This window comes from Drosophila persimilis, unplaced genomic scaffold, assembly GCF_003286085.1.
Source record: "Drosophila persimilis strain 14011-0111.01,24,50 unplaced genomic scaffold, DperRS2 tig00000002-arrow-pilon, whole genome shotgun sequence".
Classification (NCBI taxonomy): Eukaryota; Metazoa; Arthropoda; class Insecta; order Diptera; family Drosophilidae; genus Drosophila; species Drosophila persimilis.
The window spans coordinates 7,292,005-7,422,267 of NW_020825289.1; the positions used below are offsets into that span (position 1 = coordinate 7,292,005).

A 130,263-nucleotide genomic window follows, 5' to 3' on the forward strand; every position below is an offset into this window, starting at 1 on the left:
TTGGCTTTACTTTCCAGGGTATTCCCAGTTTTTCTTTAGGCAGCATCGTAAAAGCCGCCAGAAACCACTGATATAAACCGGATACCGCTACAGAAACAGGGACTGGGACAATGAGTTCCAATATAAACTTTTCCAACGCGTCAGTCGTAAACTTTAAGTTATTTATTTGGATCTTTTAAAGCTCACAATTTGCATTCCATTCCGGCAGAAAGGAGAGCCGTCCCAAAGGCGGCACAACGGGCAAAAGGAAGAAGCTAAGGCAGACAAAAGAGACATTGTTTTTGCCAAGGAATCAATTACATCCACAGTTCGCCCAAGGGAGAGCTCCATGCCAGAGCAGGCTCCCTCTATCATCTGGCTGCAAGCGATTTTTGATTAACTTCCGCCCACGAAGGACACTGGGAGTAGGCAGGACAGCGGAGAGGGAAGTACTACTCGCATAATGCATGGGGGAGCAGGTAAAATAATAAAATTACGTTCTGATTTCAGTCCCCTCCAGCCCCAGCCTTCCAGGCCGAATATCGTGACATACACGTGCCCAAAAATAGCAACAGCTTGTTGGAAGAATCCCAAAAAGCCCCTATCCCTCCCCTGTTGCTCGATTGTTACAACAGTTGCAAAATATATATGTATATATTAAAGGAACAATGAAACATCATGCTTTTCCAACAAGAACGAAATACATCGGAGATAAACAGTTGGATTAGTTCTTGGCCTCGGCAAATCCAATCCGATGATTGCCCATATCAAACTCTGTGTAGTATTTGCCCAGAAAGACGTCCCCGAGTATCCACAGGGGACCACTGGGCGAGGGCAAGTCCACGCCGATGATGGCCGAGAAGCAGATCTCGCGATCCTGGTAGACGTCGCGGAAGATGTAGTTGCTGCCGTCCAGGAAGAACTGTTGACTCCCGAGCTGAAAGGTCAGTCGTGGCAGCTGCGGAACCTGGTCGCAGGGAACAGAGTACTGGCCATACTCGGAGGGTGTCCCGCCTATCGACTCGTTGATGAGAATCGCCTGGTCGTAGGGCAGGGCCAAGAAGGAGGTCCCCGTGTCGATGATGACCTCGCAGCCATGCTGGCAGAGTCGCAGGTCGTTGATGGTAGCCGCCTCCATCCTCACCTGCCAGTAGGCGCGACGGCTCACCGGAACGTAGGTGAAGTTGCCTCGGTAGTACCTCGGATTGGATCCCCCGAAGAACAGTGCTCCCCCCTCTGGGTGCTCCTGCTCCCTGTTGAGGTACACACTAAACACGGGGTTGCTGAGGAGCTTCTGCTCCATTATCGCGTAGAATGGAGGCTTAACACCCTGCATGGAGATGCTTTGATAGGCCAGCCCGAAGATCCCATCAAATTTTGCTGCCAGGAAGATGGGGCCCGGCATCGTGGTGACCTCTGCGAATGTCTGATTCTGGATCTCCAGGCCAGCCACCCGCACCGTGTCGCTGGAGAGGTAACCGGCCAGACTCCCGCTGCCGTAGTGAATGGCGAAGCGGACCCCGTTCCGGCGATGGCTGCTCGACTGCCGCGCATTGTAGCGACTGTGCACCATGCAGGCCACCATCGTGGGGGCGCAGCTGGTGGAGGGTACCCACAGGTTCGAGGATCCCGTGTCGAAGATCACCTTGAAGGTCTGCGGCGGGCTGCCGATGGTGATCGGCCCAAAGTACTGAGCGTCTAGGTAGTTGCTCAGTGGCTCGCTTCTCACCTCCCAGCCGCCTCTCGGCCGACTGCGCCCATCCACTCTGCTGTACTTCAGTCGGAATCGATCCATCCGTATGCCAAACTGCACGAAGCGATTCCGGGCCGAGGGAAACCGACGCAGCGGCACGCGGTACAGCTCCGTGAGGGGGCTGGGTGCCACAAGGGGCGGCAGTATGAGGGACAGAAATAACAGCCACATACTGGAATCAATATCCTTTGGAATCCAATGTCTATCGAATATGATTGTTGATGTGAAAGTCAGAGGCAAAGTCAAATCGATTCAAGTCAATTCTGTAAGCCCTGTGCATATGCCAAGATTCCAATTACACCGAAGGAATACCCTACAAGACGGCCCACTTCAAGGGGAGTGCGCCTTAACGCCGGGTCAAGGAAAATGCCAGACTACCGCGCCAACCCATAGGGCATTAAACAGCACGAAAATTTCCATGACATTGTAATTGGAAATGTGAAACATTTCTGAAAAGGGATTTTTCAATTGAACTCCCTTTGAATCGGGTCAGAGCGGGGTGGCAGGGAGTGCGGGAAAATGCTTTTTATTGCAATACGAAAACTGTCAAGGTATCGGATTTCCAGTGAATGAATGTGTGAATACTCGTTCTCATAATTGCAGTTGCTGCTTTTGCTGCTCCACTCGATTGCACATAGGTTCCAGATCCGCACAGACAGGTATTCAATTTGAATGTGTATCCCTTTGCTGGTTGAGTGTTGTAAGTGTTTTCACCCGTAACATTCTTCTGTCAAGGGCAGACAGACCGCAAATCCATAGAAGCCGCAATTTGTATACGCCCCGTTGTCTGGCCGAAATGTCCTACAATTAAAACGTCGACATTCTGGCTAATGCGACAATAACAGTTCTGACAGTTAAGGCCCGACATAAAAGTGGCGAAGCGAAACGAAAGAACGAAACGGATTCGCAGATCCCAAAACCATTTCAGTGAGTCCTTTTCTGTCACCTTCAGGCTCCTGTCCTGTCTGTCAGTGACAGGCCACACCTGCGCTAATGGCCGCCCTGTTGGGGGGCTACAACAATGATATCGGTGCTCCTTGGCATTATTCTTATCGCCGATCAACACTGAAGCCAGGCAGGAGGGAAGGCAGGTCAACTCAATTAATTACTGCCGTGTGCTGTGCTATGCTGTGCTGTGTTTCAGGCCCAAAAAGGATTGTCCCAGCAGCTTTGATGTTGGACACGTTAATTGAAAGCGAAACTTGTGCAAATAACATTATCGGAAAAATTCAAATTGCATTAGTTGGCAGGGGAGCGAGCCTGAAGTGGCATTCAGTTAAGCAGGAGGCTCTCATTGAATTAGGCAAACACAATTAGGGAAGAAGGAAAACTTTTGGATTTCGGTGCGATGCTTGTCCTGCCACGCAGAAGATGTGCCAGGGTCAAAAGTCATGTCACCAAAGGAATTCAGTAGGGTGGTAAACTTCTTTGGCAACACTTGTTGATATTTCTGGCAAAGAAAAAGTTTTGTGTCCACCACAAGGTGTGGCCAAAAAAGGCAAAAGGTAAGCGGAAATTGCCCACAGAAGCAGCAGTCAACACATTTTGTATTCCTTGATGCTTATAAATTGGGTTTTCGGTCTCCCCAAAAAAGGAGATGGAGTTCCTTTTCGCTCGACTGCTGCTAATACGAAAGAGATGGACTGACAAGTAATGAAGGAGAGGGAGAGTGGAAAGACCGCAGCAGCTGGCCAAAAGTTGTTGCCAAGAAGTGCAGGTCCCTTTCCCACAAAAACCAATTATACCATCCAACTCTCGTTCAGCATTTCATATATTGGTCCGAAAAATATATGTGCATGTATTCTCCCCACAAAAACAGCAAAAGGGAAAAGGTTGCGGCTTGCTCTTTAAATGGATTCCATTCAAGTATGTTTAGACACACTCTATGCTCGTATAAGTACTATCTGTACCCAAGACTGACTTGTTGCCTTGCTGTATTATTTATGAGCCAATTAGAGATCCCGAAACAACACAGAACCAACTTTCTGCAGGGAGTTTTGTGTGCTGTTCATTGATTTCTTTACACAAATTTGCCGCACAAAACCGCCAGAGAAACTTTCGCTCCGAACCCCAGCACCGAACCTTAAAAGTAAGCCACAGAATCTTTAACCCAGAAACAGCGAGTTATGTATGTATTCTGTGGTATGCACTATTGCCGCTACTGTGCTGCAAATGTCAATGCTGCATCTTGAAATATGTAAATAAATTGCCAATGCCACAAGACCCACAGGATAGAGAGAAAATGGAAAAGTTTCTTCTGACGAAGGTGTTAAATTTCAGAGGATTGAATGATTATGCGATGAATAAAGTTTGAAACTAATCAATAACCATGCAGCATATTCCAGGCAGAAGTTTTTTGCCATCGGGAAAGCAGCGGAGGTCGCTCTCCTCACAGAACGAGCACACGATGCGGTCAACCTATTCGTCGACAGCCAAGCGGCGATAAGATCCATGCAGTCGTCCGTGGTCAGTTCCAGAAGTGTCTTGGCGAGCAGGGAGGCATTAGACATCCTAAGCACGACAAAGACAGTGCGGATCTATTGGGTTCCCAGCCACCAGGGCATCGAAGGAAACGAAGCGGCGGACGTACTAGCTGAGGAGGGCGTCGGGCTGGAGAATAGGAGAACCGAGAACGTGCCTGTCTCCCTCAGAACGCTGCAAGGCGATCTAGAGAAGCAGGCTAGAGCACAGACTGATAGCAGGTGGAGGAGTACCACCACCTGCAGAACCTCGAAGATAATGTGCAAGGAGCGCAACGAGAAACTTAGCCACTACCTACTGCACCTACCACGAAAGGACTGCAGACTGATGGTGGGAATACTAACAGGTCACTGTCTGGCTGCTGCACATGCAGCAAAGCTAGGCATCACCAACAGAGACAGTTGCAGGAAATGTGAGGAACCTGGGGCTATCGAAACCCTGGAACATCTCATCTGCAACTGTCCGGCTCTCTCAAGGGCAAGGAGGAGATACCTGGGCGCCCCAGTGTTGGCATCACTGGAAGATGCCTCCAAAAGGACGCCTCAGGAACTGCTGGCCTATGCTAAAAACACCTCGATTCTCGGGGACTTTTTAAAACCACATTAACACTCCCGCGATGGTTCATACACCCCCCCATCCGGATAACTAAGGGCCATATTGGCCTATGCGCGGCCCCGCTGAGGGCCGTCCGGGTTAACCTAACCTAACCTAACCTAATCAATAACCAGCAACTTTTCACAGTCACAGTCACGGCAAAGTCACATGTGAGAGGAGGGTGTAACAACAGTTTTCGACTTTTAATGGGCATAATTTGATTAACTTATGACCCGATTAACATATCAAACTCTGTTCTGCGTATACTTCTCCTCAATTAAACAGTTAAGAAGCGTTTAATGTGATTTTCACTCTGGCATTGATGGATATCCAGAGTTGTGACGTTTCTGCTGCTGATGGGGCAATCAATTAAGCGAACGCGGATGTCAAACACTTTGCCACTCAAAATTTGATTGATTTTCTCTAGTAAAAGCAGGAACCTCTCCTATTTGAGAGCCCCAGATATCTCCGTAACTAGGCCACGGAAGAAAGCGAAATACACCACTTCAGACGAATACGTATACGTGATTCTGCAATGGTGGCCCCAACAAGAAGAAGGAACAGTTTCAACTGCCAGCCATTGCTTTGCTTGAATTCGATTAACATAGAGAACATTGAAATTGAAATGTACCAGTGGCAGTGCCAGTGCCAGTGCCGGTGCCAGTTTCACAGCCATTGCCAGTGGAACCGCTGCTTTCTCTGACAGCTTTAAGTTCCATTTCCCCCTCAAGAGCATGTCCAAAGTTTCCTTCAACAATTACAGCGTTGTCAGAGCCTGGCACAACAAATATTTAATTAGTCCTCGCCCCCAAAGCAGAGATGAGACTGGGGCTCAGCTAAGCGGATCGGGTGGCAGGGGGCAGGGGGCAGGGGGCAGGGGGCAGCACCCACAGCACACATCCTGCGGGCAAATTCTGTTTGCCACTTGCAGCCAGTCGAGCGTGAGGCAACACGTCAGATGGAATCCATTCTGTGGCCGAAGATTAAAGCGGAATTCCAGCCGCCAACTAGGCGAAAGCTTTCCCACTATTCATAATATGCGAGAATTTACACATAATTAAAGGAGATTCGGTGAAAGGCGGGGCCATAAATCACAGTCGGGGCTCCAGTGAACTGCAGCCACAAACCCCATATAGGCACAGAATCGGACATACTCGTATCTAGGTGGCATTCATTCACTTATGCATATTCCATGGGTCTCGTCTGACCTTTGGGCTGTTAATTAATCTGCTTCCAGGCGTTAATTAAATCAGTCAGGAAAAACCTTTGCTCAAGATTCCCGTACAAAGGCCTAAGAGAGGTTTAATTGAGTTCCGTTTGGGCAGTTGCCAGTTGCTGAAGTTGCCATTTTACATTTTACGCGCACAATTTGGTTAATTAAAATGCTACAATTGGGTTGGCATTTTTGTGGCGCCTCGTTTGACGTTCTACCAGCCACTCCTTCACGTTCTCCCTCTGCCTCTTATCTACTTCAGGCAGGTGGCAAGTGTCCTTGTCCTTGTCGCTGTCGCCCTGTCGCCCTGTCGCCCTGTCGCCTTCGTGGAGTTGAGAGGCACTTCAAGGCGGCAACTGCACACATCGCATATGCTGATGAAAGCGAGAAAAGTGCTCAACAATCAAAGGAATGGAAAGGGTGGCATGGCGACATGGCTGGAGTGAGACCTGCCTGCCATACACTGTTGTGATTATACCACATTAGTGCCTTTGCCGTCTCGTACCACTCTTTGTTCAACTGGGTTTCATTTTTCAGGGAAACACAATTAAGCAAAGTTCCCACTTCCGCTCACATTTCACGTCCAAAAGCCGCACAGAAGAAATGTTTAAGAGTAAGAAAGAAATCCCTGCATATCAAACGAACACGAGAACCCCAACATGCTCCGCATTCTTCGTGCACATTAAGTATTTATTTATATTTTATTTTTATTTCGTTTTTTTCCTCTTTTTCCTTTTGGCATGCAGCTCGACAAAGAGGAGCAGTATCCTTATTTGGGGTGGAACGAGTACTCTTATTTGTGTTAGTTTCTCCATTCGCTTTCATGGTTGGTCCTTCACGCTCTGTAGTTGCCCTTATGGCTTTCGTACCGCGTAGTCCCGAGTAGCCAGGGTGTACTTGTATTGCAACCATAAAAGAATTGTCTACTGCTATCATCTTATTTTCATAGAAATCAGGTAATCTTTCAAAAAGCTTACACTACGTTTTACCTCTTGTCCATAAAGTCATTAAGAGGTATCAAAATGTCGAGCCTGGATGCAAAGAGCAAAGCTTTTTCAGTTCATTTTATCATCACTTGCCCGGGGCCCAGCTCATGCAACATTCATAAGCATTCTGGGAGCTCTTCGGCCCCCTCTTCTCCTGCAATTTGACAACGTCCAACTTATTATATGCAGCAAGATATTTGGCTAAATATTATCGGGGGAATACCTCAGATTGTGCAAAAGTTTCTTGAAGAGAGTTTGACCTTTTTCATAGCGAAGAAATGGGCGAAGAAATGGGCTACTCGCTCTTCACCGCCCCCACATCCAGCCCAAAGGTTGGGTCTAATTAGCGAACAATTAGCCGAATCCATGGGCAGTTTTCTAATTACGAGCCCCAAATTTATATTAATTATGGATATAATTGGTTCGAATATTTGGCTGCTGGTTGCGTGGGCAGTGATTGGATAAGTGACAGAAAATTGTATATATTTTAAAGAGTAGCTTACTCGAAATTCTGGAGGTTCCGACATCCATCAGAACTCAATTGAGACTTGTTGGTTGCCTGTAAATTTAGTTGTTGAAAAACTTTTCATTCTTGGTTCCGCCAGTTCGTTTGTGCTTAGAACTTGGAAACTCTATATAAACTTAAACATTTGTGTGCGTTCCATAAACTTGCTCAACTTCCTTGCCACAACAGATGCTCCAACGCGCAACATGCTAAGTTTTAGCTCATCTTTGAAGCTGAATAAAAAATGGGATGTTACAAATTGTTGAATACATATTGTGTGACAGTAGACACACATCAAACGACTCAAAAACATTCAATAGCTCAGCTCTAATCCCCTTGAAGATATAAAAAGAAATCCATTGTGAAGTACACTCAAGTAAATAGACCATTTATTCAGATGCTGGGGGATGTATCCTCCGTACAGAAAATTGTTCCATCAACAGCTACAGTTTGAATATATTGTACACACAAAATAGTATTGGCTAAACGAGTACTATGTATGTACCTCATGTATTGTTTGTATATGTTCAGGTGTAGGTTTAGGTGTAGGTTTAGGTGTAGGTTTAGGTGTAGGTTTAGGTGTAGGTTTAGGTGTAGGTTTAGGTGTAGGTGGGGGGGTTTGGTTGGTAAGTGGTTCACCTAGACGACATTTAACTTGGTTTTGCTGCTCTGCTGTGGCTTGGGGGCTGTGGCTGTGGCTGGGCCTGGTACCTGGTCTCCTTCCTTCCATCATCGCCATTCACGCTAATATCTAGTACTACCTCATCGCACTCGCAGATCTCCGTTCGGAAATGGAATTCAATGAAAGTTCAGTCTCTTAAGATGCACTTGCCTTGCTAAAATCTTCTCTGGGGAGTTGTCTCTAAACGGAGTTCTCCTCGAGCCCTTGCTGCAACTGGAAAATGATTAGCAATAGAACGGGGAGCACGGTTTGTCCTATTTACTACCTTCATCAGAGGACTGATTGCACGGGGCATAACACTGAGTGTACTGCCTGAGCATGTGGTATTGCCGCCTCCGGTGTGCAGGGCGTTGTTGGAGCCCCGGTGCAGGGCGAGGCAGGGGGGATGCTGCCCCACCAGTGTCGTGGTGGTGGCCGAGCTTACACAGGACTCCCGCTTGCCGCGTCCGTAGTAGCTGGTCAGAGGCCTGCAATGGATATCAGATGACACGCAGATTTAATCCCACTCTCCCGCACATCCAATTATCATCTTCCCCGTCCACTTACCGCATACTCTCAGCCCGCGGCGAGCTGCCTCCCTTGGAGAAACTTTTCGTGGTGTACCTGTCGAGGGGTGCAGAATAGTAAAGACCAGGGATGAGTGTGGTCAAGCTCCAGCTTTGTTGGACTCTATATCCCTATACCCACCGTCGGTTCTGGCTCTGCTGGATGTCACGCGTGTCCCGCCACGTGGATATGTGGTGTCGCAGGGCATTGCGCACCTCCGAGTTGAGGAAACAGTAGAACAGCGATACGGAGAAGCCCTGCCAGGTGCGAGGCGATGGTTTCACACAATCAGGGAGAGAACGATAGTGGAAAGCAGGAGAGAACCCACCTGTGTACTCAGCAGAACAGCACGTAGAACGGCGAACATGTGACCCATGAGGCCGACCTCCGACGGCCCGGCCAGCACCACCAGGTAGGTGATACCAAAGAGGGGTATGAGCACCAGCAGCGCCTTGGCCGCCTTCCTATACTGGCGCGTCTCCACGGTATTGGCCGAGCGCAGCTTGGTGATGAGCACCTGGAAGATACGATTAGTGCCGGCTGCTCTGCGCTTGCTGCTTTCGGATGCACTCACCCACATGATGCGCAGCAGGAAGGTTAAATTGATGAGCAGCACTGCACAGACGGGTCCCTGGAATATCCAATCCACATTCGTCTCCTCCATCCACGGGCAATTGATGTCATACTTTCGGGAACACAGGGAGGCAGAAAATATTCAAAGGAGAACGTATGGAAGGAACGCCCGGAGAGACTTACCTTCTCGGAGCTGTTGTAGCTGACAGTCAGGCTCTTGGCCACCAGCCAGGTAATGACAAACAGGGCCGGACCACCTGGCCAGCAGCGGAGGAGGAGAAGTCAGGAGAAGTTTAATTGGCTGTTTGCAGGGGGTGTCCGCCTACTTACCCCATCCGATGGAGGCGTAGATGTTGAAGCGTATGTTGTCGCCGGAGAAGGTGTTTACCACCAGCATGTACAGATAGAGGCCCTCCACCAGCATCCAGAAGAAGTTCGTCAGCGTGAAGAAGTGGAAGAGCGTGACCAGGGCAATGCAGCTTGCCTGTCCGCTTCGAATGGAGATCTAACAAGGGCCAAGTTATCAAAGGAAGGACACCAGGTAACTCAACTCCTCAACCCACCTGCACCGATAGCAACAGTATCCAGAACAAAGCCGACATGATGTACGTGAAGAACAAATTGGCGTGAATGGTGTTGCGCAGGCAACGCAGCTCCCTGGGGGGAGGGGGGTGGTAAGGAAATTTGAGAAGGAGCAGTTGCGGGCAACTCAGAATACTGGAACATATTCTAGGGCTCTCCACTTACTTGAAGTAGGCAAAGACAATCAGGGCGAGGCTGAGCGAGACCAGGCTGAGGGCGTAACCGATGTAGTAAATGATGGTTGGCAGCTCCACAATGACCTCGAACTCCGTCACCGAGTGGGAGGCTGGTAGATGGGCACAGGCATCGTAGTTGGTGTACTTCTCCCACGTTCCATTCGCATGGCAGAAGCGGGTGGCGTTCTCTGAGGGTTCAAAGGTTAATAGAGGGGCAACCCTTTTCAACCCTATTCAATCTATAACCACTCACTGCTGCTGTCGTAGTGTATCCCCTGCAGCTCGTCCATGCACTGGAGCACGGCCAGAGTGCCGCGCGCCGTTCGGGGCCAGCACAGGATCGAGTCGAACTGGGTGAGGCAGTGGTCGCTGGCATTGCCGTAGGTCGTTGAATCCATGTGCTCCTGCACCAGGCACTGCAGCTCCACGCTCGCCCCGATTCCGTCCAAATTGGACAGCATTAACAGCGGATCGATTCCGCTGCTGCCATTGGCGGCGACTGCCGCCTCCATGTAATTGTGGTCACTCATTGTGTTCCAGGGTTCCAGCACTCACAATCACACTCACTGCACCACCATTCTGTGGCTGCCCTGAAACCACCTGGGGGGCGAGTCGAGATGTGTATCAGAATAACATTGTCCGGGGACAATGTTCCCTGAATCGTTCAGGAAGTTGAATTGTTGCAATTGTTGAGGGACTGCCCGGACCCCTTTTGACCAGAGCTTGCGGCCTTTTGCCACAGTGTACGTTAATTGCATTGATACTGCCACACCCCCACTCTGTGCTGTGGCCCCAGGGCAATTGGTTTCCACTTAAAGGGGCAAGAAATCAGTTCGGGAGCGAACTTAAAGGTGTCCGATTCGCCATATTCATGGCGAACAGGAATGGTCAGGCCGAGTGCCATAAAAATTCATTAGTTTCGCCATCAAAAGGCAGACAGAAGCGTCAGCAGATTGAAGGGGGAAAAGAAAAGGCTCTCTGGTGGGTGCTGCCACAGCAGAGCAGACATGTGGCCATAAAAAGACCACCCACAAGTCAAAGGGCTCACCAGTCAGGGCACATGGTTTTACTTAGAAATTAGAAACGCTAACTTCCTGCCAGCGCCTGCCAGCGGGTGTGGCCTGGTTGTGTGGCTTTGGGTGGTTCTGGGTGGTTCTGGGTGGGCCAGGGCGGTGCCTTCAAGTCAGCATCAGCAAGCGGAAATCTCACATTTTAGCTCTGATAATAAATGGCATAAATGATGCATCGTTACATTAATGTATGGCATAAAACAGGGCGGCAGTAGGAACACACCCAACCCATGAGTGGAAAACCTTCCAAATAATCTGATGCTGTACAGTGAGTGACGAAACCAAGCAGAAGGCCCTAAGCAACCAGGCAAGTTTAGTCCGAAAAGTTTTCCCACAGCGTTTAACCAAATTCCCCGGAAATGAAAAGTTTTCCGAGTGGCCAACAGGACGTATGGATATTTGAGACACAATTGAATGGGTTTCCAGAGAACAACAAATTGTTCTCCGTAAATTTAATTTCTTTTGAAAATCAATACCTAACCAATTTTTTAATTGAAACGACACCGATTCCTGGTCACAGAGCTCCACGCAATCCATGAAATATGAAGTCCGCAGGCGAACTCCACACCCCTGTGGGGGCTCTACTTCTGGTTCCCACAGTGGCTGGTGGTACTTTGCCTTTCTTTTGCCGGTTCATTGCCTAATGTTGTTCCTTTCTTGTTGTTTAGGGGACATGCTCGTAAATTAGAGCAATGCATGCACATAAAACAAAAGAAAAGTTGATTATTACGACCCAACACTCCGCACGGACCCTGGCACAAAGTCTGCTCCGAAGTTCTCTCGAGCACAACGCATTCATTAGCTTCTCGCTAAATTATAACACATACGCCGCGTTGCCTTTTAAGACACCCTCGCGCCAAGGACCGCCACCGACCAGCAGCAGACATGAGAAATGAGTTAGGGCCACAATACATAAAACACAAAGTAAAACTCAATTTTAAGTTGAAAATTTTGTAAATTCGCTGGAGAGAAGAAACGGAAGAGAGAAAAGGGAATCGCCCGCCTCTAATTACCTCATAAATAAAGCCTCAGCAGAATTGCCAAGTCAGTGGAGGACTAAATTATGGCCAGAACTGCTAATTGCATATTTGATTTCAATTAAATCCGACAAACAGTACAAAAAAACAGCGGCCAAAAGAACACATAAGGCAGAAGGATATTTTTTATTTGCGTTTAAATGCAAATGCATTCTGACAGCACGAATGGAGGCAAATCTCATTTATGGGCAGTCAACTTGATGAATGTCCACCCCATCGGCCAGAAACTGGAAGAGCACATTCAGCAGGGCTCCCCCCAAAAAAAAAAGGACATTACCAGAAATAAACACAAGCAAACGAAATGGGACTCGACCGACATATGATGTAGATGAAGATGGACAAATCAAATGCGCAGCCCCAGAGATCACAGGGGAATGGAAGTGCCTCCCACAATCCCTCCTCCTGCTGTTCGTGCTATTATAGAAGATTGTATCTAATCTCGTACGATTGCACACAATGGATTTGCCAAAGGCGACACAAAATGCGAAAAGGAGAAAGGACCGAGATTCCTTGTGGGTTGGTTCTTGGGCCATGTGAGAATTTCTGCAATTTCCGGCTGCTGCTTTAAGGCTTATAAATGTTTGCCGTTGAGGGGGATTTCTTTAGAGAATTGAAAATATAATAGAAATCCGAGTACGAGTGCGAGTGCGTGTGTGGTCCCCATTTAGCATTCCCCGACATTCTCCCACTCTTTACATATACAACATTAAATCGAGTTTGCGGGTTTTCGGTCCATTGAAGGATCTTTGGGGCTCGTTTTTGTAATTGGCCAACATGTTTCATTCTCGCCCAGGACAACGCCAGGAAGTGCTACTTTCTGGGCTCATTAATGTAGCTCATTAAATTTTATATGCATAAACAGAATCCAGACAGCAGAAGGCAGCAAACAGCAACAATGAACATATTAAATTCATAAGCTTTGTCGTGCGAGGCAGCACAGAGAAATAACGTATACGCAGCATGGCCAAGAGGAAGAAAGGAAGAACAGACTGCCCCCAACGATATGGGGTATAGAGAAAGTTTTTAATGAAATTGCTCATTTAAGCGAGAAAACATTGTTTCGGATCGGAAAGTTATCGCACACTTTGATGTCGGTAAATTCGGGCTTCCCCCCAGAAGGAGAAAATTTTTGCATTTCCCACACTTTTATTTAGCCTTCGGGGGCAATCAAATTTGATGGTCGATGGTCCACCACATGCCCCAAAGGTAGTAAGAGACGGTCTAGACAATCGAGTATCATAATTTGCAGGCACGCAAGTCCTTTTCGATTTCCGTTTCCGCTCGGACCTTCATTCTCTGCTTAAGTCAGCACAAGCTCGTATCGCATCTGGAAGGAGCAGCGGAAGGGGCGGCACTCAAACGATTGCCAACAAGTGTGGCATTTTATTGTCTGGCCTTTAACGGCTTTCCGCTCATTGTGTGGCACGTGCAGGTCGCACTGCAACAGCAACAGTAGGAGCAGTTACGTGAGGGATTTTAGCTTCTCGAGTTAAATCCATAAATATCTGCCACAAAAGGCAAACAAGCCAGAAACAGTGGCAGGAGATCCTGTGGGCCAAATCTGATATTTATTGGCTCAATAAAAATTCGGTTTAATGCATTACAAGTGTGTCGAAATATGTGAGAGATTTTCACAAGATTTACGGCGGAAGTCCATAAAGCAAAGGGGCAACAAGTCCCGAAGCCCTGCCTGGTTATCAGAGATGGATTGGGGTGTTTCGTGTTCCACCACCTGGAGTGGATTTGCCCAATCGATTCCGCAAACACGCCATACAATGGCCCTATTGGAATTTGTGGATTTTCCCTTGAAACCGCTGCATTCTGCACATTCTGTAGCCCATTGTTCCCCATGCGCCTGGGTGTGGGTGTGTATCTGTGTGTATGCGTTGGCATTTTAATTAACCGCAAATTGTTTGCCATTCTTTCTGCACACCCATCAGTAGCCAGCCTCCATACACATCCAGGGATACAGAGGGATATCTCTTACATTGTTTGGACCCAAATCCTCCTTCTTCTCCGAACGAGCGTTGGGTTCTCTCGTATCCTTTGGGATTTCCTTTTTCTTATATTTTACACTTGCAGATTGCCGAGTTTAACGGGGATTTTTCCACTGACCACAGAGTGAGAGCGACAGTCCTTTGTCCCTTGGGCCAGGACAGCCACTTACTTGACCCGGCTTAAATGTGTTTAACGCCTTCTGAGCTGCCAAATGATGATGTTTGAGCTGTTTTCGTACGAGTATCTGTGCGAGGGGAACGCGCGGGTGTGTGGGTCTCCGCTTACACCAGTCTGTGCCTGTGTCTGTGTGTTTGTTTGTCTAGTTGCCTTGGTTATGGATGGACAGACACACACCCCACACACACAGAGCAGAGAACTTTATGGTTTTGGCATTTACACTCGCATTTTTATCCAGGATTATTTGTTATAGTCACACTCGCACTTGCACAATAACTATAAGCCCTTTATGCGGCCATTGACTTTATGACATTTTTCTTTGGCAAATTCTTTCTTTATAAAGCCTTTAAAGTCTTTAAAAGATTCGTTTTGTCCCGAGTATTTTTCAAACAATATGATTTTGAAAATATTTTTTGCTATCCTTTTTCAACTTTGGAATTTCCCAGAAGAACCGCACTCGCTCACATCCCGTTGATAACTGAAGCCGATGGCCGCAGGAACCATCTTAACAAGCCGCAACATTTTGACGTTCTTACCAAAAGGCGCGAAACGCCTTTGCGACCCACAATGGGGAAAGCTTTCCAAAGCTGCGTTCCACAAGAGCTTTTGACGCCAGGCAACAGGTGGGACCCATTTGTTTTTTTGAAGGGACATGATGGGGGATGCCCCGTGTTCTCTGGTCAATGCAGTTCTACAATAATGCCTGAAAATCTGGATATTTGATTTACGCAAATATTTGCTGGGCCCGATATTTGCTGAGCATTTCGCTGGCTGGGGCTTAAGTCTGTTTACTTAGGTCCCGTGGACCGAGTAGAAGGGATGTGGGTATTGGAATTGGTTTCAGGGATCCATCCCTTTGAAGTCCCACGTTGATTTAATTGCCACAGCTTCGATGGCACCCCAGGTGTGGAGGAGGATGTGGATGTGGGCTAGGCTAATCAAATTAAACTCGAGTGGAGTGGAGCTCTGGCCTGACAGTTATTGAAATATCAATATGGGGACGCGTGGGGATGCTTCAGGCAAATGGTTCCGGGAAATTTGCTGAAATTAAATTGTAGGGAAAACAACAGACAGAATTTTTTTTGTTATATTTACGGAAGCTTTTTCCTCCACTCTTAAGTTTGATATTACAATGATAAACATTTAGACGGCGGCTGCGGGCTCTGGTATGTGTATGACACGCAGGGCACACACACTCGTAGCATGGGGATGGGGGGCGGTGGAGAGTAGGGAGTCGCATGTGGGTGTGGTATGCGCGATGGCAACATCCTTATCCCAACTGTTTGATTTTCAAACAAATGCTAATGTCAACTGCCACTCAAAGGCATTTAAATTCCAATTTAAAAATGCTTTCTCTCTCTACGTATAGTATCTCTGTCTCTGTGGGTCTTTCCCATTTTGTGTGTCCCTGTGTCTCTGTATCCCTGTTCGCATTAAAGCGTTTATTCTGTCGCATGCAAATTTAATATCACACGCACTTGGAGTGGTTTTTTATTCCATTTAAATGTTCGGCAAACCTTTTTTTCATCGATGAGTGCCAGTTTTCCTCGATTTCCGTTCCCCTTGATTTTACCGAGAACGTTTTCCATTCAATGATTATTCCCAGAAGAGAAAAAGCGTCAAAGTTTTTCCATTTACTACACCAAGAAACTTCCACACAGAGTAGAACGCGCTTTTGCTGCAGCTAATACCGAGATCTTTCAATTAAAGCCAGTTGGGAAATGGAAAAACTAGTATGAATCAAAGTGCTCCTCTGCGATAAGTCAGTCTTAAGAACTTGAGAAGTGTCTTACTTCCAATCGAAGAAGCGTGCAAGGAAACATTGAGGCAATCGCTTCGTGCCTCCCAAAGCCATCAGCTTAGTGGTTAAGAGCATACGGAGGAAATCAGTGAGCAGAAGACACAATAAGCAGGCGACAGACGAAAAATGGAAAAGCTCCTTCCACACGAGGGTGGGCTTGAGCTTGAGCACTCAACAATTACTTAGCAGCCATTCACCACCTCCGTTTCACGAGGGGCTCGTGTTTCAACAAGCTCATTAATTGCACGCCGCACTAATGAGAACAGCTAAAGGATTTATTCTCTCTCACCGGGATATCTGTTTGGATACTGGCTGACTCATCCCCTTCCTATACTCTATTCGAGATTGTTCTTCTGGTATTTCCCCAATTGAAGTCACGCACGAGCTGATGCACTCGCAATCAACCGGAATCGGGGTTCCGTTCATCAGTCAGTCAACCTCTTTTTTTGTTCCGGTGCCGATGCCGGGGGCTGATGTTTGCTTACAGCCTTCAACAGACGCATTGAACCAACAAACAAAAAACAAATCCCAAACGACCCGATTTTATTACGGACTCATTAACAACCGGGCAGACTATTTGCCTATATAAGCGGACGTCGGAGGGTAACCGAATTTCATACATTTTCTGCCGCCCAAGTGGAGTTTAATCGTTAATCTGTAAATATGCCCGAGTTGGTGATTTATTTCTGGACTTTGATCTTTGTGCTGTGCCAAGCCCACGCACAGACCGCCTTCAATTGCACAGCACCGCCGAATTTCCAGAATTTTGTGAGTAGAACACACTCCACAAGAAGTCACGAGGTAAATTATTGGGGAGAACCTTTGCAGGACATCAATACTTGCTGTCGCACTCCGGAATTGGACATGGGAGATGTGCCTCAAAAGTGTCACAAGTACGTTAATCAACTGAAGTCCGCCAACTCGAAATATCCCAGCTATACCCATTTGGTAAGTCTGCATCTAAGAGAATATATGTATATGAACCTCTGCTCATCTTTGCTCCTTTTCAAAGTGCTATCCCGATTGCATTTACCGCGAGACGGGAGCCCTTGTCAATGGTAAACTCAGAGTGGACAGAGTGAAGCAGTACCTGGAGCAGCATGTCCATCAACGAGATCAGGATATGGTGGCCTACATCATGCGCTCCTTTGACTCTTGCCTGGGCAACAGTGCGTATGAGTATTGTCCTCTTTATAGAAACGCTTCATCCCATACTCTTTCTCTTAGTTAAAAGCCACATGAAGGCAGCCAACATAGAGGCTTACAAGGTGCTGCCGCACGGCTGCTCGCCCTTTGCCGGAATGGTCTACAGCTGCGTCAATGCCGAGACCTTCCTCAACTGCCCCCCCAGAATGTGGAAGAACGAGCGACCGTGCAACCAGGCCAAAGAGTTTGCAGCACAGTGCAATCCACTGCCGCATGTTCCGCTGCCCAGCAGCTAGAATACTTCGCATTCAACAACTGTCCACAAATATTTATAGTAAAAGATTCCATTTAGGTTTAATCTTTGATCTTTTTCGGGGGTCGAATAAATGTACGTTTCATAATTATCCATTGATCATTGCCCAGCAAATTGACCATGCAAAATGGGGCTCTTTTGTGCTGCTCCCATTATGACTCGCGATCAGTCAAAGTTTGATGTGCTGCAGAGCAACACCCGCCACTTGATAGTAGCCATGAATCAGCTAACACTCGTGTTTTGCCTGCTGCTTTGGTCTGAAGTAGATGGAGCCTTCAGGGACTTTGTGGTGGAACCAGAGGTGACTAACCCCAAGCTTACTCTAGCCAGTCATCCACTAATTCTTCCCTTAGATCGATTCAGAAGATAGCGAACTGGAAAATAATTTCCAGGACCGAGAGGGCGCTCTTGATGAGAATCTGCTCGTCTCGTTTCAGAGCGTAGAGCGTGATGGCATTGTCGATACTCAACTGCTGTTGAAGGCTCTCATGCAGCACGCCCAACGCCTGGGCCTGAGCTTGGATGAATTGGGTGAGAGCATTAACCACGATCAAATATCATTCCTGAACTCAAACGAACCTCAATTTTGGCAGCAAGCATGAGTTATGGGGAGGAGGAAGACGAGGAAGCTGCCAACCAGCTGGAGTCTATGTCCAGAAATCAGGATATGATGGGTTGTAATTCCAGGGATCAGGAAATGTTTGAATATGCCGATAGGCCCACATGGCGAGATGTTATCTTCAACTGATCCAAGAATAAATCATAGTGAATCATGATAAAAGCAGCTGGAAATGTTTATTTATTCGAGGATGTAGCGCACCTATTCACAGTGAATGCTGTATTCCCTAGCCTCGATGCACATGGTGCTCTTGCTGGACGCACTCTCCGGACAGTTCCTGTACACATACCGATGGGCGCAGAGGCCGTACATGACCGACATGGAGGAGCACTTACCGGTGATGGGCATGCGGCGACGCTTCAGGCTCTTGATCATGGCCTGCTCCTCTCCGGAACAGTGGTGAAAGCCCTCCGTATAGATATCCACAAACTCCTGATGGCTCTCCAACAGGGTTTCCATCATTTTACGGATATTTTCCATAACCAGACTGGTTCCGTTCAGGGCTTTCGCCGCTTCAAAAAGGCATTCAAAGCTGCACTGTAATTGCAGAGGGGATCATTAGGATCATTAAGGGATCCCCAAGATCCATAAAAATACTTACGGGTGTAATGTGCGCCCCATTGACCAGGTACTGGCCGCATTGCGAGGTGTATTTGGAAAGCTCCAGCAATGGCATTTTGCAACAGTTTTTCAATGCCTATTTCGAGGTAATATTGAATCTCCAGGATAATCTGTTGGCGGCTGACAATACTCACATTCAAGTCGGGACGTTGAGAGCAGTCCGGCTCGCCGGCTCCTGGACTGACCAGGAACGAGATCAGTATCAAAGCAAGCTGGTGTGGCATTTCAGGCACCTTCTGGTAACCGGACAGCACCAGATATCCCATATATACAATCCCAGCCGGATGCCCGAATGGCATTCGACTTGGTCCATTTACTGTTCATCCATCAAGAGAATGGGGTGCTCATTTACGATTATTATTCTTTTATTCAAATGGGTCTGGGACCACCACCACGTGATGCACGCATGGTTGGGCAGTGGAGGTTCTGGAGACGAGCCGTCTCGCACAGCTCCGTGTCGGACCAGCTGGACGAGGGACAATAGTTGAACATGTGTTTCGTAGTACAGATCCCATAGTAGAGGGGCACTGGGGAGCACTGCTCCACACCGGGCATCGGACGGGGTCTTTTGGACCTCAGCATTGCATCCACAGCCCCGGGACACTGCAACATTCCGTCCAAGTAGACGTCCACGAAGTCCTGATTGTTGCCCAGCAATCGCTGCAGCATGCTGCGGGCATTTTCCGCATCCACCTCCGATCCAGTTAGGACTCCAGTCGCATTGAAGATGCAGTCATAGAGGCACTGGCGCAAGATCAGAGAGGATTAGCAGAGGGGCTTGGCTTTGGGGAACCTTCAACTTCAACTTACGGGTGACACCCGGGGTCCACTCTCGGGCATGTACCTGCCGCACTGCTTCCGAAAGGCCTCAAAGTGGAAGGTGGGAATGGTGCAGCAGCCTCTGACGGCCTGGGGATTAAGAAATCCAACATATCACAGCTTTTCCCCATCGTATCCTAAATTGGAAACACTCACATTGAAATCCTGCCGCCTACTGCAGTCTACATCCGCTGGGGCAGGTGCGGACCCCACAATTGTGGAGTACAGTATAGCGCTCAGCGAGCAGATGATCAGAGCTCTGTCCTTATCCATTATTTCTGTCAGTCTGAGCTGCGCCTAAACATAACCGCTTAATTTATAATCCCACTACCGCAACTTCTCTGTCGTCTAATTAATGGAGCAAATCGCGTCATTTATGGCTTGTGAAAGCCGTTTAATTGAAGGTCTCGTGCCCCCAACGGGCACAGCACGTGCCCCACCTTTAAATTGGCTTCTATCATCAGTCATCATGATGAGCATTCGGTTCAAAGTTCTGCTGGGCAAAGTCTACCGGCCTGACCAGAGCCAGACACAGGCAATTACAGTGTCTGACCCAAACCGATTCCCTTTAAAGACATTTCATTTTCATGGATCGCAATCACACAAACGATTCGGAACATATATGTAGCTGGAAATAAGTACAGGTGACACTAGCTAGAAAAGCAAGCAGGCCAACCGTGTATAGTCGACTGCCCGAACTCTTCGGCTCCGGGTCGCTCTTCGGTAGAGTACCCTCTTCGAAAAGGCGGACGCAGGATCGGACTGTCTCCTTTAGGATATTGCACTCCGGGGCATCCGGCTGCCAGTATCTTCGAGGACATTCGAGCATCAGATATATCGCCGCGCACTGAGCGTGGTACATGGAAAAGGGCGAGCAGTCTTTGAAGGGGGCGTTGGATGTAAAGTTGTCCTGACCCAATGTATCCTGGATATGAGCGGAATAGAGCATAATGAAGTCTGCGTACTTGGTGCCCAGTCGGTCACAGGTTTCGTAGGCCATCTTCAGGGCCACGCCATAGCTGTGGTATCCGTTGAGGGGACTGTACAGCTTGGTAATCATCATGAACAGCTCTGGCATTTTGAGTTGGAACTTCGTCTCATCGCGTATCCCCCAGTGATTGAAGATGCAATCATAACGGCACTGAAAAGGCATCATCCTTTATTATTATTAGCCTAAATGCTTCGGTTATGGCATAACAAAATACTACTTACTGGTCCATAGTCGTTCAAGTAGGTAGTGCAGTTGGTGCCCACAAAGGCGAACATGCTCAAAATGTTCTTACCGCAGCACCAGTCCAGAGTCTTCGTGTTAAACAGCCTCGAGCAGTTTCCCATATCCAAGATCTCACCGCGTGCCACAGAAACCAACAGCATTCCCATGCAGCACAAGAGCCACAGAACAGACATTTTTTTAATTGCGGATCCTATAACGAATTTTGAAAGCGTCGAAAATATTTTCTATTACTTCGAAATGAAACTATAATCCCAGATATCTGGTTCCGGGGTTTCATTGGGTTAAAGTCTCCCGCAAAGCTAGTACCATCGCCATCTCCATGTAATCTCTCTGCCTGCCACACGCAACCTTACATTGACTGATCATCCCCTGGAATTAGAACATTCGGTAATCGAAGCTGTAGCCATGTGGAGTGTTTGGGTTACCATTTTACTATCAATGCTCTCCTGGACACTTCCTCCCCTCAAGGCAGCCAAATGCAAGGCAGCGCCCAAGTCTGTTCAGGTAAGTATTTGGGGGAAAGCCCCAGAAGCCAATAACTACATGAGTGCAAACCCTACAGAACGTACAGATCTGTTGTCCCGCTCCCATGCCCAAATGGGGCGTCTACAACAGTGAGTGCCGCGACTCCGGACAGCAGCCAAGCGTGAGTATCCGATAGACATCGCATCGCACTAGACTCATACTCATCCGCCCTTCTGCCATCCCCCAGTGCCGCCTGGCCTGCATATTCAATGCCAGCGCGGCCTTGCAAGGCTTCCGACTGAGGCTCCCCCGAGTGCGACCCATGCTGGAGCGAGCCTTCAGCCACCACCCCACCATCGATGCCTACGCCGCGAACTTTGGCAACTGCTCCTCGTTGGTGTACAGCAAGTACCAGGAGCTGACCGGAGTGAGTCGCCAGAGCGATGCCTGCGACAGACACGCCCTCTTCTACAGTCTGTGCGCCTACTTCCGGCTGATGCAACACTGTCCCCCAGGGCTGTGGCAGCGCAACAATAAGATGTGCCAGGAGGCACGCTCTTACACGAGGAACTGCTTCTGGCCGGCGTTCAAAAGATTCATGAACAACACCTGAATAAAGTCGCGGACAGTGAACTTAGTGGATAGTGCTTTTATTTCCCATCGAGCGGAGTATGGGTTGCGTGATCAGGTCGAGAATACTCTGCTTGCACTCCCTCCTGTAGCTCTCGCAGCTGCCCCTCTGTCCATCCAGCTCGGCGATATAGTAGCGCTTCGGCAGCGACTCGTAGCGAGAGCTGGTGGGACTGAACATGACGTGGACCAAGCTGCCCAGCACTCCGTTATGGTTTCCCAGTTGGTAGCTGTTCGCCTCGCAGATCAGCCGCAGAAGGCACTGATCGCCGGAACCGAATCCGTGCCTGGAATCACTTTGGATCAGTCTCGGATCTCGTTTTGAGTTTCTCTGGCAGATTACTTACTGCTCGAAGCGGTGGCTGAGTATCTCGTAGAACTTTGAGCGCGAGAGGAGAGATCTTTCGTGGCGATGTCTGGGCACTGGATCGCCATCACCGTCCAGCGGAAATCCCTCAAAGAAGTCCTTGTAGTCGCCATCATCTTCGTCCTTTGGTGGCGGGGGTTTCGGCTTGTGTTTGTGCTTACGCTTGTGCTTATGCTTTGGTGGCTTCAGGACAGCTCCTCCTCCGCCACTAGCAGGCTGGTGTAGAGGCTTCTTCTTCTTTTTCTTGTGATGCGAAGGCTTGTGCTTGTGTCCGGAATGAGAGTTATCGTGGTAGTCCTCATAGTAATCACCAAAGTCTCCTCCGGGCCCGTGGTGTCCATAGAGACCATCGTAGTCACTCAAAGAATAATTACCATTTGTCCCATTGCCATGTCTCTAAGGGGGAAACAAAATTGGAATGAAACCGCCATGTGAATCTTATGTAATCTTACCAGAACGGGCGGCTTGTCTGTCCAAGTTTTTGGCAGGTGATAGCTAACCTCAAAGTTGTACGACAGAAAGACCTTGTTGTGCAACTCCAGGGGAATAGCAATGGCCACAAAGAGCTGCCAAATCGGATAATGAGAAACGGGGAAGCTTCGAACCGGATTTACAGGCATAACTCACCGAAGACCCACCCCCAGTATTCCAAACGAAATGAGACTGAATCTCATGGAGTGAGCACAAAATCAAAAGGACTGCCCAGTCCATCGTTACCTCTACGACGCTCTGGACAGCAACAGGTGTCTCATCGAACTGAGCCGCAATACCACAACGACTGAGGAATAAACCTTTCTTCTTTCTTCACTTTAAAAGTGATAATCCAATTATGAGCTGGTAAAGAACCTTTGGCTTTTTGTTTCTGGCAGCGAAAGTTGCTAATTGAAAAGCGAGAAATACGAATCAGGTCAAACGGTTTGGATCTGCTTGTATATTTTTTTGTTCTACATGTGATGGCCATCAATGCGTTTCAGAATCTCTTCAAAGGGCTCCGATATCAGTTCCAGAACACTCTCCCCGCAGTCCAGATGGTAGTAGTGGCAGTTCTCATGCCAGCCATCGTGCTCCGCCTGGTAGTAGCGCAGTGGCAGCTGCTCTGACTCTGAAGTGCTGGGACTGCAATGTTAACAGATTCAACTAGATATCTTCACAAGTGACCTTCATCTTACCTAAATAGAACATGTAGTAGGCTGCCCAAAACGCCATTGAGTTCGTTCAGCTCCGCAGCACTCGTCTCACAGATCAAGCGTAGCAGACAGGCTTCGCCTTGAAAGCCGCTTCTAAAAGTGGATCTTGGCTCAAGCTGAAATAAATCTTCTGAAATCTTAACTTACCTTTGGAGTTTATCTATAAATATGCGATAGATGTTGGAACGTGTAATCAGAGCACGACTTTTACGCTGATTGATGGGAGCCTCAGTGGGATCGTCCTCCACTTCCTCCTGATCCTCCTCATTGGTGCAGTTCTGGCAGTCACTTTTTATTTTACGAGAAGACTCCACCTCCACTTCTTCCTCTCCTTCCACCTCTGGCTCCAGCTCTTCTGACTCAATGGGACCGTTTTGCTACAATAGAACCAAGTTCCATTATCATTCTGTTTGTCTGTTTGCCCTAAAGCCAAGAGCTGTTAATTGGGGCACAAAAAGTGTGCTAATGTGTCAGCAAATGCGGCATTTTATAGTCTCAAACAAACGCATAATGCACTCACAAATATCGTAAATTTCCCCCAGTTAGCGGGTAAATTGTAGTTGGCCTCAAAGTTGTAGGACACAAAAACGTTGCGATGAGGCAGCTCCAGGGGTACAGCCAGCGCCGCAAAGATCTAAGGGTGAAGAACATCCATTTGAGACCATTAATACCACCTATTCATGGATGTACTCACGCCATGGGTACTGGCCGTTGTGAAGGCCACATGCGTGTCGACTAAATCCAAGACAGTCACAAACAGGGTAACCATCCCCAGAAGAGCCCGGGCTCGCATTGAAAGCATTTTCATTAACGGGAAACGCACGATAGACCTCCACGGTGTTCAGTCAGCAACTGAACCGACAATTGGCGCTGCTGGGTACTGGGTACCCAGCACAGCAATTGCTTTGCACCGCGGAGAGAGTGTCCGCTAATTGGATAAGTAAGCCCCCCACCCAGAGAGAGAGAGAGAGAGACTATTCAGATGGAAGTCAAGTTTATTTTCTTCTACGCCCACTTACAATGTCGCTCAGCGTCTGCTCCACGGGCACGGAGATCAGGTCCAAGATGTTCGCCTCACAATTGGAGGTGTAGCTGGAGCATTCCTGATGATGTCGACCATCCCACTCGGCCTGGTAAAACTCATCGGGAAGATGCTCATCCTTAGAACTGCTTGGACTGCAACACGACAAGGGATAATTGAGTATGGTTTTAAGATTCATTGGGCTTTCAGCCTTACGTGAATATGATGTGGATTAGGCTGCCCAAGAAGCCGTTGACTTCGCCCAACTGCGAGGCATTCGTCTCGCATATCATACGCAGCAGACAGGCCTGGGCAGGGTAACCCGATCTGGGGAGGGATAGCGATAGCGATCACGATTAGCATTAGAAATATCACAAGATGCTACTGTTCGCACCTTTTCAGCTTGTCCCTTATCATTGAGTAGAATATGGAGCGACTCATCAACGACAAGGAACGTTTTTCACGTGACGTTGATGTTGATTCCGATTCCGTTGTTGAGTTGCTGCTGGTGTTGCTTTTGGTTTCCCCATCCTGATCCCTCCGCTCAGTGCAGTTCTGGCAATGCCTGCCGTTGTCCCCACGCCCCGAGGTGGGATATGTCAGATAGGAGTCCTGATAGTCGCCCATCTAGTAATAGAGTTGGTACATTTTAAACAAAAGACTCACGACACGAACCAGCACTGCCAATACTCACCAGAATAGGCGGATACTTGTAGACATGCTCTGGCTGGTAGTAATTGAACTCGTAATTGTACGACAAGAACACATTCCGATGCGGCAAGCCTATGGGCAGCGATATAGCCATAAATATCTGCGAAACGGTAACCGATTTATTAACACAAAAAAAAAACACATGAATTGAGGCTAAATTACCCCATACTCAGAGTTTGTGGTGAATAATAGAGCAGAGCTCACTAATTTCCAGTGCATTATGGACCACACCAGACACTGCCATTGCGGAAAGTTCAAAGATCTTGTCATAGCATCCGACATCCAATGGCATCTCATGTTCGATGCTCGACTCTTCAACTTCTAAATTCGACTGGCAGGCCGCGGTGGCCAGAAGCAGCCAAGAAAGGTGCGTGGCCAAGAAGCTGTTAATTAAAATCCAGATAGGGAATTTGGGTCACCCCGAATTGGTTTAATTCAGTTCAAACTGTAACCGAACAATCGGACATCCAGTTTACAATCTTTAATTTCTTATGATTACAATATTCAATTAGTATATCCCAACTCCCTTCGGATTATGTCTAAGTCAGGATCATCCGACGTAGGCGAGCACATACTTTTGGGTCTGCCAACGGGAAACCCTCTCGGAGCGTGATTCTAAAAATATCTTTCGCTTTAATTGGTTAGCATTCAGATGTTTTATCTGCTAATAACTGCTGGCTTGCTCACGTGTATACGATATACACTCCGCTGCCCAAAATTCCATTGAATCGGCGAAGCAGTTGGGCATTTATCTTGCACATGTTTGGGGAAACCTGCCAGAAATTAAAGCTATACCAGATAACTCTTTATAGACTGCAGAAATATTTCAATTTTTGCCCAAAATAAAGAAAAGTGCCAATGAATTTGAATTCGTACATTAAAACGTCTAGTTCAATGTCCCTGCAGAGATTGCGGTGCGTAGGGATAGAAATCGAACAAAATACAAATTTGTATGGGGTAATAGCGTTCCCAATTGAGCAGAGCCAGCAACCAAGCTAAATTCTCCAAAATATGGTGGAGAAACGGGGAGCAGACACAACACATAACTCCTGTATAGTTGCAAATAATTATTTATTCCAATGCGTTCCGCTCACATATGACTATACTCCTATTCTATAATAATTGTTTGTGAGGTGAGTGGCAGAATCTCGAGTTCACCCACGGCGGGTTCCTGCTATCTGTTGTTTCGGAGCTTGCGCTCCTTCCACGTGACGAACTTGGAGTTGGCAGTGCGCAACAGCTGGTTCATGTGCTGAGTGAGTGAGGAACGCAGCGGCGAGAGCTCATGCATAGCACGATTCTGTGGAAAAGGCAAGGGAGCACGTCACAGATGGTTCGATTGACCCTGAGCAATGAAAAGCCTACCTCAAACGGAACCAGTTTGGCCATTTTGAAACGTTGTAGGGTGTCATGCATGCGCTGGAGCTTCGCCTCCAGCTCTTCGGTGGTGGGTGGAAAACAGTTCCAGAAATGTTTCAACAGCTCCGACAGTGAAAGATACAAGTGGCGCAATTCGCGCTGAAAGTCACTAGGAACCAGCTCTGTGCAAAAGATACAATCAATAATTACATGAACCCAAAATCATATCAATCGAAAATTCACTGGAACTTACGTCCTGCCGACTGCTCTTGAAAGCCGCGCATTAAGGTACCGCCTGGACTTAGCTCTCCGAGAGCATTTACGGCGGCCTTGGGGCAGATGACACCGCGCTGCACACTGCGATTCAGCCAGGACTCCGAATTGCGCACTAGTTTGTACTGCACATCCTCCAGGCTAAACTTTTCGCTATGGTTTTCATACATGCCATGCTGAACGGGTCCGTTGAGGTAGCGCTCCACCTTGGAGAGCTCAAACTGCTTAGGCTGGCCCCCGTCTCCATTGGATGAGTCCTCGTTGACTTCCGTTAGAGGATCGCCCAGGTCTTCGTAGTGAATCTTTTCAATCAATCGCTGTTTCTTCGTATTTGGCTCATCGGGTTCCACTGTATCGGTGGGTTGTGACTTTGTGGCTGTGGCTGTCGCTGTGGCCTTTCCATTGAGGCCGTTCGTGTAGGCAGATTGCGATACTGGTCCGGTGGCATTGTTGGTGCCGTTGGTCATGGAAGAGGGTCCTGAATTTACATTGGCACAAGTCTTGAGTACCATGATGGAATGCTGGTTGAACCTTTTGATCATGTTCTGGTGAACAATGTTGCCGCTATTGACGACATTGCGATCGCCGGGCACGCTGCCAAAGCCCTCCTCCAGGGGAACATCTTCAAATTTCTTCAGATCCAGAAAGGGATCCCCAGCTCCCTTCTGCACCGCCGCCTTGAGAGCCTGATCATCGATCTTGCCGCATTCGGTGAATATGTCTTTTGTGCCAGCTGTAAGGCGATCGCGATGAAAGTAATGAGATTGGAAGAACTTAGTCCAGAACTCCGACTCGGGCAGCTTGTTGGGCACGTTCTCCGTGTGCTTGCGCTTGACGGCGGGATATGTCTTAAAAATGCAGTGTATAACATCGGCAGTAAGGTTGTACTTCAGGCCGTTGCATCCATCCGTTTGTGGCTTGATGTCAGCCAGAAAAGCGCCAGAAACACCTACAGGAGGAACCCAACAATCGTGAGGAATGACAATATTTAAGAATAAGGGCGTGCCTGGTCACTCACCGATTTCCTGAGATTTGCCCATCTTTTTGAGTGCATGGTCTTTGGCATGCGTGGACCAAAACTCATCGCTGGTAAGGACTTTTGTAATGACCAAATCTTTGTATAGCTGAAGCAAATTGGGATTCTCCATGAGGACGCGGTTCTTGTCCTCTAGATCTTTGTCTACCTTGCGCTTGAAGTTGGGCAACAGTTGCTGGAGCAGCTCCTTGACCTTATCGCGATCGGCCAACATTGCCGGCATGCCCTGGCGATTGACAAAATGAAAAGTCGATGTGTTGCCATCGTGGAGCACCACCTGTAGCTGCACCTTGGGCTTGCCTTCGGGCGAAATTTTCTGTGCTGCACGGGTGAGAGGGAGAACGGCAGAGTTTAGTTTCTCTGGCATCAAACGCGATCTGGTCGAGCATACTTTTAATATCAGCATAGCGGTGGGACACGGTCACCGTGTCTCGGTGCTCGGCCATCCACGCCAGACGTTCGTTCATCACGTACAGGGTCCCATCACCCTTCTTATACCGCACCTCGCCCATCTGCAGCAACACATCCTCGCTGCTCGTTGTCATTATGTCTGCTCAGTGCGCAGCGATTTCACATAAGAAAACACTTAAGCCGACGACAAGACAAGACCGCAACCTGAAATTGCAGGAACGCGTATTTTATCATCACTGAATGTGTTAAAAAGCATTTTCACAGGTGCCTCAGCCTGGGAGCTGCTCCCAGCGGCAATTTCGCCGTCTAATCAGCCGCAAAAACAAAAATAATTGCAAAGTTCCAATGGAAAATTGCGTTTTAAATACTTGACTTTTCCTGCTACGGCGATTTCTTTGATTGTTTTTGCCTCAACTTTGGTTATGATGAAAAAACGGACTTAGCCCACTTAAGCCCCCCACATTTAAACAGCTCAGAGACTTGAGGTAAATGGCGGAAAATATTAACGATTGTAATATCTTCTTGTAGATTCAAGCCATCTTTCCTCTGAACTTTCTCTGAATTTAAAAATTATTCAACCTTAATTTTTTTCGATGGAAAATTAAAAAACACCTTGGTTCACAATGGGTTAATCGTTCATGATTATAAAATAAAGTTCAAACAAGAAATGTAAAAGCAAAAAACGTAATTTATGTCAAATGAAACGTAAGTGTGTTTGCAACGTTACGTCATTATTGCTGGCCAAACGGTATCTCCTGTATGGGCATTGGTATACCCTATTATTATACCCGATACTCAAAATGTGTGTAACGTCCAGAAGGAAGCGTTTCCGACCACATAAAGTATATATATTCTTGATCAGCATCGATAGCCGAGTCGATTGAGCCATGTCTGTATGTCCGTCCGTCTGTCCGTCGGTCTTTCCCTATCAGAGCTAGAGCACCGACATTTTATAAACGGACTTCTGTGATATGTCACTGTTACAAGTGTATTTCAAAACTTCGCCCCGCCCACTTCCGCCCCCACAAAGGACGAAAATCTGTGGCATACACAATTTTAAAGATACGAGAAAGATACGCAGAATCGTATAAAATGACCATATCATTTCTAACTCTCTAACACACGTATCATAACCGGCTTTGCTTAGCGCAAAACATTAGCGCCTTGATTTTCAAACCTATAAGAGCTAGAGCAACCAAATTTATCCACTTTCCTATGATATCGAACCTGCACAAGTTGGCATCCACAAATCTAAAAGACTGACTGTAAAGCTCTCACTGATACAAAACTATTTGTAATTTTTCACTGCAGAACTATTTATGTTTTCTCACTGTAGAGAGCTCACTGCTACAAGTGTGTTTCAAAATTTCGCCCCACCCCCTTCCACACACACAAAAGACGAAAATCTGTGGCAACCACAATTTTGAAGATAAGAGAAATATAAAAACGCACAATCATAGAGAATGGCCATATCTACCAGATTGCCGAATCTTGCCGAATCCGTATTAGATCGGATTATTATTATATCCAAAAATAACAGATCAGTGCGTTATGGAATACAGGAAAATTGACGAAAGAGAATTGATGGAATGCTTTCATTGGTTTATTATGTTCAATAATTTCTTCATAGATTTGGTAGTTCTTCCTGAGACTATATTTAGCATCGTTAATTAGGCCCGAGTGGTCCGCGAACATCACATATCTTATCTCCAAACTATTATTTTAAAGGAAATTTGTACCTTTTTATCATCAAAACGCAATCGAAAAATCCTATTTTAACGGCTTTAAGCGAAGAGAAATAAAGCATTTCTGTAGTACTTTTCGTATGAATTTGATTGTAAGTGGACAAATTTGAAACTGGTAAACAGTTCGTTGTAACAAATTCTATATAATTATAGAACTTATAGTATATTTCATCTGTAAAAGTTACGTAGTACATCCGAGACGAACTGTTGTCCAATCTCTGCCGCTTTATCCATAGGCAATGCTGCAAATAAAACACTGAAAGAGCGCCGTACCCCGTTCATCCAATCCCATTGAATAAATACACAATTTTATCATATGTGGTTTTGTAGTTTTGAGTTTAGTGTTTTCTGGTTTCAGTCTTGTGTTTTACAATTTATATTTTCTTGCTTTCGAATCAGACACTTGTGGTCGTCAACAGGCCCCCAGCTTTTGTTAAAAGTTTAATGCTATTGAAATTAACCCGTCCCTTGAGGAATGCGAGCTAGTCTCGTGGAGCGCTCAAGGCAATGCCCCAATAATTGGCGTGCCCACAAGTTTGGCCACCATATTGTCACTTCGCGCCTGTGGATTCTGCACAAGTGTCTGGTTTTCAAGGATTGTGGAACTGGGAGAGTCGGTGCCGGCCGGAGATACGCGGTAACGACGAGACCCAGTTCGCGTGTGTGTGTGAATGGGAATGACGTGCCTAAATGCTTGCCGCGGGATCACAGGGGTTAGAGCCCAGAACCCGTAATCCCGAATTTGGCAATTTGGCGTGCCAACCGCACGAATGGCGAATCGGGAGCCATCGTAGTGCGATGTACAAAGTTGATCATATTCTGACAATGTCAAAAAATTGATTTGGTTTCAAATTTCCGGAGAAATTTGTGGTTTTGCCCAGATCGTGCCCGCTGTAAGCTCCTGTCGCACCAGAAGCATCGCCTTTGGCAACAACCACATACCAGACGCAGCCGAGGCCACGTTCAGCACGGAGTTGCTGCCCTGGGCTAGCGACAGCCACGTGCAAAAGGATCTAAGCGAGCATTCACAGGGCGGGGGGTTTTTTGCCACCTTCACCAAGGACCAAGCACAGACCCAAAGCAACGCAAACAACGGCTAAAACGGTGACCACTGCAGTGTGGTGAATACATTGGTCACCATTTGCGCCACGTATACGTTACATCTTCGCTGACAGGCACAAGGTCAAGGCGGCGGTTGTTGAGCTCTACCAGAGGGGGACAAGATCGGATCGCGCAACATCTATTCGGGGCTTCGGTCGCGTTGCAATTGCAGAGCTAAAGCCAGGTGTAGATGCTCAGGGCTTTCGCCTTGGACATCCAACTAGCGTTTGGCCATGAATTACATCTGCGATTCAAAGCTTCCAAACTCCAGACGAAATGTGGGATCCTCTCCCATCCTTCCCTGGCAGTGCTCGATAGTTCTTCTAGTTTGTGGTTTAAAAAACGAGTGTTCGAAATAAATTTCGAGAGTTCAAGAGTTGGCGTTCGGCGCCAAAATAGCCGCAGGGCAGCGTGAAAGTGAAAGTTCTAGGTCAGCGCCATCCATGATTGGGAAAAGCCCTAGAAGGAATTGCAGTGGCCACCAGTTGTCGGCCGCAATCGCTAAAAGAGCCAACCCCTCACAAAAATAGCGGAATGGTTTAGAGAGAGGGAGAGAAGCTTTCCTCTGCTTACCGGCACGCCGTTTGATTGAGAGTGTGTGTGTGTGCTTTAGTATGTGTGATAGTTAAAGAGTTGAATTGGTAAAGAGCTTTCTCTACTTTTGAAACTTCTTCTTTTCCTTCGCTATCACTGATGTTGGGCCATGATGGCACTCTCAGAGCGCAGGGCGGCCAGCGAGGCGGTGAAAAGTTCTCTGGTGTGCGGGGGTGGGGGCGGAATGCTGCTGCCGGTGATGATGTTCATGCCGTCGTCGCCCCCACAAAAATGCATGTGTTGCTTGGCTTATTCCTCGTCGTGTTCCTCTTCGCGAGTCTTCTTGCGCTTGCGACAAGCCTCGAACGTGTGTCCCCTGAAGTTGCAGTAGGTGCAGCGGGTGGTGCGGCGGGAGCCGCGTGTGTTCTTGGTCGCCGCCAGATCTTCGTCCTCCTGGGTGTTGTGTTCGATGATGCGGCCCTGCTCCAGCAGTTCCTTGAACGTCTTCACGCTCTGGCGGGTGATGTGTTTGCGGTACTTGATGTTCAGCAGGCCATATAGGAAGTCTATCTCGGTCTCCTCGTCGTGGCGATCGGCTGGCAGCTGGGCAAGCAGGGCGCGCTTGTGGACCAGGAAGGAATCGATGGGATCAAAATCCGCCTGCTTCAGCTGGAAGATGTCCATGTACACCTGGTAGGCGGGCTTGGTGGGCGAGAAGTGCTCGCGGATCAGCCCGATGACGTCGTTCCAGGTGACAACCTCCTTTCGCACGCCCTGCCACCAGGTGGACGCCATTCCGTAGAACAACAGGGACACCCCCTTCACAGCGTTCTCGTCGCTGATGCACTCCAGCTCTTTGTAGGTGACAATGTTGGAAATGAACATCTCGACCTCATCGTAATCGCGTGTTCCGCCAAAGCGATGGTTGCAGGCAGCGAAGCTGCCGTTGGCCTTGGGTACAGCTCCCTCCGCTCCGGCGGCAACGCCACCCACGCTGGAAGCGCGCACGGCTGCGATGAGCTCTTGTAGCTGTTCCTGGGTCATCTGTATAGTTTGCGCCATTTCGATCTGTGTGTTCTATTGCTTGTTACTTTGGTGAGGAATTAGGCCAAAACACGTTGGTTATTAATTTATTTTGTTGTTGAGTTGCGAGGAACGGCGCACAAAGCCAGTGGGGCTGAAGCGAATGTTGCCGTGATGACTAAATTTGTCGGTTTCTTTGGGATCCATTTTATAGCGGACTGTTGTGAAATAGAAGTTCGAAAAGCTCAGCCGGCAGAGAGAGCATGCCAAAGAGAGCACGTCCATTGTTGTTGCATTGTGACCGATGATATGAGTCATATATTGAATTATAATAGAGGTTTATTTTTAAAGCCGGTTGCCTAGTTTAAAACAAAACCGATAAAATAGTAATCATTAAATACACATGTATGCAGGCATATACAATATTTATTGCATGTACATACATATGTGTATTACATTTGTACAGCTTGAAGTGCAATTGCACGTATATGTGAAATTCAACCCATGTATAATATATTTTCTTGGGCAGCATATAAACATGTACTAAAGAAAAACAAAACATACCAATATGTATGGCAACAAATTTAAACAGGGCCGGGCCCTACCAGTGAGTCAGAAGAGTTAATATTGAAAAGTTTAGTGAGTTCATGTATGATACAAATGTAAACTTTTATCAGTTAATTTCCTTTGTTGATAATTATGCTAGCAGACTTTTCAATTAGTTAGAGTAGTATTAACAACACCTGTCGCTATGTATTCCATATAGTATATCCTGATAAAAGGTGTGATAGGAGAAGTGATGGGGGTTAACGTAGAAAATACAAACAACCTGCATGTGGAGCAAACAAGAGGGGGAGAGGAACATCAAGAAAGCTCGCTCGAAAAAACGTCAAAACTATTGAAGGTATGGAAAAAGCAATAAAATAAACTCAGGCTGGCATCAACTTAGGCCACCAAAGAGTGAGATAGAATTGCAGCACCCTATACATAGCAATACCATGCTATGTTTGAATTTCGAAAAAGCTCCCCCATGAGAGCCAATATAATTTCACAAGAGAAAAGACTAAGTTGGCAAAAACAAAACCACAGCCAGTCGCTCCACCGTCAATTCTCGACGGATTTTATTCGCTCCCATTTCCGCCGTCTGTTTATTTATTGTTAGTTTTCTGTCGAATCGGGGCGGAAAATATTAAATTTGGGGACAAAATGACGCAGATGTCGGATGAACAATTCCGCATACTCATCGAAACAATACGCTCCCTGGCGACCATCAAAGAAGATGAGCCGCAATCGAAGGGAAGCTTCAGCAACTGCCCCGTCCGCTTCAGTGGGCAGCGTGATCACGATGCCGTGGATGAGTTTATAACGGCGGTGGAGACGTACAAGGAGGTGGAGGGTATTAGCGATCGGGACGCCCTGAAGGGGCTGCCGTTGCTCTTCAACAACATCGCCGTTGTCTGGTGGAAGGGGGTGCGTCGAGATGCGAAAACCTGGCAGGATGCCATGCAGCTTCTGCGAGACCACTTTTCGCCCACCAAGCCCTCCTATCAAATCTACATGGAGATCTTTGAGACGAAGCAAGGGGGAGGTGAAGCCATCGATTCGTTTATTTGCAAGCAACGCGCGCTTTTGGCCAAGTTACCCGACGGCCGGCACGACGAGGAAACAGAGCTGGACTTCATCTATGGCTTAATGCAGCCCAAGTACAAGGATAGTATTCCCAGGCATGAAATTAAGACTTTTCGGGATTTGTTGGACCGGGGACGCACTGTGGAGCGCACTAGACACTAAAGAATCTTGTAGATAGTTGTAAATAGTAAAACTAAAGTAAGACAAAAAATTAAAGTGCTAAATGTTTGGTTATTCGACTTCTTTTTTAAATTTTGATTCAGGAGAAACCCTTTCGCCATCCAAAGCTTCTCCAATTAAATCCTCAGCCCGAGGATCAGCCCGATTAAGCGTAAGCAAACCAGTTGGTAATCGCCATGAGGAAAGGGTAGAAATTCTTTAAATTGATGATTGATCAATTTGATCGAAACCTTATCTACGACAAGATCGTTCCTGCAAAAGAAGGAACAAAAGTGGGCATCCTCAAGTCTGACATCGCTTGAACAGGTCAATGTTGAACTTAAATGATAGAATTTTTTATATGCTTATATTCTTTATATACACTGTTGCTGTTGCTCCAGTTTAGAAATGATCTGAATATCTAATTTTTTTTAATTTTTAACGTATTTTCGGTATATTTCTGAGGGTCCGAGCTAAATAGTCCCGCGATTACACTGATTTTGGACACCTTGTCTAGCTTAAAAATAGTATTTTCTAGTATTTTCCAACATTTCTTAAAACACGTTTTGGGCTTCACCATCGCTTAAACCATATTTAACAAACAATTCAATAAAGATGAGAGCTTCAAGTTGACCAGTCTTGTAGGAAATTGAATTAGCAATCGGATAAATTTATTAGTTCAGAGCTGAAGGTCCTAACTATCAAGTAATATTAAACCGAATATTAAAAACGGAGAATATGATAGGACTTGAATACAAATAATTAGTAAGTATATTTACCGTATATTTTGAAATTTGCTACGTATATCTTAGTATATTTCTGAGGGTAGACCGTAAATATCGACAAATCTGCGGCCACACTGCAATCATAATAATAATTTCATATATCAATACCTGAATTTGATAAACAACTAACTGAATGCACAAAACACACCGTCTGACGGAGAGCCAGTACATGGAGGTTGAGGGCTTGCTGCAGGTAAATAGTTTTTACCACTTGCAACCGCTATAGCGGCTACGTTTTCTGTGTGTTATGGTTGCTACAACGCCCTTACTTTTTCCCCGTCGCCGTCGTCTCCACCCACTCGCAAAAACACACACATACAAACACAAATTTCTGCCTGCCCACGGAAAGCAGGCTATGGACATGCCCAGTAGTCGGGAGCACGACCAGGAAATCGGAGAAATCGAGCCGGAGCCATCATGCCGACTGAGCCGGTATAATGTAACGAACCTGTACGATGGGCCCGTTTCGGGACCGGGACCTGGGTTTGGACTAGCAGCGGGACCGGGACGTCAGCGTTGCTACACAATGCCCCACGTTCCCCCGCCTGCGCCGCCCTCCACACCTACGCTGCTGACAAGCGCCAACAGCAACAATAGCAATAGCAATGGAAATTGCAGCTCCAGCTCGCCCACCTGCTCGGCCGGTCTCACGGCCGACAATCAACTCAATCATTTTATCTATGTAAAAAATGGTAAGAACCTGCGTCGAGAGTCGCGCTGCGTCGACTCTGAACTGTCCAAGCTCTTCAACGTTGTGTCCATTACGAATCGCCTCACGGCCATCAAGAATCGTTCAAAGCAACTGCAGCTGGCGGATCGCGGCATCATTAATGCATCGCGAACCATATCTAAGCTGCATGGAGCGACGGCGACAGCGACGAAAATCTTCAAGATTCACCGCGATCCCAAGGATTTCCTGCGCGAAACGGACGAGGATTCAGTGTCGGCGCCGGAGTACGATGAGGAGGAGGAGGACACGCGGTTCCGTTTCTTCAGACGAACACGGCACTCCCGCCGACACTCGTACACCCGCATGGAGCGCAAATTCGCCAGGTTCGAGCATCACGAGCGCATGGAGACCATTGTCGACAGCTTTGACGCGGCCATGAGCTTCAACGATGCTGACACCTGAGAGGCAACGAAAGCATCAGCGGCGAGCTCCATCAGAGGCACGCGCTTGGCAGAGATGGTTGGCCAACCAATGTGATGAATGTGAATTTCAACTAAATTATTTTTATTACTACATACTACTATTATTACGATTATTATTACCGAACTGTTCTCTCCATACACTTAGTTCCCTTCTACGCCGATTGCCGTCGCGTCCTTGCGGCTCTGAGTCCCATTCCGACTCAGACGGAGGACGCGGCGCAGGGCAGAGCATTTAGTTTAGTTTAGTTTTTACGCCTCTGGGGCGGAGCAGGAGTAGCCGGACGGCTGCACTCGTATTGTGCTTCAAAAACAAAAACAGAACGATTCCAATAAAAGCACAAAATGTGTTGCATGTATTTGAGAAGAGAAGAATTAACTGCTGTTTGGATGTTTCTTCCGGGAGTCCCCGAATTTTGCGGTACTTTTTCTTAGGTAAAATAGACGTCCATGTGTCTACTTCTATGTACATACGTTCATCTACAAAGTTCTCGGAGAACCGATCTGCGCTTTGAAAGCGTAAACAATAACATAACTAACAATAAAATTCAGGGGGCTTAATTCGAGTAATATCCAATATTCAGACGCGCTCGGTAAAGAAGTTGGCCATCAGGTTCTCCTCCAGCTGCGTGGGATCTGTGACGGGCATGCGGCACACGCGGTCGTGGCAAATGTAAACTGTGGTCTTGCCATTGACCATCTTGAATTTCTTCTGCACCCGCTGATTACATGCATCATCGGGATGGAGGGGGTCCACGTGCAAGATGATCATGCCTGGTATGAAAAACTTTCGACAGATTTCCACAAAACGCTTGGTATCTTCCGAGTCGGGCCCCACCACGGCCACCAGATCCAGTCCGTTCTCGTGCAGGAGCAGAGCCGACAGCATTTCGGGCAGAGCATGACCAAAGGGCGCAACGTCGGCAAAGAAATTCATCAACTTGGCGGCTCGCTGAAGGTAGGTCTCCTCATCGTAGTAGTGCGAGAGAAGTGTCAAATTGCGGGCGGAGACACTGTTGCCGCAGGGCTCAGCCCCGTCATCACCCTCCTTTAGCCGAACAATCACATTAGGGGCATTCTGTTGGGAGAAGAAGTAGGCACCATTCTGCTCGTCCCAGAAGAGTTTATCCTGGGTCTCCTGCAGCTCTTTGGCCCAGCGCAAGGCACTGAGGTCCAGTGAGGCCTTGTAATAGTCGAGGAGACCCTTGATGAGAAAGGCATAGTCATCCAAGAAGCCATCGATTTGTGATCTGAAAAGTTGGGAATATTTATCTATGGCATTTCTATGCATCGTCTGGTGGAGAACCTACTCATTCTTCTCTAGGGTTGGATCCCCCACAGCTACTCCATAGCACGATCGGACAAGCAGCTTTTGTTCCGGATCATACATCTCCTTACGCAGAAAGTCTACGAGTTCTTTGGCCGCTTTGATGTACTCCTCTCTTTTGACTGTGCCACAGTTAGCCAATTTGGAGAGACCAGACAACATAAGGCCATTCCATGCGCAGATAATCTTTGTATCCAGATGTGGTCGCGGACGCTGATCCCGCAGAACATGCAGTATGTCGTTTGCCGTCTCCAGTAATTTGTCAAGTTTCTCCGGCTGCAGGTCAAAGTTCGAGCAGGTTTCCTCATCCGATCCGCGCACAATGAGTATATTCTTCCCGGTAAGATGGCCATGTGGATCACTGTGGGTCGGGACGTTGCCCTTCGGTTTGAGACCGTAATGGAAGGCATAGATCTCAAAGGCGCGCTTCGGCAAGACATCATCGAAACGCTTGGCCTGGTCCTTGAAGGCCGCTTCAATTTCGTTCCAGGTCCAGGCATAAAAAGCTCCCTCAACCTTGACGGTGTCCTTGTGGTCCGGTAATGAGTCGGCATCCTCGCCGGCATAGAATCCACCCAGGGGATGACGTAGGTCCTTCATTATATACTTGTAGATCTTGTCTGCATAGGTCAGAAAGGTTGCGCTCCTTGTCAGCTTGTAGGCATTGGAATAGGCCGCCATTAGTTGTCCCTGGTCATACAACATCTTCTCGAAGTGCACGTTGTGCCAATCGGCAGTTGTGGCATAGCGCGCAAAGCCCCCAAATATGTGATCATTGATCCCGCCGCGACCAATGTGATCTAGTGTCTGCAGAACCAAGTCCAACACGGATACATCCTTGCTCACCAGATAGGCATGGAAGAGGAAATTAAGGCGAGGCACCTCGGGAAACTTTGGCTCCGTGCCGAACCCGCCGTTCGTTCGGTCGAACCGCCGCTTGTGGACACCGATAGCTTCAGCTAGCTTGGCGCTGGCGCTGCCAGGCTCGAAAGCAGCCTCTGCAACAGCGGATGCGTCTTCGTTTTTCTTTAAAGCATTGAGAATGCTGGAGCCTGACTCAATGAGTGTTTGACGATTCGTCTGCCATTGCTGGGCTATGGCCAGAAGGACAGTTTTGAATGAAGGCATTCCATAGCGGCCTGTTGGGGGGAAATAGGTCCCAGCGGTAATGGGAGCCAAGTCGGGTGTCAGCCAGATGCTCATGGGCCAGCCACCGCCGCCCTTGGTCATTTGGAGGAATGTCATATAGATCTTGTCAATATCGGGACGCTCCTCTCGATCCACTTTGATGTTCACAAAATGTTCATTCATAACAGCAGCTGTCTCGAGATTCTCAAACGATTCGTGCTCCATGACATGGCACCAGTGACAGGTTGAGTAGCCCACGGACAGAAAGATCAACTTATTTTCCGTGCGGGCACGTTCAAAGGCCTCCTCGCCCCAGGGATACCTACGATGGATTGACTTGTTTATTCCACAGCTCAATATATTATTTGTTTAGTTTACTCACCAGTCCACTGGATTATAAGCATGTTGTAAAAGGTATGGAGATTTGGAAGAAACTAATCGATTGCCTGGAGCCTTTGGAGCCTGCGCGTCAGTTTCTCCTCCACTGGCCATTCCACGGTAATTTTGGCTTACTCCCCAACTATTTGACAATAAATTGAGATTTGAACTTGATTTACAAACTACAGTTTTGTGTGTTCCCCTTACTCGATAGGACTACGCCAAGTGCGATGGAACAGGCTCGGTGGCGTCTGGGGTGCTACGCCTGCTGCGAGTGACGAAAATACGTGAAGGTTCCTTGCCGCTTTCAAATTACTTCGTATCCAGAGATAGAGTGTTTTGCTTCTGAACATATCAAATTGATGTTGGTGGGTATATCAAAGCGCCTTCTTTTCACTGGGCCGATAAAAGTGCAACGTGTGCAAACGCGTCGAAGCTGGGACTAACTATGGCAATGTTTTTATTTTATTTTGCATATCAGCTGTGTGACTAGGGCTGGCGGCAGCGATGTAATCACATTTGCATAGGGCTGGCGACACATCGTTATTAGTGCAAAGCTACAGTTCAAGTTAAAGCATTGAAACCAGATATAAGGCAAGAAATCTATTTAGGCTGCGTAGTCGAACTGGTAGCAGCGGAGCAACAGCGCCGCAAAATTATACTTTGAACGTATTGCGTATTTGCGCGCTGCTCTGAATCAGCTGTGCGTGTTGAAAAACTTAATTTTCGCACAAATGGTGGAAACATAATTTATCTTTGCCTTTAATTCTGGTGTTATATGACCATTTGGTGAATATATATATATATATGTATATTCTAATCAATTTAGTCTAACTACAGCCAGAATTCATACACCTTTGCCTTGATTTTTGGGATCTTCCAATCCCACGCTAGTCTAGTTATAGTACCCTTATCTATGGCAGTCGTAACCAATACGTACCCAATAATTAACTGATCTGAACAAATCTATTGTGCAAAGAAAGTCGAAAATATACTCCAAATTGAAACCAACGGAAATGTAAACAAGTTTGGCATCCCTGGTTGCACAAAAAATCGCACCAAGAAATCGAGCAGCATTGTCTCTCAACATGCCGCAGATTGAGCAGCATTCTGAATACCCTGGAGAAGTGGATGTTATAGGTTTGAGGAAATGTTTGTCATCTCTGCCTCTATTTTTAAGCTATTTCAACGATATCTTTCTACTAATTGTCTTCTTATAGAGGCCAAGAATAGGTATTGAGATATTTATACAAGACACTCAACATATGACAAATGCCCATACTCCGGTTGACAAGCTACAAGTAAGAAATTACATTACTTTCCATACTCCATACTTACGTTGCTTGTTTTCTGTTGATATTTTTTGTTTAAACCTTGGTTTAAGATATAATAAAATAAAGAGGAGAATTTAAAAGTAGCTAATCTTGTAGAAAATTTATTCATCAGTGGCTTAAAATTATATAGGCAGAGCTAAGGGTCTTAGTTAGCCAGCATTATTCAACGACATATCAAATAATAATAATAGCAATAAACTATTTTTCTCTTACGTTTTATGTGTTTGACCTTTTTCGCTAAAACCTTTTTTCAGGCGAAATCCAAGCAAAAGCAAGTATTAAAAATAAGCCAGTTAAGTAGAAAATTTATTCACTAATCGGATAAAATTATGTGGGCATGGCTAATTGTTCTATCTAGCTAGTAATATTCGCCGAAAAAACAAAAACGTGGAATTCGTAAGATGGAACTTTAAATCGTCAGTATATTTACGGTATATTTTGAAAATGAGTCGTATATTTCGGTATTTTTCTGAGGGTCGGGCGGTATATTGTATCGATCAGCGGTCACACTGGCCTGCCGACAACAACATAACTTTTTCTATTTAAAACGGTCCAAAATCAAATAAAATAAAGTATAATGTGCTGAAAAAGAGAAACAAGATCTACTTGTCATAAATGTTAATGAAATCATCAGTCATTCAACACAACACTCACCACGTTTGTTATCTAGAATAGTTCATATTAAATAAATCAAAATCGTCAACTCGGCTGTGGCAAACGGTTAGAGTTGTATAACACGGTCGGGCCCGAAGACAGAGCAGCAGCAGCAGCAGAAACGTGAAAAGAACTTTGTGTGTTTTTGAATAGAAGCAGGCTAATACCATGGCGCTTGAGATGGATAGCAAAAATTCAAATTCAGCGGTGACGGGAGATGCAGCGGCTGCAACAACAAAAACCAACAAGGCCAAGGAGAACAACAATTTGGCCGGCAGTAAAAAGAATCAGAGCCAGAACTTGGTCAATGGCAATGGCACTGCTGCCGATGGCCCCGCAACGAAGAAGAAAGGTGCGTTCAACTTCACCCTCCTCCGCCCTACCCTACCCTCCAGTGCTGTCCATGGAAACTACCTCAATATTATTGCTGCAAAATCGAATCACATAACATTTTTAACATTACGTAATGGGTTTTTTCTCCCTATCATGCCCGGCGCCCGTTCTCTCTGCCTCTGTCTCTGCCTTTAGCTCTAGCTATTCGCTACTCCCCCCATTCCATTCCCCCTCGCGATAGGCTGCAGGAACCGCGTGCGTTACAATTGCAGTGTAAATGTGTGTTGGATTCGAAGTTACAATATTTCATTTCGTTCGTTTGCCGTCTGTGTCTTCGTGCCCGCGTATGTGCATGTGTTTCTTGGCATGGCAACGGCAACGCACATGTTGTTCACCCGATCCCCACTGTTCATTAACCCCTGGCACTGGGACTGCGACTGGGAGGAGGAGGATTTCTTGTTGAGTTTAACCTACAATTAACACGTGCTAGCTGCCCCAACTGCATGCAACAAAACACAAATTACTCGACAATTATGTAAATCATGTTTTCTACAAAATTTCGACGCATCGTATCGCCCTATCTCTTACCGCACTCTTGCCTGCTCCCTGCCCCTGCCCCTACCCCTGCCCTCTTCTCGCTCTTCTTTTTTTCCACCAACGCGTCGCGAGAGGTGTTTTCCTTACCCGCTCTCCGTGTTTACTTTCCACTCTTGCTTTCCCTCAGCGCAGTTCGTTCCCGTGCTGTAATCTCATAGGCCGGTGTCGAAATAAGCATTTCTCTGGTGAAAATCAAAGGAGATCGGGTTCGTTTACCGTCTGGTCTGGGACTCTTCGAAATCGAAATCAAATCCGATCCCGAACCCGGCCGGCCCCTTTGGCCTTATCAGCGGCGTGCTTTTTCTTGTTTGTTTTTCTGCCTTTTGTTTCATGCACTGCACACTCAAGCCCACTCACACACGTGCACCATCAGATACAGGCAGACACAGTGAGCGGCACCAGTAAACGAACATGCTGTTATGTAAATCTGAGAGACAAAAGAGTCCAGCCTGGGGCCCTGTCAAAAGTTCAAAATGGGTGCGGTTTTGAGCACGCCACTCCTACCCTACCGAATTGGACCCCAATTCTATATCCGCCATTTAAATGACAATACTGACCAGAACCCCATTCAATCTCCAGGCAAGAAGAACCGCAACAAAAGCCCACCCGTATCCACAGATGAAGCCGCTCTGAGCAATGGACATGTCGAGGAGAAGAAACCCGAAGGAGATGGTGACGCCGATGCCGACGCCAATGCAAATGTGGTGGCAGTCAAGGACGAAAAGGCGGAGGGCGGCGATGAGGCTGACGCTGCCGAGCTCGATACGGAGGACATTGACCTGGACGCCCTGCACGATGCGGGTATTCACGTGAACATCAGCTGTCCCGGCTCAGAGCTATTGACCGTGCAGCTGTCCAGCATGGAGTTGGTCCAGGAGATCCATCAACTGCTAATGGATCGCGAGGAGTCGTGCCACAGGACCTGTTTCTCCCTGCAGCTGGACAACGTGACGCTCGACAATTTCGCCGAGCTGAAAACGATCGAACAGCTAGAGTCAGGTTCCACCATCAAAGTGGTAGAAGAGCCGTACACCATGCGAGAGGCACGCATCCATGTGCGTCATGTGCGCGATCTGCTGAAGAATTTGGATCCCGCTGATGCATATAATGGCATTGAATGCACCTCGCTGACCTACTTGAATACGATCACGCAGGGCGATCTCTTGGACAAGAAGAAGACGCGCCCCGACTCTGTCGACTGCACACCGCCGGACTATGTGACCCCCGGAGTGTTTGAGCCGCCACTGCTGCCCCTTCATCCGAACTTCAAGAACGCAAAAGGGCCGCAGGCCCTGAAGGTGCTCACCACGTCCGCGTGGAATCCGCCGCCTGGTCCCCGCAAGTTGCACGGCGATCTCATGTATCTGTACGTCATCACCATGGAGGAGAAGCGCTATCACATCTCCGCCTGCTCCAGGGGCTTCTTCATAAATCAGTCCACGGACGACACCTTCAACCCAAAGCCAGACAATCCGAGCTATCTGAGTCACTCGCTCATCGATCTGCTCTCCCACATATCGCCCTCGTTCCGACGTGCCTTCCAGGCCATCCAGAAGCGTCGCACACTGCGACATGCCTTCGAGAGGGTGGCCACACCCTACCAGGTGTACCAGTGGGCGGCCCCCAATCTGGAGCACACCGTAGACGCCATACGTGCTGAGGATGCCTTTAGCTCAAAGTTGGGGTAAGTGGCGCCACATTTAACCAACCCAACTGACCCTTTACTCACAGTCTTGGCGGTGGTCTTTCGTTTGTTTCGTGCAGTTACGAGGAGCACATACCCGGCCAGACACGTGACTGGAACGAGGAGTTGCAGACAACGCGTGAACTTCCTCGCAAGACACTGCCAGAGCGCTTGCTTCGCGAGCGCGCCATATTCAAAGTCCACGGGGACTTTGTCACTGCCGCAACCAGGGGAGCCATGGCCGTCATTGATGGCAATGTGCTGGCCATAAATCCCGGGGAGGACTCCAAGATGCAGATGTTCATTTGGAACAATATATTCTTCTCTCTGGGCTTCGATGTGAGGGACCACTACAAGGAGTTGGGCGGTGACTACGCCGCCTATGTGGCACCGCGCTATGACCTTCATGGTGTGAGGGTATACAATGCTGTGGATGTGGAGGGACTGTACACCCTGGGCACGGTGGTGATTGACTATCGCGGCTACAGAGTGACTGCCCAGTCCATAATACCGGGCATCCTAGAGCGCGAGCAAGAGCAGAGCGTTGTCTACGGATCTATAGACTTTGGCAAGACTGTTCTGAGCCATCCCAAGTATTTGGAGTTGCTGCGGCAGGCGGGCAAGCATCTGAAAATCCTGCCCCATTCCGTTTACAACGAGCGAGATGAGCCTGTCGAGCTCTGCTCTTCGGTGGAGTGCAAGGGCATCATTGGCAACGATGGCAGACACTATATTCTCGATCTGTTGCGCACTTTCCCGCCAGATGTCAACTTCTTGAAGCTGCAGGAAGTCAAGCTCAGCACGGAGCTTGTTGAAATGGGCTTCCCCATCGAGCATCGCCATAAGTTGTGCTGCCTCAGGCAGGAGCTGCTGGAGGCCTTCGTTGAGGATCGGTACGTGAACTTCATTCGGATCGCTGCCGTGCATCTGCAGCAGCTCAATGCGAAGAAGCCCGAGGAAACACAGTCGGAGGAGAAGAAACAATTGCCTGCCATAGAAGAGGCCGAAAAAGAGAACAAAGAGAATCTAAATGTAAATGAAACTCCCAATGAGAAGGAGAAGGATACTCCTGTCGAAACAAAGAACGCCGAGGCGATGGTCAATGCCATACGGGAAGCCCAGTCGAATGTGGCCACCTCCAACGAAATTCAGGCTGCCGAGGTGGTTAAGCAGGCATGTGCCGCTGTTGGCTCGATGAAGGAAAAGGAATTCGACTTTCGCTTCAATCCTGACGTCTTCTCTCCGGGCATACGCCACGTTGATGGGGAAGAGGGCACCTCCGGGTCGGTGGCCAAGCAAAAGCTGCTCGTTCAGGATGCCGCCGAGTTCCTTGTGGTCAAACAGATACCCGCCTTTGTCAAGGAGCACTTGTCCCACTCCTCGCCCCCTATTGATGGCCAGAATCTGACAGAGTCTCTCCACAGTCACGGCATCAATGTTCGGTATCTGGGCAAGGTGATCAAAACGCTGGGCCAGATGCCTCGCATGGACTACCTGTACCGCATTGCCGTTATGGAGTTAATTGTGAGGGCAACCAAACACATTTACTACACCTACATGCAGAGCACCGACCCCATGCATCTGTCCGTCGCCATCAGTCACTTTCTGAACTGTTTGCTGACCAATGGCCCGATCAATCCTGTCGTCAGCAACGATGAGATGCACAAGAAGCGTGGTGGCAACGGTGGCAAGCACAACAAGCACAAGTCCTCCAAGGGCGGCAAGGGACAACAGCAGCCGGCGATCAACCAGAATGGTGGCAGCACAACATCCTCCTCCAGCTCCGCAAACGCCTACGACTGGACCCTGGTCACACCGCGTTCGCTGTGGCAGCAGATACGCAAGGAATCGAAGGCCTACTGGGACTGGGATCTCGACTGCGACTCCATGGACAGTGCTATGAATAAGTTTGGCATCATGAGAATTTGCCTTCTGCGAGCCTTCTGTCTGAAGGTGGGAATTCAGGTGCTCCTGCGCGAGTACAACTTTGATTCCAAGCACAAGCCCACATTCGGCGACGATGACATCGTCAATGTGTTCCCGGTGGTGAAGCACATAAGCCCAAGGGCATCCGATGCCTACAATTTCTACACCACGGGCCAGGCCAAGATACAGCAGGGTCTGTTCAAGGAGGGCTACGAGCTGATCAGCGAAGCTCTCAATCTCCTCAACAATGTCTTTGGCGCTATGCACCAGGAGAACGGCTCATGTCTGAGGATGCTGGCCCGTCTCAGCTATCTGCTGGGCGATGCCCAAGATGCCTTGGCCATACAGCAGCGTGCGGTTATCATGAGTGAGCGCGTAAATGGCATTGACAATCCATCGACCATTTTAGAATACGTAAGCAATCAAGTCCCGTCCCAGATCATATTCTTCATTCAGTTAATTGAAACAATTGTTGCAGACTCACCTATCGCTCTATTCGTTTGCCAACGGACATGTGGGTATGTCCCTGAAACTTTTGTACAGAGCCCGCTACCTGTTGGTGCTGACTTGCGGTGAAGATCATCCGGAGGTGGCTCTGATTGATGTAAGCATTGAATGAACGTGAATTGAACACGGGGTCTTAAGCTTTGGTTTTTTCTTTTGATTTCAGAGCAACATCAGTTTGATCCTGCATGCGCTGGGAGAGTATGAGCTGTCGCTTCGCTTCATCGAGCACGCCTTGAAACTGAATTTGAAATACTTTGGCAACAAGGCAATGCATGTGGCAGTCAGCTATCATTTGATGGCTCGCACACAGTCGTGCATGGGCGACTTCCGCTCAGCGTTGAACAATGAGAAGGAGACTTACTCCATTTACAAGTCACAGGTAAGGCGTACCCCGGGAGCGAGGCAGCGGAAAATGGCATTCAATTGTCTTTTTCTCCTTTCGTTTAGCTTGGTGAGAAGCATGAAAAGACACGGGACTCGGCCGAATGTCTACGCCTGTTGACCCAGCAAGCTGTGCTCCTGCAGCGCAAGATGAACGATATCTATTCCAATGGCAAGCTGACTAGCGACCTGCCGCCCATACACATTACTCCGCCCTCGATGGGCTCAGTGTTGGAGATGCTGAACACAATCAATGGGATACTGTTTGTGCAAATTAGGTAAATCTTGTACCTAAGTAAAGGATAATAAATCTAAACTTGTTCGCTAACGTTTTGCCTTTTTCGTAACACAGCCAAAGGGACATTGTTAAGGTGCGCAGCGAGATTGAGAAGCGTATGAAAGCCAATACCGACGTGAACGAGGCGATCAAATCCATGGTGGCTGCTGCCAATAACAATGGAGAATCTGAGGTTTTGGCCCCACAGGACAATAATAAGGAGCAGGCAGCAACCGCCCAGCAGCTTACAAATGGCGATAAAGTGGCCGTATCGAGTTGAACACTCCACAAGCAAACCACAACAGCTCCAACATAGTCACAAAATCGTATCGTATCGTATCGCCAAACGTATTTTGGGACTCTGCTAAATTACAACATCAAAGTTTGAACAAACTGAAACGTCAACCAGCATGTTAAACAAACAAAAATAACATAAATGTCTGCGTGTTTTAAAAAGGCTGCTCTTGTACTGCTCACACACATAGCATCGCATAGTAATACATTACATATAGAACGGATATAACCCTTAATGCGGTATATGCCAATAAAATATTTTAGGCTTAGTCAAGCAAACTATCAGTCAGTCAGTTAGTCAGTCACTACCCCCCAAGCATCATCGTTATCCAAACCAGCTGTAAGACAGAAAGTTGTCTCTTGTTTTTAAACACACATTGTTTTGTTAACCATTTGAGAAGCCATCAAATGCCTTTTATAGTTTATAATAATTGCTAATTGATTGCACACATCCTACTATATTGCATTCATTGTTTTCCGTTAGAATCAGCTTCACATCGAGTGCATGAAATGTTTTACCATAGCGTAACCATAGGGTGTTGCGCTTAATTGGCAAAAAGAGACCAGAGAATTATTGAATGAGTACGTTTTTGTTATACAACTATCATATATATATATCAGAACATTATATTACTTATAATGCATACACGTTTGCTGACGTCCTTGCTGTGTCAAGGACTTGCAGAACATTAATCATATGAACAAAATGGTTTTTTTATTATTAAAATGATCCGAAAAATGATCAATAAAACTTAAGAAGCTGCCAAGCCAAAGCCGTTTGTCGTATTTTTGGATGTCTCCCGTGAAGAACAAATTCTGTTCAATTCTGGAATGGCGGTGCATCAACAAACATACATACATACATATCTCGTAATGTACATATGTATAGTAAATGCAGAAATGTATTTAGAAAAACTTATACATAAAACTAAACCTCTACTTCCGTTTCCTGCACTTGTTGCGTCCTTTTCGACGTCTGCCAGGAGTTTTTCCTGGAGATTTGCCATTTTTCGAAGCGGCAGTCTGCGGCTGCTGCTGTTGCTGCTGACTCTTGGGCGTGACTCCAGCAGCAGCTCCAGCATTGGCACCTGCACTCGAGGCGGCACTGTTTTGTTTGCTTATTCGATTGGCAGCACTTTGGCCACTAACCTTCTTCGAGGGCAACAGATGCTGGCTGACCAGCTCGCCAAGAACGCCCTGATGGGCCAGCATGGAGAGGAAGGTGCATATAAATTTGTCGTAATTATGAGTCCGACGACTGGCATCCACTTTAAACATGTGTCGGCGATCGTTCTCGTCCGCCAAATTCTGCTCATTGATGGCAATTTCTGTGTCAAGGTTCTTGAGCAATAATTGAAGATCCTTTGCAGTGAAGGCGCTTGGTTCTAGAAGTGTGGTGGGTGTGTCCGGGCGCTGCTGATCACCGTTTCCCGATTCGCCTTGCTCGTCAGCTTTCAGTAGTTTCTGCAGTGTCCCTGAGACGATCGCCTGATTGGTGCGTAGCATTTTCAATTTATGAGTTATTGCAATCCGTCTGTCGGGCACAACGGCCATCAGATTGAAGCGTATGTCCTGTTCGCCCGTAGCGATACCCAATCTTTCCGCCATCACACGACGAAACTTATCCGTCCAGTCTTCATGGTCTTCCCATCCGCCATGGTTCATGGGATACGGCTTCAAGCCGTCTAGTTCAAACAGTTGACCACTAATAGGCACAAAGCTGACAAAGTGAAAGGCTTCGCCAGTGAAACGACAGCTGGCGACACCAGCGCCAGTTCGCTCTAGGCGACGTCGGGCCTGCGGTATGGCATGCGAATTGTGTGCGCACGCCAACTCCGGGGTGTTGCCTATAGCTAATCCCTTGTTCTCCGGGCTCATGCCTTTGGTGTGGACCTTTAGGCGACTCAGCGTGTCGCCCAGCTGCAAATTATTCTCGTTGCAGTTCAACAGGACGGAAAGCAGAGCATGGGTGGCACAACTATTGGGCACAACCTGCTGGGCAAAGAAAATGCTGGATATGGCTTCTTCGTCCTTAACAAAGATCTCAGCGGTAGTTTCCACTATTTTCCGGCGTGCACGCCGCTCTTCGATCCAGCGAAAGAGAAAAATGAAACCGTAAGGGCTTTCAATCGGCTTCTGGAGGTCATACACCTCCTCCACCTGAACATCGTGACCTGAAATCGAAAGAACATTAATATGGTGGGATGAGAGTCAGCCATTACTAATTACATCCAAAGTCCTCTAGTAGCAGGGTAAAGAGGCCAGGATCGGACTCCAGTTCCAGCCAACCGTCCGCCAGTTGGGCCATCGGCATGGTGGTAGCTCCCGTCGCCGATGCCAGCAAAGAATTGTTGAAAATGCTATTTGCTGCAGTCGTACTCGCACTGGCCGTACCAGGACCGCCTGCTGCGACGTTCATTGTAAGAAGCCGCCCCAAAATACTTTTGCTAAAATGCTATTGATGGCGTTTACGAAACCGATTAACGGTTGAAAAGGAATTCCGAACAAATTGTTGCTATTTGCGGCAGTATTTTGTATAAAAAGTTGTTGTCTTTTTGTTTGGTTTTAGAGATGTGCCAAAATCGTATCGAAGAGAAGAGTTATAGTTTTGCGATAGAAACCCAGTCGATAGTAAGATAGAGATGTGAACAAACAATCAATTGGAAGATCTGGCAGCCCTATTCATCGTTCACAGTCAGCTGTTATTCACGTAACTGGAACAGCCATACTAACTTTTCTCAAACTTTTGCTAAATATACAAAATTTTCCCATAGAGAAATGGTTCGTCCCACGGTTATTGGTTTGGCCAAGCGTGTGCCGCTCATACAGTTCCGCAAAGGAGGATTGGGTGCGGCCGTGGCCGGTGCACAGACTGCAAATAAGCAGGCAAGTTCAAAGCCAGCAGCAGGCAAAAAGGTTAACTTTTTAAGCCCATTTACTAGAAAAACAAAATGTGTTGTAGTATAAAAGCATTGGAACACACTAATTTGCTGTTTTTCCAGCTGGCTGGAGGTCCTGCCATAGAGGATTGGGAACTGCCGGCACGCTTTGCACGCAAACCCATAGACCCACTCGAAGCGGAGTACATCAACAACGGCGGCATACCAAACTAAAACTGCAACGCGGGCTCGGAGAAAATGTCTTATTTATAAAATAAACTTGTCTTGAATCACCAGATAATGTAGGAGCTGATTGAGTCAACAAAGTCACATCTTTAGAGTAAAAAAATAGTTCTCTTAAACCTACTACTAAATTCTTGAAGAAGAAAATATAGTCACAGTCATATAATAAAACAATGCCTGCTCACCCGTCTGGCCCAGAACTTTGCTGAGCCAGACGAGTGCGGTCTTCTCATTCCTCAGCTGTCAAGATCCTGGTGGAGTCGACGTATCTGCAGGACATGGAATTGAGCGATGTGATCTTCGCCAAGTCTGAAAGATGCCTTCAGCAATCTTCAACTATGCCAACAAAATGGCCAAGACTTCGGCTCTGAGGGGCTGCTTTGGCATTACAGCGGCTTCTGGTAGTAGATAATTAGACTGCGCCCATCGACAATATCCTTGTTAGACTTTATGCAGTAATTTTATATCGACAAATTCGCGGTCTTGCTCTGATTTTCTTGCCACCATGTCTAGCTCACACACCTTGCAAGTTTTATGCTTTTCATAACACGCTTTAAGACGCGTTATGGACTCACCCTCTTGTCCAATGCACCAAGGTAGAAATCGTGTAGAATTGCTATTTAAAGCCATATCCTAGGCCACAGCGAATAGAAAAGCATCGAATTACTGATCGTTTGCCTTAAAAATCTATGCCAAAAAGTAGATAACGGCGCTAAGACTGTCGCCTTCATAAACTTTACCTTTTGGCAATTACATACAAATGTAGTTAATATGAAGAAAATGTGTAGTTAGCGTATAGTTACCATGCAAAGAAATTAATTAAGTGGACATTTTTGTTAAGCCGCTTTTGTTTAGACCATATTTTACAAACAAACCAATAAAGATGAGAACTTCCAAATGACCAGTCTTGTAGGAAATTTATTTAATAATCGAATAAATTTATGAGTTTAGAGCTGAGGGTCCTAATTATCTAGTAATATTCAACCGAATATCAAAAACGGCGAATATGATGGAGTTTGAATCCAAATATAAGTCAGTATATTTACAGTATATTTCGAAATTTGTGACGCATATTTCTGAGGGTCAGACCATAGACAAGATCGACAAGTCCGCGGTCACACTGCATTAGCTTTTTCCCGTGAAGAAGACGTTGCCGCGCCAGCCAATTGTTTGTTTTGCCCCCCGCTCATTTTCCCCCGCCCCGCGTGCCGTTGACCGTCGCGAACAAAGAGTGGAAAATTTCCAATTCAGCAGAAAAATCCTTTGTTGTTTCGAAGTATCTAGTGGAAGGAAAACCGAAAGAACTTCTGCGATTGCCAAGAAAAGAACGTCTTTTCTGGCCCCAAATTCTGATTGTTTCGGATTTGATTTTTTTTGGATGGGTGTGAAGCGTAGTATGCAAGAGAACTGCTGCAACAAGGACTGCCTGGGTCTCCGAAAGCGTGTCTGTGGTCTCCATCAAACCTTCAAGTGGCTGCACCAGACCCCCGCTCTGCACGAGTACCTGATCTCCGCCAGTTCGGTTGCTGCAAACACAGGCAAGGCGAGCGAGCCCAGAGCAACAACAGTCTAAAGTCCACCTAAGACCAAAGCAATCAACCAAACGAATATAAACCGACTATATTAGCTAAAGTAGATAGTAAATTCAATCAAAATTCAACCTAACCGCACAAAGAAAAACAGAAACAACAACAGAACAACAAAAATAGAAAATACAATTAAACCGCTACGAGCTTTTGCCGACATCTTTGACCTTGTTTTGGTTACAAGTGCACTTCGCTGCTTGCAACCCGCTCGTCACCCTGCTTGGCAACCGAAGCAGTTTTCAACTTCCTCGTGAAAACAGCCCGAAAGCCAGCCACAATGAGCTTGCTCTTGCGTCGCAATTCGAGCCAGCTGCGTCTGCTGTTGGCATCTGGAACCAAAATCACGCGCCTCGCCTCGACTGATAGCAGCAATGTAGGTGAACCGTCGTCTGCCCCAGCAGTCCCCACCACAGCTGTGAAGAAGAGCAAGCAGCGCCAAGCCCCACCAGCTGTGCCCGATGCCGAGATAAAGAAATCGGTCTTCATCTCACAGTCGAATGACATTTTCACCAACCTGGCCCTGGAGGACTGGCTGTACAAGAACTTTGACTTTGGCCACCATCACGTCCTACTGCTGTGGGCCAACGATCCGTGTGTGGTCATTGGCCGTCACCAGAATCCGTTTACCGAAGCGAACGTATCCAAGCTAGTGGAGCGTGGCATCACCCTGGCCCGTCGCAACAGCGGGGGCGGTGCTGTTTACCACGATCGTGGCAATCTCAATTGCACCTTCTTCACTCCCAGAGAGCGGTATGATCGCAAGTACAATTTGAATATCGTAACAAGAGCGTTGTTCCGCGAGTGGGCCATCAAGGCGGAGATCAATGAGCGTGACGACATCGTGATAAGGAACAAGAAGGTAAGAAGGGGGAAGCTGAGCTTCTTATCAGCCACTGATCCCTAGTTGACCTTGCACTGACGTCAGCACATCACCTCTACGTACGGCTGTACCCGTATATTGATACCCGTATATATTAATACTCTTTTGCCCGCCTACAGATTTCTGGAACAGCCGCCAAGCTGGGACGCCCAAACTCCTATCACCACTGCACCATTCTGGCCAGCGCCAACAAGCTGCATCTGGGGGAATCTCTGGTCAAGGAGCCAGCCAACTACATAAGTCGTGCCACAGCCTCAGTGCCTTCTCCCATACGCAATCTGGTGGATGTGAATCCCAATGTGAATGTCTCGCAGCTGCTCTCCGCGGTCGGATACGAATATCTTAGGACGGTGGCCACAACTTTGGAGGATGGCGGAAGCGTACAGACAATGCAGCAACGCGGCTTCCAGCTGATCAATCCCACAGAGAAATGGTTCCCTGGCATCGAAGAGCTTCGGTCCAACTACAGCTCTTGGGATTGGGTCATTGGAAAGACACCGAAGTTCACCGTCGAAAAGGAACTCGAACTGAAGGGCGACGAACAGGGCATGAAGCTCAAGCTGACCGTAGAAGTGGAGGCCGTGAGTGCAATACTTTGTTAAGCTATATCCCCTCCTTTAATTGTACTCTTCCGCCCAGGGCTTGATGAAAGAAATCGGCATTAAGCTGCCGCACAGCGAGGAGACTGTCCCCGTGGTTACTCCCCTCCAGGGCAAGGCCTACAACGAGCAGAACTTGACTGGCATAATGGGCGCCCTGAAGCTCGTGACTGCATTGAATGTCCAGCAGGCAATGAACGGCTCCGGATGATTGAAGCTTTCTTAGCGAAACAAAAAACAAACAAACCATTACTTAGTCCAACTAATCCGCCTAACATAGATGTAGTATATCCACGAAACCATATTACTAACCTAGTTTACAACTAATATACAAACCCTAAAACAACTAACTTTTGTTATCCACGTTTTGTATACAAAGAACTGCAATAAATTGTTTCTATATAAATGTTTAGAAACCGCAGCAAGAACAAGCACCAGGGAGGACACTGTCAACCGATAATTTAATTGCTACAAACAGCAACACATATAAATACCTAAAAGCCCGTGTCCGTGTAATCAAAGGTGTGGACATCTTTCTCGAAGCGTATCATGCGCTCATGGTACTGGCCAAAGAAGAAGCCTTCCGTTTGATACAGCATGTACATGCGATATTCCGCCTCACTCATGAATCTTTGCTCATACGAATCTCTACAGTATTTGGGAAAATCATCCATAAATTTATATGATCCGCTAACGTCATAGTCGCAGGGCAGGTGCGCCTGATCGAACGTGAATGTATATTTCGGCAGATCTGTCCTGGCTCGCTTAATTCGCTTAATGCTGACGACGGGGGCCGGAGCAGTAGCAGAACGGGCATCGGATGAAGATGGAGGCCTTCTGCTGGTGGAGTTTGTCTTCTGGTCGAGTGCATTGTGGGTGGAGTTCCTGGAAGAGTTTTTGCCTGCGATCTCCTGGTAGTTTGGAACAATGGAGATACTCTTGGCATCGCTGCATGGCAATTGAAACTGCATTTTCAAAATGAGATGAGCTGAGATGACGATTGTTTGGCAGAATCTCTTACCAATAGGAATAGGTGTGCAATTAGCATCAACGATATTAAATGCAATATTATCTTCATATTATTCATTGAACAAACAACCATGTGGTTCGTGGAGTGTGAGTGAATAAATAGTGGCAACAATATCAGTGCCAACCAAATAATGATTTGTAAATGTTAATATAAAAATTAATTTTATAAATCTTTTAAGGCACTTTCAATTGACACATTTTTTGTACGATTATTACAGATTATACATACATGCATATACATAAATCGGGACTCGCGAAATACTCTTTGTGCAGGGGAAACGAAAAGAAGGGGATAACAATCGCAGTTTGCGAGCCCCATTAGATAAATCATAATACTCCAATAAATATGAGAGTAAAGGACCAAACACAAAAGATAAAAGCATTAAAAAATTGCACTTTAAAACAGAAGGACGAAGGTGGAGTCCACTCAGGGAGGGGAGCCGAGCTATATATGAACGGTTTGCACCAAATCGGGCAGGTTTTGGTAGTCGGGATCGCGGGTGAAGAACTCCATTAGATAGGCAAAGGTTGGTCGGTCCTTGGGATGCTCCTTCCAGCAGCTTAGCATTGCTGCATAGATATAGGCAGGGCAGAGATCGGGCTGGGGCAAACGCTCTCCACTGTCCACCAGCTTGATGGCATCCACATTGGAGATCTCGCCATAGGGAGGTGCTCCCAAAGCAAACATCTCCCAGATGGTCACGCCGAACGACCACACGTCACTGGCATGCGAGAAGACGCCCAGATTGAAGCTCTCCGGGGCGTACCAACGTATCGGCCACCGACCACCCTGTGTGAACTGGTACTCAGTGCTGCCGGGCCTCAGGGAGCGCGACATTCCAAAGTCACTGATCTTCGCCTGCTGGCGAGCGGTCAGGAGAATATTCCTGGCAGCAAGATCACGGTGTACAAAATGCTGAGATTCCAGATAATGCATGCCTGGAAAGAGAGTTAAACTGAGAACTGTCCTACGACCTTGTCGAGACTTTGCACATACCGCAAGCAATCTGAGATGCCCACAGCTTCAGCTCTGTGTTGGCCGTGATCTCTGCGCTGTGATCGAGTATGTACTGGAGCATGGAGCCCAGGGGAGCCAGCTCCTGAACCATCATCAGCGTATCCCCCTTCGATATGCCAATGAGACGCACAATACAGTTGTGCTCCAGGCGCATCATCACAGAGGCTTCGCGCAGAAACTCCTGCTTGTTGCTGTGCTCATCGCACAGCATTTTGATGGCCACCTCCTGGCGGGACGACTCCATGGAACCGCCGCCCTCACTGCTTTTCTTCACTAGCCAGCCCCGGTGCACAGAGCCGAACTCCCCGTGGCCGATTTCATTCTCCACCAGTAGATTCTCTTTGTCGATGAAAAATCTCAGCTTTGCCGCCTCCAAAGCGGCTGAAGTGGGCGTGGTTGGAGTTTCGCTGCACTTCCGTTGCAGGTAGCCAGCCATTTCGCTCTCAGTGGAGCCGGTAGAGATGAGGGAATTAAGGCGCGTCGCCGCCGGTGGCAGAGTCTTGATCGGTTGATCAAACATACAGACCACATCAACGGTATGCTGATACCCAGTGACGTTCCACTGGCCGGCACGCTCCCGCTCAATGGCCACATCGCTCTTGGTGAAATACTCAACTTCTGCTTCAGTCTTTTGGGCAATTGGAGGCAAGTCAATCTCGATTGGCGTATTGTTCCTGGGGACATTGTACAGCTCTCCGTCGGCTGCTGCTCCTGTTCCATCTGCATCCACATTGAAGTTGGAAAACTCCGTCGAGAACGATAGACTTTTGAGCATTGGAGCAGCTGCCTGGAGTTCCTGCTCCCGCTCCGTCTTGGCCAGCGATCCGCTTACACTGCTCTCGGACTCGGATCGTTTGTTCTTGGATTTGCTCTTGCGCAGGCTGTTCATGTCGAACAGAGCCTTTCTGGGGTTCGTCAGGCGCAGAGTGTTGAACACGAAGCTGCTGTTCTCCTTTTGCTTCTTCTTCGTGATGGACAAGGCGGGGACATGCTGATTGGTCGAAGGAGAAGGCGGCGTCACTGGTGGCGTCGTCCTGTGCTTCACGGCAGAACGTGGTATGGTGGCAAATGAGGGAACCTCCGGCTTCGGCTTGGGCGGCACGGCATACTTAAGGCTAACCGGCAGGCCATACGAGAAGCGCATGAAGTTGGCTATCAGATGCTCCAGGCTGGGCCAGTAGGGACCGTCATCGATGAACACGAATTTCTGCTGGAAGGCAGTGTTTGGGTTTGGAATTTTGTTAAATAAATTGCTGGATATCATCACTCACCTCATCAGACTGCACTTTGACACCGTTCGTGTAGAGATAAGCCTGCGATATGCGAAAGTTTTTCACCACCTGATCACTGAGAAGGGTCAATACCAAACCAGACGCCGCCGGGGACTCGGAATAGCGCACAAGGAAACAGCCAGAGGTGTCGACACCGGGCTGCTTGGCCAACAGTTCCTTGGCATATTGCGTAAGTGTGGCCACGGCCTCATCTCTCGTCTGCGTTCCATGATACCACTGCTCTCTGGTGGTGCTTGCCGGCGGCAGCTTGTAGTTGAGCAGAAATTGCTCGACGGTTGATTGTCCCGCTTCTTTGGCCAGATCGAAGGGAAACTCGCCAGAGCTGGTGCGCGGCAGCAGGGGAGCTTCGGCCAGCAACAGTTCCCGGACACCCTCCAGATTGCCGTGCTTGGCTGCCTCGTGCAGCGGTACGAATCCATTCTCTAAGTTTCTGCCCTGGACATTGGCCTGGGCAGAGATCAGGGTGCGTATGAAACTGGCCGGCTTGTTCCGAGCAGCATACTGTGTGGGATAGAAGCAAGTATTAGCAGGCAAATAACCTCAATATCAATACCAAGTTCAAACACTCACATGCAACGGCTGGCATCCGAAGGAGTCTGAGCTATTGACCTGTACTTTCGCGTCCAGCAACAGTTTCAGGATGTCCTCATCACAGTGCAGCGCAGCCAGATGGAGGGCCGTCTGTCCATGCTGATTCTTGGCATCGAAGTTGCGGTAGCCACACTTGAGCAGCTCAAAGACCACTTTGCTCTCGTTCTTGCTGGTGGCACGGTGCAGTAGATTGGTCATGCCATGCCTGCGTGTGTTGTGCGGCGGCGGATCACGAATCAGCGGAACCGTCAGCTTCGTGGGCAGACCATTCGCCCCCTGCTGATAGTAGTCCACCAAAGTCTCCAGCCCGTGGAGTATCTTTGTCTGCATCTCATCGTCGATGGAGAAGAAGGCATCCTCCCCATGGCGTCGCACCTGATAATGGCATACCTCCTCCTGGCAGAGTATGCTCAGCACAAAATCGCCAGCTGCTGTGCTGCTCTCCCTCACCAGAAATGTACCATCCTCGTAACCTGCCGTGGGTGGGGGACAATCAATTGAAATTACCATTCATTAGGCTTCATTCACCACGCCCACGTCCCTCTTTTCGGACTCTGAAACACACAAATTTTTCTGTCTCTACTTGCCTTGCCTCAACAGATCGTCAGCTGCCTCGCGAGATAAATTTGCGTGAAACCATTTCATGTGATCATCGCGACTCATTGTATGGCCATCTAATTGGTATCCTTTTTTAGATTAAACAGATTAGAAAATCTGTTTTAACTTCCTTTTTGTTCATGAATTGTGACGACCCTCAGAAATATACCAAAATATACCGTCTCATTTGCAAGATATTCCGTAAATATACTGACGAATTCAAGTTCAATTTTACGAACTTAGCCCACTTGAGCCCCCTCTATTGAAATAGTTCAACGGCTTCAGGTAAATGGCGGAAAATATTAACGATTGTGAATTCTTCTTGTAGACACATGCCATCTTTCATCTGAACTCAAAAAAAACCACGATATCTTTCACCTGAACTGCGCTAACATTATTAAATATTCATTATTTTCGGTGGATAATTGAAGTACCCCCTTGGCTTATAATAGGTTAATCGTTCTCCGTCAAGGATATATATTGCTCAATTTTGATCTTCCGTCGAATATTATTAGCTGGATAGATCATTTAGCCGTGCCCACATAATTATATGTTTATATATATGTTTTATATATGTTTTGATGTTTAGTCTGTTCAGTGTGGCCGTTTCTGTTTGATCGTTATCGATCAGCATTCGCGATCTATCGGTATGTTTAAAGTTGGCGCGCGTTTCAATTTGGAATTTGCGTGTGATTTGAAAAGATCCCCGACTAAATCCCCAAACCATTTAATTATTTGATAAGTAAAGTAATAAACATATTTTTTAATTGTATCGCTTTTTGTTTTATTGCGTTTCTTTCAGTGTTTTTGTTTGTTTTCATCCTTTTTTCAATGTTTTTGAAGGGGCTACTAAAACAAAGATTTCAATTATGGGCGATTGATTATGTTAGATTATTTTCATTTGTTTTCTCCGCGAATTCGTTTGTGGTTATGTGAGAATAGGCTTAAGCATTTAAAAAACGACTATACGCTATGAAATACGGCATTAAAATTAACACAGAGTTTTAAATTATGAATTATATTTATATAAACATTTAATGTCATCAGAAATGTAGTTTTAGGTTTTTCTTTTCCTCTATTCAGCGCAGAGCACTCGCACGCGTGCGTTTCGTTTTCGATTTCGTTTCTTGCTGTTTTGCTGGTTCTTTTTTAGTTTTTTTTTTCTTTTCTTTTCTCTAGTAAGTATTGTGGCAACTTAAGTGACTAAAGGTAGATAGCTACGTACATACATAAAATATATATTTAATTCCCACCCAACTTCCCCCCAATTCATATACACGCACGCACAGACACACTCCCGTCCTCGGAAGAGCGATCAAATCAGCCCTTAGAATTAGTGGCTAAATTGCTTAAGCGTACAGCATTTTCGGTTATGTTCTCTGTTTAAGTAGCTGCTCTAGTCATTTTGGAGCTTTTGTTTTATTTTCTGGCATTGTGTCTCGAAACAACGCACCACAAAACATTAAAATTTGGATTATGTGGCAAGTTTTCGAATCAAAGTGCTGCAAAAGATAACTGGCATTGACAAGGAATTTTGGTTCGACTCCTGGCCGTTGCTTCTGATTCTAAAATCGGTTTCTGCTTATGTTTTCTCGGTCCTTTCTCCTCTGTTGCTTATGGTGTGCTTCGGCTATTGCTGATTATACGCCGCTGTTTCTGCTACTGCTGTTCTTTCCACTAAAAAATAACTAGATTCTAATGTAGAACAAAATTAATGAACGTATCATGAACGTATCGAAGCATTCAAGAAATCATAGGTTCCTCTTGTGTTTGTTAATGTTTTCTCCTTTTTCTTTACATTTATGACTTTTTTGTTGTTGTTGATTGTTGCTGTGGCGCCGCCGCCGTTGCCGATGCCGCTGCCGCTGCTTGTATATATGTTATATATTTGTTTCTTGCATTAATTAGATATTGAAGAGAGCTTTTGGGAAACTCCGTTCACAGTCTTTGATTTAAGGACATCGTTTTCATATGAAAAGACAGTTTCCTTGCCATTCTCAACGACCCTGCAATGAATGAGAGGAGAATTGTTAAGGAATACCCAATGCATTTTCTGTGCATGTCACATACCGCTTGGTCATCAGCTTCTTGCCATTGACAAACACCGTCGATGTGGAGGTGCGCTTGACGGCAGCATTAGGGCCACCAGAGATGTGGGTAACGCCACTGCTGCCATTGCCAGCTGTCATTGACGTGAACGAGGTGAAACCGCTGGTAGGCATACAAAAATCCATCATTGAGTAGTTGAGCATGGGCGCCCCAAATGGGCTGGCCATTTTGTGCTGGTGATGGTGATGATGGCGCGATCCTCCTCCAAATCCTGCAGCACTGGAGCCATGACGTCGACTGCTGCCCGAGCCACCGCCGCCGCCGCTCATTGTCCCATTTGTGTATCCATTAGCATCTGAATAAGACATTCCATTCGATTCGTATTAGATCGATCAGCAGCAGCTGAACCTCTTACCACTTACCTCTGAAAAAGTCGGCAAAGGGCGAATTTACGCCAAAGAACTCGCGGAAGACCTCCTCTGGTGGTCGGAACACGAACGGAAATCCGCCCATAATATCAAAGTCGTCATAGTCGTGAGTGCTGTAATGATGACGGGCATGAGAGTTGCGGCTTTGGCCGCGTTCGCCCAGACCATCCTTGCCGTACTCGTCATAGATGCGACGTTTCTTCTCTGCGAAAACGGAAGGAAAAACACGAACAGAGGAACGTAAGATGGAGTCGAACTAAAATGCTTTCTCGGGATTAGTTTGTATAACAATTCGGGCTGCATTTGGGTTAGTGCTTTCAGGCCTAACGTTAGTTGCAACAAAAGCAGAACAAACGTCGTGCGGCAAGGCTGTCAGTCGGCAAAGAAAAGAACGAACGAACGAAAGAATGAACCAAAAACTTGCAACATCGCGTGGCTTTACCAAAGAGTTTGTGAAATGGTGTGCCCTCAAAGAAGTTACGGAAGGTAAACGCCTGGTAGCGGTTGCCGGACCTGCGTCCGGAGCTCGGATAGTAATCATAGTCGTAGTCACGGCCATATGAAGTGGCACCATAGCCACTGCCACTGCCTCCTCCGCTGCTGCGATAGCGGGAGTAGCTGCCGCTGCTGCTGTTGCTCGCCGACGATTTGTGCAGCGTGGCACGGGCATCGTAGATCCGGCGCTTACGTGCTAAACACATGATAGAGACTTAGCATTGTGATTCGTGGTTGGTCCTTCATGGGCTACACCGCCCCTTGATCCCGCAATTCCCAGAATGTCCATTCGACTGTGGATTGAGTGTGGTGGCACAACTTACCATCGGATAGCACTTCGTAGGCCTCGGAAAGCTCGCGAAAACGTTTGTTGGCCTCATCCAGATTGTCCGGATTCTTGTCCGGATGCCATTTTAGTGCTAATTTTCGATAACTGCAAAGGAATGAAGGACGAATAAGGACGGTTGCTGGAGGAATTATCTCTGACTGCACTTACGCCTTTTTCACTTCACCGTCGGTGGCTGTACGCGCCACATCGAGAACCTGATAGTAGTCGACCATTTTGGATGGTTTACTGTGTGTAGTCTGAGCGTCTAATTGTTGTGGTGGTTGCGATTAGTTAGTTACTCGTCCGTCCAGCAAAGGGTGCAGCCTCTGCAAGAGATTTACAAATCAAAAAAAGGCTTCACATTAGTCGATAGAATGGGTACCGCTTACAACAGTTAACAGCCCTCGGAAAATTTCGAATTGTGTATAATTTTCAGGATGCTCTCTTGCTGGAAAGCAGAGTCTTACTACAAATCAAAATATTATAAAAGTCAAACCAAAAATGAAACATCAAATTGAGAGAAAACTCAAAGGATGCTTCGATGACAGAGAAGGTTTTGGGATCATCCCCCCCCCCCCCCAAGTGCGATTACTGGGTATACCAAGAGTCGGGTATTATCCACATCTTACTATGTTGCTCTTTCGCTTCAGTTGGGCCGCCGCCGCCGCCGCCGCCGTCACCGACACTTTTTTCGAGTTCAATGTCGTACGAAAACCCCATTATGCCACCAGCAGCCGCAGCAGCGCCCACACACACGCGAATCGCGAATGAGAGGGAAAGACAGCCCGGCCAGAGACTGAGACTGAGAGACAAACAGAGAGTGGAGCAAAGAGAGTGGCGTGCCGCATGTGTGTGGGGCGTTCAGCGGTTCGGGCCGTCCATCAACTGTTTTGGGGTAAATGCTGGTCGTTCACGCGTGTGTGCCTGTGGCTCTCCCCCAGCCGGCCCTTTGTCGTCTCCACCTCATCCTCCTCCTCCTCATCCTATTGTTTACCCACCAGCCGACATTTTCGTGCAAAATAGTCGCTAATTTTATTTAATTTGCTTTGTTGTTGCTTTGCTGCCGCTTCTGATGTTGCTTGTTGTCATGCAGCCCCCTTGACACAATTTCGTTTGATTTTGTTTGTTGTATTTTTGTGTATTTTTTATCAGACATTACACGGGGCAATTGTTGATGTTGCCTCAAGTTGTGGCCACAGGAAATATTAGCCGCCCCCCCAGGCTAAATGACAATCAATTTGCGAGAGAAGAGAGCGACCACTGAACCGATCTTCAAAAATGGACCAACTTTTTCTGATACAAAGAGATCTGTAAATATACCCAATGTTGTGTTATGTGTTTCTGATGTTTCGTGTGGGCTGGCTGTTGTCTGGGGAGTTCTTGTGGGGCGTTTCACGCGATTTGCTCGACCGTGTGAGTGATCAGATCAAGTGATCATTTGGCCAACACTTTTCTATATATTGTATCTGTCTATTCGCGCGAGCGAGTATTTTTCTAATTTTTGTGATCTAATTTATGGGGCATTCAATGCGTTGCGTGTGCGTAAGTTTCACATAAATTTGTCATTAGCACAGATACACGCATTAAAACACGATGTGGATTATCGGCTTGCATATGTTACAGTCCGAACTGATTCTCTGATGAAAGAAATACATAAGCCGCAGGTTGGAAACTGCCAGGTAGAGGAAACTTTCAGTTTTATTCATTGAAAATATGTACTTAATTTTCTTTGCCAAATAATTGGCAATGAACTGAGATTTAAACTCGGTTCGTTGGATTCCCAGAGCGAAACCACGTGGGGTGGCTGTGGCAGTTGCACGGGGAGGCATGCAACAACAATCGTTCGGGCGAAATATCGAATAATGAATATTCTCCCAGAAGGAAACGAAAACGAATAAATTACCCTTTAGTTAAACATATAAATAAATCCAATACATACTATATAGTACAATATCAAAACATAAAGATAGGTTGCTGCCTCGTTTATATAAACGATATTTGTTTGCCGTAGTTTATTCGTTGGCTTTTGCTGGCTGCCTATACATACATACATATGTACACTCGTACCTGTTGACATATTCGGCAGATTCTAGGTCGTAGGTGTAGGAACTTGTAGCATTGTCTAAAAGCAGCAAATGACGACGACGACTGGCCAGCCATCCGCATGACACACTCGTCGGTTGGAGCTGTGCACGTCAGCAGAGGCACTGGCATCGGACATGGGACATGGGACATGGAGATGGAGATGAAGACATGGACGGGCGGGCAGACACGACACGGGAGATGTTTCGGCTGACAGTTGCGGTTTGAATTTCCCTGCCAGCTCAAATCGTATGGAATCGAATCGAAGCAGTCACTCAGCACCTTGCTAGAATTCTGTTTGCGAGGGCGGCATGGCATTTAAGGCATTTTGCGGCTCAGTCCGCAGACGATTTCATTTTAGGATGCCCTACTGGATGCCCTACTGGATGCCCTAGCAACAGTTTAAACACTTTAATCGGGTAAAGATAGCGTTCGTCCAAAATGTTAATGAGGAAATTAAAGCAATTATAAAAGTCGCTTCACACTCGAACAGTTAGTAATCAGAACTGGTTTTAAAGATCAGACTAATTTCATCATTCAGATGATTCACTGTGCGAGAAATGAACAGAGTTACAGAATGTTCTCTGGGAGTTGCTTCGAATGAACATTCATGTGTGTAGATACTGTGTACATACGAGAGTAAGGTCAAAGCTGATAAAAAAAATCAAATCACTGGGCAAACAATGCATTACAATTGATTAATTGAATCACACTCTGACTCGCAATGGAAATGTTCCGGTAATGAGATGTTTTTGAAAAAATATATTTGAGAGTCCTGATAGCATTTTGGTGCCTTATTTGAATATGCATTCAAATTCAATCAGAAACGAATGCGACTCGTTCGGATAAGTGTATTGGACACTGCCTACGCGGTGTGAAGCGTCAAACCTGAAACACTCTGAAAGTTATGTGTATGCGTTTGGTATTCTGTGGTTTGCAGAGTGGATGCTGCTGCTGCTGCTGCTGCTGCTGCGGTTGGCTATGCAAATTACATCACCTTGTCTTTTGCAGCCACTGTGCCAATGCTGTGGTTTTTTGTGTTCACACTTTATCCATTTGTTGTCGTCTCGATTAAACCTTAACTGTGCCGCTGCATAGACAACCAGCCAGAGAAGAGAAGAGCAAATCAAATCAGGTGTCGTTGCTGGCAGCGGCGGCACTCCAGCAGCAGCCACAACAGTTGGTTGCGTGCTCACTTACACGAAAGAGCGAGACAGATGGACCGGGGCTATTGTTGGTGTTGCAAAAATTTGCCATAACCTACTTTTTGCTGCCAAGGTTCATTTGTATAGAGGTGAGGTATTCCTGCTAGCCCTATTTGATCAATTTACTCCACTTTCTTTATCTCCCCCTCTCTCTCTCTCTCTGTTTGTCTTTCTCCCTTTTTATGTCATGCACAAACGATACTTGGCATTCAAACTGGCAATGCTTCACCCTATGTAAATACACCTTGATGCAATAAACACACACACGAACACCCGTGCCAGAGGAAACCAGCAATGAAAAACTGATAGAGGCCAACGGAAAGCAAAGCAAAGCAAATGTGCGATAAGAAAACGCTGCGCATTTATACGAATGTTGAGCTTAAAGAAAAGTCACGCAATCCGAGTGCGCAAGAGGGAAAGGAGATGCACTCACTCACTTTTGATATTTTTCGTAATTTTATTTCCTTTTCTCTTTAATTTTTGTTGTTAACCAGCAATTTCAGTTCTCGTTTTTATCACATTGTTGTCGTAGTCGGCGCGCTGCTGCGTTGCACAAAGCATTATAAAGAAATAATAAAGAAGCCACGCAGTGCTGTGCATAAATTAAATTAACAAAAAACGCTCACGTACGCGGCAACGGTTAAGAATTAAATGCAGAGACGAGACCCCCAAACAACAAAACAGCAGCAGCTGACGGCGCAGGGTATATTTGTATGAGGGCGAGGCATTGCCCGAGAGCTCTCTCTTTGTTGGCGATCGTGGCCTTGTGAAGCAGAGAGCGAGAGTGAAAGCCTCACCTTTAACGTGTGTGTGCACACTGCGAGAGAGCGGCGTGAGCGCGGGAGAGCATTTGTTTGCATTCGCTCTCTGCTGTTCTTGCTGGTGTTGCTTTTTCGGTGCGTACCGGAAGTTGTTACGCCAATTCCTGCACAAATTATCTCCTTTTATCATTTATCTTTCCAATGCGATTTTGTTTTTCGAGCGACCTTATCAGCGCCAGCGCATGTCTACGCGAGTGAGATCAGTTACTGTTATTGTGGCTAATGGTGGTTTACCCCCTTTTTCGGGGAACGTGATTCATCAGATAGTTTCCGCAGAAATTTCTGCGCTCCTGTGCCTGGGTTTCGGTTTGGGTTTATTGATTGCAGATTCATTTTAATAAATGCGATTTCCATATAGCCTAAGTTTATAGCGCTATAAAAGCGGCAGAGCGCGGCAGATCACGGCAGCGAATGTGCGAAAGGCAAAACAAATTTAAATATTTAATTTTAGAAATATGCTTGGCGAGTCGTTGACGCCGCCGCAACAGTGGTAAAAAGTGGATGGAAACGATTAGTCGTGGGGCTATATACAGGGGCTATATTCTATTATACAGCTCCTGATCGCGGGTCCAGACTTCCAGAAAATGCCATTCTCGATGGCTCTTGAATCAGTGTGCCGTTGAGAGCAGGTGGGGATGAGTGTCGGGGGAGGAGGTGCCACGCAAAATGTTGCGCGAAAAATCTTTGAAAAGTTTATAAATTGAAACAGTTTCTATACAAATTGTTTGGGTGTGTGTGTGTGTGTGTGTGTGGGAATGTATTTTTAGTTTAGCGGAAAGTAAAAGACTCGAGAGGGTGTGGGAATCAGCGAAATGAATTGGTCAAAAGTTTTGCGGAAGAAAAATATGAATGCAAAAACAGAAAGAGAGAGAGAGAGAGAGAGAGTGAAAACTTTAACGAAGAAAAAGCTACTGCTAGGAATTGGAACACCGGTAAATGGTCAGTAATTATTGCAGGGAAATAAATAACACAAATTAAATGTAGCAATGAAACCGAGAGCACTGAGGGAAAGTGAGGGAAAAACGAAAAACGAGGTGGAAACTCGCCAAATTGCACAATCACGGGGGAACAATCGCACAGCACAATGCAATGCCATGCCATGTGAAGCAATAATACTAATAACATGAAAAGCCACACCACACCCCACCCCACATCACCCCACCTCACCCCACCACAAGACCTAGAAATAGACACGTGGGCGTGGGAATCAATCTATTTATAAGGCACCCCATCCACCCACCCACACACACACCAGGCCGTCCCCTTGCAGCATTTTCTCTCCAACAAAAAAAGAAAATGCTGCTGTTACATCGCACTATGGTCCGAACGACCACTTTTGTTGGCCAAAATTAATAACTCCCGAACGGAACAAGATTTTTTCATTTAGTTTTTTGTATTGGATATATATAATCAAAAAGAACTGGATTTAAGAAAAAAAATGGGTGTGGCACCGCCCCTTTTTTAAATAATGCATATTTAAATTTTTAGTAGTAGTGAAAAAAAGTATTAAGCATATTTTATTTAAGAAAACGGCGTTGCACGACTAAAAAAAATTTTGATTTAAATAAAAATAAAATCGTTCAAAGGTTTGCGTAAATTATTGCCGAAATCCTTGTCTAGAAGCAAGGTTAACGCCTCGTTAGGTGATGTGTGTGCCGGCTTTCCGACTGGGTCCTGTAAAACCTTACGAACTTAGTTAGCATTCTCTGGACATAAAGATAAATGTATTGAAATAAAGGCTTGTGGCCAATCCACATATTTTCGTTCCAACATCTTTGAATTTTACCGGCATTTGTTCCGGTATGTTGCCAAACGATAACAAATTTTCTTGCTGGTACCTTTAAAAGCTTTATTAATTTCATATGATATGTCGCCTTAAGATCCGTTTTCAAATAATTGATAATTTTACCCTTCTCTGAATTCCATACGGCAAAGAAATCTGCATTTTCGAATTTGAGGTTATGCTCTATTAATGCAAATTCCAAGAATTGTGGTCAAAAGTGGCATTTCTAACTATATACATTTTAAAAAGAATTTATTAATCTACGACACACAAAAGGTTTCAGGGTGGGACTAGGTAGGACTCACTTTGTACACCTTTTCAAAAATTAGTTTTCATTACAAGTTGGCACATGTTAAAGGCCTCACTTTAACCTTCAATTACGAAGACATCACAACTACTAGAGACAGTTAAAAACTCAAAACACGTAGTAAGAACCCGACAGATTAAGATTCATCAAAAAAATTTAATCACGTCTTGGCGTTTTTCAATTTTTGAGAGATCTAAAGTGGTAATTTATTTGGCACTTTTCCCTTCACGTGCTTTACTAAAAAAACAGTTGGGTTGCACAGCTGATTTTGCGAATGTGGCGCCATCTATGGAAATTTCTGGTACGCAGATTTAATGGTCGATCTTTTTCTAATGCAAAGCGATCAAAACCAGGTTTCAGTTTTGACTTTGAAAAATTAGGTTTTGGCCAACAAAAGTGGTCGTTCGGACCATAGTGCATCGACCCAGCCCAGGGCGGAGGTCCGCTGATTAATCCCGCCAAGAGATTGTGCAGCTGGTGATTCCCTCTGCCCCCCGAAAACCCGATGCCCGCTGCCAGATTGTGTTTGATAGACTCCAAAACTGTAAGAACTGTTGTAATGTACCATTCCCAGAGCCCTATAGCCGTGGGGAGTCTTTTTATTTGTAGTAGCCACAGGGGGGGCGTGGCACCCTCTGCACAGTGTATCTAATCAAAGGCGTAACAGCACGTCCCTTCCGTTCCGTTGTCCGATTTGTTTGTTCAGCGAATAAATACAGAAAATCATTCCCCATGTAAATTTCGAAATATCTGCGGCTGTTCTGTGGCTGGGAATATATTATGGGTGGGTCGGTCGCTGTCATGGCCGAATTACATTCGACTTTTGAAGAGGCTTAGCAAAGATCACAAGTGAATCCAGGGAGAAATACTAATAGATGTGGGATCTGTAATTCAGTGGCGTTTCGCCAGCAGAAAGTTCACGTTTCTACTGGTTTATCTCTGCTGTCGGGTGAGCCAGAAGTTCGAGTACACAAGTGATCGAATCTAATCGAGCAGTGCGTATAAGCCCAACCACCCTTGGGCCACGTACTTTTGCCCAGCAACGTGGCTGCCTTGTGTGAGGGTGTAACCAACCATCGATCGACTTTGAGTCTGAGTTTGAGTTGGAAGTCGAGTCCGAGTCATGCAGTCATAAAACACCAAAAACTAAATAAGGCAAGTCGGGTTTAATGCCGACAACTGACATAAACAACTACTACCCACCAGAATCGTTAGCCAGAAACAAACCTGTAGACCAAGATCCCAAGCACAGCCATCAGCCATTCAGACAGACAGACAGACAGACGGACAGACGGACTGACGGATGATGATCTCAATGTACAATACACTGCCGTTTGATTTGTGGAATCGTTGTGGCAATGCTCAAGCGCTACCCATCGGCAGGGGGGTTCAGTGCTTCCTTGTGCGACGGCATAAATCTGATAGCCATCGGTGGTGTCGTGTCCATCCTGGGACAGAGGATCGCCGGATCGCCGGATCGGCTACTGTGTGGAGTGCAGTCCCACGAAGCAAGTCCGGCTGCCTCTGGCTCTAGCATCTAGATCAAGTCCGCAATGGACAATGGAAATTGCATGGTCGTTGGATGGCCTGGCTTTTTGTTTGGATGTGCAGCCGTATGTTGCATTGACAATGAAGTTATTAAAGCGCAAACTGCATTTTGCCGACCGCAAAAGCCACAAAACACACACAAAACCCTGAAGCTATTTTTCTTTTCGTTTAGATCGGGCGGAAACCTGTGATTAGCCCCCAGAGAGAGGGAGAGAGAGGGCGAGAGGGGGAAGCGTAATAAAATAAAAAAAACTAACTCGGTCAGCAAGAAAATAAACCTCTCGTCGGGCCATAAGAGTCCATAAATCCAGCAGATGGATAGTATAAAAAATTTTATTAGCGAAAGCCGAGAGACTGAGAGGAAGAGAGAGAGAGAGAGGCTCTAAGCCACTGTAACCACTGTTTCCCCATCAACACAAATCGCATCTCGTTTCAGAGTTTAAGGGCTGCCAGAGTCTTAAGTTGCCCCAATTTGTAGCAAGTACAAGCTAACGATCGTATCGTCAAACATTTCCCAATTAGATAAACCGCAAAAACCAACAAAAAACGAGAGAAACGAGAGAAGGATTGCCAGGCACTCTCTGGAGATGCGGTTGCAAATGAGCAATACAATACCGTCTGTTCATCTGATGTGTCGTCTGTTTGTCTCTGCCCCGAGACGAGATACAGACAGAGACAGAGACAACAGGTGGGCGCTCTTCTGGCCTCTGGGGAGACTACGAGGGGCAGAGTCGGTCGTTCGTTGAATGCGTTTGCAATTAAAGCCAATGGCATATAAAAAGAGCTTAAGAAAATAGCTTTCCAAGGAAATACAGCATATTTAATGGGAAAGAATAAAAATGTGATCTATGGCTGTTCCATAAGCAGCACAACAATCGAAAAACGTTGGTTTGTAGGACAAGATTTCCCATAACCGAACGGACAGAAATATCAGCTGTTTGGTTTGCCATTCACACGTGAACGTAGTCGAAGGCGATGCTAATGGAATCGTGATGTTATCTGATGTAAGGTTTTGGTATATACTCAAAGAATCCTTTACGAAGTGTCAAATCAGAGTCCACATCAAACTCTGACACATAACACTTTAAATCTTGATGGTCGCCACAGAAAAAACTCCAAACTTCTTTTGTAGTCGGCATTTATTACTTCATAAAAACGACTTCTTTCATAGATAATTGAAACACTCTCTCAGAAGATACCCCTTTCACCCTTTCGCTTGAGTGGTAGAAGAAAGAATGAATGCCAGACCCCTCAAGCACTTAAAAAAGTAAAAAAACCATCTTTGAGGTCAATGACTCTGTGAGTTGTTGTTTGTTCAGCTGAAAATTCAGCGGCAGACGCTGCGTCGTCGTCATCTCCACCATAGCCCCATGGGCCAGCGCCAGCGCCAGAGACAGCGGTTTGGTCAGTGGAGATTGGGCCTCAGAGTCCGAGTTCGGCGGGGCCTGTGCCCCACTGATCTTTGGGGCACCGCTCACGCTCGTTTGGTCTCTAAGCCGCGGGCCCAGCACCGAGCACCCATCCACCGAGCACCCATCCACCAAGCACCAAATGACAGCGAATAAAGCGAGATCTTTTTTTATAGTTGCGCTCTGGTCCGTTTTGTGTAGGTTTATTTGCTTTAGTAATTATTATAAATAGTTGGGGAATTAAAGCCATAAACCAAAATGAAAGCTGGGTAGAAGATGGTGGCGCCTCGAAGCGTGGAAGCCGCTGATGGACGGATGGCAACAAAACGAACCCAATTTCCAAAGCAATTTAATTTAATTGAATGCAATAATCATAAAAAAAAGTAACGAGAGACAAAAGACAGTAATAAATTGTTGTAATTGGCAAATAATTGCTGCGACTGACACACACACACAGCATAAAGGTTATATTTGAATTAATTGCACTGCAAAACAGTGTTGATAGGCGATAGGCGATAAGCGATAATGGGAGCTTATTTTAGTGTTGGTTAAGTGATGGCTGCATTTAAGCGTAGTGTTCTGCGATGTTTAAGTGCTTCACTTGGTCCGGAAAGGTGAACACATTTACAATTTAACAAAAATAAAAACCATGTTCTGCTTTGAAACATGACTCAAAGATAAAAAAACACAGACCCACACATCTTGGTAGTGATTCGCAAATTGAAACGAAACGAAGAGTTGTGTTTGCCAATAATTAAATGAACAAACAAAGCCACAAGAAGAGCGGTTGGGTGGCAACAATGCAAAAATCAGATAAATTATTATAATCATTTCTCTGTCTGAAGAAGCACAGCCCGATGCGAGTTTCTGCCTCTAATTAATGGAAATAGATACATAGATACAGATACAGATACAGAGATAGATGAGTATACACGAAAGGCGCGCCCCATTGAAGACCTTCGTGGGTCTTGGGTTTACGCTTGACTCTCAACTCGAATCAAATCCAATTTTAGTCGATGCGTCTAATACACAAAGTACACAACGATTATTGAAGTGCTTTGCAGTAGAGAAATTTGAGAGTTGCAAGGCCTCCCCACCGATGAGCCGAGACGGGCTAGACGGAAGGCTAGAACCAACTATCGGTGTGGTGTGGAGTGGCGTGATAACGATCAAATAGCAATGCCAAATTCTTGAGAATTTCAAGGGAAGAACATCTCGCAAAAAAAATAAAAAAAAGTATATAAAATAAAGAGCTACATAAGCACAAATGTTTGCAGTATATGACATCATTTCAAGATTCAAGCTCGTGGTAGAAGCTTGGAACTGTACACAAGAATAGCTGCGGTTTGTGTGTGGGGCAAACCTTAACTAATTTATCGGAGATTTTTCATTAAAAAGAAACCATTTAATCAATCCACAAACAAGTTCATTACCCCGCTCCAAGCCAAGACTCTCGACCCAATTAATAAATGTTGTTGGTTATGCCCGTTTCCCTCCCCCCAGAGACACGTGTAAGCGATGGCCATAGGCTTTCCCACAGAGAGAAAAACCCTGTAACTTGAAGATGGACACGGTCTCTCCGGCCGAAACTCTTGTTGGGACAACAAGTGCCGCTCATTAGCCAAAACCACAAAACAAGGCGGCAGGCGGGGCAAGGCTGAACCGGTTCAGTGATTGATTCACCGGTGAACAGTTGCCATAAAGAGAAGAGTTTTCCCTGACTCATTTAAGCTGGATTCGAAGAGGAGCCAAGACACACACAGTCTCAATGACGCTGCTGACAGGCAACAATTTTTTGATGTGCGCTTCAAGTGCATCCGGACATTCAATCATTTATCTTCATGGAGCTGGAATGGAGCATCGCCTCGTTTTTGCCAAAGATGCGCCGCCGTTCAACTAAAAATGGAGCATCATGGGGCGGATTAGCGGAAAGCACTCAAAATACGCGGTAATCAACAGCGTGGCGTCTCATCGAATTAAGCCCAAAAAGGAAATGCAACCAGATGCGTTTGCAATTTCTTTTCACTTCAGAAATGCTTACTACGCGTGGAATCAAGATTCGTAATGAGGAGGGGAGAGCGTTATCTAGATAATTCCGTTGTACCTTCGCTGATTGGTGGATCGGTAATAGATACGATCTTAAGCTTTAGCATCCAAAGCAATCTTTTCTTTGTGTGTTGTTTGTTCCGAGTCGGATTCCAATTATTTTACAGTACTTGCAGGCAATACTCTTGGGCTCTTTGGTTCGTTCCATTTCCCATTTCCCTACCATGCAATCAATTTTCTCATTGGCCATGGGCGCAGTTTTTGTTTAATTAACTATTGCCCACAAATCCTGCCCCAAGCCCCCACTCCCCACTCCCCACTACCATCGTCTGTCTGTCTCTCTGTCTGTTTGTTGTTCGAGGCGGAGTGTGACTTCTCTTCTGAAGCGTGTGACCGGAGGTGAAATTTTTATATTTGAATTTTTGGCATTAGATCCCAGCCGCCACCGCCACCACCGCCACCACAGCCACTACCAACCACCAAACGGGGATAAATGTGCGCAGATTGGTATGGTCCGACAACTGGGAGTGGGTCACAGCTGCAGCTCAGCTGCATCCCAGCCGAATGAAGCGATTATAGGGATGCCGGCCAGACCGAGGCCCGACTTCGGACCGGTTTGTGTCGTTTCTTTCGATTCTTTCGTTTCAAAGCGTAAATATTTCAATTTGTTTATTGGACATGCGTCGGCCAACCCGGCATCGTATCGCTTTTCGAACACTTTCTTTCTGCTGGCCTCTCCCTCATCTTTTTGGGAGATGTATCTACATATATGCGTCGCGTCGTGTCGTGTATTGACCAAGAGACCAAGACCAATATCTGGCCTCGGACTTGGGGCACGCAAAGCCAAGACACGCCGAAAAATGTGTGTCAATGCCCTTCTTTTCGTTGATTTTGGTTCGGGCCCCGGGGCGGAGTGGGGCGTGTCCCGCTGGGCCGCGCATTTCCACGAACGTGAAAATGAAGAGTGAAAACAGTTTCTGCAACAAAGCCAAAGCCAAAGAGGTGTGGTACGTCGCGAATCCAACTGCAGGCCATGCATGACCTGCGCGTATTAGTGCCTCCCCCCCTCCCTCGCGGCACCCCGTCTGATTGTCATGCTAAATGGGCGATGGATGAGGTGAAACTACGACTACGACGAGTACGACTTGGGGAGCATTAGCTTTGCTTTTCAGCTTATTTATTTTCGCTTTTTCCTCTGCTTCTGTCAAACTGTCAAACGAAATTTACACGTTTTCCTCCCCAACTGTTGGTGGAGCTGCTGCTGCTGCTGCTGCACCTCACGACGGAGACAGAGAGACAATGACAACAAACAGAGACCAGACCCCAGCCAAATGGATAGAGGAGTCACAGAGTCAGAGAGCCCCACAGACAAAGAAATGGGGAGTGCGTGAGGCATTTTTAATGGATTGATTGTCTGCTGTTAAAGTTTGCATGTTAATTGCCTTTCCGATGGCGATAGACGCGACGACAAAGGCGCACTTAAAAGTCCAAAAAGATATTACAAAAGTTCATTGCTGTTCGGTTTAGCCATTTTATGGAATGGAACTGGCACGGCCTTTGACTGAAACGAAACGGAAACGAAACAGGGGTGGGTTGCCCTCCAAGCAGCTGCTTCTCTTGCAAATCCGTGCCCTGCTCTCTTCCACAAAACAAACAGAGCTTAGAGACGCACACAGACTCGGTCGGTCGGCTGTCGGACGGACGGCGCAGGCGCACCAGCCGGACGGGAGCTTAATATGCAGTCAACGTAGCAGAGAAGAGGGCGATAGAGTGGAAGCGGGGAAGAGCAACAGCTGCTGCTGTCTTTTGTTCTTGTTGCTCAACTGGTTTTCAACAAATAAAAGGCAGGAAGCCAGCATCGCCATCGAATGCTGGATACCCTTGCGAAGTATTTGGAAAGCATATCAAATGTAAGATATGCAACAAGATCTCCATGATGCCACAAGGCTGATGCTCTTCCTTCGGGAAGAGTAAGCAACAAAGCTCGGTGAGCGTTGGCGTTACTTTTAGCGTTTAATAAAAACGAAGAAAAAAGTTGAACGTCTCTCAGGCCGCCGCCGTCGCCGCCACCGCAGCCCCCCATCGATTCGACCGGGGCTTGGCTTTCTTTGAGGAAAAAAACTACACATAAAAAATGGTAATTTGTACGCTTTTGCCTTTTTATCCGCTTCTGGCTCAATCGTACGTCTCACACGCGCTTCTAATGTCTGGATACGCGAGATACAGATACTGTACGGATGATGTTGATGATGATGGCATATAAAAAGGCAACATGAGTTTTTCAATTGGCTTGGAAAGTGGCAGACGGCAGACAGCAAGCAGCATGCAACTAATGGGGCGGACTCTAGCGAAAAGTAGGCGTGTTGGGCAACAACAATGGCTCACTGTTGGCAGGCCCCGGCTTTGCCACACTTTTGATGAATTAGCTGATTTTTTTCTGGTCGGCTTTTTCCTTTTCCATCGAGTTTCGAGATGGAAAATTGAGTTGCAGCTGCAACTGGTGGTGAGGGGTGTGGTGGAAGTGGTTCATTGAGCCGGATCATACCCATAGCTGCGCTGCGCTGCGCCGCGACTCATTAAAAAACCACTTGAACCCAAGTTTCGTGTTATACAGCCTTTAGGTGGAGGTCAATAAGTGGAGTTATTGTCGGATTTTCGACTACCACTACTCTCTCTCTCTCTCCGTGTTGCATGTCGGAATTGGAGGGGATCGTAAAACAGGGTAATTGATTTAATTGAAGTGCATTAGCCACAGCAAAAAGGTGTTTTTCCCATACCGGGAATCGAACCCGGGCCTTCTGGGTGAAAGCCAGATATCCTAGCCACTAGACCATATGGGATATGCATTTCCATTCCTTATCTCGTCTGGCTTTGCCAGTTCATTTAGAAATTTTCCCCAACAGATCGCTTTACATCCTCGAGAACAGATTTAGAACAGGTCAAAATTTCATCATTTTATAATTAATTTATTTTTAATCATTCCACTCCAATGGCACCCATTTTGTGGCATTCAACAGACGAAACGAAACATCAAAGGAGAGAAAACGGGTTTTTGCGATAGGACAGCCAGTATCCCATATGGTCTAGTGGCTAGGATATCTGGCTTTCACCCAGAAGGCCCGGGTTCGATTCCCGGTATGGGAAGAACACTTTTTTTATTCTCTTTTTATTTATTTCTTAAATAGATAGATTTCACAGACGAGAATCTAGTTGCAACAATGAGTATTGCCAATTATTGCGCTGTATTTTTCCGCTTTTGTTTTGTTTCTTATTCGCAATTACCTAGCGCCAGAGCTCGGACGCAAGGGGGGGAAAAAAGACGTCTGTCAATTGCTGTGTTGCTGGGGCACATAAGAAAGAGAAGAGGCAGGGAGGGGACAAAGGGAAAACCGTTTCGTTAACAACGAGCAAAGCTCAAAGAGCGGTGTACTTAACTTTTGTTAAACCGAAAATTAGCCATGCCCATTGCAACATGATGTGGAAGGCAGCCACAACGACAATTGCCTGCCACAAAGCGTGGCAAGCCAGCGAATGGCAAAAGCGAAAACAATAAAAACAGACAATGCCTTGACTGAGTTTTTATTATGTTTTTTTTTTTAGATACGGAAAATTGCTTTTCATTGTTGCAGAAACGTTGTGCCTGTTGTTGTAGTTTCTGACAATTTGATTGCTGCTGCAAACGGAAAATCAATTTTTAATTGCAACAAATTCGATGCTTGCGAGCCAAACAAATTGCTGGACGGCCAAAAATGGTAAATTACGTTCGATAGCAACACAAAAACAATTGGCATTTTGAGTCAGAAACGGGTTTAACGGTATCCGCGCGAGCACAGCTGACGCAGCACCCAGCTGCATTATCGTTTGAGGAAATGCGACAGAACATCAGCCAGGCCAGAGGAGCTATATCTCAAAATCTCAACGAGCGGTGCATTGAACCGTTGTTCATTAGCATATATACGCGTGTGGGACAGGGATGACAATAGGCACTTTCGATTATTGAACTTGTAAAAAAAGGCAACAAAAAATTCCCCGTCGTGTGTGTGTGTGTGTGTGCAACAAGCTCACCGAAAAAAACAGTTGCCAAACGGCCATTTTAATTACTTACCGTTTTCTCCCTTTAAGCTGAAAATCTCTTCCTTTTTGCGTGAACCGAAAAAAGGCGATAAATTGTATTATTAAAAGTCACTCCAATCTCCAATGCGGGACACGATAAAAACTACAAGCAAAACACGATAAGGCCAGCGACAAGTGAGAGAGAGAACACTGCGCGAGAGAGATAAAAGGAAAGAGAGCGACCCTCCGGCTTGTTGACGGAAATTGCGACAGCAACAATTACAGCATTTTATTGATTTTTAACAAAGCATTGAATTGGCACGAAGCAGCAGTCTAGTGTTTGAGATCTGCACTTGGATTCTGCCTTTAAATTTATTTCACACTTTTGGCTTTTTGCAGAGAATAACACAAAGAATTTCGCACACACCAGCACACCAACACACTCGTGCACGCACACACGCGCTCCGACTTCAATGTCAACTTCAACTTTGCTTTGGGCTTCTACTTCTTCTTCTTTCCCGCTTTTTTTTGCGATAATTTTTTTGGATGAATGCAAATTAATTACCGATTACCGTCGCTCTGCACTTATTAAATCTCGCAGCGAACACCAACTAATATTTCGGCGCCAAGTCAAGCGCGCTTTTTTTGGTTTTATGCAAAAAGCCCCAAAGATTCGGAACAGGCAACACGACGGGCGACCGACCGACGAAAGAAAAGAAGAATTCAGCACAAATTCGGCGTTTCTGTTCGCGCCACGCGTTGAATGCTCCGTACAAACAGTCTTTGGATCCACTTTTCAATACAAGTTTTCCCCAAATCCAAATCGCAACAGACGCAACGACGTGTAAATGCGAATAAGGTGGGAAGCATCTTAGCCCACTTAAGCCCCCTATATTTAACCAGTTCAGCGACTTGAGGTATATGGCGAAAAATATTAACGTTGTAAATTCTTCTTGACACTATATCTTTCACCTGAACTGCGCTAACATTATTAAATTTTCATTATTTTCGGTGGAAAATTGAAATACCCCCTTGGCTTATAATAGGTTAATCGTTCTGCGTCAAGGATTGGAAACCATATTGCTCAATTTTGATGTTCCGTCGAATATTCCGAGCTATATAGAACATTTAGCCATGCCCACATAATATTATACGAGTGATGAATCAATTTCCTACTTCATTGGCTTAATTTAAATAATTGCATTTAGCTGAGCTGTTTTAAAATTCTTTAAGATTAATACGCTCTGTCCAAAATATAAAATATAGTATTAAATCAATAGTGCTGCCAGAATTTTTGGAGTCAACACGAACTAGTGGCAGCACTGGTTGTCATGTGACGACACTTTTGAACTAGTTCGATAGTGCAATTTAAAGGCAATATTTTTGAACTGGCGAAAATATTGATATCGATATCAGATACCGATCGAAATCGGCGGTTAAGTTCCTTTATTTTCAAAATTGTGGTTGTTGGTGTGGGTGAAAGAAAAAAACGGTTTAATGCGGTGTTTCTGTGTTTCGTTTTTTCATTTTTCTTAGTATTTTATTAATAATTTTAATTCCTATTTTTTGTATTATCTAGACACATGTGCAAGGAAGAATCGTCCAAGTAATTCGCTTAGCGAATGTTTTTGATCAACACGCCTTGTCCAGGCCTCCATCTGAGCGGAGAAGATGTCCTTCCACACGGGTCCGATCCTCAAGACGTTGATGAGGCGGTCTGATGTTACCCCTTGGCCTCGCAGCTTGGGATCTACGGTGATGGATCCTCGCAGCAGAAGTTCTCCAAGAGTAACTGCATTAGGGCTACATCACCGCCAGATTCCGGCGCCCTCCTCACCATTACTCTCCGAATGTGTCTTATCTTATCTTCGATAGGATCTATAAACCTATACTAGGTTCCGAATTATGTCTTTCGGGATATGATCTCGCCATCGACTACCATTCGAAAATTTGATATATGTATATAGTATATTTTCTAAAAACAATGCACGAAACTGCACAACAAATGTATAAAAGAGTGGATTTAAAACACTTGGATATTATAAGTATATTCCCAGCCTCTGCGGCAGGATGTTGGAGTCGCGACGCACTGACGACAGACTGGAATTCCCAAGACCTGCCCCCAAAGCAGATGCCCCCAAAAACTAGCCGACATTCCTAGAGAGCTGGCGCCAAAAGGCGTGTCGCTAATTGTCCCTAAACGACGGCACTAGGCGCCAACTTTCCAACAGGAAGTCAGGGGAAATTCCAAATAGGAATGGGAATGGCATCGGATCTGAGTCGCCTGTGGCTGTGACTGTGGTTGTATCTCCGAATTTTGACCATTTAGTTGCCACATCATAGCTAATAATAAAGGCTAATTAAGCACTTCTGTGACAACACCTGTATTGTGGTTCGAAGAACCAGCACTGAGACACTGAAGCACCCCTCTAATGACAATAAATCGCCCGCTAAGTGTCACCGATGAGCATCTGCATCTCAAGCAGATTCCACTCCACTCCAGAGCGGGGAGCAAAGCAGGCAGCAGGGAGGAGAGGCTATAGCTAGGCCGCTTCTAATTAATTTATGATTTTCCTCACCGCATTAATCTCCCTCGGATGGCGGTGCGGTGCGGCGATGGCGTCTCGAGGCGATGTCGCGAGCCCCAAACAAGACAACAACAAACAAAATGTCACGCAGATGTGGCCGCAACAATGGGGGTGGAAGGGGAACCTGGAACCGTTATGGGGCACGGTGTGGTGTGGTTTTTGTGGCATTAGGAGGGCTCATGTTCGGGTTAGACATTTGTCATAATTACATAAGTAGGATCGCGTCAAACAAAAGGAATTAGTTGGCTCAGAGAATCGATCAAGGCAAGAGATACACATGCATACATAGTAGTAGTGCTTCAGGAGAGACCAAAGATCCGCAAAAGAAGCGCCAGGAATACTTTCTTGGGAATTAATTAAAACATATGCTCATCACTTCGGGCCATAAATCTGCCAGGGACAATTATCAGGTTCAATTTGTGCGTGAAACTGTTTGATATCACACAGACAAGGCGCAACGGGGAGGGGAGTACGAGAGTACAAGAGTACAAGTTGCAGCAGCCATTGCCGATGTCAATTAGTAGAGTATAGCATCTCTCCCCCAGAGCCCCTAGGCCACCCCTTTTACTGGGCAATTTGCCGCCACTCGAGAGGGGAGTGCGTTTGGCTCATTAAAATGCCGGGCCGGGCACAATTGTTGGAAATTGTTGGAAATTGAGGGAAAAACTCTACGCCATCGATGCGTTGAGGTGGCAACACCACACACACACCACACCGATCTCTTACTGCACTTTCCTTCTTGAATCCCGTATCTGTCAGATCCACGGACGGGGAGGCCTGAGTAATTGCACCAAATTAATTGCCCGCCGCCTGTCAGGGCTCACATTGTCTGCTAATTTTTTCTCCCGATCGCAATGCCCGAGGGAAAGTTGTCGTTTAATTGCCGCCATCAGCAGCCCATGGATTCAAATCGATTCTACTTTTGGCTACAAAAAAAAGACGCGATACTCTCCAGCCCAGTCCGTAAAAGCAAAACCACAAAATATACACGGAAATCTGAGTCCGGTCTGAGTCGGTCCCTCTTCGCCCGATTGTGTCATAAAAAAACGAGAGCACTTTTATATGATTTAAACTGCATGTTTTGTACAAATCTAATTTGATAATTGGTTGTAATTTATGAGTCTTGTCTGCTCTCTGGAAAGCATAAACACGACACGGAATAGCGGAATGACGGAATGACGCCTTCAACTCCACGTACTCCTCCCCAAACATGTTTCTTGGAACAGGGAGCCGGGAGCCGGGAACCAAATTCGAAACGCGCGCACATTAAATTAATAATATGCAGTGTTCATTCTCTCTCATTTTTTCTTAATTATTATTTATATCTGTCATCCTATAGAGGGCGTAGAGGCTTCTGTGGAACTCCCGACTCTTGGGGAATTTTTTATGAATGAAATTAAATGCTGACATTAGCTGGTTATTTGTAGAAGGAGAAGACAAATCGACATAAAATCGAGTTGTACGTGGATCCATAAGAACGGCTTTTTCCCTTTATATTAGGACATTTTAAAGCGCTAACATATCTGACTGAGGGGCGCTACCGCATGACGCGGGGCAAGGAAAGGATAGAGATTATTCTATTAATCTTGCAGATTAAAATATAGAGAGGGGTTCTCCCTTCTGTGGTCCACCAGAAAAATATAAATTAAAACCATCATATAAGTTAAATACGCGAAAAATATGTTTCAGCAAAAGCTATGTGAGAGTGCTATTTTCAGTCATTTTGAGGTGATCTTAATTTTTTTAAGTTGGTTTATATCTGCACTTTTTAAAGTAAAATTAAAAAAACCCAAGTGAAGTGATGAAAAAAATTATAATACATACAGCATTTCCTAAGGAACCTTTTGTATAAGTTATTGCGAGTCATTAGATATATTATATATAAAGAATGACTTTTAACTGTTCAGGATAAGAAGGGGGGTGCATTGCAGTGCTCAGCTGCCCAAGGACTTGAAAAACGTCCACAATAATGGATTTTGGAACCGGAAAATTGCCCAAACATTGAAGTGTTCCAAGGTTGTGATGTATAAAGCAATAAAACCCAAGACTCTAGAGATATGCTGAGATAATCAGGAATAAATAAAAAAAAACCCTTCTAAAATACGAATAATATTTATATCTAGCAATCTAAAGTCCAAGATCAGGTTATTCGATGTGGATATCCTGTCGTCGGATGAGACAAAGGGTACTATTTGATACCAGTAAACACCAACGTGAAGAAGTTAAAATTATTAAGCACTCAGGAGGATCAATTATAGCATGAGTATGGCTGTCCTAGTGCATCCTCTATCAAGTCCCAGATTAATCCCGTTCTAACCGATAACTCCAACTGGAAATAGATATCTGATCATGTCCAGGACTGGCAAGATATCTCTAAAACATTTCACAGGTCCTCCGCACCTCGGACAGTGGAGTGGATGAAATGGGTGGCATGGCAAGCAGCGGATCTCTAGATTTCTCCATCACTTGATCTGCTGTGTTAGTCTTTTATGTAATGGAAAAGTAAAGCAGAGAAATATAATGCTTGGAGAGACCTTTCCAGATCAATTGTGCGATGGATAGAATGTATCCGGGACTCTACGTGCAGGTCTTAACCGCCTAAGACAAATCACTTAGCTCATTGTTCTTACAGTTCTTTAGATACACCAGATAAACAACTTTAATGATTTTGAATTGTTGTCAGATTGGTGTCTGCGTCTGCTATATCAATTTATACGGTAGCTCTACTCTCATTTGGGGGTGGTAATAGCCGTACTGATGCAGTGGATACTTGGGTATTAGATACTCCATTCGCATATTCCGCAATATGGCGCAATTGTTGTACAGTAACCAATCGTCCATCGCCGACACGTGGCAGGCCTCCGATCTGCCCATCTTGAAGAGCTCCCTTCGGAAATCCAACCAGATGGGCCTGTACGAGGAGAACACGTGGAAATTGGGCGTTACGTTCCTGAGGATACGGCGCTGCAGCCACTTGTACACCTTGGGCTTGTTGTAAATTGTCGACAGGCCACGGCACACTTGGGTTTGCGGCTTGTTATAGTACATTTGGTAGTGGCCATGATATGGCGTGTCCATGATTATTTCTGACATGCTGTTCTTGATTTTGTAGTGCATTCGCGTATCCTGCCAAAGTACTCCGAACGTAACACCCCAAGGATTGAATACCCAATTGCCCATATGGTCGCTCTCCATTCGGGGTATCGATATCGTTTTCTCGAAACTTTTGGTTCGTATTTTACCCTCGCCTGCTCTAGGTGATATTGCTGGTGCTGGTGCTGGTGGTGGTGCTTTTGCTGGTGCTTCTCCTTCTCCTTTTGCTTTTGGTTTTTTAGCCTTGGGCATGGCCCAGAAGTTGAGAGCCCCCTTTGTGAGATTACCACGGACCATGGGGCGCTTAGTTGCAGACACCTTCGTGCGCGCTGGTGCCTTGTCCGCCGTGCGCAGCTTGCTCTGATAGGCGACAGGAAACAGGCCCATTTTGCCACTTTCCGATTCCTGTCCGCGGTATCCCGAGTTATCGGCAGCCGCCTCCAGGTCCTGGAGCTGCAATTGGGCTTGAACCGCCTCAGACTTCGATGGGACCGTCATGTTCGGTGACACGGAGCTCTGGTTGCTGCTCGCATTCAAAGGTTCGCCCAGGGTCAGGGACAGGGGTATCCCATGGACAATGAAAGGCAAAACCTGGAAAGGCAAAACCTTTTTGGCAACAAGGCGGCTGGGATGTGGAAAACTTACGCTTATTAGGCATCCGAGGCCGATAAACACTGCATAAATTTGATACATTGTTTGTACAACTGTACAATTTTCCCTGAATGAACAATAAATAGTGTGTTTGCGCTCTTCTTTGCAATTAAAGTATACAAAACTAACTAACTAGTATTTATGGAACACAAATTGTAATGAAATATCTAGATAGGGCTACTATTGTTCCTGGAAATTTAGGGATATACCCCATACCCCGTATACGTCTTTTGAACCGCCCTTTGGATACATTTTCCGTGTTGAAGATACATTACCCTTGCCCTGTCCTGCCCTATTAGTTTGTCACACAAATTAGACCATGAGGCAAACAAACAGACAGCCCAACGAATTAATCAGGCTACAATTTCCCAAAGAGTTCAATGCACGCCACGCCCCGCCCCATGGAAAGAAGGAAGGTCCAATGTTCACCTTTGACGTAATCGGAAACCGAAAACCAAAACCGTACTCTGAAGACCCCGAATGGCGTGGGAGTGTCAGGACGTCAGATACTCGAACTCGATACAGATGTTTACTCGAAGATCGATGTGGATGGTGGATGCTGTGATGCTGTGATGCCCGACACCCCGCAGGACCTGAGTGCATCATTAGCGGAGTGCGATGACAAAAAAAGAAGGAACAAAAAACTGGAGGACAGACTGCACCACGCGACTGCGACTCCGTCTTCGTCTCCGTGTCCGACTGTGATTTATGCTGCGTGCGCCTGACAAACACTTGAGAAGTGATGATTTATAATGGAGATGCATGCTCGGTTGTTAATTAAATTCTGACACGGTTGCGCTCCATTTAACGTTAAATGCGAGGGAATCGGATGGGAGCCGATCTTGGGATGGGGATGGGGATGGGGACAGAAACAGGAACAGGGATAGGCATTCAGATAGGGATCTCAGGCGATAACTGGCCAAAGGGCTAACAAATTGTTAATTGATTCGAGATGCCACGGCACCCAGAGACCCCAGAGAGCCCAGAGACCCCAGAGAGCCAAACACACTCCCCGTCTGGCAGAGGAATTTGAAATATGGCAAGCAATAGTCGAATATTCATTAAGCGCAATTATGAAAATTAAGTTGTCATTTTGATTTGAATGCCCGCGACACTCGGGCATGCGGTCCCATAACCAGTGCCCCCAAGCCACAAGCCCCAAGCCCCATGCCCCCCGACGGGGCTTGGGCAGGGGCAGACGTCGAGTATTCTCATTAAATTAAATCAAAATGACAGCGCAGCCCTGCTAAATGGATGCCTTGCGATTCGTCCTCTCCCTATCCATTCCAATGCACTGATCCCAGAGTGATCTGGCTCTCTGCCCCTCTGCCTCTGCCTTTTGCTCCGAGTCTGGCGACTAATTAACGTGTTTTCACATATTTTGTTCAAATCGTGCGTGAATAATGAAGACGTTATCACACCGCCATCCAGCACCCTGTAGTAAGCGACGTGGAGCTGGCTACCCGCCAATTGGAAACCAGTGTCTGCCGTACCACCAGCTAATTTCTCAAGATCCCCCACCACCCCCCCACCGCCCGCCACCGCCCCTTCCGAGTGTGCTGCTGGCTCTCTGAAGATATCACATCGTATTAGATCGGAACTGCTCTGAATTATGTGTTCATAATTTCGAATTAATGAACGTTTTATTTGGGGCCTCTGCCAGAGTAGGTATAAAAGTGTCTCCATATATTTCTTGACCCATTCTCAGGTGGAGATGACCAAGAAAATGTGGCTGTAACCTTTCTTTATTGAACGATAAAGTGTCCTCTTCAGCACCCACTGAAGCACCCAGTGGGAGAAAACAATGTTAATACTGAGGACAGATATCCTTAAAAAATAGTTTATATGCACTTTCCTTGCTATAATAGATCACAAGAGGAATGCAAATGCTCTCAAGATCAGCACCTAATGGAGACACGGGTCCGCATAATTTCGATCACACGCTCATTAATCAGAGGCATGAAATATGTGTGATTGCAAACGTATTAAATATATTTAGCAAAGCCATCGAAATATTAAATAGCGCTACTTGTAGACTATTAGCCAAAAATTATGGCTTTTAATCATAGCCGAGATGTGAGAGAACGAAGACGAGAATATATAGTATAGGGGAATGTTCGAAAGACACGCCCAGACACCCAAACCATTTCACACACATGTTTTAAAAATAAACCCACATGTGTGTCTGCTTCGCTCTGAATCGGATTCGGAATCGGAATCGGCTATGTCTGTTTCTGTTGCTCCCACGAGGACAAACAGACAGCTGCAGAGAGTGTGAGGGAGAGAGAGAGAGTGCGACTGAATATAGCCGAGGCCACGCCCCGCCAGGCATCGCCCGGTTGCCAAGATCCTGCACTTCGAAATATTCAAATTAGTTTTCCGAAACCACTCGAGGCGCGCTGTTGTTTTGATAGCCATCGCAGAGGCCAAAAGACCCAATTCAAGATCGGTTCAAATATGAATTCCCAATCGGCGGCGCGTCGGTATCCGCACAGTTTTTCGATCGATCAGATTCTGGCCAAGCCGGAGCTGCGTGCGTCCAATAGTTTCGAGCTGATCGGCGCGTCACAGGCGGCGTCGCAGGATGACAGTGGAGGCGGCAGCATCTGTGATGTGTCGCGCGTCTCCAGTCCGGCTACATCGAGCTGCCTGGAGGATGCTCTGGACGATGGCAAAAGTGATATAGATATCGCCTCAGACGACGGCAACGGTGCGTATGATTGTTGGAAGTGGACTGCAGAACAGCCGTGAGAAGAGGTCCGGAGAAATCTATAAAATGGCTGTCTTATTGTGCTCTTTGAGGAATTTATAAGGAATACCTAATTTTGGAGAGGATTTTATGATTATAACTAAATGCCAGCTGCGCATAAAAGGTGGTATTTTCTGATTCTGATTCTCTGCAAAGATAGGATCTAGGGATGGGAACGAACAGAGAAACAAATCTGCCCCGAAATTTCCTTTGTTTCTCGGGGGATGTATAAGGATACACTCTTTGCACCTTATACATATCGAGACTTTTGACCCAAAGGCCCAAACGCCAATCTCTCAGGTTTTGTTACTAATGATATTGGTAATTCCACCTGAACGAACGCCGCCATGGCTGAGTGATCTCATCTGTCAACTGTGCGATCAAGAAACAAATGGTCAAAAATTAGCTTGAGGGGTGACAGAAAATACAGAAAGAAAAGCCCGACACCGTCACATACGAGTAGCTAATGATGCAGTTGTCAAAGCGGGTGCGGGATCGGAAAAGATCTGAAAGAAAAGGTATAGGTGGAGGGCCTCCACCCGTAGAGAAGGAATTTATATGACAATTTGTTTTCGGTCAGCCAAGAGAATGCCACGCCAAATGGCCAATTAGAGGCAATGGCTGAATGAGATGCAGCTTTTTGATTGAAACGCTTGAGTGGTTGCCAACAAGGGATTGGGGCAGCCTTGGTAACCGATCGACAAATTACAATTAGCAGCAAATAGTTGGCACCTCTCCCTGGCAACGGAAGAGCGGAATGCCCGCTGTCGGTAGCAATAAGTGTCTTTGAATCAATGAAACAATTTCCCATTCAGTCATTAACTCCTTCCGCTTTCCTTCCGCTTGCAGCACTCGGCGATGATCGAAAGAAGCGTCCGCGAACGGCTTTCTCGGCGGCCCAGATCAAGGCCCTGGAAACGGAGTTCGAGCGGGGCAAGTATCTATCGGTGGCCAAGAGAACGGCGCTGGCAAAACAGCTCCAACTGACGGAGACGCAGGTGAGGGCACAACTCAACCCCAAAAGGCAGACAGTTCTCTTCTAATACCACCTTGTGCAGATCAAGATCTGGTTCCAGAATCGTCGCACCAAGTGGAAGCGCAAGTACACATCTGATGTGGAGACCCTGGCCTCCCACTACTACGCCCAGCTGGGGATCGGGGGCTTGGCCAGACCCATGGTGGTGGGCGATCGCCTTTGGCTCTTCAGTCAGACGCCCGCCGGCCCCACACCCATCCAGTCCATCATGCTGAACGGCAGTGGGTCCGCCCCTCCAATGGCGGCAGCAGCGCCGCCAATGCGTCCGTATCCACAGAGTGGAGGAATGCCTCCCCTGCCGGGACCCAGTGTCATGGAGAGCGCCCGCAATGCCATTCTATCCCGTGGACAGCCCCTCAACTTTGCTCTGCCCTTTGGCGTATCCAAGTCCTCGGCGGGTGGAGTGCCCGTGTCCCCGTCCAGCTATGTGCCGCGCTGCAAGTCCTATGCGGGCGGGTTCATGAACTACGCCCCGCCACATCCTCAGAGCGAGGCCTATCTCCAATTGAAGTACGCCACCCTGACACCGGAAACGGAAGCGGAAACCGGCTCGACCAACGGCCTGGCCGAGCTGGAGCGCGTCTTTGGCGACGCGAATGCCAACTTTCTGCAGCACCGGAGCGTCCCTGGCACAGGAGCGGGAGGCGCCACGTCCTATGGCCACGAGGCATTGGGCCAGGCCCAGCGCAGCCGTAGACCCACGCAATCGGAGTCCGAGTGCAGCGACATCGACTGCGAGCAGCTGGACGAGGATGAGGCGGCGGCGGAGTAGCCTAATATTTGGATACAGTTACGGATTACGTGTTATCTTAAGAATTCTATGTATGTATGTTCCACACTAAAATGTGCTCCTACGAATTTCACGTGTTATGTGGTTTGTCTGTGCCGAGGGATTCGGATTCGTCTGCCAAGGAATGCACAGGAGTAGGAAAAGATAGGATAATTGGATGGCCAAATTATGTAAGAATGATGCGAAGCATACCCTTAAAGCATAATGGCTTCGAATGAACATTGGATTGGATTTACAGAGGCATTTAATACATATATATTTGTCAAGTTCATAACTCAAGAGAGAGTGAAATAAAATTTGGTCACAGCCCGGTTGATGTCGTAGGCAATCCAGTTTACTTCTACCATATAATCACCATCCGGAAATGGTAGCACTACAGAAAATTGGTGATTTACAGATGCAGTGTTTAACTTTTCCAAGATAATAGCATGCTGGAAGCGGAAAAATAGTTGCAATTATTACCAATTTTGTTGGCGAGTCTGTAAGGGATTAACTTACATTGTAGGGGCACGAATGGTTCAAATTAAAGAACGGTGCATTCGAAGTATAAAAAAAATTTAAGATTGGATTTTTTTGAGGATCCTTAAGGAATTTACAGGCATCCACAGTTATATTGTACATGAATGGCCTATAGCCATTGAATCGTTTGTGCAGTGCTAAATTTACCTGAGATTTCAAATTGAAATTAGTAAAAAAAACTTGCTCTATTTCGGCATTGCTCTTACATTTACTTTCCTTACTGGCTTCTGGTACAGGTTACATTTAAAAGATAAATATTTGTAGGTCCGATTCACCGATTTCAGGTAGCAGTACTCAAAGTCAGAAAATTCTTTATCATACGAAGTACATACAATGTTGGTAAAGTCGACCTTCGAAGTGACCTGCAATATGTTTTGTAGTTTTTAGAATGTCTCATAACTGGTTGAAAATGGTTTTACTAACCTCGATGACCACATATGATACAACAATGATTAGAACGAAAACTTTTATATTGTGGGACATCTTTAAACTTCGAAAACCCAAATGGAACTACGGTGTCCCAACGAATTCCAGTTAAACGCTCGCTTACAATCCCATTTAATCAATTCATCTTCACGCTATTTTGCTCAAAAAAAAAATATATCTTTATGCTTCACCTGCTCGTATTGTGTAAATTAATGACGCCAATGGATTGCGCAATTATTTTTCCTAGATTTAATCGACTTTTGAGGCGTTTCGACAATACAGTATACTTGCAAATTTGATTTCTCAACTATCCTCAGGATTTTTGTGAGCGCAAATTTGTTTCAATTTAAAACGGAATAAAATGTTGCTATTAGCATGTTGAGCAACACCAGCAAGCATTAAATGTTGCTTTTACAAAGCTGCGAATTTGGTTATTTCAGGTTCCACTTATTGCCGCCCTGTGGCGCTGTTGCGATAGTTGGCAGTTGTTTGTAGAAAATCGATAAGTGTCGTTATATTCGAAATTCCGTTAATTCACATTATTTCTGGTATTAAATTAATCTGGGTACACCATGTAGATCCCCTCTGCTAGAAGGGATTCTTTTAGTCTTTTGGACAACCCAAAGCCTTAAATCCGTCCCAGAAATCGCCATCCACGGCATGTTGATTTTCATAGTTTTTTCTTTAATTACACATAATCATAATACAATTCGTAATTTATCAAAGAGGTGCGCTGGTTGGTGCTCGACAATTAAAAGTGATTTCGAGGTACAATTTCGATGGTTTGTGGTTTTGCTTCGAAAGTGCGCGTAACATATAATTTAGCTTAAGATTACCACTAAAACAAGGCGATTGCGTTTCATTCTTTAACAAATAAAATTGCACAATTGTGGGGCAGGGATAGGAGATGGACTAATCTAGGAGAATTTGGAATCGAATTCGATGCGTTATTGGGTGATGCCAGGCGATTGAAAATGGTAAGTGGGAAAGCGGGAAACTGGGAACTCTAAGCAGGTGCGAACATTTACAACAATATGGAGGCGAATCCTGTCACGGCCTCCGGTCTTAGAAGTCGTACGAGTCGGCCTCATCATCCTTGCGCACCTTGAAGATGAACCTGTAGATGAGAGCGGCTACGAGGCCGCCGGCAATGGGACCCACCCAGTATACCCAGTGATCGGTCCACAAGCCCTGGACAACGGCTGGGCCAAAGGAGCGAGCCGGATTCATGCTGGCGCCGCTCAACTTGACCTGCAACAAAAAAAAACATTAATCCCTGAACGAATGGCACATCCTTCAGCGCCCACTCACCGCACACAGATGTCCGGCGGCAATCGACAGACCCACGGCCAGGGGCGCCGAGCCCTTGATGTCCTGACGGCCCGGATCCGACACGGCCTTGACCACAAACACCAGAATAAAGGTGATCAGAGCCTCAATCAGCACTGCCTGGCCCACACTCAGGGACGTATCATACATGGATACGCCCAGGCCGCTGCCCACGACGCCGTCGAGGGCCACCTTTATAATAGCAGCACCGGCGATGGCTCCCACTAACTGGACAATGATGTAGAAGGCCGCTTTCAAGATGCTGATCTCACCGACAACCAGGAAGCCCAGGGTCACGGCCGGGTTGATGTGACAGCCGCTGAGGTGTCCCAAGCCCTGGAAGAAGAGATGAATAAAGGTGGTTTAGTCAAAGTTAATTTATACGTTGAGATCTGTGCTGCCCCTCTGTCGTCTCTCTCTCTCGCTCTGGGATCTATCAAATGTCAAGTCTCAACAACACACAGAAAACCTTTGTGCCCTTTGCCATGGCAGCTGATTTTCGCCTTCCATTTTTTCCAATTTTCCGTTGCACAATCGCCGTACGCTGCCAGCGGATACGAGCAATTTGTCAGATGTGAGATCAGACATGAGATGCACTCGAAAGGCAACATCGACGGATTGTATCTCTGCAAAGGCAGAAAGTAAAAGTGCTGGGGGTTGAGTTCTGTTGAGTCACTGCCTCAGGAGATCGCTTGGAAGCACTTGGGCAATGGCAAATGCTAAATGGAAATCGAATACCCAACAAATTGCCCCCTGTCGGGTGAGTGTGAGTGTGAGTGCGAGTGCGAGTGTGAGTGGCGGTGTGAGTACTCCCCGCATTATGAATGAATCGAACGCACTGCCTTCAAGGTCGATGTGCAGGCTTCTATGTTGTCCGATATCTTTTGAGAGCTGCTAGTTTTTGTTGTTGGTTTTTTTTCGGAGATACCAATTCGATTTCGATATGGATTTCTCCGTAAGCCGCGTCGCATGGCATGGCCAATGTCGTGCGTCGCTTTGCGTTTAATTAATAAATGCAATGCGCAAAAAATGTTGCACAAAAAGGTAAGCAAAAAATTGTGTTGGCCGTGCAACCACAAAACGCTAATTACAAAAGCCGCCAAGAGCAAGTCGGGCCGATCCAAGCCCGATCCAAGTCGAGCCGCACCAACAACGCAAACAACAATCCGAACAACTCGAACAACTTCTTGACATTTTGGCTATGCTCATGCGTGCCGTGCCGTGCAATTTCGTCTATAATATTTAGTTGCCGCTTTTGTTGCACCTGTCTCTGACTGGGCCCAAGACTCTAGGCCTATCGCATTGTTCTCAGCCCCCCCCCCCCCCCCCCCCCCCCTGCGCGCCTCCTCTACTCCCCTTAATTGCACACTCGAGGAGTCGTGAAATTAATCAAATTTATTGATATACTCGTATCGACAAAGCCCATAATTAAATTTAATATATGCAACCAAAGCAATCGCGATAGCTCGGATGCGTGTGAAATCTGAGAGGAGGCTGAGTCATCGCCGATGGATGGAAAATCGAGTTAGGCCTATAAAACGAGATTGGTGTTTGGGATTGGAATTGGTTTGACATGACATTGGGCTAGTGATTGAATGCCTGGGAGTACAGGCATAGGTGAAGGCAGTACAGGGGGCAGTTGGGTGGGATGTTTAGAAAGCAGAAGTCTTCTGAATCACTCCTTTCCTTGCCAAGTAATACTAATAGATTGCTTAAGATAGTGCCCAAAAGATCAGCTATTCAGCTATTATTTGATCAGTCAGCACTCGCCGCTTCGAAGGCCATCTCTTGGCTACTCCAAGTCTGCCGTGGCACGGTGTGCCCCTCTGTCCTGGCAATCGAGATGTCGAGAGATCGATCGGTGTACGCATGTGCACTGCTTCAACAACAACAACAACAACAACATCAACGACATCAACGACATTTACGCTTAAATCATATTTTATGGCTTTTCAGCTGAAAATTGAATGTTAACTTGTTTGTTTCGTTCTGCTTTTCTGCAGCACTTTGGCGACTGTTGCGTTGCAGTGGCGGCTGCCGCTTACTGGTTTTCCGATTCAATTCAAGTTCGCATCGGAATCGGATCGGGCCAAAGCCAAAGTCGAAAAATCGCGAATTGGAAACGAAAACGTGAACGCTGCACGCACCAAATTGTCTCGATTTTCCATAGAAATAGAAACACAGCCTGCACTGCACTGCTTTTGGTTTAAGAAGGCCTAAGGCTTATTTAATTTAGTTAAGAGATTTTTTAGAAACAAGAGATGAATCCGAGAGAGTCAATGAATATGATACAAAATAATCAAAATTCCCTTTCCCATATAATACCAGGTTGCACCAACCATTGGGGCTTGGTTCTAGGGGTTCTTGATCGGCGCTATCAACAGATCTTTTCCTAGTAAGCATTATGTTTTGCCGCACAAATCAGACAAAAGTGGGAGCCAAGCCCTCTAATTGTCGGGCCGTGCCACCGATAGACATCTAGCAGCATGAGGCGGGCGGCAGGCATTTCAGATTTACGACCCGCATAGAGTTGACAGATCGTACACTCGGTACTATCTGTGCGATCGGTAAATTAAAATGTGTCTGCGTTGCATTCGTATTGTTGTTTGCTGTTTTTTCTATATTATTTGATTTTTAAATTTAATTCTACTCTAATCTATTAGCATTTTCTGGGATCCACTTCCTTTTGGCAGTCTGTCAGGTGATCCCCAGATGCAGTTTGCATACAAATGTGGATCTTCAAACGATCTTCGATTAAGAATGCCGCCGCTGCTCTCTCTCTAGGCAGAACGATAACCGGCAGAGGCTTAGGAGGGGATTACTCGTATTGTATTTCCACTCAAGAGCTATTTCTATTTCAGAGTCTCCGCTTGGGCGCTTTCTGGGTTTGCCATTCCAAGGCACAAAATTACTGGAAATTAAGCACGTTTCTCAATTTGACGCCATGCGCCATGCTTCATTGAACAGTTATTGCACTGGCGATAACGATAACGATGACGAACGAACTGGAATTGTCGTCACTCACACCTTGCCTTTGCTTGGGAAATGCAATGCAATGCTCCATTCATGGGAGCTGCTGCTGCTGCTGCTGCACTGTAGTTCCAATCAACGGCGATCCGAGCCGCACTCGGACTCGTGCCGCAACTGCCACTCATCGAACAAATGCAATATTCATATTTCTCAAATGCAGCGAACGTGCCGCAGGCTGGCAAACGAATCTCGTGACCGAATCGCTGGCATCTTTCGCCTGGTCTGGCTGTTGGGCAACTAATTGGCCAAGAGGCAGGCAGGCAGGGAGGCAGGGAGGCAAGTGTCGCAAATGCTTCCAGGTGGAGATTAGTGAGGCAAGCAGCGATAATGTGTCTGCATTTATCTATTGGTAATCCTGCCACCGCGTTTAGTTCTCCAGCGGCATGCAACGTATCAATTATCGAACGAGTGTGGCAGAGAGAAAGCCACCTGTTCTATAATTAGAACAGATCTGTAGATTGTAGAAGCTTTTTCGTGTTTTGATCGATTGGTTTTGTTGTTGCTGTTGTGCCATAAATTCAAAGCAAAGCGAACATCGCTTTAAATGCTAAAACCGAAACAGTCGTCACAAATTTTCAGCAGCATAACGTAATTAAACGCATAATAATCTAATTGCATATTTTGCGTGTTGATTAATGTTAATTGCCAGCAGACAGCACAGCACAGCCACAGCCACAGCACAGCCACAGACGCGACGCTTTTGCTGCGAGCGCGCATTTATTATTCGCATTCGTATTCGAAAAACATTCATTCCCTTCCCCCCTCCACCCCCTCCCGGACGAGTGTACGTATGTACGTGTGTACGGGTGTGCGTTTGTAAATCTGTCAATTTTGTAAATTACATTCGCACGCAGACTTGAGCTGCATTCGTTTGCCGTTTTATAGCGCTCCCTCCCCGCCCCTCCCCGCCCCTCCCCTGCCCTCTCCCCGCCCTGTTCCCACTAACCACATCTTAAATGCCAATGTCTCTTGCCCAAAATGCAGTGAGCGACGTTTGTGAATGAGCGACGCACCGCGCAGCGCCGAGCCGAGCCGAGCCGAGCGGTGCCACCAGCTTCGCTTTGGCTCGCTCGGGGCCGAAAGTGTAACGTGTGGCGTGTCCTTGAACGTACCCACCGATCAGTACGCACTAACTTGAATTTGAAATCTCCAACTCAAATCACAAATCTCGCTGTCGTTCTGTCGGCATAGTTGTCGTTGCCTTCTCTTTGTATGTACAATACACATCGAAATATATATATAGAGGTGTGCGTATATTTACCTGTGCCAGTGTGGCCACCGTTAAGCCAAAGGTGAATGCAATCTGCGGTACACTTCCGCTCGTTGTGCTGCCAACGCCGATGGCGATCAAGAAAAATGTTCCAAGCAGCTCGCCGAGCAGCATGCGCCAGATATTTTTATTCTCGGTTATATCGGCGACGCCTAAGAATTTCCACATTTCTGCAAAGCAAAGGAAAAACCACACACAAAAAAGTAAGTATTTAGTCAGTGCCGTAAAAAGGATAGGTAGCCAAAGGTCCTAAAGTCAGTTACGTAATGATTTTATTTAGGTTAGTAGTTTAGCAAAGCACACTCGGATTAATAATGTTCGTCGTAATGTTTCACAATTGAAAAGTTTTTGTGTGTCAAAAACTCGCCTACTTTTCACAAAAGTTTAAATGAATTCCCCAAAATCAATTCTGAAAGATATTTCAGTTTCTGTTACCTCTGGTAGCTCGCATTTCAGCTTTCAATTGTGTCCAGGAGTTAGGAGTTAAAAGTGACCTAAAAAAACGCTATTCTCTCAACATGTATTTGCTGGTCAGTATCCGGCACCCCAAAGCCCTCTTTCCCCTCTTGCACCTACAAGCTACGCCACTGGCTTTGGCCACTGGCGAACCAAAAATAAAACATTTATCCAAGTCCAAGTCGATTAAAACCTGCACAACGCATGCCAAATGCTAATCAAATTATTAATTTATTTATTCACTTTCGTTCCATGCCGCTGTCATTCTCATCATCACTCAATCAATCAATCAGTCAGTCTCGCATAGGCAACAGGCTATAGCTTTCCTGCATCTGCAGCTTCTGCGACTTTCAGTCGTTCTCCTCTCTCGCTCTGACACTGAGAGAGAAGTACGCTGCTGTTATACGAAAAGCTTTAAAGCAGTGATCGGCACGGCACGCTCGTGTGCGTGGACAGCAGGCGAAACAGAACATAGTATTGGTGTTATACCCTTTCTTATGCAGATAAGATAGGGTCATGCCGATCGCTGCTTTAAAGGAAATGCAGTAAGTATAAACTATCCGCGTCTTTGGATAACGTATCACTTATATACATACACAGGTATGTACATAGAGAGCAGAGCTAGCACGATCATCGGTTGTTGACTTAAAGTGTGCCCTTTGCTGGGGATGCTCAAACAATTTGCATCATTTGATTAATTAATTTTCGTCAATAGCACTGGGGTGTTTACTTCCTGACAGGGTAGTGGGGGCCTTTCAACTGTCATTATCGCGGCTGGGCTGCCTTGCCTGAGTGCTAATGAGCAGGTGTAAATTAATTTGCCTGCTAGAAAAACACTTTGGAAAATGTTTGCAAAAAATAGCATTGGTTCAATAAAACTATTGATACGTACTCGTGCATGTGACGAAATCCTTTTAAATAACATTTCTCTGGTGGCCCAGAAAAGTAAAGCAGAGCCCTGAAGTGTTTTGGATGCCATAAAAAGACTTCACCTCGTTTTTCGAAGCCCCATTTAATCAGCGTATAAAGAGAAATCTTATCAGGCCACGTTTAAGTAACTGTCACTTAACCGAAATGTCAGTTCGTCACTCAAGCAGAGGTCTGTGCCTCCGGACGCCGCCCCGAAACCACCCACTGATAAGTGTCGCGATGTTATCACAATCAACACGTTCCACACTTCACTTAATACGGCAATTATCTCGCATGTTAGCAGCATTGGTCCCATGACACTGACTCTGGTTCTGTGCGAGTGGGGAGCACCCTTGATAAAAGCCAGATACGGAGGGCCAGATGAGAGGGAAAGGGTCAACAATAAAACAGTTGGCTACTGGAATCTGCTAAATATCGTAATACTGGCGGGACATTCCGTATTCCGATGGTTTCCACAAAGTGAAAATATCAAATGCCTGGGAATACCTTTGGCCAAGCCTCAAGATGCACTGCAACGTGCTCTGAATGCCTCCTTCATGATCGGGAACGATAGCTATAAATAACTGGAGCTGTCACCTTTTTTTTGCTATTCCTACGAATCCAATCAAAATGTGGCGCCGTTTTTCCTGTTTTTTTTTTATCAGAATTCAATGACAAAATGATAAAATACTAAAATATTTCAAAATTCAAGGGGGAAATAGTGATTAGAGGGTGACTAACAGTATTCAAATGTGTCAGAAGATAGGCTGAAGAACAGGCTTTCAGAAGGTCTTTCAAACGGAGGAAATGTCAATTAAGGAGTATTTATTGTGTGATGAATAGTAATCGTATCATTATTGCAGCCCCCACACGAGCACACCCACCCATGAAATCGATCCAAAAGCCGAGAAGTAAGTACCATAAATAAGAGTGGAAAATGAAACCAGATCAGCCTGTTGACAAGAATCGCAATTGGCCAAAGGCCAATCAGCATAAGCGTAGAAATTTATGGTATATTGCCATCGAGCATTTGATTTAATTAAATTCACACGACGTTCTGTATTCTATCTCTGCCAAAATGCAGATTCCGTTTAAGAAACAAATGTTAATTGAAATTAATTAAAGATAACAAAACGTCAGGCGTAATTACACGGCCATTGACGAGAGACAAACAGAAACGATTGCTGAATCAATCAATAATTTGGCGGGGAAATTAATAACTTCATCTGCCAAGCACTCGCCGCATTAATCACGAATCGAATTGCAATTTCGAGACTCGATTCAAGTTCAATGGAACCTGCGAGACATTTATTAGCAATTTGTTGCGCCTCTCATCTGAGCCTCAGCTCTGAGCTTGGATGGATCCGCTGGCATCCGTTGTCACTCACTCTAAGCTGTTTTCCCCCCATGCATTTTCCGGCTGCCTTCCACCAGGTTTGCACATAATTGTCGGGGGGGACTTTGTGGAATAGGCTTGTTGGGGGTCTTACTTGCTTAAGTTATCAACTGAAAGCAGTCTCATAATTGATGGGCTTTATATCTTTACCTCTGGTTCTGCTTTAGTTTCAGGAAGCAAACCACATAAAAAAGTCACCATAAAGATAAAGTAGTTGGTGCTACCTAAAAATAGGCCTCTTATCGCGGGAGAGTTAACCAAAACTAATCTAAATTGCTCGGCTGCGATGGGTCTGGGTCGCCTGACAACCTTCGGGGCGGCGGCGGGGGCAGGTTGTAGTAGGCTTTCTTGGCACATCCTTGGAACCGCACCGGGCTTATGCTCAACAATAAAAAACTTGAGACGCCTTTTGTTTGCCATTGAAATTGGTCTGAAGAAAATGCGAAATCCAATAAATTACCGTGGCTGGCGGGCACATTAAAAAATGGAATTAACAAAAAGTAAAGAAAAAACATCAAAAACAACCATAATAATAATAACAACAATTACACACAATAGTCATCAATTGGAAGGAAGGTGAGGGCGTGCCGACGAGGCATTGAGTGGATACCATTATTTGCCAAAAACAATCCATCAGACAAGGCCAGATTTAGGCAGAGATATTGTACATTTGCCACACGAAGATTTATTTGTGTTAATTTCGGTTTTAATTTGTCTCATGCAACTCCATGACTAATTGATAATAAACGAATTGATTGTAATAGATTTCTGATTTCCAATAATTTACCCCAAAAGGGAGGGGACGTTAGCGCCATCTGCAGCGTTATCAATCATATCAATCGCAATGCCATTGCCATGATTGACACGAAATTAATTAGTGGATGGGCCCAGGGACAGGGACAGGGACAGACATCAAACGCAGAGTTCTTCCGCTATCTACTGGTACAGGCCCAGAGTACTTTTAACATTTTGTCTCTTTGAAATCGACAAATTCCATCCGTATGTGTCATCGGTCGCAAATTGGTTCTGGAGTGTCAGAGCAGAAGAGAAGTTGATTCGCCTGACCCACATACCGGAATAAAGTGCCACTGACACAACTGTACCTGTGTGCCCGGTACACACTCAAACGGGAGCCACACTGGATTTTTCATAGCTTTTTTGTCCCGTTTTCTTTTTGCCCAGCCAAACGGAAATTTGAAATTCAAAACAGGTAAAGAGTGGCTTCGTTTTTGTTACTGCTTCTGCCCTGCTCTTTACTCTCTTTCTCGCTTTGCTTCCGTGTTTGACAACTACAACAAAACAAAACAACAACGAGCGAGGATGATCAAAACAATTTCTGTTTTATTCGTACTCGAAGAGATTCCGATCTTTTCTGCAGGTAAGGTTTCAGGTGTTTGATGCTCTTTCAAGGGGTAAATGGCGTTTGAGAAGAAGACTCTCAATGTTAAAGATATGAATGTAATTCAGGTGCAGATCAATTCTGGAATAAAACAGATTGTGAGGATAAATAACGAGAAATAACTAAAGGGTATGAAACTACATTACAGCCAGAGAAAAAAGCCTTAGCCTGAATATTTACATGTCAATTAGATTAATATTTAGATTTAATTAATTAGATTTAAATATTTAATATTTGCCCCGAGAGTGGAAATACAATATTTTCATATTTAAATTAAATATAATTCCCACAAAATTAACTTAAATTTTGATTAAATATGGGCTTTATTAAAAAACGTTATATTGTATTTAAATCAAAGTGATTTTATTTAATTTCTTCATTTTTTATAAGAAAATGAGTATTTCTTTTTACTATTTAATTATTTTCTCAGTGTAATTACATTTTCCTCATTTAAAGATTATAATAAGATACGATTTTTTGTTCTACTGGAAAGACTGTTATACAACTGTTATACACGTACTAAATTAAAGGGTATTCCGTCCTCGTCATATTAGAGAGCCTTTTATTAATGCCCTGCAAATGTCAAGGTCGCCACACACACACACGAACACACAGAGAACAATTTTACAATTTCCAGAAATCTCAGCACTTTCACCTGGAAATCTAGATCTACCTTTCATGCAAAACGAAACCATTCGAGTGGGATTATTCTAGTATTTCGCAATGTACTAGATAAAATCTCAGATTCGCGGCTGGCTCGCTTTCATGTGCCGGGGGGTTCGGCTCTCGTTCTCCCTAAAGATTTACGACCATGGCCAGTGAAACTGACTGCCCGCCGGCCGACTGACGGACTGACCGATAAGATAATCGTAGAGAAGCAACGGCAGACGCTGTGAGTCAGCTTGGGGCTCAGTCTGAGTGCCTTCAGATAGCCAAAGTTTAGGATCTCCATTTAAGGTTCGATTTGGCTCAGTTGCGTAATGGACAAGCGTTATATTACCGTATAATTAGCAACTCCCTGGCACTGGCACTGGCGCTGTCACTGGCCGCCGCTCCAAGCCAAATATAGTCATCCACAGTATTGCATGTGGCCTATTCGGACGGGACTGGAATCTATGCCAGTAAGGCACTCCAGCTTTGGCTTTGGGCCATTAAATTCATGTTTAGACGCTATGGAGAAAGCCGCTGCAACTGCTATAAACTTGATGTGGCTGCGGCTGCGGACATCCGCTCGACATGGACTTTCTCGCTATGGCGGCTCCACACATCCTGCAGCTCGTAAAACATACACTGGGAGAAGCAAATCTGGGATGGGGCACCAATCCCTTTTCTTTCCGTGCTTCTTGTGACAGCCTTGGGCACTCAGCAATGCACTCAAAAGACAGAGTCAAGGTGGGGGCGTGGCCGGCTGAGGTACACGTGCCGGGCCAGGCCCTGGCCTCCGTGCCATTTCTTCTCGCTGGAGGCCAAGCTAAAGGCTTGGCACAGGCACACCCATATCCCTTAGCTACCGAATCCCCAGCCTTGTTATGCTTATTGGGGGACTCATGACTTATCTGCTTATTATTAGAACATGAGCAATGTCATCGCCTAGCGCCTGTTCTTACCTCTTCTTTACCTGCCTTCCACTCATTAATTCGGTGGAGACACGCGAATTTGGCATACATTTGCTAATTTACCTATGTTTTTCCCATATCATATGTTTTTTAATGAATAAATGAATAGAACGAGCACTCTGACAGAAAGGATAAAGCAAGGCGGAGTTCTAATCTACTAATACACAGAAAAAATGCTTTTGTTTTGGGAAATGCCTGAACGATGAAGAAAACGAAAGTAAGCTTCGAAGCTTAAGCTTTCCGTCTTCCGCTGCGCTTTGGTTTGATCTCTGACTGCACTCACACGCTAGAGGAGAGAGGGAGAGCCGAAGCGCACCACAAAGAGATCGAAAGCCTTCTACTCTACCCCTTCCAGCGACAAATAAAGCTGCATTTAATCGCCGACTTGTGTCGGCGCAGCTTTTGCTGTACCGTTAGGCTTAAGGCGCGGCGCGGCGCGGCCTGGCTAATGTGCGTGCACACAACTTGATCACGTGGGTTATTTACGTGCGTATGCAAATCGTGTGTGTATTTATATATCTGTTATTGTTATTGTTGTTATTCTCTGCTGCAAACACACTGGCGTTAATTTCCCACTTGCCAATTGTATAAGTGCAAAACAAAAGGTTCTGTTCTCGCAGTTTGTTTTCATTCCGTATATCGTATCGTCTATAATAATTAATCAATTTAATCGGATTATTCATTTGGGTTTGCGCAACCCTTGGGCACCACTTTTGTCGACTAAGGTGATGATTTTATTAACAATACATTGCGTTCCAATGGGCTAGTAGAGAGAAAGATCGAAACCTGTTCGCTGACCGTTAATTAATTGCAATAAATTAATTAGTCACATGCCGACGCTTACCGGGTCGGAGCTATGGATATGGGTCTGGGTCTGGGTCTGGGTCTGGGGCAGGGACTATTCAGTTTTTGCTTGTTGCGAGGGAGGAGTGGGTCCAGTACTTGGGCAAATATCTTTATGGCCGTTTGACCGATTAACAATATGTGACACCTTAACTGGCTCGCGAACAATGCCCATAAATAAGTGGGAAATTTATTGATGTTAGTGGTTTATGACTTGGCCATTTAACCGGCATAATTTGTATAATTTGTGTAGAACCATAAGGGGAAGCTGTTATTAGAGGGACTTCCCATTTAGGATGAGGCGAGACATGCTAAGGGAAACGCTAAAGAATTAATGGAAACCCCTAACAAAGGTTTTTTTCTAGGAATTGCCTGAGAGAATATTGTGCTTGTCATTATCCCTTCGGAAGCATACTGCTTCCTAAGCTCATCTCAATTTCAATAATATTTCCGCTAGAGACTATCATTAATATGCACAACAAATGCCCTGATCTGTCAATTTCAGCTTCTACATACAGATTTGCGCAATAGAGAACATTTACGAGTAAATTCTAAACTACGACGCAACTGCAAAAACTTTCCATGAGAAAAAACGAACGAACATCTTCGCTGGAGCTGGAGCTGGCGCTGGCGCTGATGCCCCCCAGTGGCAGCTTATTAGCTTAATTATAAGCTATCCGATTAACAGACAAGTTGATCTTCCATTGAGAACTGCGCTGCACTAACTGTGCCACTTGTCTACAGTTTTTCTATGGCATATGGACACACACGTTTCCTGAGTCCCCAGTATTTTTGTGTGCTACTGTTTCGAATGCCATCAACTCAACGCAAAAACAATTTCACCGTGATGTCATGTCAACTTGGCTCACGATTATTACTGTAATTTAATATCTACGAATCCGACTCTCCATAAAAACACAGCAGAAACTAGCATCAGGTGGAGCGGAATCTCTCCATCGTCTGTCAGCCTGAACATGTATAATTTCCAGCGATGTTGGCCAAAGATGACAACGCATTGAATTACGAGGCGGGAAAGACATTAAGCTCCGAGGGGAAGAAATTATAAACACGTTTGTGCGATAGAACTCCAGCGCCATTGAGCGTCACAATTCTCACGCACCTACCATACCCCAAGACGGCCCCTACCATTCCGTTCGCCCTTAAACTGTTCCCATATCGCACTTTTTTCCAGCAGGCACTGACAATATTTGATATTTAAACCCAATATTGAACTTTGTGTTTAAACAATTGTCCAAACAGCAACAGTGCAGTGTGACGTTAATTAGCTGGAACCAAGAATTTCAATTATGGTGGAGCTTGCTCTGAAAACGAATTCGAATTTCAGCTCTGGGCAAATATTTTCGATTTTTATCAATTCGCGCGGTGTTTGGTATCGCTTGTCGGGCGGCGGACATGACGCCGGAGATCGAAACGCTTAAAATACGCACACAACAAATGCAATTAAGATCTTTATTAATTGCTTGTTGGGGCTGCACAAATAAGGTGGATCCGTAAGAGAAAAACACATTAGTTACCCTTTTGGGGCTCTTAATTGGTTTCTTTGACTCTCGCGTACCCTCTCAGGGGCTATAACCACTTTGACCTGAAGTTTAAAACGCATCAACTGGTGTCCCAAAGACATTTTTGGTAGAGTATCTGAAGATTCGGGACCCAAACTGATTCATTCCATCGTACATTTTATTCCTATTTCGATTCGCTGGTAGTTCATTCACTCTCGCAAGTAGTTTTATTTCTTTCGTTGAGGAAGTCATCATCACGATCATGATCGTCATTGTTTAAATTACTGAAACGAAGCCTCTGCTGTTGTTTACCTATCAATGTCCGCTCTTTCTCCCGCCGGCCACCTCTTTCTTTCTTTAGGGGCTTTGGCTGTCATGCGAACTTTCAGTTACAGACTTGCCACGGAAGCCACGTTCAAGCATCACAAAAACTAAAGCTGTACAAAGCACTAGGTAAAGGAAGGATTTTGAATACTCTTCCAGTAGTCCGATGCTCACAAATACCTATAAGGACCGTTCGATGTCATTCTTATCGCTAATACCCAAGTTATAGTTATATCTACCATTCTGTCTGATATCTCTCAATATCCCTTGGTTTCTTCCTGATGGTCAGAATCATTATACCCTCTGCAAAGGGCATACAAATAGCTTCGGGGCTAATTTGCTGTCTTTGTCATGCTTCGTTGTGAAAATTATCGTATGGCAATCATGTCGTTATCGGTATCGATAATGGGCGGAGACAGCAGCCCAGGCCGCCGCCTCACTTCGATTGAATGGACCCCCAAAAAGATGATTTATCAAAGGGTCTTTGAAGTTTCTTATTAAAGATGATTAATAGTGGAGGCGATTAAGAGAGTATGTTGTGAAAGTGAAAACTAAAACGGCAGTAAAAGGAGGTTAGAGCTTTAAATCACTTTTTAGTGAAACCAATTTAATATGGTTTTCAATTAAATTTGTTGCTCAGTTATAAAACTTATTGTTCAAGCTCTAATTATATTACAAAAATTCAAACAAATTTAATTCAAACTGTCCCATATCTCAATACAAATTAAATTGTGCTAAATGTTACCACAAATTAGCTAAAAGTGGTGCTAAATTCATGTCACACTCTTCTAATCTGTTCTAAAATGTGTTGCTAATTAATAATGGAAATTTTGCAATGATTTGCTTGAAACTTGTTTGATTTCATGATCAAAATTGATTTAAAATGTGCAAATGCCAATAAAATGTTTATAATCCCTCGAGCATCGCCCACAGGTGGACATACATCTCACTTGTGAGATAGAACCGTGGGTGTTTTTCAGCCCAAGAGAGCTTTCACAATTTTCAAATATTTTCATTGAGATTTGCTCCAAAAACAAAGCAATTTTGCACACTCCCCGCCTTCGCCTGAGCCAAAAATTCGATTAACCTTCGCACATGGTCTGTCCAGCCTCCAATCTGCACTCTCCACCAGCCACATCCACCTCCACGGGCACACACTCACCTGTTTTCTCAACCATTTTGTAGTCTTCTGGGGACCGCTGGTGGGGGCTGCCGCTCGAGTTTAGCAAGGCGTCTGGGTGGGGGGACGGTTGGCGCTTCAATCAAACTTTTGTTTTGCTTTCGTTTTCGAATAGAGTTTTTTTTTTGATTTGTTTGATTTTTGGTTTTTGTCGGAGTAAAAGTGAGTTTGGGGGCAGGCACTTGAATCGAACTGAATTGTGCCAATAGCTTTTGTGGCCAAATGGTAATTGTTAAGGTTAAGAGTCTTGAGGTTGCACAATTGTCGGGCACTCCAGGGGGAATGGGAATGGCGCAACAAATGAAGTTTTGTCAAATCAATTTCAATTTCTATTTCACTCGAACGAATGTTTTTCCTTCTTCGGCGTGTTTATGTTCGCACTGGGCTCTTCTCAATGGCAATTATCAATTATGTCTTCTCCGCCGGACCGAAATGGAATGGGAAAGCGCGTCGGACAATAACTCGATTTTACTACGAGTTATTTTCAATTAAATTCGATTAAATTAAACCGATTTCCTTTTCGAATTTCTATTTTGAGTTCAGCCTGGACACGAACCACTGAGCTGTCTCGCTTTTCGCTTTTCTTCGCCGTCTCTGAGTCTGTGCTACCACGTTCGCTGTTCGAGCGCAAATAAACGCTACCTCGCGCTTACCTGTAACTGATATACTCTCGGTCGACTGCGCCGCCGCGTCGCTGTGTACTGCGACGCTGGTGTCGGCGTCGGCGTCGGCGTCGGCGGCAGCGTCAGCTGTGGCAGAGCGACGTCAGATTTTATTTTTTCGGGGCTTGTCCAGCGGTTAAAGAAAGGATCCAAATCCACCTGTCCTCTGATGACTTCATCGAATGGAAATAGGGGAGAGGCTGTTCGCACTGGACGGAATATCATAATTTATGTTTTCCCCAGGGGTGGGGTGGATAATATCCACTGTAGTTCAAGTGTAAGCGAAGAAAATTCCAGAATAATCTCTGGATGGAAGTGTGCTTTTAGTTTTGAGCATGAGGGAAAGTTCAGTTTCCATTTTGAAGGTTTGCACACAGCCTGAAAGCCTTTCGCACGCCATTTTAACCACTTGATGTGTGTGGTGTGTGCTACGAGTATGGTTTATAGCCCTCGACTGGCCGTAAAAATACCTTGATTATTCGAATTGTGACGGTCATGCAGAACCTCAAATTTCGAACCTGCAGACAGTATTATCACCTCAAACAGACCTTATCTGTGGAGCCGCACAAACCTCAACATGGTTCTGGTTCTGGTAATCCACAGCCGTTGCACGTGACTGTCCCACCCCCCAACCCCTCAGACTAAAGAGTAAAGAGATTTCTTTCCAGTTGTTTTTATAGCTCATTAGTGCCGCTTTTTTAGCTAAAGGGCTATGGCTGGCTGGCCCCTTATCAGTTTCACTTTTCAACCACTTTCCACGGCTTTAATATTGATTATGGATTTGCGCTGATGGCAAGAACCTTGTGGCGAGTATTCATAACAGGCCACAGAGCAACAGTTGCAAGTTATTGACAAAACAAGTGGCGACGGGACCCGAAATAAAAGAAGACATTTGCCGAATTCCTCAGAAGTGAGTACAATATTTGTTTGTGGCCATAACGAGAATGTCTGTTAGCGAAACTCAGACGGAATTGCGAGTATTCGGGGGTCTGAGGAGCCTCACATTACCGACTTTGCTGCCTTAATGAGTAATTATATTTAATGCCAGTTAGCCATTAAAACGGCACGAACGGGGGACGACCACCGGCGGGGGTCTGTTCGGTCTATTCCGCCTGTCGAATTACCAGCAGATCTGATATGGATACGCCCCCAGCACCAATGCTCAGCCCCTTCATGTAGGAAATCGGTTTTAATCCGCAAGATTGCTCTTTGTGTTCCGCTGGGACTCATTATCACTTGGCTCTCTCTTTTTGAGTAATAATTGAACAGTAATTGTAGAATTTTATGCCACATTCAATTGAAGCTATAAATCAATTTAATCGGCTTTAATACACCCAGCAGCCGGCAGGAGCAGCATCCTGGACAGAGTGCTTCAAAAAATGAGATGCAAGGTCTTTGGCCATCGAAACATTCCCCTCCAGCTGAATGCACTTTTGGCATTATTTTTTGTTGTAATTACAATCCATGCAAAAATGTTAACAAAAATTGCCAGAAAGCAATTGTTATTTGTATTTTGTTCAATTATCTGTTTTCTCTGCACTTGCGTCTTGTGATGCTGTGAAAACAATGCCAGCAGCAACAAAACAATCATAAAGCCTAAAGCCCAGAGGCTGGGGCAGACAGACCAGACTCTTCCAGTGGCATTGAAACAGTTTGGAAGTGTAACTGTAACCGTGTGTGCTTCCAGGCATCCACGACAGACCCCACTTGATGTGCAAAAAACAACGAAACAAAACGCCAACAAAGATCCCAAAGAAAGGCTAGACAAATGGGGAAGCCTGGCTTTGAAAGTCGAAGATGTAGATACCCTAGCAGATCCATCGTTTCCATGGGAGTTACGTATATCTGGGATAGAGTGTAAGACCCAGAAGGAAGCGTTATAGACCACATAAAGGAGCTGTTTCTGGATCAAGAGCCAAGTCGATGTGTCTCAGAGACTATAAACGCTAATGAAACCAAATATTGTCCTTCGATTATTCCAGGAATATATGTGTACCATGTGTACCCTCGTGATTGAAACTAACTTCTGCTGGAAATCATAATACCCTCCTCTTGAAGAGTATAATGTTAATCTTGTGTGCTTTGTGGCGTTGGCGTTGGCTTTGTCGTTGTGTCGCTCTGCGGAATGATGTACTTATGTACAGTTATTATGCTTGGGTTGGTGGGGTAGGAGGGGTAAGGGGGGTAGGGGGCGACAGCTAATAAACGGAATAAATTGCACGGGAGCACAGCAGGGGCCGAACAATAAGCGTACATGAGTCGGTGGAAATATGTATATGTAACCCAACGAAATTGGATCAATCAGGTGGAATACGCATGGCAGGGTGTGATTGGGTGATTGATTCAGGCTGGGCACAAGCCGAAAAAAAATTCAAATAAAGGTCAATGTCACAGCTGTCTCGTGCTCTCCGAGCCGCCCCGCCCCTCGCCCTCGCCTGACACTTCATCAATCTTTGTTAGTAGTCACTGTGTTCGCAAGTGTATGCACACTTGTGTGAGTCAGTGTATGCGTGTGTGTCTGGCGATGCGTGAGTGTCCAAGTCCGACTCCGAAGGTATGCAAATTTTGCCAACGCTCTGATTATGGCTTTTGCTCTAGCCGTTTGCCCAGCCATCGCATCATGTTGGTACATGTGCTGCAGTACAGTGGAGACTGAGTAGACACACCAGTCGCCACAACAAATCTTCTGTACCTGAACCTTCAGAGTAGTCATAGTCCCTCTTATCACTTTTCAATCTCCTTTTTATGGTTCTCTGTAAACACTCCCCTGTTGGTTTCGTGGAGCCTTCTCTGTACATACATATATCACTCATAATGATTCAATAAGGCCGCAGCTTGCGGCTACACAAACGGCTGTTTGTCGCTGCCATTGTGGTTCTTCTCGTTATTGTTTTTGGCCAGCCACAGCCACGTCCCCGTCCACCTCTATGTCCCCGCTCAAGACCAATTCCGAAATTGTTGTTGAGCTATTTGTTTTGCACATTTTCAACTTCTACTCCATCATCTCTGCAGCCATGACTAACGGTTCGGGCTGAGTGTATCTCTACGAGTATCTGTTGCCATTGTCTTCGAGTTGTCTTCACGCATGCGCATGCGCCGTGGGAAATATATTTGCAAGAGATCAGAAGTGCTATGCGGGCGTTGGAGCCGGTAAACTGGTAAGATCTGCGTCTCGCATTCCCCACTCGCACACTCGCACTCGTACTGTTCAATGATCAGGCAAACGAGAATGAAAGAAATATAATAAAGGCTGATTCTCACACACGAGGCGCACTTCCTGCTGCCGGTGATGGGGGCTAGAAGATGGCTGATCGGGGAAGCGCGTGCCGGTCCAAAATTGCAGGCAATTAACAAAAACCTACACTACACTACTCAATCTTCTCTTTCTTCCTCCTCTGGACCACTCGACTGGGTAGAGTAAAGTAGAGAGCGAGTGCCTTGATTGACACAAGCACTACTTGGTGCTTGTACAGAATTTGCCATTTATGTTTACCCAACTTTGATGTATACCCTGCCAGAGGGTAGAAGTACTACTATACGACTTAGTTTGACAGCCTGAAGAGCGAGAAGGAACCATTTCCATTTCCACTGTGTAGGACTCAGCCATGCCATAGAATCTATCTGTAACTATTTGCTTATATCGCAGTTCTATAAAATTTCCCTAGTGTCGAATGGGGAAAAAGTATCAACAGCTTCGGCCTTCGTAATAGCCCCATCTTTCGTGTTGCGATATTGCTTTTTGTTTTATATAAAAATACATCAAGAACAGAAATTTTTTTGTCGCAGCTTCGCTTTGCGATTTGAGCGGTTTTTTTTCTCAGTTTTAGCTGGTTTTAGGCACGGCCGCTGTTGACTTATGGCGTACGTGTTATATATCGAGTGCCCATTAACATGGGGAACGGTAATGGGAACATAAAAACTAGCAATTGATGGAAATTTGCTTGGCCGTCCGATGCTGATAAGCCAACGCAGATGCTCAGCCTTTTTTTTGCAAGCCCCAAATCTGGGGGTCACAAGGGGGCTTCAGACACACTCCAACGAAAGCGAAATGTGCTGGCTGCATGTGAGACTTGTGTAAGCTTCCGCGATATTTTCAAAAAATAGAACCCCCACTTAAAATGCGAGTGGCGTTGCGCTGAAAAATTAATTGTTGCCAGCTCTGGAGTTCAACGATTTAAGATAGTCCGATCTTGGTATGGGATTGATACGACTAATTTTTATAGGGCGGAAGTACACTTGATTAAACAGCTAAATGGTACCAATGGATTAAAAGATCTTTGGATAACTATAGCGTATAAGAAAGCTGTTCAAATAAACGATATCGAACAGAGGGAATAATAAAGTAATCGGTTCAGCGAATAGCAAATGTGAATACTGGATCCTGGCAAGTCGGTCATTAGAAACTTGTATAGCTCTATTCAATCCACTAGCCATAAGTAAGATATCCTGAACTTCCATTAGTTAAGAGCTCATTCCTCACTGAAGACGGCCTATCCTTTACATCACGTCATTCCGCGATGGCTTTGAATGCTGACAACAAAGTATGCCCGATTTAATTAATGGCTTCCTTAGAACACAATTCTAATTTATTATTTCGCCAGTCAGGAGGAGGCACAATTACTTTGCTTTTGCCATATTTCATAGCGAGGGGTCTCCGGATCCACGGGGAATACGCCGGCCTGTATGCAAATGGAGCGCAATGTCATGGCAAGGACGGTCAAGGACGGCCTTCCGTGTCTCAAAAGTGGGCGTTGGTCCTGTCAGGTGTCAAGTGTGGCCAGCTTGGGCATACATTTTCTTTCAAATGAAATGTGGCTTTGATTTACCCTTTCTGCACTAAGGGGAATAAAGGTATGGAAATTAGAAAAAAAAAGATCCATATCTAATGGGGGCTTTTGAGTGGATTTTTCACTCGCATTCCCCCTGGCAAGTGCATTGCATTTCTGCATTAAATCTGCGAAAATGTTGGTGTAAAATATCGCCCGCCCGTCGTGTAACAGGCGGATTCTACACGTGATTTCTTACATGCCGCACCTCATAAAAGTGTGCTTCGCTTTGAACAGTCATTCCCCTTAGATATGCTATATATTTACAGAAATATAATATATTTATGCTTAAATATTCCTTAATACCTCATAAATAGAGTTGAATGCACCTTCCAAATCCCCTCCACCCACAACCTGTGAGTGAAGTGAATGTGGCTGTGCTTTGATTTCAACGTTTTATGCCCCCCAATTCATCCAGTAATGGAAAGGTCTTGGGGCTCCCTCGAGTGTGTGCCGGGCCCTAAATTAATTAAGAGAAGACATGATTTCTGTCCCGATGATAAGCGATAGATGGAAAATTTTCTGCAAACGTCACCTGCTGACGCTAATGGGGGGTTGGCTGGCTGGATGGCCCGGTTGGGTGGGTGGTTGTATCAATTTCACAATTGATATTTGCATGCCATAAAATGTTTTTCAATTGCTTTCCGCTGATTTTGTTTAACGATTTAATTATTATTTGCTTTGGTTTGTGTCGCGGCTAAGCCGGAGTTTCAACCTAGGCTCTCCTTTATGCTCAGTCGACGCGCAGCATGAAGTGCACTGCGAGAGAGAATTGCCGACTCTTTTCCCTCGCGATCGGTGCCGTCGTCGTCGTCGCGTCGTCGCGTCGTTTCGTCTTTTGGGGCCTCGGTTGTTTTTGACTTTAATGCTGGCGCGCATTCATTTTCGTCGAGTCCAAGTGCGCGGATCGCCTCCAAGCGAACCGATTCCTGGCCCCAAAAATAAAAGTAACCAGCATCTGTTTTGTTGTCGAGTGTAAGCGTATGTGAGTGTTGTCTTTTGCTGTTGAGTGTAGAAGTGAATCTGTTAGCAAGTGCAAAGGTGCCAAGTGTGTGGAAGCCAGAAAAAAAAACAAGGTAAACCATCTAATGATTGCTCTGTGGCCAGTCTCCACTGTAGTGGTAGCAGATGATGCTGTTACTCCATTTCCTTCATTCGTTTCGAGGGGCCCTCAGGTTGGAAGTTCTCCATGCTTATCCGTCTCCACCTTTCAACTCTTTTCTCAGTCGGCCTTTCTTTGCCCCCCGCCAACGATCAAATAAACAGATGAAAAGACATGTGTCAATCGTAAAAGTATAGAAATTATATAGAATTATACTCTTGGTCTCTGCAAAATTCGGGGAAATAAAACCCGAGAGAAATCGTATATATGATTTTCTATATTGTAGAAGAGCCAGTGGCTGCCAAAATATAGCGAATATTGTGACTTTGTGTTTGGCTTTGAGCTCAGCGTAGCGTGAAATGATTCGGTCGTGTAATCTATATAAGCTTTTAAGATTTCTATATATTTTCTATTGTCTGATTTAATTACGAGCAGGCTACAGCCACAGCCGCAGCCATGCCGTGATATGGTAATGGCTAATGGCCCGCGGGGGTCCTCCGCTATCCGTCTCTCTGTGACACCCATGTTAGATGATTGATAGGTGGTCACAATTTTCTGGTTTGGTGGTCAGCAATTTGAAAAGTGAAATGATTTCATAATTGGATCCCCCGACCCTTAAACCGCCGACCGACCGTTGCGATTACTGTGACTCCACTGTGACACGGCACTCGCTCTGAAAACGTGTGTAGGAGTTGCCGCGATTAGCTAGCTTCGCTTTCGATGACTATGGCTGCATACCAATTCCAGTTAACTAAGTTTTATGGCTTTTTAAGTGACAAAGTTGCGACCAACAATTGCGAATGCATGCCATCAGCAGACACTGCCAATTGAGGCTAGGTCGAGATGATCTAACTGGAGCGATTGAGCTTCTTTATAACGGTATGAGACCATAGCAAACCGATGATCTATGAGAATGAGGAGCTATTTATAAATATTCCACAGTGTCGTGAAACCGCATAAATAGCCATTTGCGGCATATACTATACAGTATATTTTAATTAGAATTTTTGAACAACTTTTTAAACAAAAGTATGACAGTATTAAAGCAAATACTAAATGCTAAAAACAAAGCCTATACAATTTTGACACCTGTTCCGTGCCTACGAAGACATTGCGTCATCCAGGGCCCATCAACAACAGAAGATTTATTCCCCTTGATATCTCTTAAATTAATGGCAAACATCTTTGTTTGGAGGCAGAATTTTCTTAACGACATATCTCATGATTTGCGTATGAATTAAATTTAATGGCAATCAAGACAGTTCCGAGTTCAGGTCCGAGAGTTCAGGTTCATGAACCCCAAGTGTATTCGTACACGTTTCGTGCCACTGAAAATACCTTACAAGCCTGCAAATCACACTGAAATGCGTCAAAATGCATTTTGTTCGCCATTCAATTGGGTGTGCAAAAATTTGTGTGAATTTTGTGTGTTTCGTTCTCGCCGTTTGTGCTAATTTGTTGAGCAAACTTTTGCTTTATTGTTCCGATATTGTGCGAATTAGCACGGACAGCCCCATTACCGCGCCACTGAAAATTCCAAAATAGAAATATCTCGCACTCGTATTCGTATTCGCAGTCGCAGTGGAACAGGAACAAAAAAAAAAAGACTGCTGGTAGTCAAACAATGGGGTTAAGGTATTGTTTTCAATTATAGCCGTTGCCTATCGTCCATAAATTGCAATTCTATTATCACTTAAGCTGGCCGAAAACAATCGCTAAGCAAACTTTAATCAGAGCTGATTAATTGTCTTGATTTTTAATTCTGTTCCAACATATTTGTCGTACAACTCATCCGGATAGGGGCCCAAGAAGATGGGAGGGCTGGTGTTTTTCTCACCTCTGGAATGTTTCCCAATCAAAATTACACTTCATGGAAACCAATTAACTTTATAATTGTGTGTTGAAATTATAGAATAAATGTATTATTCTACAATGGATGAAAAGAATGATGATTAGCAAGCGACGATGACAAATACGAGTATTGGCAGTCAATGCAAACGACTGTGTGGGCTGGTTCTGGCTAACATTGCAAGGTATTCTCAAAGGCCCAACCTTAAGTCAATACCCAATTGCTATCTGCTCATCCAGTTCCAATTAAAAAAGTATCATAGATGGGAGATCGCAAACCGTATCAGAGCGCTCGTCGTATCTACGGCTGGCCGCATAAATGACGCAAATAAAACAAAAATTCATTAAGATTGCATTAAAGAAAAAGCTTGAAAATATTATGTGAGCATAGAAAATGAGAATTAACATTGAACGATCGCCAGATTGATGGCAAAGACAAATTGCAAATAGAATATAAACGTGTGTGTGTGTGTGTGTGTCTGATATCTGATGTGGGGGCATGGTCAACGAGTTTTAGCCCATTTTTGGGCCTGACTGACGAATGTTCGTGACCGCAATGTGCCATATAAGAGTCGCCAGAGCAAACCGAATCCACTGTAGAGGAGCGGGGAGAACAGGCCTAATCCCCAATCCCCCGCCGCAGCTCCAACTCTCGAATCAGCTATCAAGTGTTGTTCACTTCACGTTACGCCGCTGGTGTTGTGCTTAAATATTTACCTCAATTTTACGACTTGTTGCCAATTAAATATACCTTTTTTCCTGCTTTTTTTTTGTTTGCACAAATGCAGCTGATAAATTTCTGATAAGGGGCCCCAATTATACGCAGCCCGACAGTGGGCTGTCTTGGAGATGCAAATATTGTCCAGAATTTTGGAATTTCTTGAATATTTTAACCTCTGCCATAGATTCAGTGGCAGTAAATACATGCATTTGTACTCGTACATATTTATGTTAATTGCAAACCAGACAAAAGTGTCAGCAAATTAGGCGTCGAGTCGAATGCAACGGAAGTGCAGGCAACGAGGCTGTCACCTAAGGCCAATCTAATGTCCACACTTAATCCATACTCAGCTCTTGTCTGACAATTGGCCACAGCCATTGCCATTTCCAATTCGGATCGGGGGGTTTATGCATTAATTACGAATGGCAGTCGGAGCCAAGCTAAGCAAAGTCTTCTCCGTGTCTTTTAGCCCCGTCGTCAGTCCCTGTTGGAACGTTGATCGCAGAAGATGGGAAAGTTCGAGTACTCGCTGGGCCTCAATGAGCTCAAGTCAAAGGAGCTGCGTCTGTGGCAGGCCCTGATCGGGGAGTTCCTGGGCACTCTCATCCTCAACTTTTTCGCCTGCGGTGCCTGCACCCAAGTGGAGGATGGCACCTTCAAGGCCTTGGCCTTTGGTCTCTCCATCTTCATGGCCATCACGGTAAGTCGCATATCAAACAGAAGATCCAATCCAATCAATACTCATTGTTTTCCCTCTCAGATTGTGGGTCACCTGAGCGGCGGACATGTGAATCCGGCCGTAACTGTCGGCATGCTGGTGGCAGGACGAATCAGTTTCCTGCGTGCCCTGTTCTACATTGTCTTCCAGTGTCTGGGTGCCATTGCAGGAACAGCAGCTGTCCGTGTAAGTAAAAGGAATTGAATATACTTAAGGGATGGTATACTGGAAGTAGAACCCATTGAGGGTTAATCCCAGAGGCTTATTAAGTTTAAGTAGGCCTCAAAATGCTCGTGTTTGTTTTAGACATTATCTTTTGCGGGTTTTGATTGCCCCATTACTCTTTGAGTGGATGAGAATGGGTCTGTTCTCAATGTTAAGAATGTATGATGTCATGACGATAAGAAATTTCATTATCGTAGCCTTGCACAGACCATTTAACATAAATACTCGTACTTGTATCCAATAGCAGCTGCAATTCTTATCGAATTTCGACTTTCTCCCCACACACAGATCCTCATCGATAGGGACTACTACAATGGCCTGGGACACACGAGTTTGGCGCAGAACATCACAGAGCTGCAGGGTCTGGGCATTGAGTTCTTCCTGGGGCTCCTGCTGGTGCTCACAGTGTTTGGGGCCTGCGATCCCCACAAGCCGGACTCGCGCTATACGGCGCCATTGGCCATTGGCATGGCCGTGACCCTGGGTCATCTGGGCACCATCCGGTACACGGGAGCCAGCATGAATCCCGCACGAACGGTGGGCACGGCCTTTGCCACGGACAACTGGACCTCCCACTGGGTGTACTGGGCTGGACCAATACTGGGAGGCGTGGCCGCTGCCCTGATCTACACTCAGGTGCTGGAGGCGAAGCCGGTGCCGAAGACGGCGGAGGCGGCCGATAAGTACCGCACGCATGCCGACGAACGTGAGGTGAGAGTCCGATTGATAGGCGCCTGGAGCGAAGATTACTTCTATTGAGTGTATGCACTTTCGCTCGAACACACACACACTGACACCACAAACACACACACATACACATGCACTTGTAAATACCATACCATAACTTATCGTTGGAGTCGAAACAGCCCCCAACACTAATACACTCCTCAATTCTCTTGCATTTCGCCAACAGCTGCGCAAGCTGGAGGGTACACGGGACTATGCTTAGGGACAAAAGGATCTTAAGCTCCGGCGGTGTGCTACCAGCAAGTGGAAGCGGGAATCGTGCCAAGGAGAGAAAGAGAGGCGTAGAAGAACAAGAAGCGGAACGAGCGAAACAGATTTTTGATGTTTCGCCCCACGTCCCTAACTCATTCATTTCAGTGTCTATACTGTCATATTATTTCTGTGTTCTTGTACTTCTCGATCGTGTCTATTTATGTATTTATTTATGCAATGTTCATTTTTTATCTAACTAATACTTATACTTATACTCTTAAGCAGTGCTAAAAAGAAATGCAATCAACCGCACAAAGTACATGTATTCTCATGAGTTCACAATAAAATGGAAACAAATATTGGAACTAATTAATGGAACGTCGATCTGATATTTAAAAAAATAACATTTTGTTAACTAAACTAAGTCGAAGAATACTTTGTGTACATTTCTCAAGCTCTCTCTATTTCCGCTTTCAAAACTTGCGCGCGCCCAAAAGCTTATGCTAAAAGCTCGCTCTCTATGCAAACAGGCAGGTTTCCAACACTGGGCGTGCGGAAAATCGGAAAATCCATGGCCTCTCCTCTTTGTCAGTCGTCGTTGTTGCCGTTCCACTGCGTGTTGCCCTCTAAAAAGTTTACAAGGAAAAACGGGAAAACGTGCAAAATTACCACAAAAAAAAACAATAAATCAATTTAAAAATTAACAAAAAATAACGAATCAAACGATTCGAAATCAAATGAAGTGAATTGAAACAAATTTAAAGGCTAGCAAATCAGCCAAAACAAGGCCTTAAAGTGTTGTGAGCCAAATCAATACGAAATTCAATGCGTGGCTTGGCCCGAAACGAAAAATTAAAGTCATAGAAATTAAAGGCAAGAAAAAGCGACCGCCTGCAAATTGTACTGTGCCGTATTTAGGGCATACCCCAAGCCACATTCCGACGGTGGATAATCGATGCAAAACTTATTATGAAACGAGAAACCATCGACAACTGAGAAGGGGACGAAAGCCCAGAGTGGAAGGTGGAAAGTGTTGCAAGTGGCAAGCGGAGAGAGAGGCGAGGAGAGCTGTGTGCTGTGTGCTGCAGCACGGTGTAAACACAAAATCAATACTCGAGCGTGTCTCGGCGTACGTCCTATGCCTATGCCATAAACTGTCCCCAGCAAAATGCCACTATAATTCAGTTAGGAGCCACGGCAACAAGGCAAGTAATTAAAGCAAAAACTACTCGTGCTCGAAAGGGTAGCCGTAGCCATAGCCATAGTCGTAGCCATAGCCACCCCCCAAACCAGAGAGAAGCCAGCAAATCCGCTCGCTTACAGTCCCCTTTGTAATCCCGCATATGACCATCCCCATCCATGCAATTAACTCGTTATATAGCCATTAATATGTGATAAATGGCCCCTGAAATGCGATCAACAGCATTGCAAACACTTGTTGAACAGGAGGACAGGACAGTGAACCGCACTCTGACCCACATACCGGGCCTCCGGCTGCAGCTATTTCTTTCTGCGGATGGTGATGTGAAGGTGAATGTGTATGACGATGGGGATGGCGATGGCGATGGGGTGGCGTTGCGATGGTGGCACTGGCTCACTGCAGTGGAGTCAATATTGGCGGCAAATTGTGCTAAATTTAGCGGTGCCAAGCAAAACCTTAACCTGAAAAAAAATCAAAGAGATTGTGCGACACTTGTGTGCCTTTTACCCATTGGTTTATGGGGTGGATGGATTTAGCTTAAGGGTGATGTAGACATGACATACAGCAAATGGCAATATTTTGGGGTATTTTTTAAAATGGTCTCTCTCTGGCACCGCAAGTATGTAGTTGAATGACAGGGTATCTGTCAGTCGATCAGCCATAGCTTCCTCTTCTCGCTTGAGCGTTTCCTAAGCAGTGGCACACATATAAATATAAATAGTTCTGTCTGCCGCTACATCCCATCTCATCCACTCGGCCACTGTTTTTGTGATAAAATTTTGACGCTTTGCCAAAGTTCAATGCGAAAAAGAAAAGCCACAATAAACTCAAACAATATGTGATAAATAGTGTTACATTTTTGGGATAAAAGCACCAGCAGCCATGAATTGAATTGACATCCAGCATAACCGAGCCCCTCCTACTCCAAAGACGACCCTAGACCCGTTCGGTTGACCTAGAACACTTATTAGAGGTTATGTGCCGCTATTTATAGATTGGTCTTTTTGATCCACTTCCATCTATACCATCTATATATAGAGTATACTCGTATCTCCGCATATTTATATTGTCATATTGACGTACGCATGTGAGGGCGATGGGGGAGGAGAACTTAAAGTGTCAAAATAAATTTAGAACCGAGCCATAATTCATTTTCGGTATACCGCTCCGTCGTGGTCCATGGAGAGGGGGCCATAAAGTGCAGGCAACCAGAGGATGGCTCCCAAAAGCGCGGAAAGTGTTAATTTTTGTGTGACAAATTCTCAGCTGGAACTAGCTATAAATACGGAGAGGGGCCAATGGACAAGGGAGAGCTATAAATAGAGTGGAAGTGTTTCTTTTATGATGTTCCATGGATTAAAGTCAATATTGTTATGGAATGTCGCATGGAATGGGCCATTTGTTTATGATTATGTAAAATATAATATTCTAACCCTTTCCCTTCATTTTAGTGACGGCATCAAAATGCTTAGAGGCAGGAGCCGGACCTGAGTGGAGGAGTGCACCATTGTGGACACTTGCCAGTCGAAGACATCTAGATCATCCGCATTTCCAAGTAGGTTTCAGATAAGATATATATCCTCTCCAAACAATCACTATAATATCTCGTAGCTCCCAGTTGAGAGAGCTAAGGAGGTGCCAGGACGCGCCAGGACACTTAAGATGTGGAGAGAAAAGGGAAATGCAATCGGCAACTGGCTGTTGGCTATCACAGGTAAACCCTTCACTCATCCAATTAATTGTACATCAGATAACCATTATACACAGACATAAAGAGGGGCATAGCCATAAGATTGTTTATGGACAAAGGTCAACAGCGAGCGAATCGAATCGAATGATAAACGGAAGCAGGGAAAAACCATCAGCCCATAAGAGTCATCCATCCGCTTTATACATATGTAGACCATCAACAGACAGCACCCAGATCAAAGAACTGACTAAGAAATTATCCAATAAACATATAGATATTAGCTTGAAGAAACCACAGAGCAGAGGAGAGCCTTAGGCATGATGTTATGGCTTTTAGCAGGGTTTTCAGACGACAAATAGACGAGTAAGACAGGCAGACTAACGGGGAGAAAGAGGGGAGATATGGAAATACTCTTCTTGGTTTAGGTTTAGGAAAAGCGTCTTTCACTCATCATCTCATACCACACACCGAACGTATTGAAATACTCGTAGGCGCCTACCAAGTGCGATCCGATGGATCGAATCGAAGCTGTTTAGATTGGGAGCCTAGATGATTGATTTGCTTCTTTTTGTTTGGTTTTTCTAGCTGGTAGATAGACCATTAACCATTCAATTACTTTCGATCAAAAGCATTCTTTACATTTTTCTTTTATTTGTTTCATTTCCATCTGTAACGAAAATAAATAAAGTTTTTTTGGCATTGGCTAAATTCGCTACAACCGATAATTGTTTTCCAAGTAAGTTTCAGTTTTGATATCGAAATGGTTTCATTTTGCCTATGATTTCCCCTATTCTTTTTCACATTAACAAAATTCCCTTGTTTCCTTTTTGTACCGAACTAAAAGAAAATCCCCTGTAAAAAAGTCAAACGAAAATTGTTGCGTTCCATTTGGGTTTGGTATTGGTTTTTGGTTTGGTTTCGTACGTGCCGTTGATTGTAAATGCCGTTCTGTCGATTGTAAGAAGCTGTACTGTACTCTTTACACTCTATATAAACCCGTATATACAATATAAATCTATATATACTATATACATATATGCATATCCCCGGTCACATCCAACAACACGACATGTATGCCTCTTGCGTTGCAGTGAAGTCCACACCAAATACTCGTACATTTAAACGTAATTTGTAAATTGTATTCTCTTTTGTGCCTCTTACAACACTGTCTCTGTCGAGTAGGTTGGGGAATGGGAAATGGCATTGGAAGAAAGTAACAACGTTAGCATTTCACCCAATTCTTTTGCTATATACCTATATACAACCCACACGATTCCCTAGCTAGTCGAAGACTGCCCGCAGGCAGGACTGTACCTGCCTTGGGTGTTTTCCGCCCTCGGTTTTCCACCCCTCTACGTTTGGTTTTTCGTTTTACACTCCTTCTACTGCCCTCTTCTACTTTGCTCTCTTCTCTTTCATTGTTTATTTGCAGCCATATTCGGATTTATAACTCTCATATGGATTCCGCAGGCCTCAGCCGAATGCCAAAGTATGAGTCCATTGTCTTTCCAAAACAGAAACAATTTGCTTAAAACAATCAATTACCTTTTTGCCAAAAGAAAACAAAAAACAAAGAACAAATTATGAAATACTAAGAGTCATGCATAAGTATATGTATATTCTATCTCTAACAAACTCAAATCGGTTCATTTTGGGGCGCCATGAATAAGGAATATTTTGTGTACTATCAATGTTATTTAAGATCTTTTTGTTTTCCTATCCAAAGTTCAATCGACCGATCCGATCGATTGCTTTCTTCAAAGCTTTGCCATAGCCATCCAGCAAGATCGTTGGGCTACTCTTTTCTCCTTCCTCACTTTCTTTCTTTTGCACTGTTCTCTCTAAGTTTATTCTGCACCACGGCAGGGCTTCTTTGCATTTCTTTTTATGATTTCCTCCGAACTTACCTATCGATCCGTTTCGCACTCCCAAGTGCAAGCCGAAATCCTATGTAAATCCATCTTTAATTCTTTAGTATTTTGTGTGCAGTTCAATATAGAAATTCAAGGCACTTGTAAGTTTAGATGCTGACTATCTCATCGATAAAGAATAACCAAACCGAATCAGAACCGAGCTTTTCGATTCGATAGATATAACCTCACACATTTTCAGCATTATTCTATTCAATTGCGCTTTAATGGTATCCAACTTGCAATTGTCTTGAAGCATTGACAAAAACTGTACCTAAGATTACCTCTCTTTTATACTAAGTATTTGTAGGTGTGTCTTGTTTGTGTGTGCATGCCTTAGAAAAAACAATGTACCCGTAAGATCTATCCTGCAACCCAATAAAAACAGTTTTCTATCACTTTCTCTTGGCACCTTGTAGCGTACAGTTGTTTCTTATGATTTGTACAATATTTTGAAACACGATCTCTACTTTATACCAAAAATTATTCCACACCACAAACCCAAATTATAGTTGAAACACTTGAAGATTTTTTTGATAAATATTTGTGGCCTGCTTTGAGAACTTTTTGGCATGCTTTTCGTGTGTTGCATGTTTTATTTTGGCGTTACTGTACTCAAAACAAATCTAACCCCAAACTAGTGCAGAGATTTACCAAGAAGATCTGCTTATGAAGAACGGGATATTAATGGATATAATATTTTCATCTAGCGCGATCGATTTACTGCTACGAATGCGATTCTTGGACAGATGCCCGCTGCAAGGTGAGTGCAAATCAAACTAAAAAGAAAATATCTGATAAATGAACACATTTTTGGAAAACACCTTAGGATCCATTCAACTATACGGCTCTGCCGAGGGACCAGCCACCCCTAATGACCTGCAACGGTTGCTGTGTGAAAATGGTCCGCCATCAGAGATCACGTGAGTAGCGTACCCCAACGCGAGCCAGACACAACTGTACCTCAACCTGTACTCCTGCCGAAGCATCTCTGATCTTTAACTGATTGATTAACACCGTTCTATGGACTTGTGTGCTCTATGTGTTTGTTTCTCTCTTTCGTCTCTCTTCCGCAGCCTACGAGGTGGTGCGCCGCATGTGTACGTCACAGTTACAGATCAATTTATTCATGGTCGATCACGTGTGCATGATGGAAAGTTCAGGCAATGGACATATGTGCTTTTGTGAGGAAGATATGTGCAATTCTAGTAAAGATTTATACTCTCATGGCCACCAGTTGCATCTCATAATTACCATCGCAGTGGCAGTGTCCTGGCTAATGGGTCAATTGCTCAACAGATAGAAAGTGTTGCTAGGATCACCCACGCCCACACACACACACACACACACACTCAAACGCCACACACATACAACTCTGAAATCTCTCGCTCTCTGTCTCTATCTCTCTCTGTAAACATATGATTTGTAGCTTGAATATTTCATTTTGTACGTTTGAAGCACAGTTTTCGATGATCTGATCTGAAGCCGAAACGAGCATTGAGTAGTTTGAATAACACCTACATAGTTCGATAGCCAAAGCTTCCACAGACCGAAGGCTTCCCCTATTCACACTAACACACTGAACACACTAACACTAGTACACGTACACTTACACGTACACGGTATGCGAGCTTTGGATGCACTGCGTGCAACGAGTAGAGTCGAACGAGTGTGTTCGAATTCGAGTCACAGTACGAGTACTCGTTATTTGAATTGCATGTGTTGTTGATGCTAAAGTAAGCTGAAGCATGTAGCGCTTAAGTAGGAATTGTAGTTACATTTTATTTTCGTTGTTACTTACATTTGTAAATGCCCCAGAAGAGGGATAAACCAAAACCAAGTCCATAATCGATTCACACACACATAAATATGTTTATGCATAAACATCCAACTATATCATATGTAAACTTGGAATAACTCGCCAACACCATTGGTTTGTAAATACCTCCAATACTCCAACTCCAGCAATGTTCATCCAAAAGTATTTACCAACACGAATCTAACGTAAGGGAAGTGTGGAATATTTGCTCATCCTGTTTATTCCAAAGTCAAAGGAGAGAACTTCATGTTGCATTAGTTATTAAGCTTTAATCGGTTCTAGATCAGCTCCCGACCTCATCATATCACGTACCCCAAATAAACATTGGAATCGATTCTTTGGGTACTTATCGATATCGACCTTAGTATAGTCGCATCATTACCTTGCCCACAAACTGTATAAAGAATCAGTCGTCACGCCACCCGTGCTCCCTTTGGTTTGTATTCAACAAGTGATAATTAGTTAGTAAGTAGAAGACTACTTCCTCATACCCCTAGCCAAATCCAATCCAATCCCCATCCACATCCACATTATGAAATTGAATGGGACTCAATTCTCATTGTCATGCTAGTGATAGAGTTAAACGAATCGAATTATATAGCTTATGATTTGAGTTTTTGGATTATGAATTAATATTATGACTTATAGTAATGGTTATCCACTTGAGATCGAGTAGTCGACTCGACGTTTGTATACTAAGCGCATTTGAATCTTTTTCATTTGTATTCTTGAAAATTGGCTAATAAATAACAAACATTTTTACCATAATATCTCTAGCTAAATTTACTCTTAACCTTTCAATATTAACCTTTTAGCTTAGATCTGTTTATTCTCTTACAACTCTTAACCACTTCCAATCTCACTCTTGCACTGCTCCTCCCTCACGCATTTGTACAATTTAATATTTATCTTCGTACTGGCTTTAGTTGATTGCAACATGCTTTAAGCGCAAGGAATTTCCGTTCAGCTGTCCAGCATGTTCTCAAGTGCTTTCTGGCACAAGGTAAGTCCCCAGAAACAGTACAGTTGCGCACCGAATCCTTAGTTCGCTCCTGCCTACTCGCTCTCTATTGCTCTCGCTCGCTCGCTCGCTCTAGCTGGGAGTCGGCCTATCTTGGTGCTACACACACTATACTATACTCCCTCCCTCAATCTAACTCTCTCTCTCTCTGTATCCGGATATCCCTTTATCTATCCCACAATACTTGGCAAATATTATGCAATGATTAAACACCATTTGATTTGAGTTCGATTTAACGTTTAATTTTTTGTATAGTTTACGCTTTTTTGTTATGTTTGATTGTTCGATGACAAATATACTTATCTATAATATCCACACATATGTATACATAACCGATTTTGGTTTGTGAATGTTGAAAATATTCTTATAACCAGTATTTGATTGAATGATATGATTGATTGACGGTTAATGCGTTTCAAAGTTTATGAAGAATACAAATACCAAAACAAACAACAAATTACTTTCGAAACACAGGCAATGAAATCGATTGAAATGAATTTGCAATCACACCATATATGGATTTGTAGTGCAAAGATAAATATTTTTTAATTTAGTACTTTTTGTAGTTCCAACATCTAACGCCCCCTCCCTCCCCACCTTCTGCGCCCACATTCTCTCTCTCTCTCTCTCTATATATATTTCCTTTGTCTCTCTCGCTCTCTAATTCTGTTATGTATCTCTGTAAATTCTCTATCTGTTTAACTAACTCACTCTACTAATCTTATGACTCTTTTTACTAACTTTCTATCAAACCGAAACATAGAGACACACACTTGTAGAATAGATACAAATAGTATATGCACTCGTCACTATGGATGATCGCACATGATCTTTTGATCTCTTGATTAGTCACGTCGCAAGTGCATATACCCGGACATACATACACTGAAAGTATACAAAGATACATATTTAAAACAGATACTGAATCATTAGCCCCCCTTACACTTAGCTCAAAGTCCAGGTCATAAATAACAAAGATACATTTTTACTACATGTAGGCGCGAACAGATATAAAAAAACATGCTATAAATTTGAATATAGCTGCATATAGTATCTATCGTTGAAAGACCCGAATATTGTGGGCCAAGCTTCCAATCCATAGATTCCTCACAATACAAAAAGCACTAAATTAATATCAAAGACTTTACCAATATATAGCCCAAAGCGCTATCTAACTAAACATTGGTATTGGTTGTTGAATATTGCAAAGAGAAAACCAAGTTAAGGAAAGCCAAAGAGTGACCAAAGAATCAAAACAAAAGCAAAACCAACTCGAGAACAATCAGCCTTCGCCTTTATTTTGTTCAGTTTAATTTTTGTTTGAAATTATTATCTCATTCCCCATATATATCGGCTTGAATAGCCTGAATACCCTGAGCGCGCAGCTTTTCGTTCAACTTCCAACACGATTTCCGCTTTGATTTATATGATTTCACCTCAACTCACCACGAGCCCATCTTCTTCTATTTCCTCACCACCCTCCTCAATCACCCTGCCACCAGTCACACTCTCACCCACCCTCACCCTCTGTCACCCACAATTACTCTCTCTCTCTCAATGTTCAATGTCTGTCAATCAGTCAGTCACCAAGCCCGCCCCCGGCGCCCCCCAAACCGCTCGCGCTCAGCTCCCCGTGGAACTCAAGCTGATAGCACCCACAAGCATATGTTCCACCACTTCCACCATCCTACAACAACAGCAGAGTCTCGTAACGGTCAGGTAACGGCGCGCAGGCGCTGCAGTCTGCGACAGAGCTTACTCTTCTACCCCCCTAGAGGAAAGCTCTCTCGGAGCTGGAGGGTACGCCTGCCCGTCCGTTTTATGGTGCTTTTTCACATACGACACCACTGTCTGACTAAATTTTTTTCATCATGTACGCCATCGCAACCATGCCAGTGGTCGCAATGCCGCGACTGCCGCTCCACACTTGCCGCTCCACCCCCCTCCAGGGAGGGTCGTGGAGCAGAGGGCATTTGTGGGTGGCATGCGCGCGCCATTGCCGAGCATCTGATTAAAGTTGGCCAGCCCTTTGCCTGTGTGCGCGCAATGCTAACCACGTTCGAAATGCACTTGGCCAAGTGGCAAGTGGAGCCGCAAAATGTAAACGTGATCGTCTGTGCGGCACGGCATCGATCGCTCGAGGATCGGCGCGGGACCACCAATCAGCCGGCGAGACGGGACAGACAGCTTTGAAGCTTTTGGGGGCTTCCGATGAATGCTTTGGCTTGAACAACACCCAACAAAAAAAAACCCGAAGCTTTCTTTTATCCAAGCCTCAACTCAATTTAGCCATTAAATATTTACTCAACCTAGCTCAACGGTGCTTCCAGTTTCATTGCAATCAATGGCTTGCCATGGCAAAGCAGAGCGAACACAACATTTCGCGGTTAAAGTATTGAGCATTCTGAATGTAAATCGTATTAATTATCCGCTAATGCTTAAAAATACTCGTACTTAAATGCATACTCGCAAGAAACTGTTAAAGATCCATTTAAGATTTTACTGTAATCTGTTGTAGGGGAAAAAAATCGATGAGCACCGTACTAAAATATCTCAATCTCAACAATTGTATCTAGCCAATAAAGAAATTTCAAGTAAACGTTTAATCGATCTTAAGCGAATCGAGCGAATATTAAGATTATTTTGCAACAGAGCATTGTACAAGATTATAATAAAGAAGAATTTAAACGAAACAGAGTTTGGAATACATTAGTTTTTAAATTCAAAACATAACGGACAGAAAACCAATCGGCAGCGCAACATTTTGAGTTTGTTTCTGGTTTAGTTCGTTCCAGTTCAGTGCTTCCAGAAAAGAATATCGATATCGGTCAATAAACTAAAAAAAAATCTCTTTTCCATTTTATTATCTTATTTTGAATAGGAAATTGAAAATTTAGATAGATTTTAAGATAAATTGGGATGGTAAAATATTAATACAAAATCGGTGCTTTTGAAAAAATATCGGTGCGCAACTATTTTACAACACATGTTTCATGTATAATCTTGTCCGCTGTTGACATAAAATAACGACGCCGATGTGCAGGATGTTCTACCGTATGTACCGAGAGAACGAGCACCTTCAAAATGGCGCGGATTTAACATTCTGCATAAAAAAAACTTTATGCTTTCAAACTACACTTTCAAAAAATTCCACTTTGGCGCTACTCTTCGAATCGGTTATTGGCAGTGAAGTTAAACTATGAGGCTACGTACCGTAACTACATAAATATGTAGCGAAATGTGTAAGATGTAAAATACATTTTGCGCATCTCAAAAAGTTGCAGATACAATTTTCGATAATTTTCAAAAACAGCTGACAAAAATCAATGTGACCGCAGAGACGTTTTGCATACCTCATACCCTAGGGAAAAGGAGATTATAGGATTGAGGAAGTGTTTGTCATCTCAGGCTCAAATGAGTGCGTCATTAGTCAGTCTGAGAAGACTGAGAATAGGTATTGGGATTGATAATACACACGATAAAGAACAAAATGCATGAATAGGTCAAGAAAAATTCAATCTGAGAAAAGGTCATTAATTTCATTTTATATCAGCTTGGATAGCAGAATTTTAAAATCAATAAAATTAAATAGGGTATAAAAGAGCCGACACTCAGAGCGGATACCTGTTGACCAGAAACAAAGACGTAACATTCCATACGCACTTTACGTTACATTCAACACACACTTACGTTTTATGCTGTAACCTTGTTTGGGTAAACCTTATTTAGACACAATTAAATAAAAAGGAGTCCCCAAAATGATCATGTCTTGTAGAAAGTTGATCTATCAATTGGATAAAAATATGTCTTCAGGGCTGAGGGTCCTAGGTAGCTGGCAATATTAAACCGAATATCAAAATCGAGGAATGATTGCCAATTGTGAACAAGGCAGGTTCGCTGTTAACATAACATGACGAGGTGAATTGCCGATGTGCGTCTAAACAATAATTAAAACAAATGCAGCTTCCTGCCAATGATCCCAATGCATGCATTAATTCCCTGCCAAAATTCTACAGGTACCACCGAAAACCGCATTCGATTTCATCAAATAGATCACAAATTGATCAAGCCAAAATATTTTCGTCATATTTTGGACGATTGCACGACTCCGAAAAATTCATTCGTGATGGCCGCCACTAAGTAAAAACGTGTCCCGCTGCTGAAAGACAATTTCGGTCGTTTTTACCATCAAAACTCATTGAATATTGCTGAAATTTTGTCAGTTGCTCCAGCAACGTACCAAGTGGTATGTAACGGTGCTTGAGGCGTGTAAAAATAAATAAAATGTAAAAAAATGTGTGTGAAAAAATTTAATCGATTTTGTGTTTTGTGAAAAAAATCTTGGTAGATGTAGTGCCAAAGAAGCTCGGCAGAGGGAGCCGGTAAACGTTTCGGAGTGATTCGGATTTTCGCGCCGCTGACACTGCCGCCGAACGGCGCTGAATCGATAAACATTTTATCGGCAAAACAGTGCTGTTTACGTGTGCAAGTCAATGAAAAACAAAAACTTTCTTAAAAAAAATTAAATTAAATTATTAACCAAGAACTGGATGTGAAACTGTGTGAAAATGGCAAACAAAATAGAAGAACTGCCGCATTGCCGCTCTGTGTAAATGTCGCCGGCGTTGGCCGAAATTCGCGGCCTGTGAGTCCGCAGCGTCGTCAATCTTCGGCTCTCTGGCCGCCATTGCTTTCCAGCAAAACCACGCTATACGCAAAATCTACGAATTTGTGTAAATTTTTCAAGCGAATTATCAACAAAATTTCGCTTGCAGGTGTGTGAAAAGTGCGGTAAACGATGCTAAAAATTCATTAACGTATATGAAAATATATACACCCCGCGGCGGATCACTAATTTGGCCAATAATTGCAAAAAACAAAACCCACATGAGGAAGAGTTGACTACCTTTTTTTCTTCTTTTTCGTCGTGTTTTGCGCTTCGTGTTTTTTCTGCTTCGTGCAATTCGCCGCGTTTGTTTGAGGCTGTCGCCGCGTGTGTGTTTGTTTATGCCGCCTTTTTTTGTACGCGGCTTTCTATGATTTTGCATTTTTTGCATTTTGCGACAAAAAAAAAGGAATTAAACTCAGAATGATATGATTCATAGTCCTGAAACAAAGGGGTATATGGGTTTGTGCGTGTTTTTATGATTTTAAAGCGACACAGACCTCATATTATAACTGTTTTCGAATGCGATCGTCTCCTTAGTGTGTGTGTGTGTGTTTAGATTATTTTTCCCGCGCGCTCCCCTTACGTGCACACACACACACAACCACATCCACGTACATGTTTCTACTACTGTGTGTATGTGTGTGTCTGTTAGTTGTTTACTTACTAGTTTCTGTTGTTGTTCCTCGCTTTTGTAGATTTTTATCATCCAACGATAAGGAAGAGACAGAGAGAGCGATCGAGAGAGAGAGGAACAACAAGAAAGCAACAACGGAACGAAGCGACACACGGCAAAAACTGGAAAAACAACAATTTTCAATATAGAAAAATGATGATGAACTGAAATGTGCAATTTTGATGAACGTAATTATGCCAATTCACATACTTTTTTCGATTTCAACGTGAAAAATGTCGTCGACACAATTGCTGCATTCGTTGTCATTGTTGTTGCTACCATTGCGTTGTCGTCGTAATTGCAATCAGCTAATCTCTCTGGCCATCTTGCTGCTGTCGGCCCTGTCTGCACGAATCGAGGAGTCCGGACAGCAGGAACAGCAGTCGGAGGAGGCGGAGCAGGAGGCGGCGGCAGCGGCGGAGGCGACGGAGAAGGAAGAGGAGGTGGACAAGGACGATAACGATACGCCCTATATAGCAAGAAAGGTTGCTCACAAGCGGCGTTCATTGGCGATCATCGCCGCGATCCCGATCCCAGACCCACATCCACATCTACACCCACACCCACACCCTCACCCAAATCTACATACAACTCCACACCAAATTGCAACAAGTGGCAGAACGTTTGCCAAGGGAACGGGCACAGGGGCTGCGTTAACCAGCTGGCACAGCAGCCACAGCCACCGCAGCCCCGGTGCTAAGTCGTCGGAGGAGGCAGCGGAGGAGCAGCAGGCCCGACTGTTGGTCAGCCGAATCATCTTACTGCATCTAGCCTGTTCATCCCTGCTGTTGCATACGCTTGGGACTACCACTACTATAAGCAGCATATCTCCTCCATCCATAGCCAGATTGGCAGAGAGAGCAGAAGGAAGAGCAACAACGAAACGCTTAGCAGCAGCAGCGGTAACGCATCGGAGTAAGATCCTTGAGAGCGGCGGCAGCAGCAGCACAAATCCATCGACGCCGGTGGCCGGTGCAGCCGTCAGCAGTAGGTTAGCAGCTCCCGAAGCAGCACCAGCATCCATAGCAACTTAAGCAGCCAATTCCACTTAACCAACCATAAAACAAAAACAAAAACAAAAAACAACACATATAAGAAATATACAAAACAGCAACAGCTAAAACGTTCCACATAATCCATATACACCACGCACATACAAAACAAACAAAAAGGAAGTCAAAATGTCGAAGCTATCGTTCCGAGCACGCCATCTGGATCCGTCCAAGCAGATGCCCATCTACTTGGCCGAGGAGCTGCCCGATCTGCCCGAGTATTCAGCCATAAATCGTGCCGTGCCCCAAATGCCCAGTGGCATGGAGAAGGAGGAAGAATCGGTAAGTGTTATCCCCCTCTGAGAAGCGAGATCTAGATCTTCTAATCACTGCTTTCGTGTCTCCTTAAAAACAGGAACATCATCTGCAGCGGGCAATCTGCACGGGCCTCATCATCCCCACACCCGAGGTACTGCAGACGGACCAGCCCTTCTACGATACCTACTATCCGCCGGACTACAAGATGCCTCGCCAGATGATTCACATGCAACGTGAGTGTTGTGCTCATTCGATGCCCATAATCTGTCGAATACTAATAATCCCCTCCTACAGCTCTTGGCCTGGACACTGAGGTGCCCGACTATGACATGGACAAAGCGGACATGGAATGGCTTAGCCAGCAGGAGCGCCTGGAGCTGACGGAGCTGAAGTTTGAACAATTGATGGATTTGCTGGAGAAGAGCTCGGGTCAAACGGTCGTCACCCTCAACGAGGCCAAGTCTCTGCTCAATCAGGATGACGAGACGAGCATATCCCTCTACGATTACTGGCTCAACAAGCGCCTCAAGATGGTAGGCATTCGATTTGACTTGATTTGATGGGACTCCCGTAGCTTATTCTCACTTTCTGTTGTCTCCCTCATAGCAACATCCGCTGATACTCACTGTGAAGACAGAGAGTCGTCCTGGTGCCAGCTCCAACAATCCGTATTTGGCCTTTCGTCGGCGCACCGAGAAAATGCAAACGCGCAAGAATCGCAAGAACGACGAGGCCTCCTACGAGAAGATGCTCAAGCTGCGGTAAGAATTGAGGGAATCACACACATGAAGTCGGTTGCAAAATACAGTGTAAAAAATGCTGGCAAATTGGCATCAGCCCTCTGATCCCACATCATGGATTGTGCCGATTGGCCGGCATATCGCATGAGATATTTCAATTTATTGCTCGCATTAATTGATCGTTTTTTCCAAATCAAAACAGACGCGACCTGCAGCGTGCCACAACTATACTGGAGATGGTGCGGCGACGCGAGGAGACGAAGCGCGAACAACTCAAGACGACGGTGAATATCTTTGAGAAGCGCGTCGAGTTGCGCGACTTCAACGGTGCTGTCTACTCCGAGCTGAATGCTCAATACAAGAGCACGAGGTGAGCTCTAAACAAAAGAGAACGTCCCAGGCATTGAGTGCACTGATCACTGATCCGCTTCCTTATTTTGTTTCGCTTACAGACCCGCGTATAATTCATTGTATACGAATCAATACT

The 130,263-nt window shown here is 45.5% G+C and overlaps 30 protein-coding genes and 2 non-coding genes across 49 annotated transcripts in view; 14 read left to right on the forward strand and 18 right to left on the reverse strand.

Moving 5' to 3' along the window:
* Positions 1-647: 647 nt before the first annotated feature.
* On the reverse strand, positions 648-1,903 carry LOC6590222 (lysosomal aspartic protease). The gene has a single exon (XM_002016035.2). The coding sequence runs from the start codon at positions 1,901-1,903 to the stop codon at positions 704-706; it is 1,200 nt and encodes a 399-aa protein (XP_002016071.1). The 3' UTR covers positions 648-703.
* Positions 1,904-8,084: 6,181 nt separating this feature from the next.
* LOC6590223 (diuretic hormone receptor) lies at positions 8,085-14,635 on the reverse strand. 4 transcript variants are annotated; one of them, XM_026986000.1, is made up of 12 exons: positions 14,345-14,635; positions 10,324-10,670; positions 10,060-10,258; positions 9,876-9,969; positions 9,643-9,817; positions 9,496-9,569; positions 9,314-9,424; positions 9,068-9,256; positions 8,881-8,996; positions 8,740-8,796; positions 8,459-8,660; positions 8,085-8,406 (listed from the first exon to the last, which is right to left on the reverse strand). In XM_026986000.1, the coding sequence occupies exons 2-12, from the start codon at positions 10,598-10,600 to the stop codon at positions 8,374-8,376; spliced, it is 1,527 nt and encodes a 508-aa protein (XP_026841801.1). In that variant the 5' UTR covers positions 10,601-10,670; positions 14,345-14,635; the 3' UTR covers positions 8,085-8,373. The 4 variants fall into 4 exon arrangements, with proteins under 4 accessions (XP_026841801.1, XP_026841802.1, XP_026841803.1 ...); XM_026986001.1 differs by lacking the exon at positions 14,345-14,635 and adding an exon at positions 14,165-14,182; XM_026986002.1 differs by lacking the exon at positions 14,345-14,635 and having other exon boundaries at positions 8,085-8,400; positions 10,324-10,744.
* Positions 14,636-16,888: 2,253 nt separating this feature from the next.
* LOC6590224 lies at positions 16,889-17,595 on the forward strand. Its single transcript, XM_002016037.2, has 4 exons — positions 16,889-16,921; positions 16,982-17,101; positions 17,166-17,322; positions 17,381-17,595. Exons 2-4 carry the CDS (start codon positions 17,018-17,020, stop codon positions 17,593-17,595), a joined length of 456 nt encoding a protein of 151 aa, XP_002016073.2. The 5' UTR covers positions 16,889-16,921; positions 16,982-17,017.
* Positions 17,596-17,829: 234 nt separating this feature from the next.
* Positions 17,830-18,360, forward strand: LOC6590225. Its single transcript, XM_002016038.2, has 3 exons — positions 17,830-17,913; positions 17,966-18,143; positions 18,206-18,360. The coding sequence occupies exons 1-3, from the start codon at positions 17,830-17,832 to the stop codon at positions 18,358-18,360; spliced, it is 417 nt and encodes a 138-aa protein (XP_002016074.2).
* Positions 18,361-18,432: 72 nt separating this feature from the next.
* On the reverse strand, positions 18,433-19,076 carry LOC6590226. Its single transcript, XM_002016039.2, has 3 exons — positions 18,987-19,076; positions 18,833-18,928; positions 18,433-18,768 (listed from the first exon to the last, which is right to left on the reverse strand). The coding sequence occupies exons 1-3, from the start codon at positions 19,074-19,076 to the stop codon at positions 18,433-18,435; spliced, it is 522 nt and encodes a 173-aa protein (XP_002016075.2).
* Positions 19,077-19,221: 145 nt separating this feature from the next.
* LOC6590227 lies at positions 19,222-20,132 on the reverse strand. The gene is made up of 4 exons (XM_026987092.1): positions 20,112-20,132; positions 19,828-19,962; positions 19,663-19,761; positions 19,222-19,596 (listed from the first exon to the last, which is right to left on the reverse strand). Exons 1-4 carry the CDS (start codon positions 20,130-20,132, stop codon positions 19,222-19,224), a joined length of 630 nt encoding a protein of 209 aa, XP_026842893.1.
* A 121-nt stretch (positions 20,133-20,253) lies between these two features.
* Positions 20,254-21,078, reverse strand: LOC113565171. The gene is made up of 2 exons (XM_026986408.1): positions 20,884-21,078; positions 20,254-20,812 (listed from the first exon to the last, which is right to left on the reverse strand). The coding sequence occupies exons 1-2, from the start codon at positions 21,076-21,078 to the stop codon at positions 20,270-20,272; spliced, it is 738 nt and encodes a 245-aa protein (XP_026842209.1). The 3' UTR covers positions 20,254-20,269.
* Positions 21,079-21,326: 248 nt separating this feature from the next.
* On the forward strand, positions 21,327-21,983 carry LOC6590228. The gene is made up of 3 exons (XM_002016041.2): positions 21,327-21,409; positions 21,468-21,551; positions 21,618-21,983. The coding sequence occupies exons 1-3, from the start codon at positions 21,344-21,346 to the stop codon at positions 21,981-21,983; spliced, it is 516 nt and encodes a 171-aa protein (XP_002016077.1). The 5' UTR covers positions 21,327-21,343.
* Positions 21,984-22,004: 21 nt separating this feature from the next.
* On the reverse strand, positions 22,005-23,078 carry LOC6590229. The gene is made up of 4 exons (XM_002016042.1): positions 22,995-23,078; positions 22,820-22,933; positions 22,348-22,763; positions 22,005-22,287 (listed from the first exon to the last, which is right to left on the reverse strand). Exons 1-4 carry the CDS (start codon positions 23,076-23,078, stop codon positions 22,005-22,007), a joined length of 897 nt encoding a protein of 298 aa, XP_002016078.1.
* Positions 23,079-23,283: 205 nt separating this feature from the next.
* LOC6590230 lies at positions 23,284-24,323 on the reverse strand. The gene is made up of 5 exons (XM_026987093.1): positions 24,249-24,323; positions 24,075-24,188; positions 23,702-23,931; positions 23,537-23,647; positions 23,284-23,483 (listed from the first exon to the last, which is right to left on the reverse strand). Exons 1-5 carry the CDS (start codon positions 24,321-24,323, stop codon positions 23,312-23,314), a joined length of 702 nt encoding a protein of 233 aa, XP_026842894.1. The 3' UTR covers positions 23,284-23,311.
* A 226-nt stretch (positions 24,324-24,549) lies between these two features.
* On the reverse strand, positions 24,550-25,505 carry LOC113565260. Its single transcript, XM_026987095.1, has 5 exons — positions 25,449-25,505; positions 25,270-25,386; positions 24,970-25,202; positions 24,792-24,902; positions 24,550-24,730 (listed from the first exon to the last, which is right to left on the reverse strand). Exons 1-5 carry the CDS (start codon positions 25,503-25,505, stop codon positions 24,550-24,552), a joined length of 699 nt encoding a protein of 232 aa, XP_026842896.1.
* An 833-nt stretch (positions 25,506-26,338) lies between these two features.
* On the reverse strand, positions 26,339-28,751 carry LOC6590512 (general transcription factor IIH subunit 1). Of its 2 annotated transcripts, XM_026985178.1 has the most exons (6): positions 28,739-28,751; positions 28,346-28,569; positions 27,937-28,275; positions 26,899-27,867; positions 26,652-26,827; positions 26,461-26,586 (listed from the first exon to the last, which is right to left on the reverse strand). In XM_026985178.1, exons 2-6 carry the CDS (start codon positions 28,497-28,499, stop codon positions 26,461-26,463), a joined length of 1,764 nt encoding a protein of 587 aa, XP_026840979.1. In that variant the 5' UTR covers positions 28,500-28,569; positions 28,739-28,751. The 2 variants fall into 2 exon arrangements, with proteins under 2 accessions (XP_002016080.1, XP_026840979.1); XM_002016044.2 differs by lacking the exon at positions 28,739-28,751 and having other exon boundaries at positions 26,339-26,586; positions 28,346-28,499.
* A 1,676-nt stretch (positions 28,752-30,427) lies between these two features.
* LOC113565047 (activity-regulated cytoskeleton associated protein 1) lies at positions 30,428-32,923 on the reverse strand. The gene has a single exon (XM_026985172.1). The coding sequence runs from the start codon at positions 32,805-32,807 to the stop codon at positions 32,055-32,057; it is 753 nt and encodes a 250-aa protein (XP_026840973.1). The 5' UTR covers positions 32,808-32,923; the 3' UTR covers positions 30,428-32,054.
* Positions 32,924-33,880: 957 nt separating this feature from the next.
* LOC113565130 (activity-regulated cytoskeleton associated protein 2) lies at positions 33,881-34,622 on the forward strand. Its single transcript, XM_026985981.1, has one exon. The coding sequence runs from the start codon at positions 33,975-33,977 to the stop codon at positions 34,557-34,559; it is 585 nt and encodes a 194-aa protein (XP_026841782.1). The 5' UTR covers positions 33,881-33,974; the 3' UTR covers positions 34,560-34,622.
* Positions 34,623-35,446: 824 nt separating this feature from the next.
* On the forward strand, positions 35,447-36,862 carry LOC6590513. 2 transcript variants are annotated; one of them, XM_026985347.1, is made up of 2 exons: positions 35,447-35,534; positions 35,691-36,862. In XM_026985347.1, the coding sequence occupies exons 1-2, from the start codon at positions 35,475-35,477 to the stop codon at positions 36,471-36,473; spliced, it is 843 nt and encodes a 280-aa protein (XP_026841148.1). In that variant the 5' UTR covers positions 35,447-35,474; the 3' UTR covers positions 36,474-36,862. The 2 variants fall into 2 exon arrangements, with proteins under 2 accessions (XP_026841148.1, XP_002016081.1); XM_002016045.2 differs by having other exon boundaries at positions 35,694-36,862.
* On the reverse strand, positions 36,818-39,766 carry LOC6590514 (spermatogenesis-associated protein 20). Its single transcript, XM_026985346.1, has 4 exons — positions 39,531-39,766; positions 39,328-39,465; positions 37,801-39,267; positions 36,818-37,740 (listed from the first exon to the last, which is right to left on the reverse strand). The coding sequence occupies exons 1-4, from the start codon at positions 39,674-39,676 to the stop codon at positions 37,071-37,073; spliced, it is 2,421 nt and encodes an 806-aa protein (XP_026841147.1). The 5' UTR covers positions 39,677-39,766; the 3' UTR covers positions 36,818-37,070.
* A 1,539-nt stretch (positions 39,767-41,305) lies between these two features.
* LOC6590515 (protein clueless) lies at positions 41,306-48,077 on the forward strand. Of its 2 annotated transcripts, none has more exons than XM_026986736.1 (7): positions 41,306-41,663; positions 42,821-43,925; positions 43,973-46,265; positions 46,330-46,455; positions 46,522-46,737; positions 46,806-47,017; positions 47,092-48,066. In XM_026986736.1, the coding sequence occupies exons 1-7, from the start codon at positions 41,480-41,482 to the stop codon at positions 47,294-47,296; spliced, it is 4,341 nt and encodes a 1,446-aa protein (XP_026842537.1). In that variant the 5' UTR covers positions 41,306-41,479; the 3' UTR covers positions 47,297-48,066. The 2 variants fall into 2 exon arrangements, with proteins under 2 accessions (XP_026842537.1, XP_002016083.1); XM_002016047.2 differs by having other exon boundaries at positions 41,307-41,663; positions 44,006-46,265; positions 47,092-48,077.
* Positions 47,882-49,783, reverse strand: LOC6590516 (ubiquitin carboxyl-terminal hydrolase calypso). Its single transcript, XM_002016048.2, has 2 exons — positions 49,540-49,783; positions 47,882-49,484 (listed from the first exon to the last, which is right to left on the reverse strand). Exons 1-2 carry the CDS (start codon positions 49,727-49,729, stop codon positions 48,247-48,249), a joined length of 1,428 nt encoding a protein of 475 aa, XP_002016084.1. The 5' UTR covers positions 49,730-49,783; the 3' UTR covers positions 47,882-48,246.
* A 265-nt stretch (positions 49,784-50,048) lies between these two features.
* LOC6590517 lies at positions 50,049-50,606 on the forward strand. Of its 2 annotated transcripts, none has more exons than XM_002016049.2 (2): positions 50,049-50,226; positions 50,313-50,606. In XM_002016049.2, the coding sequence occupies exons 1-2, from the start codon at positions 50,089-50,091 to the stop codon at positions 50,421-50,423; spliced, it is 249 nt and encodes an 82-aa protein (XP_002016085.1). In that variant the 5' UTR covers positions 50,049-50,088; the 3' UTR covers positions 50,424-50,606. The 2 variants fall into 2 exon arrangements, with proteins under 2 accessions (XP_002016085.1, XP_026841643.1); XM_026985842.1 differs by having other exon boundaries at positions 50,050-50,196.
* Positions 50,607-51,559: 953 nt separating this feature from the next.
* LOC6590518 lies at positions 51,560-52,018 on the forward strand. The gene has a single exon (XM_002016050.2). It carries the CDS (start codon positions 51,811-51,813, stop codon positions 52,003-52,005), a length of 195 nt encoding a protein of 64 aa, XP_002016086.2. The 5' UTR covers positions 51,560-51,810; the 3' UTR covers positions 52,006-52,018.
* Positions 52,019-52,283: 265 nt separating this feature from the next.
* Positions 52,284-53,918, forward strand: LOC6590519 (lipoyltransferase 1, mitochondrial). The gene is made up of 3 exons (XM_002016051.2): positions 52,284-52,877; positions 53,018-53,479; positions 53,538-53,918. Exons 1-3 carry the CDS (start codon positions 52,296-52,298, stop codon positions 53,706-53,708), a joined length of 1,215 nt encoding a protein of 404 aa, XP_002016087.1. The 5' UTR covers positions 52,284-52,295; the 3' UTR covers positions 53,709-53,918.
* On the reverse strand, positions 53,917-54,545 carry LOC6590501. The gene is made up of 2 exons (XM_002016052.2): positions 54,519-54,545; positions 53,917-54,462 (listed from the first exon to the last, which is right to left on the reverse strand). The coding sequence occupies exons 1-2, from the start codon at positions 54,543-54,545 to the stop codon at positions 53,992-53,994; spliced, it is 498 nt and encodes a 165-aa protein (XP_002016088.2). The 3' UTR covers positions 53,917-53,991.
* Positions 54,546-54,686: 141 nt separating this feature from the next.
* Positions 54,687-58,125, reverse strand: LOC6590502 (tyrosine-protein kinase Shark). 2 transcript variants are annotated; one of them, XM_002016053.2, is made up of 5 exons: positions 58,015-58,125; positions 57,407-57,900; positions 56,816-57,337; positions 55,524-56,754; positions 54,687-55,465 (listed from the first exon to the last, which is right to left on the reverse strand). In XM_002016053.2, the coding sequence occupies exons 1-5, from the start codon at positions 58,088-58,090 to the stop codon at positions 54,972-54,974; spliced, it is 2,817 nt and encodes a 938-aa protein (XP_002016089.1). In that variant the 5' UTR covers positions 58,091-58,125; the 3' UTR covers positions 54,687-54,971. The 2 variants fall into 2 exon arrangements, with proteins under 2 accessions (XP_002016089.1, XP_026841998.1); XM_026986197.1 differs by having other exon boundaries at positions 55,524-56,751; positions 58,015-58,124.
* Positions 58,126-59,399: 1,274 nt separating this feature from the next.
* Positions 59,400-77,381, reverse strand: LOC6590503 (dnaJ homolog subfamily B member 6-B). 6 transcript variants are annotated; one of them, XM_026985821.1, is made up of 8 exons: positions 77,144-77,381; positions 76,631-76,661; positions 61,493-61,650; positions 61,320-61,429; positions 60,944-61,192; positions 60,496-60,705; positions 60,095-60,428; positions 59,400-60,030 (listed from the first exon to the last, which is right to left on the reverse strand). In XM_026985821.1, the coding sequence occupies exons 3-8, from the start codon at positions 61,555-61,557 to the stop codon at positions 59,925-59,927; spliced, it is 1,074 nt and encodes a 357-aa protein (XP_026841622.1). In that variant the 5' UTR covers positions 61,558-61,650; positions 76,631-76,661; positions 77,144-77,381; the 3' UTR covers positions 59,400-59,924. The 6 variants fall into 6 exon arrangements, with proteins under 6 accessions (XP_026841622.1, XP_026841624.1, XP_026841623.1 ...); XM_026985823.1 differs by lacking the exons at positions 76,631-76,661; positions 77,144-77,381 and adding an exon at positions 65,049-65,160; XM_026985822.1 differs by lacking the exons at positions 76,631-76,661; positions 77,144-77,381 and adding an exon at positions 61,714-61,764.
* Trnae-uuc lies at positions 75,294-75,365 on the reverse strand. Its single transcript has one exon. It is a non-coding gene; the product is annotated as a tRNA-Glu (tRNA).
* On the forward strand, positions 75,598-75,669 carry Trnae-uuc. The gene has a single exon. It is a non-coding gene; the product is annotated as a tRNA-Glu (tRNA).
* Positions 77,382-81,262: 3,881 nt separating the features above from the next.
* On the reverse strand, positions 81,263-82,952 carry LOC113565145. Its single transcript, XM_026986193.1, has 2 exons — positions 82,905-82,952; positions 81,263-82,850 (listed from the first exon to the last, which is right to left on the reverse strand). Exons 1-2 carry the CDS (start codon positions 82,950-82,952, stop codon positions 81,867-81,869), a joined length of 1,032 nt encoding a protein of 343 aa, XP_026841994.1. The 3' UTR covers positions 81,263-81,866.
* Positions 82,953-85,316: 2,364 nt separating this feature from the next.
* Positions 85,317-87,526, forward strand: LOC6590506 (ventral anterior homeobox 2). The gene is made up of 3 exons (XM_002016055.2): positions 85,317-85,620; positions 86,509-86,657; positions 86,718-87,526. The coding sequence occupies exons 1-3, from the start codon at positions 85,368-85,370 to the stop codon at positions 87,465-87,467; spliced, it is 1,152 nt and encodes a 383-aa protein (XP_002016091.1). The 5' UTR covers positions 85,317-85,367; the 3' UTR covers positions 87,468-87,526.
* Positions 87,527-89,093: 1,567 nt separating this feature from the next.
* LOC6590508 (aquaporin) lies at positions 89,094-104,155 on the reverse strand. Its single transcript, XM_026986083.1, has 4 exons — positions 103,685-104,155; positions 94,051-94,229; positions 89,742-90,095; positions 89,094-89,681 (listed from the first exon to the last, which is right to left on the reverse strand). Exons 1-4 carry the CDS (start codon positions 103,698-103,700, stop codon positions 89,496-89,498), a joined length of 735 nt encoding a protein of 244 aa, XP_026841884.1. The 5' UTR covers positions 103,701-104,155; the 3' UTR covers positions 89,094-89,495.
* A 5,937-nt stretch (positions 104,156-110,092) lies between these two features.
* LOC6590509 (aquaporin AQPcic) lies at positions 110,093-115,116 on the forward strand. 2 transcript variants are annotated; one of them, XR_003408434.1, is made up of 5 exons: positions 110,093-110,266; positions 113,331-113,561; positions 113,622-113,765; positions 114,093-114,630; positions 114,718-115,116. XR_003408434.1 is itself a non-coding variant. In XM_026985550.1 (5 exons), the coding sequence occupies exons 2-5, from the start codon at positions 113,370-113,372 to the stop codon at positions 114,751-114,753; spliced, it is 795 nt and encodes a 264-aa protein (XP_026841351.1). In that variant the 5' UTR covers positions 110,093-110,266; positions 113,331-113,369; the 3' UTR covers positions 114,754-115,116. The 2 variants fall into 2 exon arrangements, 1 of the variants encoding a protein (XP_026841351.1); XM_026985550.1 differs by having other exon boundaries at positions 114,093-114,515.
* A 2,283-nt stretch (positions 115,117-117,399) lies between these two features.
* Positions 117,400-124,983, forward strand: LOC6590510 (protein quiver). 3 transcript variants are annotated; one of them, XM_026985552.1, is made up of 7 exons: positions 117,400-117,499; positions 117,556-117,658; positions 118,323-118,370; positions 119,067-119,123; positions 120,255-120,307; positions 120,374-120,467; positions 120,621-124,983. In XM_026985552.1, exons 2-7 carry the CDS (start codon positions 117,607-117,609, stop codon positions 120,845-120,847), a joined length of 531 nt encoding a protein of 176 aa, XP_026841353.1. In that variant the 5' UTR covers positions 117,400-117,499; positions 117,556-117,606; the 3' UTR covers positions 120,848-124,983. The 3 variants fall into 3 exon arrangements, with proteins under 3 accessions (XP_026841353.1, XP_026841355.1, XP_026841354.1); XM_026985554.1 differs by lacking the exon at positions 119,067-119,123; XM_026985553.1 differs by lacking the exon at positions 118,323-118,370.
* A 3,909-nt stretch (positions 124,984-128,892) lies between these two features.
* LOC6590779 overlaps positions 128,893-130,263 on the forward strand; it is an 8,928-nt gene continuing 7,557 nt past the window's right edge. For both annotated transcript variants that reach the window (XM_026986856.1, XM_026986857.1), the window contains exons 1-6: positions 128,893-129,060; positions 129,134-129,269; positions 129,331-129,569; positions 129,643-129,797; positions 129,979-130,146; positions 130,229-130,263. The exon at positions 130,229-130,263 is cut by the window's right edge and continues 141 nt beyond it. In XM_026986856.1, coding sequence (XP_026842657.1) covers positions 128,908-129,060; positions 129,134-129,269; positions 129,331-129,569; positions 129,643-129,797; positions 129,979-130,146; positions 130,229-130,263 — 886 coding nt within the window. In that variant the 5' untranslated portion in view covers positions 128,893-128,907. The remainder of the gene's footprint in view (positions 129,061-129,133; positions 129,270-129,330; positions 129,570-129,642; positions 129,798-129,978; positions 130,147-130,228) is intronic.

Excerpts from the sequence above, each read along its gene's own strand:
- LOC6590222 (XM_002016035.2), bottom strand. The coding sequence starts at position 1,903 with ATGTGGCTGTTATTTCTGTCCCTCATACTGCCGCCCCTTGTGGCACCC.
- LOC6590223 (XM_026986000.1), bottom strand. The coding sequence starts at position 10,600 with ATGAGTGACCACAATTACATGGAGGCGGCAGTCGCCGCCAATGGCAGC. Across the intron at positions 9,818-9,875 it reads TACTGTTGCTATCGGTGCAG|ATCTCCATTCGAAGCGGACA; the intron begins GTGGGTTGAGGA and ends GGCCCTTGTTAG. Across the intron at positions 9,425-9,495 it reads GCTACAACAGCTCCGAGAAG|TATGACATCAATTGCCCGTG; the intron begins GTAAGTCTCTCC and ends TGTTCCCGAAAG.
- LOC6590224 (XM_002016037.2), top strand. The coding sequence starts at position 17,018 with ATGGGAGATGTGCCTCAAAAGTGTCACAAGTACGTTAATCAACTGAAG. Across the intron at positions 17,102-17,165 it reads ATCCCAGCTATACCCATTTG|TGCTATCCCGATTGCATTTA; the intron begins GTAAGTCTGCAT and ends TCCTTTTCAAAG. Across the intron at positions 17,323-17,380 it reads TGACTCTTGCCTGGGCAACA|TTAAAAGCCACATGAAGGCA; the intron begins GTGCGTATGAGT and ends TCTTTCTCTTAG.
- LOC6590225 (XM_002016038.2), top strand. The coding sequence starts at position 17,830 with ATGAATCAGCTAACACTCGTGTTTTGCCTGCTGCTTTGGTCTGAAGTA. Across the intron at positions 17,914-17,965 it reads ACTTTGTGGTGGAACCAGAG|ATCGATTCAGAAGATAGCGA; the intron begins GTGACTAACCCC and ends TTCTTCCCTTAG. Across the intron at positions 18,144-18,205 it reads CCTGAGCTTGGATGAATTGG|CAAGCATGAGTTATGGGGAG; the intron begins GTGAGAGCATTA and ends CAATTTTGGCAG.
- LOC6590226 (XM_002016039.2), bottom strand. The coding sequence starts at position 19,076 with ATGCCACACCAGCTTGCTTTGATACTGATCTCGTTCCTGGTCAGTCCA. Across the intron at positions 18,929-18,986 it reads CTCAACGTCCCGACTTGAAT|GCATTGAAAAACTGTTGCAA; the intron begins GTGAGTATTGTC and ends ACCTCGAAATAG. Across the intron at positions 18,769-18,832 it reads ATGGGGCGCACATTACACCC|TGCAGCTTTGAATGCCTTTT; the intron begins GTAAGTATTTTT and ends CTGCAATTACAG.
- LOC6590227 (XM_026987092.1), bottom strand. The coding sequence starts at position 20,132 with ATGATAGAAGCCAATTTAAAG. Across the intron at positions 19,963-20,111 it reads TGATAGAAGCCAATTTAAAG|CTCAGACTGACAGAAATAAT; the intron begins GTGGGGCACGTG and ends GTTTAGGCGCAG. Across the intron at positions 19,597-19,662 it reads GTGGACCCCGGGTGTCACCC|TGCCTCTATGACTGCATCTT; the intron begins GTAAGTTGAAGT and ends ATCTTGCGCCAG.
- LOC113565171 (XM_026986408.1), bottom strand. The coding sequence starts at position 21,078 with ATGTCTGTTCTGTGGCTCTTGTGCTGCATGGGAATGCTGTTGGTTTCT. Across the intron at positions 20,813-20,883 it reads ACTTGAACGACTATGGACCA|TGCCGTTATGATTGCATCTT; the intron begins GTAAGTAGTATT and ends ATGCCTTTTCAG.
- LOC6590228 (XM_002016041.2), top strand. The coding sequence starts at position 21,344 with ATGCTCTCCTGGACACTTCCTCCCCTCAAGGCAGCCAAATGCAAGGCA. Across the intron at positions 21,410-21,467 it reads CAGCGCCCAAGTCTGTTCAG|AACGTACAGATCTGTTGTCC; the intron begins GTAAGTATTTGG and ends CAAACCCTACAG. Across the intron at positions 21,552-21,617 it reads ACTCCGGACAGCAGCCAAGC|TGCCGCCTGGCCTGCATATT; the intron begins GTGAGTATCCGA and ends GCCATCCCCCAG.
- LOC6590229 (XM_002016042.1), bottom strand. The coding sequence starts at position 23,078 with ATGGACTGGGCAGTCCTTTTGATTTTGTGCTCACTCCATGAGATTCAG. Across the intron at positions 22,934-22,994 it reads ATACTGGGGGTGGGTCTTCG|CTCTTTGTGGCCATTGCTAT; the intron begins GTGAGTTATGCC and ends CCGATTTGGCAG. Across the intron at positions 22,764-22,819 it reads CAGACAAGCCGCCCGTTCTG|AGACATGGCAATGGGACAAA; the intron begins GTAAGATTACAT and ends TTTCCCCCTTAG.
- LOC6590230 (XM_026987093.1), bottom strand. The coding sequence starts at position 24,323 with ATGGTTACCCTGTTTGTGACTGTCTTGGATTTAGTCGACACGCATGTG. Across the intron at positions 23,932-24,074 it reads GGGGGAAATTTACGATATTT|CAAAACGGTCCCATTGAGTC; the intron begins GTGAGTGCATTA and ends GTTCTATTGTAG. Across the intron at positions 23,484-23,536 it reads CTACTACATGTTCTATTTAG|TCCCAGCACTTCAGAGTCAG; the intron begins GTAAGATGAAGG and ends TTAACATTGCAG.
- LOC113565260 (XM_026987095.1), bottom strand. The coding sequence starts at position 25,505 with ATGCACTGGAAATTAGTGAGCTCTGCTCTATTATTCACCACAAACTCT. Across the intron at positions 25,203-25,269 it reads ACAAGTATCCGCCTATTCTG|ATGGGCGACTATCAGGACTC; the intron begins GTGAGTATTGGC and ends CTCTATTACTAG. Across the intron at positions 24,903-24,969 it reads ATAAGGGACAAGCTGAAAAG|ATCGGGTTACCCTGCCCAGG; the intron begins GTGCGAACAGTA and ends ATCCCTCCCCAG.
- LOC6590512 (XM_002016044.2), bottom strand. The coding sequence starts at position 28,499 with ATGACAACGAGCAGCGAGGATGTGTTGCTGCAGATGGGCGAGGTGCGG. Across the intron at positions 28,276-28,345 it reads CCGCTATGCTGATATTAAAA|CACAGAAAATTTCGCCCGAA; the intron begins GTATGCTCGACC and ends TCACCCGTGCAG. Across the intron at positions 27,868-27,936 it reads GGGCAAATCTCAGGAAATCG|GTGTTTCTGGCGCTTTTCTG; the intron begins GTGAGTGACCAG and ends TTCCTCCTGTAG.
- LOC113565047 (XM_026985172.1), bottom strand. The coding sequence starts at position 32,807 with ATGGCGCAAACTATACAGATGACCCAGGAACAGCTACAAGAGCTCATC.
- LOC113565130 (XM_026985981.1), top strand. The coding sequence starts at position 33,975 with ATGACGCAGATGTCGGATGAACAATTCCGCATACTCATCGAAACAATA.
- LOC6590513 (XM_026985347.1), top strand. The coding sequence starts at position 35,475 with ATGCACAAAACACACCGTCTGACGGAGAGCCAGTACATGGAGGTTGAG. Across the intron at positions 35,535-35,690 it reads AGGTTGAGGGCTTGCTGCAG|CAGGCTATGGACATGCCCAG; the intron begins GTAAATAGTTTT and ends GCCCACGGAAAG.
- LOC6590514 (XM_026985346.1), bottom strand. The coding sequence starts at position 39,676 with ATGTTCAGAAGCAAAACACTCTATCTCTGGATACGAAGTAATTTGAAA. Across the intron at positions 39,268-39,327 it reads GCTTATAATCCAGTGGACTG|GTATCCCTGGGGCGAGGAGG; the intron begins GTGAGTAAACTA and ends AATCCATCGTAG. Across the intron at positions 37,741-37,800 it reads CCAACCCTAGAGAAGAATGA|ATCACAAATCGATGGCTTCT; the intron begins GTAGGTTCTCCA and ends CCAACTTTTCAG.
- LOC6590515 (XM_026986736.1), top strand. The coding sequence starts at position 41,480 with ATGGCGCTTGAGATGGATAGCAAAAATTCAAATTCAGCGGTGACGGGA. Across the intron at positions 43,926-43,972 it reads GCCTTTAGCTCAAAGTTGGG|TCTTGGCGGTGGTCTTTCGT; the intron begins GTAAGTGGCGCC and ends CTTTACTCACAG. Across the intron at positions 46,456-46,521 it reads CGGAGGTGGCTCTGATTGAT|AGCAACATCAGTTTGATCCT; the intron begins GTAAGCATTGAA and ends TTTTGATTTCAG.
- LOC6590516 (XM_002016048.2), bottom strand. The coding sequence starts at position 49,729 with ATGAACGTCGCAGCAGGCGGTCCTGGTACGGCCAGTGCGAGTACGACT. Across the intron at positions 49,485-49,539 it reads GCTACTAGAGGACTTTGGAT|GTCACGATGTTCAGGTGGAG; the intron begins GTAATTAGTAAT and ends TTTCGATTTCAG.
- LOC6590517 (XM_002016049.2), top strand. The coding sequence starts at position 50,089 with ATGGTTCGTCCCACGGTTATTGGTTTGGCCAAGCGTGTGCCGCTCATA. Across the intron at positions 50,227-50,312 it reads AGCCAGCAGCAGGCAAAAAG|CTGGCTGGAGGTCCTGCCAT; the intron begins GTTAACTTTTTA and ends CTGTTTTTCCAG.
- LOC6590518 (XM_002016050.2), top strand. The coding sequence starts at position 51,811 with ATGGGTGTGAAGCGTAGTATGCAAGAGAACTGCTGCAACAAGGACTGC.
- LOC6590519 (XM_002016051.2), top strand. The coding sequence starts at position 52,296 with ATGAGCTTGCTCTTGCGTCGCAATTCGAGCCAGCTGCGTCTGCTGTTG. Across the intron at positions 52,878-53,017 it reads TCGTGATAAGGAACAAGAAG|ATTTCTGGAACAGCCGCCAA; the intron begins GTAAGAAGGGGG and ends GCCCGCCTACAG. Across the intron at positions 53,480-53,537 it reads TGACCGTAGAAGTGGAGGCC|GGCTTGATGAAAGAAATCGG; the intron begins GTGAGTGCAATA and ends TCTTCCGCCCAG.
- LOC6590501 (XM_002016052.2), bottom strand. The coding sequence starts at position 54,545 with ATGCTAATTGCACACCTATTCCTATTG. Across the intron at positions 54,463-54,518 it reads TTGCACACCTATTCCTATTG|TTTCAATTGCCATGCAGCGA; the intron begins GTAAGAGATTCT and ends TTGAAAATGCAG.
- LOC6590502 (XM_002016053.2), bottom strand. The coding sequence starts at position 58,090 with ATGAGTCGCGATGATCACATGAAATGGTTTCACGCAAATTTATCTCGC. Across the intron at positions 57,901-58,014 it reads TGACGATCTGTTGAGGCAAG|GTTACGAGGATGGTACATTT; the intron begins GCAAGTAGAGAC and ends CACCCACGGCAG. Across the intron at positions 55,466-55,523 it reads GGCATCTCAGATTGCTTGCG|GCATGCATTATCTGGAATCT; the intron begins GTATGTGCAAAG and ends CTCTCTTTCCAG.
- LOC6590503 (XM_026985821.1), bottom strand. The coding sequence starts at position 61,557 with ATGGTCGACTACTATCAGGTTCTCGATGTGGCGCGTACAGCCACCGAC. Across the intron at positions 61,430-61,492 it reads GACGGTGAAGTGAAAAAGGC|TTATCGAAAATTAGCACTAA; the intron begins GTAAGTGCAGTC and ends ATTCCTTTGCAG. Across the intron at positions 60,429-60,495 it reads CTTTGCCGACTTTTTCAGAG|ATGCTAATGGATACACAAAT; the intron begins GTAAGTGGTAAG and ends TGTCTTATTCAG.
- LOC113565145 (XM_026986193.1), bottom strand. The coding sequence starts at position 82,952 with ATGTATCAAATTTATGCAGTGTTTATCGGCCTCGGATGCCTAATAAGC. Across the intron at positions 82,851-82,904 it reads GCCTCGGATGCCTAATAAGC|GTTTTGCCTTTCATTGTCCA; the intron begins GTAAGTTTTCCA and ends TTGCCTTTCCAG.
- LOC6590506 (XM_002016055.2), top strand. The coding sequence starts at position 85,368 with ATGAATTCCCAATCGGCGGCGCGTCGGTATCCGCACAGTTTTTCGATC. Across the intron at positions 85,621-86,508 it reads CGCCTCAGACGACGGCAACG|CACTCGGCGATGATCGAAAG; the intron begins GTGCGTATGATT and ends TTCCGCTTGCAG. Across the intron at positions 86,658-86,717 it reads TCCAACTGACGGAGACGCAG|ATCAAGATCTGGTTCCAGAA; the intron begins GTGAGGGCACAA and ends CACCTTGTGCAG.
- LOC6590508 (XM_026986083.1), bottom strand. Across the intron at positions 90,096-94,050 it reads CGGTGGCCACACTGGCACAG|GGCTTGGGACACCTCAGCGG; the intron begins GTAAATATACGC and ends CTCTTCTTCCAG. Across the intron at positions 89,682-89,741 it reads CCGCCGGACATCTGTGTGCG|GTCAAGTTGAGCGGCGCCAG; the intron begins GTGAGTGGGCGC and ends TTTTTGTTGCAG.
- LOC6590509 (XM_026985550.1), top strand. The coding sequence starts at position 113,370 with ATGGGAAAGTTCGAGTACTCGCTGGGCCTCAATGAGCTCAAGTCAAAG. Across the intron at positions 113,562-113,621 it reads CCATCTTCATGGCCATCACG|ATTGTGGGTCACCTGAGCGG; the intron begins GTAAGTCGCATA and ends TTTCCCTCTCAG. Across the intron at positions 114,516-114,717 it reads CGCATGCCGACGAACGTGAG|CTGCGCAAGCTGGAGGGTAC; the intron begins GTGAGAGTCCGA and ends TTTCGCCAACAG.
- LOC6590510 (XM_026985552.1), top strand. The coding sequence starts at position 117,607 with ATGTGGAGAGAAAAGGGAAATGCAATCGGCAACTGGCTGTTGGCTATC. Across the intron at positions 120,308-120,373 it reads GGACAGATGCCCGCTGCAAG|GATCCATTCAACTATACGGC; the intron begins GTGAGTGCAAAT and ends AAAACACCTTAG. Across the intron at positions 120,468-120,620 it reads GGTCCGCCATCAGAGATCAC|CCTACGAGGTGGTGCGCCGC; the intron begins GTGAGTAGCGTA and ends TCTCTTCCGCAG.